Source organism: Ursus arctos, unplaced genomic scaffold, assembly GCF_023065955.2.
Source record: "Ursus arctos isolate Adak ecotype North America unplaced genomic scaffold, UrsArc2.0 scaffold_4, whole genome shotgun sequence".
Classification (NCBI taxonomy): Eukaryota; Metazoa; Chordata; class Mammalia; order Carnivora; family Ursidae; genus Ursus; species Ursus arctos.
In genome coordinates this window covers 82,678,289-82,804,147 of record NW_026623056.1, presented here as the reverse complement: position 1 = coordinate 82,804,147, position 125,859 = coordinate 82,678,289, and the positions used below count along the sequence as shown (strand labels likewise).

Sequence of the window (125,859 nt, the reverse complement as noted above, 5' to 3'; positions counted from 1 at the left end):
GGCCTTGCTTTCTCGGCCTACAGGCTACACGCGTGGTGGCGGCCGGCTAGCAAGCTTGCCTAACCTGGAAACCGAATCAGTTCTTCTGTAATTTCTGGGCTTTTCCTGCAAACGAATGCAGGCCCTGGTAACAGACGGTTGTCCCTCGTGGGCTGGGCCTGCCGCTGTCGGGGCGCTAGGCTTCCCCCGAGGCTGACGATGGTGTCGGGCACAGTGGCCACCCATCATCCTGACTGGTTTTCTAGGACAGCTTTGGTTTGAAACCCCCTCCCATCATCTCCACAGATCCTGGCTCTCGGGCTCAGTTCCCCACCCAGACTGCCTGGGCCGCCAGAGTGGCCTCAAAGTCCCGCCTGCGTGGCTTTTGGTCTGTAGAATGCTGTGCCCCTAGCTGGAGCACATGCAGTGTGCTGGCCCTGAGTTAGAGCGAAGTGAGGGGGACTCGCCCTGCCCGGCCCTGCTGTGCCCCCGCAGCCACAGGGAGGGAGCTCTGGCAGCAAGCGGCCAGTGGGCGTGCTCTACCTGCTGAGGGGCAGGCTTCCCGGGGCGCAGGGCCAGCCACTGTCCCCCTCTGCCCATCTCCAGCAGCAAGATTCGCCAAGACACTGCCCCCTGCCTGGAGGGGAGGACTTGGGTCCTTGGCAGAGACTGGCCTCTCAAGAGCAGAAAGGACCTCGAGCACTCCACACAGGTTCTTCTCCCCAAACCTTCAGCCTCCCTACCTCCCCTCCTCCCCCTCCCACCATCTCCAGTTACCTAGGGTCGCTGCCCCCCCGCTGGCTTCTGGGGTTCCTGCTATTCCCAAAGCGATGTTCCCAAAAGCGGGCTGCAGCCCACCATACATCTTGGTTTCACCATACTCTTCTGGTTGATTGACAAATTCTGTAAAATCAAATCCGCATCTATTTTCCTTTTAACTTGGACTGTAATTTTAAATATCCCCATGAAGAGTGTTTGTACTTGATGCGGTGAGGTTGGCAATAAGACCCTATGATTTTGAGGAGAATCTGCCTTTGACAGTGTATAGCTTACGTGCCTCACATCCGTGCCAGACTTGCAAAAAAATGGTACCAAGCCACGCAGTCACAGTTTGTAAGAACTTTCTGTATCATTAGGAATTGTTATTGACTGAATGGGATAGAAATGCTTCAGGCCACGATAGTTACCCTATGGCTTCATATAATCCAAAGTTATTAGCCAGAGGGTCACTCACTTTTGGGTATAGAAATCACTAGATCTGGGGCACCTGGGTGGCTCAGTCGGTGAAGCGTCTGCCTTTGGCTCAGGTCATGATCCCAGGGTGCTGGGATCGAGTCCCACATCGGGCTCCCTGCTCAGCGGGGAGTCTGCTTCTCCCTCTCCCTCTGCCCCCCACCCCCGCTTGTACTCGCTCTCTCTGACAAAATCTTAAGAAAAAAAGAAATCAGTGGATTTCTACATCACACTCCACTTCTGTATTGGATACTCACGTAAAAAACAGTCCTCTCTGCTCCTTTCTGCTTCAACACCCCCAGGCTCGCTGCTCAGAGCAGCCCCTTTGCAGCCGCCCAAAAGGAAAGGGGGCTGACAGTCACTGGTGCCCGCTCTGTGCCCACCGCGTGGCTGTGGGTTAGCCCCCTGTGCGTCACCCACTGCGGAGGCTGGATGTGACCTGAGGCAGCCACCTGAGCCATCCTTGGTCACATCGCTTGTGAGGGAGGAGCCAAGGGGCCACCCCTACCCCACCCCAGACTTGCTCAGGAATCAGTTTATCCTGCAAGTCACCTGGGCTGATGGGAGGTTGCAGACCAGCCTACGATCGTGATCTTGCCGTTACTTTCTTTTTTTTTATTTTTTTTTTTTAAAGATTTTTTTTATTTATTCGACAGAGAGAGAGGCAGCCAGCGAGAGAAGGAACACAAGCAGGGGGAGTGGGAGAGGAAGAAGCAGGCTCCTAGTGGAGGAGCCTGATGTGGGGCTCGATCCCAGGACCCCGGGATCACGCCCTGGGCCGAAGGCAGACGCTTAACGACTGAGCCACCCAGGTGCCCCTACTTTCTTGTTTTTTTCAAACCCATCTTCGGATCACTACCCAAAGGAAGCGAAGTGCCTATTGTCTGTGCGGCGCTAGTCTGGGCCCGTTGTTTTGTCCTTTCACGTAACTTGTGTTCTCACGTGGTTATTTCATGGAGACAGGAATGCCAGTAATAAAATTTGACACCACCTAAAACCCTTTGGACTAGCAAACTGAAACCCTGGGCAGTATCTCTGCCACCGGATTACCTCGTTCCTTGGCAACTGCCCCGTGAAGAATGTGCCATCCAGCTTGAAACGAACAGCCACATGCTTGGAGCACAGTGGCCTCGCGCACCGTGGAGTTCTGCAAAGCCTCAGAAACCACCCCCAGCCTGCTCTGACCGTCAGGAGACCTGGAGTCGTCACTCCGTGTTGCAGAATGCCCTACTGGCCCGAATTCAAGGAGAGAGATGGTGGGACTCCTGGGGAAAGTTTGGTATGAGATGTCATAGTAATGGTAGCCAGCCTTGGTCCCCTACTAGTTCCCAGAGGGCCACGCTAAGTGCTTTCCATATATTTTCTCATGTATACCTCACAACAGCCATGTTAGGAAGAAACTAGGACTGTTGTTGTTTCACAGATAAGGAAACCAAGGCCCAGAAAGTTTCATTTGCTGAAGACGAAGCATCTAGAACCCCACCTGCTTGCCCCAGAGTCTGCGTTAGCTCTAAAGATAAGCTTCCACTTACACCTGACATAGGTACTCCACCGCAGGCTGGAGAGCAGCAGGCCGTGAGCCTCGCCGAGGTGCCGAGGTGCCCTTCCAGAGCGGGCACAGGGCAGCCTGCGATCATTTCATGCCTAAGGCCCACACCTGCGGCCCTGCGGGTCCTGAGACTTCTCTGGTTCACCTGCCACTGAAGGGGAGAGGTGCCCAAGCCCACCCCTGAGATGCTTTCAGCACAACAGAAGCTTGACTCCACTCTGAAAACCACTGCCCCAAACCGATGAGAGGAGGAGTCTGGGGTTGTGTCCTGGCTGAAAGTCAGACCACAGGATTCCGGGTCACACCAGCATGGATGGATTCAGAAGCCAGGGGATAAACAGATTGCCACGGGCTAAGTCCTGGCCTATATCCTTGCTTTGAATAGATGGAATTCTATACATTCAGACCAAGAAAACAACAGGCTCATCCGTCTTCCTGTTTCCGCCACAAGGCAGGATCATCCTGAAATGCACAACGTAAAAGCACCAAAAAACCCGGACGACTTTCGTCACCCAAACCCCTGATCCCACAGTTGGCTGCATTGAGCGGCAATGCTGCTCGGTGGCCACAAAACCACAGCTGTGTCACTGTTTTCCCCTTCCGCCTCCCCTGAGTGCTCCTGGCACAGCAGCCCACGGTCCCTAACACATCCTACTGTTTTCCCTCGGCTCATGGAGAGGTCCCCCGTGCTCCGGGTGTCCCAGGGACCACCAGCATGAGGCTGATGAATGTGAGAACACACCGGGGCCCATCGTTCTGTCCCTTCATCTGTAACATCCTTTGGAAATAAGACCAAGCCAAGTATGAGCGACACAGCCGACACGACTATGGTGTCACCAATGCCTGTGGGCCTCCTCTTCCCCGTCCCTGCCTGCTTACTGCCCCCCCTTCCACCCCACCCCCATCCCCACTCCCCGCAAACACAGTGGACAGACACAATAGCAGCATTATTCTTGTGGGTTCTCATTTCTTGTTATACCATTTGCATTGTGCTGGAATGGGTCCCAGAGGCTCAGAGCAGCTGAGGGTTTGAGTGATAAATTCGCAAAATACAGAATGCACTCAGCTCCTTTCGATCAGAACGCTGTGGTATGACTAAATCACTTACATTGTAAAATAAAAGAGAGGAAGATAAAACGATCAAGGGCATTGATATGCAAAGCAAAACCAAAACACGGAGAGCTGCTTTGAGTTTAACTACCAGACCTTCACAAAATGAACTCCGCTCACACGAGCAGATGTCCACCTTTTCTGGATACTGTGTCCAGGCCGGAAAACCCTGGGCATTTCTAGAGGCAATGTACATTGAACTGATGAGAGTGTTTGAGCGGGATAGCTCTTGATTTTGCCTGGGGAAGTAAATATGATTTACGTTATTGAATATAGGATTTTATAGCTTTATGCTAGAGGAACCGCCCAATTAGCAAACCTAGGTAAAAAGAAATGTCACGAATGGACAATTGGCAAAGCTGATTTGGCCTGTGAAAGTTTGACCAAAGCTGTCTACGCCGGAAGATTCGCCCTGAGCTGAGATGGAGGAGAAGGATAGGAAACCTACCCGGCTTAAAGCAACTTGTTTGGGAAAAACAGAGAATTTCAGAGTGTGTGAATCCCCCGTCTGACTGAGAAGGTGCCGGGCATTTTTCTTTCTTTCAAAGTGAACTACATTTCCGAAAATGCCTCAGAACGTACTGCCATCGTTAAAATATAATTTTAACTACTAAATAAAGTATATTAATTTCATATAATTTAAAAATCATAAATTGTATTAGAATGATAACATGTACATAATTTGTAAAACTGTACCTTTTATGTATTTTTTTTAAAGTAAAATCTTCAAGTAAGGGGAGCTCCTGGCTGGCTCAGTCAGTAGAGCATGTGATGCTTGATCTCGGGGTTGTGAGTTCGAGCCCCACACTGGGTGTGGAGCCTACTTCAAAAATCTTCAAGTAGGGAGCATTTCTTTAAAGGAGGGGCTGCCTTGAATTCCACAGAAAGAGGAAAGTTATTGTCACCAAAACCCCTTCCTGGGAGCCTCACATTTAGGCCAGGCCCTTGGTGCCCCCACAGCTCCTGAGAAGGTCATACTGGTCCGTGAGGCTGGCAGCCAGCCTGCCGGTTTTCCCTCGGGAGCCAAAATTCAATGTGCCTCACACACCAGAGTTACAAAGGCAGGTAGAAATACATTTTTTTAAATGATAAATTTAAATATTTATAAATATTTATAATTTATCGTATTTTTCTCAGTTGAAACAGCAGCTACGTAACACAGCTTTCGGATTGTCCCCTAACCTCCCCCGCCCAAGTGAGGCTGAGAAGTGGCTTCGGTCTCCACTCCGGGATGTCCCTGCCCTTGGCCACACTTTCCCATCCCCCTTGGGACTCGTCAGCGCAGTCCGTTCATATGTCTGTCGCCCTGAATGGACCGGAGCTCTGGAGGGAGGGCACTGTTTTAGTCTGGTTTTAATCCTTCTCCCCCAGAAGCAAGTCTTGTGACGCTTCCCGAAGAAGACAGGGCCGATGTCAATGGGGACGTGTGGAGGGACGGTGCCCTCTCCTCATCCGAGCGCTGCTTTGCCTTAACCCTTATGGACGAAGGGAGCACTGGGGCTGGAGTCGGGCCACGGGGATGCTGATTCTTCCCACTTCAGGCCTCACGGTCAGTGTCAAGGTTCCACAGTCCGCGCCTGCTGGGGGCCGGGTTCAGGTGAGGGACGCTCCTGCTTCCACACGCTCTGGCTGAACGTGGGACTTCCTGGGGCAGGATGGAATTTGGGGTCACGCTGTGGGCCTCACGGAGCGCTGGTTTATGGCCCACTGTGTGTGCCGTTGCCCCAGCCCGATGCGGGGCCTGCAGACTTCCTCAGGGAAGGTCACTCTCGAAGTCTTCTTGACTGAGGAAGCAGTCACACGATCAGAAGTCCATGTCAGGAGAGGAACCGCTGGCAGAGTCCGGGAAGTTCTGTTCCTGCACAGAGCACACCCTAAGCGATCGTCTAACTTTTTAAAAGGACAAGCGACATCATAATCCGTGCCACCCAGCTCAGCTCCAAATGGGGCATGCACGTTCTTCCTGTTCTTGGGGGCTTCCATCTGGTTCTGGGTGTCTCAAAAGGGCCACAGAAATTCTACCAAATTGAAAAGCTACCAAACCTTTGTACAAACATGGCAGGTAAAGGAAAAAGGAAAAGAGAAGTGTCTCTGGGAAGCTTCTGGTGGGGCGTGTGAAGCTGGCTGTGTAGCCCCCCGTACTACCCCCACTCCAGGAATGTATCTCCCAACTGGGGGATGGGGCACCCTCCCCCTGAGAGAGTTTGGGGTCCTGGAGCCGCCTTTTGACCCCCAAACTCCCAAAGTGCTGCACGATAATTGTTCCTTTAGACCTTTCCTCACTCCGGCTGAATTCTGGTCCTGTCTTCCTAAGGCCACCTCATGGACCACGCGTCTCTGCACTGTCCCTCCCCGAGGCCACTTCCAGTCACCTGTTAGACACCCCGGCCCTGCCTCCTGATGAGCAGTAAGCTCCACCAGACAGCACCCGGGGAGCCCAGGCTGGGTTTTTTGTTTGTTTGTTTTAAAGATTTTATTTATTTAGTAGGCAGAGAGAGACACAACAAGAGAGGGAACACCAGCAGGGGGAGGGGGAGAGGGAGAAGCAGGCTCCCCGCTGAGCAGGGAGCCCGATGGGGGTCTCGATCCCAGGACCCTGGGATCATGACCTGAGCCGAAGGCAGACACTTAACGACTGAGCCACCCAGGCGCCCCAGCCCAGCCTAGTTTTTGATCAGAACCCAATGATCAGGTTTGCTCTTTGTTCCTTTTTAAAATGGCCATTTAGAAGGGGGCTTTCAACAATAAAAATATTATGGGCTCAAATTAGAAAATGGGGGGAGTAATCAAGGAAATTAAAAATAATTCAAATACCATCCTCCATGGGTGCCTGGCTGGCTCAGTCAGTAGAGCATGCAACTTTGATCTCAGGGTCGTGAGTTCAAGCCCCATGTTGGGTGTAGAGATTACTTAAAAAAAAAAAAATACCATCCTCCGGGGAGAGGGTGTTAATTTTTTTTATCTTGAAAATTGGAATTTATTGGGAAAGCACACACACACACAAAAAGATAAGAAAAAACCGCATGGTGAACTCCCAAGTTCTCACCACCCCACTCTGAAAATTATCAGGGCTTTGCTAAACAGTGCTTTGCAATCTGTCCTTCTAGTGGCCCCTATTGAAATCTTCTAAAGAAATTCCCAGACATCACTTCACTTCATCTGTAACTTTTTTTGTCAAAAAAAGTTTTAACAGGGTTGCCTGGGTGGCTCAGTTGGTTAAGCCTCCAACTCTTGATTTCTGCTCAGGTCATGATCTTGGGGTTGTGGGATCGAACCCCACATCAGTGGAGAGTCTGTTTGCCCCTTTCCCTCTGTTCCTCCCCCTATTCACGCGTGCTCTCTCTCTCTCTCAAATCGGTAAATAAAATCTTTTTTTAAAAAGTTAACAGATTTGCACATAGAAGAATCACAAAGAAAACATAGAAAAAAATCCCCAAAATATAAATACTACAAACAGCGTTCTCTGATCATAGTGCAAACAAACCAGAAATTCGCACTCACATCCCACCCACCCAAAGGCCCTTCCTCCTGGAAATCTAACACATACGTTAAGCTACTCCCTTGGGAGACAAGAGATATTCCCAAGTTGTACGGTTTCTAGAAAGTAATGATATGAAAGAAGAACAGAAGCTAAGTGATCGTGCTACAACAGGATCTAGGAGAACGTGTAGGATTAAATATCAGAAGCCATAAAAGTGAAAGTCAATCCATTAAATGTCTAAATAAAGAGCTAGCAGAGGACCGACGTCGTAAACAGAAGAAAGCAGAAGGCAGGAATTCATGGAGGTCAAAGCAGAAACGTAATGAGTTGAAAAAGAGTGTTTGATACATCAAAACTGAGAGTTTGAAAAATCAAAAAAAAACTAGAAAACTATTAGCTGACATAACTAAAAAAAAAAAAAAACCCACAAATACACAAAGGAAGAAATGGCAAGAGAAACATAAGCAGAAGAATTTTAAAAAATGAGACGACAGGTCACTTCTGCTCGGTCCCGTGTCCCCAGTGGCTGTCTTGCTTTTAGTTCAGTGCCTGACTGTGGATATTTGTTCTGTTGGACATTGACCTGACGAAATCTCCTTTTCTCCTTGCATTTCCCGCCCCTGGGTCCTGGGCATCCCCCCTTGTCGCAATGGTGAAGACTCAGCCTTCAAACTGTAGACTGAAGCCTGTGAGCCGTTGAGCCAGAGCCCGAGGCCAGGAGTCATCGGGCGTGCGAAGGGACACGTCTCTGTGGGGCACGTGCTTAGCTTGTGTTCGTATGACACTGTGAGTGGCACATGGAGACAGGGGACTGATTGAGTTTGCTTTGAATGTACCAAAAAAAAAAAAAGATAATATTTTGCACTAGTGTAGGCAAATAAATCTAAAAACTTGGACGGGATGGATACACTTCTAGGAAAGTAGCATGTACCAAAATCAACCCAAGCCCAGAGAGAATGTGTACGCAGAGAACTTTCATAGAAGAGAGAAAACTCAAACCCCACACACAAAAAATCACCAAGGGACTCTATGAAAACTTGAAAGACCGATGAATCACAAAGCTGCAGGAATCATCGCAGAGCATAGAAAAAGAAGGAGCGCTTCTGAGTTACTTCTGAGAAGCTAATATGACTAGTGGAACTGACGAAGACAGTCCTCTATCACTCATAAGCACTGATGCAAACATCTTTAATAAAACTAGAAGCAAAGAGAGTCCCCGAGCACGTCGAAGATAATATATCACGACCAAGTGGGATTTATTTCCAGACGTGCAGGGTGGTTTAATATTAGGCAATATATCCTATTGACAGAGCTGGGAGAGAAATCACATGATTATGGCCACAAACACCAACAAGGCATTTGACAAAACTCAACTCCCTGTTGATGCTTGCTGTAAACCACAAACCCCGCAATCCAGATGATTACATCCTGCCACGTTTCTCTGGCTCTTAGATATGCTTCCAGAGACCCCCCTGGGATGGTCCTCTCCTTGGCAAGGTCGGGTATGGAGGATGACGTGGAGGAGCCAAGTTCAGACAAGGAAGCAGGGTCGACCTCACATGAGCAGTTCAAGAAGAGACAAAACCCCACAGATCCCCTGAGGGAAGCCCAAGGTGGTTTCCACCCCAGCCAAGGGCCACCGGGGGGGGGCCTAGGGAGGGGGCAGCTGCCCTGCCACCACCAAGCACCCCACCCCCAGCCTCCCCAATCTGGAGTCAGGGGGTACAGAGAAGCCTGAGGCACAGAAGGCAGGAAACACAAGAAGCCAGGTGGTGGGGGAACCGCCTAAGCGTGGGTTCCGACCAGAGTGCGGATTCGAGCGCTGTAGTCACCGGCTCAGCGGCCATAAGGAAATCGCGCAGGCGCAGGGGCTTCACCTGTTACGTGCTCCTGGGTCTGGAGGCTGGGAGTCCGAGATGCAGGTGTCGGCAGATTGGCTCCCTCTGAGGCCTCTTTCGTGGGCTCGCCCCCCGGCCACCTTCCCTCTGTGTTCTCGCATCCTGCCGTCTCTTCCTCTACAAGGACGCCAATATTGGGGTAGAGCCCCACGGTCAGGCGACAGGAAGCCCCGGCAGCTGGGGTTTCTCTTGTTTGCAACACAAATGCCGGATTTCCGTTGTGATCAGGAGGCATCTACTTCCGAGAGGCTCTCCCCACACACAGTGGGGCCGCGGGTCTAGATCCAGAGCCAGCTCCCCACCTGCCAGCCTCCTTGTTTTAGAACTCTTGGTTGGTTTCAGTGACTGACCATTTGGGCCTGTTGTTTTTTTTTTCTCTTCCTACCCTTTAAATTCCTGCTCGTATTTCAAATTCGCCAGTAGAGAATGAACCCGCAAAACCCTTGCCTCTCCCCTCAGCCCCACTAAAAGCAGACTCCCAGGCCTGTGCCCTTGCTCACTCACTCGCTCTCTCCCGAGACCTTGCTGCGTAGCCCCAGGTGTGCTGTGTAACTTCCAGCTCCTGGAAGCAATAAACCTTTATTTCCAAGTTTCCTGATGATTGTTGCCGAAGGACATCTTGCGATCATAATACGAACCACGAGGGCTCGTCCAACCACAGCACGGGTTATTGATGGGCCGAGGAGACAGCACACAACAGCGACCGCGTTTGACCTCATTTCCAAATGCTGTCACAATCGAAGGGACTAGAAGGGTAAGGGCTTCAATGTGTGAATTTGGGGAGGGCACAGTTCAGTCCACAGCAGGCTCTGTCATTTAAGAGCTGTAAGATCTTGGGTAATTTATGAACCTGACGAGCCTCAGTTAGCCGTTCCGTGCAATGGGAGTAACAGCATGGCCAACCTCGTCCACTGGGAGAGCGCAAGGGACCGCGCACCCAGGCTCCTCTTGGCTTTCCTGCGCCATCGCCGCCATCATCGGCCTGCAGCTGTCTTCTTCGTGTTGCAAGACGGCTGTTGTGCCTCTAAGGACCGCAGTTGTGTATCAGGCAGAAGGATGGAGGAGGGGCAAAAGGCAAGAGGCCACAGTGTGGGCGCCCCTTACGTGTGACCCTCCTACCACCTCCCTCAGCGACTTTCCTTTGCGTCTCATTGGCGGGGACTGATTGCTTCATCCACACCAGCCGTGAAGGAGGGTGGAGGGGTCAGTATTTCAGCCGGGAATATCACGACCTTGAACGAAATTGCAGTTCTGCTGGTGAGGAGGAGAGGGAGCATAGACATCGCACATCCTCGCCCCTGCCCTACCCAGCCTCCGGGCTGCTGAGGGTGCCGGGATAACTTGCTTGGAGCAAGACGAACAAGTAGGGGAGGTGATGGCCTAAAACGCAGCCATTTATCCAACACCCGAGGTCCACAAACAGCAGGTGTGTGAAACGCAGGACTGCGTGCCTGCAACGCCAGCTGAAGGAAGGAGCACTGGGTGCAGATCTGTCCTGGTCAAAATCGAGATTTGGCACCTCCCTGCGTTTCTGTTGCTTTGACATCGGGGCCTTGCCCACCGCGGAGGGAGGGGCCCTGCCAGCATGAGCTGATTTCCAGAGATCGCAAACAACTCATCTGGGAGCCCACCTTTTCTCGGCAAACCAACCAGTCCAGAGCCCGCACCCCAACTGCCTCCTTTACTGGGCTCTGATGCTCCAGGTCACTTGTCCCCTGTCCTAACCATGCCCAGGGCCAGGTGCCAGACGACTAGGGACAGCCCTACACGCTGAACCCGCTCAAGTTCCCCCAAACCAGCCCCCAGCCCGCCTGCCCTGCCTCGCCCCCGTACCTTCCTGCTAAACCCCAGTAAAGGCTCTTGCCTGCCTTTCCCCTCACTCCCTCTCCTCCTGACTGGCCCCTGTGCTTCCCGAGGGGCCCTGTGTGGCGCCAGGTGTCCCCTCCTCCAGGGAACTGAGTCACAAGCTCTCCTGATCCGATGGCCTCACTGCCCTTGAATAATCGGAAAGCCTATGTTCTAGGCAGGAGGATGAAACGGAAGTATAGGTGGGCACGGGCAGTCCGAGAACAGCGGCGCTCTGGGGGTCCTGCCGAGATCATGGGCCTCGGATCCGCCCCCCGCCTCTGCCCAGTGCTGAAGGGCTCGGCCTCTCCCTCAGGACAGGGTGCACACCTGTCACTCCCCCCCCGGGGGGGAATTCTTGCATGCCGCTCCCCACATTGGCACCTGAGCCCACACCCCACCCCATCCTGGTCACACTGGTCCAGGGGCCTGGGGTGCAGTGACTAGACATTCTGCCTCCCAGTGCACAGCCTCTGTCTGAACCCAGGGGGAAAGGCGCTGCGAAGTTTGGAATCTCAAAGCAGCACTCACAGCCTGTGAACGCACAGATGTGTTCTGGGCTGTTCCAATGAGAGGAAGTTTATATAAAGCTGTGGGAAATGTATCACTTCCTTGGATACAAGCAGCCCGGTTACACATCAGCTCAGGATTTTGTCACTGTGCAGACCACGCCGACTCTCCAGAAGAATATGTGGGGGACTGAGAGACATCGGAGGGGCAGAAGCCTGTACCGGCCGGGCCCCGGGGTCCTTGGACCTGGAGAACCACATACTCCAGAGGAGTAGCTTCCCCAGAAGTGACCGAACTGGGGTCAGAGGTGGGGGTTCCATCACAAACCAGGTTATCCGCTGGGCTCCCCTGGGCTGCCCCTCCCTGGGCTGCATCAAGGGGGTGGGGCAGACACCGTTCCTCTTTGCCTCGTGTCCAACGTCTTAAAGATGTTGTTCGTATATATTTTTGGTTTTTTCATTGTTTCCTATGGGGAGGGTAAATCCAGTCTCTGTTTCCCCACTTCGGCCAGAAGTCGAAGTCTCAAGGGACTCCTTTTTTATTTTTAAGAGAGGAAGAGGGCAGGGGGTAAGGGAGCTTCTCAGATCCTGCTTCTAGGGGTCCCAGCAAAAGACATTCCCTAAACAGATGCCTGAGGTCAGGGGGAGAGCGAGAGAGAAACTTTTAAGCAGGCTCCACACCCAGCACAGAGCCCGACGTGGGGCTCGATCTCACGACCCTGAGATCACGATCTGAGCTGAAATTATGAGTCAGACGCTCAACCAACTGGGATACCCAGGCACCCCTCAAAGGGCTCCTTTAATCAAATATTATGCTCACTATGGATCTACTGTCATTAAAATGCCAATGTTTAAAGAATCGTAATAAATAAAGCACATCGATCACTGAAAACTGTACTAAATATCATTTGTTTTGGGAGATCAAGAAGGCGATTTGGGTCTTACTGTATTTTGTGGTCTCCAAGTTGAGCAGCTGCCTTCATTTCGGTCTGCTTCAGTTCTGCCTGCATCCCACCAGGAGCCCCACCTCTAGGGTTCCCCTTTGACTTCAGAGCTCAGTTCAAACTCCTCATCTGGTGCAGAAGGCCAGGCCTGGCTCACGGCAGGTGCTCAGAACCCATCCACTGACTGGTGGGCCAGGTAGCCATTCCACAGTGCCTCGATGACATAAGGAACTCCATCATTCCCTTCCTGTACCCCATGGAAGTGCCCATCCTTCCCTGTGGCTGTCACGGCTGAGGGTCCTTGATCTTCTTTCTTTCTATAACAAAGCCAGCCTCCAATAGTGATTCTTTCTTTTCCTTTAGTAAAAGAGCACTAATTGAATTTCAAAGCTGGACACACGGCTACTAACTGAAACACCACATTCCCTAGCATTTATTACAGGTGGGGGTGGCCACGTGGTCAAACCCTAGACAAAGAAATTAGAGTGAAAGGATGGGAGTAACACCAGGACATCTCTTTTATCTATCTATCTATCTATCTATCTATCTATCTATCTATCTATCATCTATCTATCTCTATCTATCTATCTATCTATCTATCTATCTATCTCTCTATCTCTCTATCTATCTATCTACCTATCATCTATGGGGTGGCAGAGGAGCAGAGGAAGAGAGAGAATCTTAAGCAGGTGCCACACCCAGCCTGGAGCCTGATGCAGGGCTCAATCTTACAACCCTGAGATCCCGACCTGTGCCGAAATCAAGAGTTGGACACTTAGCTAACTGAGTCACCCAGGCGCCCCTGGGACATCTCTTTCAAAGTGACTTCTTCCTCTTCTCTTTCCTCCTTTCTGACACCTGGAAGGCAGATGTGATGTCTGGACTCCAGCAGTCATGTTGGACTATGAGATGACCTTGGAAAAGAAAGCCACAAGTGGCAGAGCAACAAGATAGAAGGAGCCTGAGTCAGGGCACCTGGGTGGCGCAGTGGGTGAAGTGTCCTAATCTTGGTTTTGGTTCAGGTCATGATCTCAGGTTTGTGAGATTGAGTCCCACCTTGGGCACAACACTCAGTGAAAGTGCTTGAGACACTCTTCCTCTGCCCCTCCCCCTAAAATAAATAAATAAGTCTAAAAAAAAGAAGGAGCCTGGGTCCGTGAGATCATGGGCCACCACACCACTCGGGACTGCCTGCGTGTGTTCTTCTGTACTGGTTAAGTCACTATTTTGGGACTGGGCTACTTGCAGATGAACCCAATCTAATTGGTGTAGCGATACAGCCCATCTCGCATTCTCCCATGGCACTTCTGGCCCATTTCTGCAGTGCCTAACAGCAGAATCAGAGTTGATAAAGTGGCCCTGGGCTGTGGACAATCCAGATGGACGGAGCCAGTGCCTTGGGCTGGGATGTCGACAGCTTGAAGAGCCCCCGCTGGCCAGAGGAAAACCGGGGAACGCTTCCAAGCCTCTTCCTGAGTTCCACTCTTAAAAGAAGAAATGAGCCAGAAGCTGTGGTGCCGGATTGTCAAATTGACAAATGTGGGAATCATTTATTGTTCCCGAATCAACATCTTATCTGGCAACCTTCTCTTTTCCCTCTGAGTATTTCCTGCTGGCAGTCTTGACATGGTCAGTTGTCAGTGCAAGCATCATTCAACCCTTTAGCCCTGAGAGAGGAGCAAACAATGAGGAGCTGGTCACTGAACAGTTACTCTGTGGGGGGTTGGGAAGGAATTTCTGAATCAAAGAAAAAGTCTTTTAAACTTTGGAGCTGGGGCCCTTCCGCAACAGACTTGAGTCAGTTTAGGCATTTTCGGTATGTTGGGTGAAGACTATGGACTATGGACTCGTGTTCAAATCGACACAACCAGCTGACTGCTGTGAGATCCGAGCAAGTTACTTTACCTTTGTCTGCCTCAGTTTCCTCATCTGTAAAATGGGAATGATGATAGTACTTGCTTTTGCAAGGTTGTTATGTAGACGAAATGAAATACTCCTTGTAAAACCATTTAGCATGGCACAGAGAAAAGTTCCAAAAATTCCAGCTACTGTTCAGTTTCCGGAGACCTCATCTGAGAATAGTGAAACCCTCCAGAAGCCAAGTGACAGCTGAGTTTTCCTGAATGTAGGGAAGTGATGGACTAGGCATATCGTGGCCTTGATCTCAAAACCTGGATCTGGCTGGGGTCTCAGCATGCCTGCCACAAGGTCAAATTTCAATAGAAAGTCCTCATATGGGGAACTTCACAAGAAGGGAGAGGGTCTCAGTGCTCCCTGAGTCTGTGATCCACTTGGGGACCATCCTGGGCCATCCCATCCGGTCCTTTATCCCCATTTGTGATGGTCCCAAGAAGCCCAAGTTTCCTGGGGCCTCGCTCATCCTGACCCACTTCCCAGCCTCCACCCCTGCCTGCCCGCAGCCTTCCATCTGGCCCTCGGGAACCTCTAATGCACCCGAAAAATCCCTTGTATGCTCAGCGTCCCCTTAAATGTCCCCTGCCCTCTGTCCCATCGAAAGCCCCCTCCCCCCTCCAGTCCTCTCCCCACGCTCCCCTGCTTCCTAACTCACCAAGCAAACAGGAGACCGCCCGTCTCAGAGATGCTGCATGTGCTCCCCCCACCCCTTCCACCCCCCCACCAGGCATCAGTCCCCCGTTTCAGGGACAAGCATCCCAGGCTCCAGCCAAGGCCTTGTTCACGTAGTTCTGTCCCCTGCAAGGACACAGCCCTGGCACTCCCAGCTTCCTCTCCCACAGCATCATCCCATTCATAAATAAACATGTGGTAATGGTCCCCATCTTCAAACAAATCCTCTTGCCCCGTAACAAATTTGACTGTCAGAAGGCCTCTTCTGTTTTTTTGCTTCCTCAACTGAAAATTTAAATTTACAAATTTATAAATCATGTTTATAGAATTCACCAATCTATTATTTTATTTTGTTTTTCCTCTGCATTCAACAGCGTATAAAAACTACCATATCCAAGGATACCCATGGCTTTTAGGGACGTGTGGCTCTTTCAACCTCAGGAAATATTAACGGGACATAGCGCCTTAATAGGTCAAAGGGGAAAAGCTTATTATTCCCACAAATACTACAAGGGAATTTGATAAATCGATACCCATTCTTGATAAAAGAAACAAACAGCTCTTGGTAATCTATGAAATGAAGGATACTTTCTCAGCATGATAAAGAATAAAGAGCAGCTAATGTCATACTTAACACTGAGATCTGTGAGCAACGCTTGCCAAGTGCGTCCTCAGAAAAACAGATCTGGTGTTTTATATAAAAAATGGTATCGTGATGTGTGAGTTAGACGAGGCAGAAATGGCGTCTTACTGTGATAAGCCCCTGAAATGTTGGTGTTTGTTCCATTACCCTAACAGTCTTATATGGATGTTTCTGCTTGGTGGACAGTATCGTTCTGTGGTCATTCAGGGACTCAGCTTCCTTCCATCATGTGGGCGCAGAGCTCCCCAGCACCTTGAAATTGGCTTCCAGCTGGTGGAGAGGGAAAGTGAGAGTGGGGGTACACACCCTTTACTCAATTACTCTGAATGTGGCACGCCCCACTTCTGTTCACATTCTGTAGGCCTGAGCTAGACATCAGACTTCACTTGTCTGCAGGATGCGTGTGAGACCAGGAGGGGAGAGGGCAGCAGCCCCAGGGAGGGGGGTGGGCAATCTTGTTGGTAGTGGCAGGAGTGCGAAGTAGGACCACCGGGGTGGAGGACATCCTGCTAACGATCTGTCACATTTAACAAGATTGCATATCCTTTGACTTCATAACCTCATCTCTAGCAATTTTTACTACGGTTATATTCATAGACGTGTGTAGATTTGCATTTTAAGGACGTAGCTCATATATTGACTTCCCGTGGCTGCGGATTCAAATGACTACACACCTGCCGACTTTGACAACAGAAATTTATTGTCTCAGAGTTCTGGAGGCCAGAAGTCCAAAATTAGCATTGCTGGGCCTGCATCAAAGGGTCAGAAGGGCCGTGCTCCCTCTGAAGACTCTGGAGAGAATACTTCTGTGCCTCTTACAGCCTCTGGGGGCTGCTGGCATTCCAGCCCTTGCCTCCACCTCCACATCCCCTTCTCCATGTGTGTGCCTTCTCTTCGGTATGCATCTGACCTCCCTCTGCCCTTTTATGCACATAGAAGACCTAGGACCCTCTCCCCATCTCAAGAGGCCTAATCTAACCACACCTGCAAGGCCTAATCTACTTCCCCCATATCAAGTAACTTTCTCAGGTTCCAGAAAGCAGGATATCTTTGACATCTTTGGGTGGCCACCATTCAGTCTGCGATGCCAGACAACACTGTGATGGCGAGACATTGGTGACCTCTTGGATGTCCCTCAAAAAAGCCTGGACGAATAAACTACTATCCGTCCATACGGTAGAACAGCTGCAACCATTAAGAGGAGCAAGGCTACAATCTATGTACCGACGAGAGAAAAATCCAGGTACAAAACTACTGCTTATCTCAAAGGAAAGAAATACACATATGCTTATATATTCAAAGAGCGTTTGTGGAAAGATCGTGAGAAACTGGTAAGAGTGGCCTCGTGTGGTTCAAACTATAGGGAGGCACGGGTGGGATGGAGTCATGCTTTCCCTGCAGGCTCTCTTGTACCTTTTCTGATAAATAAAGTCACCTCTTCTGATAACTATCGTAGCCAGCTGTAGTAGCCCATGTTCAGAGCATGAGTCACAATGTAGCCGGAAGGTGGCAGGCAACAGAAACGCCTGTGGACAGATGACTGAGTAAACAAAATGTGGTCTATGCAGATGATGGAATGTGTGCTCAGCCTTAGAAGTAGGGGGGAAACTCAGGCACTTGCTACAACCCAGACGGACCCAAGGACGTCATGCTCAGGGAAATAAGCCAGGCACAGAAGGACAAACACTGTACGATTCCACTCATAGGAGGTATTTAGAATCGTCGAAATCAGAGACAGAAAGTAGAACAGTGGTTGTTAGGGACTGAGGAAGGGAGACTGTTTAATGGAGACAGGGTTTGTTTTGCAAGATGAAAAGAATCCTGGAGATGGATGATGGTGATGGCTGCACAACAATGGGAATATACTTCACACCATTGAACTGCACACTTGAAAATGGTTTAAATGGCAAATTTTATGTCATTTTACCACGATAAAAAGGGAAAAAGTTTAAAAATCAGTTGTAGAAGTATGATAGTTGTAATAGTTGCCCAAAGAAAGTAGCTTACCAAAAATATGTAAATATGACCTCATTTTCATAATAAACAAATGAACAGTGTATTAAGAAATCCTTTCTTGACTTCCCATCCTTCTCTAGCTATGTCTCCCTTCTGTGCCATCCTTTAGAGCAAACCCCCTGAAAGAGTTGCCCATATCTGCCGTCCCTCCCGTTTTCTCTTGAACCTGCTCTGGTGGGGCTCCTGTCCGCAGTGTAGGAGAGAAGCCCCACGGTGGGGTCGGTCACCTGCACAAGCTCTCCTGCCTCTCTGGGCTCGGCCATCCCACCTGGAAATGTTGGGAAGCCCAGGGCTGGTCCGCCAGCTCTCCTCTCCCCTGCATTCACTCCCCAGCACGGTTTCTGCAGCTCTGGCCAGGGTAACCTCTGTGCAAGTCAGGACACGGTGCTCTGGCTGGGCATTGACAGGGCTGGAATTTGAAGGTGATGATAGATCCTCCCCACCTCCACCCCCACCCCACAAAGGCATCTTGTGAGATCCACCTGTTAGGACCAGGGCACGCTCAAAGGGCAGCCCTGTCTGTGCAGGAGAGTTTCAGCAGACCGCCGTGAGGAGGAAGAGCCCCGTGGAATAAGATGGGAGCCTCACCAGGGTGAGGCCGACAGACTGGACCCTCTTGGAACCCCAGTTTGGCTGGCCAGACTCCAAGGAGCCCTCTAGCTCTATAACCACCATGCTCTTTTTTTCCCCTAGAGTCACATTCCTGGGAGCACTGACTATGTCAACCTGACATTTGGTAGTTCAGCCATCCAAGAGCAGAAAAGGGCATTATTTGAGACTCAAAAGGTGTATTTTGTATTCATACACTTGACTTTCAAGACCCTGAATGAATTTTGCTGAAATAAATATTCACCTTTGGGTTTCATCCAACTATGTGAAGTTTTAGTCCCCCAGAGCCTTTTCTCTTTCTTTCTTTCTTTCTTTTAAAAGAAAATTAAAAGTGACTGAAAAGAGGGATTTAGAAATGAATGGCTATTTTTCAACATGTCTTACAAAATGAAAAGGAGCAAATGCTATAATATTTCTCAGAGACACGGATTTAGGAAAAGCGAGATTTAGAATCCAGTGGGTGTTTGTTGTGATGTGAGATTTCTATCCTTGCTGGCTTCAGTATTCAACCCTGCACAGTCAGAAGCGGGGGCGGGGGGTGTGCAAATGCAGGTGACCACCAATCCCAGTTGCCAGCCTGCACCCCGGTTTTAGCACCAAGAGTCCTGCATTGCAGAAAACTCCTCAGTCCCCAGCAAGGAACCAGGGTGGTTGCTTACCCTAGTTGAGATTGCTACGGATATGAGAAGTGTTCATACAGCCCCACTCAACCCAGCCCAGGTGACCCAATGTCCCTGTCAGTTCGATGTCATCATGTACCTGCCTCAAGAGGCAACATCTACATCAAGAACTGTATGCAACACCAAGCACAAGGATTTTAGAAGGCTCGAGAAACAATGCCTTATGTCCCAGCCTGGTTCTAGCGAACTGAGAATCACCTGTCACCTTCAGGACTGATAGAGCAGAACGTGGGGACCAGGGCAGAGCTCTGTGACAATGAAGGCTTAGATGAGCTCCAGAATTAGACAGAGGCAGCTGTGGACAACTGCAGGCCTCATGCTAGACAACGGTAGGCTGCTGGAAGGCAGGGACTCTGCCTTCGTCATGTTAGTATCCCTAGTGCTGGCCTGCTTCCTCACACAATGAACGCCTAATCGGTGGCTCTTGTACTGGACAGAACTGTCATGGCAAAGGCGTGAAGAGGAGTGTGTGTATGTGCCCGCATGGGGGAGAAAGAGAGATGTCAGAAGGCAAGGCTGGGGCTCACCATAACTAGCCTCCACAGTTCCCCCATCTTCCCCAGTGCAGAGCTTGGGGCAGGGAAATGCTGACTGCCACCAGCGGTCACACCAAAGCATGCCCTCATCTCCCATTCTCCCAATCCTTTTTCCATGTGTAAGTCCAGGCTGGTGCCTCCTGGGTAATTACCTTGGAGACGGTCCAACCCCCCCTTCCCCTGCCACCTATGCTGGCCCCAGGGACCTGTGGATCAGCAGGTGTCCCAAGAGCCCACAGACACAAGCTGGTGTGGCTGGGTGTCGCTGAACTGACCCTGCTGTCCTGGTCTAGTCAGAGTTGAAGTCCAAGGCCACTCTGTGGATCTCACTTCCTCCGGGCAGCTTTGCAGCCTCCAGAGCTGGAGAAGCTCCAGGAGCATCTTCCCAAGAGTCCTCTGGAGCCAGATCGCCACATGACAAGCCCCACGAGGTGGCGGTTGTGTTCACTGAGTCTGTTTTTTCCACTGTTGGACTCCCTCCAGCCAGCTGTGTGCCGACACCAGCTTGGGAGAGCTAACCGTTAAACATTCAGCCATGTTGCCAGCTGGTTGTTAAACACAGCCACTGTTAAAGATTAAACTGTATCCGCTAACTATTAAATAGATTAGGTTAGATATGAAGGTGGTAACTTCTCAAAACGTATCACTTCCTAATCACTTCCTAATCATTTCACCTTATTTTACAATTATCTACACCTTTATCTATTAACCCCTGCTGTGCTTGGGAGGGGACAGCACGATCGTGGGGTGCTACGGGACATCTCTTCCCAACTCCGCATCACTGACGTCACATTGGCAGCTTGCTTTGGCCATAGACGGAGTGTTTACACCATGGAAATCTACAAATCAGGACTTTATCTCCCCCGATTGTACACCCCAGCCCAGCATGATGTCTGGCACAGAACAGGGCTCAGCTGCTCACCCTTTGTACATAAACTTCCTGGAGCTATCCCAGCTTGCACGTGCTACCTGCTTCCTGCTGGGACGCCGGTGACTAGTCGATGCCCTGTCTACATTGGTTCCCCTTGAGCCGCTGTGGAATCAATCCGTGTTAGCCTCCTGTGGCCGCTGTAACAAATTAACACCAACTGGATGGCTTAAAACAACAGAAATTCATTCTCTCACTGTTCTAGGAGCGAGAAGTCTGAAATCGAGGTGCTGGTGAGGCCAAATCCCTCCAAAAGCTGACAGAGAGAATCCTTCCTTGCTTCTTGTCTCCCAGCCACCCTTGGCATTTCTTGGCTTATAAGTGCAGCACTCCAATGTCTGCCTCTGCTTTCACGTTCCTCCTCCTGTGTACTTCTCTACATCTTTTCCTCTTCTTAGGACCCCTGTCATCGGTGCCCCACCCTAGAACCCACCCTAATCTAGTATAACCTCATCTTAACTAATTGTATCCACAAAGACCTTGTTTCCAAATAAGATCACTTTCTGAGGTTCCAGGTGGACATGAGTGGGAGGAAGGGACACTGTTTATTTTTTTTTTTTTTTAAGATTTTGTTTTTATTTATTTGACACAGGAGAGAGAGAGTGAGAGCCAGAGAGCACATGGGGGTGGGGAATGGCAGAGGAAGATGGAGAGGGAGAAGCAGGGAGCCCAAAGTGGGGCTTGATCCCAGGACCCTGGAATCATGACCCGAGCTGAATGCAGCTGCCCAACCGACTGAGCCCCCCAGGCGCCCGAAACTACACCATTGTTTAAGCAGACTTGCACCTCTAGGCATGGCCTGTTCCACTCGACCTCCTGGAAGCTAGAGTTCAACCTTACTCTAATGACTGCAGCCCTGGCCCAGAGCCCACACCCGTGCTGGAGCAATCGCATGGCCCACCCCAAGGGGAGTTTCGCAAACACTGTTGACACAGCGAGATGCACATGAACTTCTCCCAACCCGTTGTGATGATGATATCTCATATTTGCGGAGCACTTAGCAGGTGGCACAGTCATTGTGAGTGCTCAAAGGCACCATTTCTATGATCTCCTTTGATCCCTATTTCAGTCCTGGAGAAAGCCGGAAAGAGGCATGCTCTCATATTCACAAACTTTTGCTTGGACTTTCAGGGGATTTGTGGACCTCTGGAAGAGCATCATGGGTCTCCTAAGAGTTCACAAACCCCAGGATAAGAAGTCTAGGAAAGGAACACATTTCATTAGGCCGGCAGCACGAATACAGCCCTGACGGCTGGAGGCACAGATGCTCGGGATGGGGCAACAAGAGTCGAGGCCGGGAGATCCGGGCATCACACAGGTGAGCCTGTCCATCAGCTGGAACCTGGGGCAGGGCCCCGGGCAGGTGTGACAGAGAGGGAAAACAAGGCTAAGTCTAGGGTAAGACAAGAGAGGCACCTAGGGTGCAGAATTTAAGGAAGTGTTCGCTCCCTCTCAGGGGAACCTCCATCTTCGCCTTAAAGAAGGAACCCAGCACAATCCCAGTAGTGGGATGTGGGCACTGGGCAGGGATGCGTCCCCAGGCACTGGGACAGTGGGGCAGAAGGCACATTCACTTTGAGACCCTTCAGGAGGACTCCTTTACAGAGGAGTGAACAGCAGGGAGGGGACCTCGGGGTGTAGGGAAGTTCCTGGGCTTGAAGAACGGGAGCTGGTACCAGACCTGACAAATGAACATGACTGATGGGCCCAGGACAGTGAGGCTCAGAGGTAGGCTGCCTTGAGAGGGGCAGGGACCTGAGGTTGGGGGCCATGGCCAGTCAAGGTGACCTGATGGAGAAGATGCGGGGGGAATTAACACCTGACCCCTCTCCTTCCTCTCCTTCATCTCCTGCTGAGGCTCCCCACTGCCTGAGCCCAATGGGAAGTTGAAGAGCAAGGGAAACGACTGACCATGCCCTGGGCATACAGCAGGGTGGAGAAGCCTGGAGGAGAACAGGGAGCTGTGGGTCGGGGCAAAGGGAAGGAATTCCATACAGGGCAAACGTAAACCAGTTGCAGGAGTTGGGTTCTGAGAGATGAGCAGGTGGGTGAAGGGGCCCAGGAAGCCCAGGCAGGGCCAGTCCTAGGCCCTCAGCCACCTGCCCTTCAGAACCCCCAAGGGAACTTGTGTTAAGAATGCAGATTCCTGGGCCCTGCACCCTGATTTAGACTCAGTGACTCTTGGGGTGGTGTTGGAATCTATCCTTCCAGACCTCTTGAACCAGTGTTGTGGAGCCCTGGGCAGGGGTTGCAGATGGTCTCCGCCGACGGCCAGGCCTGGTCCCTGGGTGCTAGGGGTCCTTGGCCGGGAAAAGGCAGGGGGGCTAGAAGCCAAGCAGATAAAGAGAGCTAAGCCTTCCACCACCTGAAACCCCAGACTCTCCCACAAGCCTGTCCTAAACTTCCCACTCTATCTCCTTTCCATTCCTCTCTGTCACCCTCTAGGGGTTGCACATGAGAGCTGACCCAGAGTGGGTGGCCTCGGGCCGCACACAGGACTGGTGAGAAGCTGGGGTGAGCTGTGGATAGGGAGGGACATACCAAGGAGTCACTTCCTCGCAGCTGTGAGCAGGAGTGTTTGGGGGCCACGAGGACCGTGCCTGTCTCTGCTCCCAGGCTGGCCTCTGCTCCACTGGCCAGGGCTGGCCAGGCTGGCCCACAACAGCCTTCCATAATCCCATCCCCTGGCTCTGATGACCTCTCCAGCCCGTGAGGGACCAGAGGCCACTCCTTTGCTTCTGAATATGTCTCTGCAGGGCGACTTACAGAGAGTGAGCCCTCAGATGGGCCAAGACGGTCCAGACCAGCCTCCCTGGACCCTGGGCCAGCTGTCCTCTGGAAGGAGGGCAATGGGTTTGAGGTCTCAGCTGTTCCTGGCTTGAACCTGCACCAGAGCCGAACTCCGGGCTGGACACAAAAGTGCCAGGCTGCCCTTGAACTCTTGGGAGCTGAGCATGCACCAGGGGCAGATGACAGACTCTCAACCCTTCCTAAGTTAACCTGATGTGAAACAGAAGATCCAAGTGCTGCAAGAGAGGGGAACAGCTCCCCCCACCCCCACCCGCTCCCATGATATCCTGAAGCCCCAGCACCAAAGGAGTCCAGGCTACTCAGTCTGCTTGGCTGCCGGTAGAGAGAGGATCTGAACCTCGATCCCCAGGCCATGTTCCCTGGTTGCTGGAGAACATCCAGCTCTAATCCTACTGCTGGCCCCATCCCCGCCCTGCCGCGTGTCTGGTCTCACAGCGAGGATCTGGAGGGATTAATTAGTGCTGTCGTGCTGGGCTGGTAGAAGGGCGGGCTGTCCCCAGGGGCTCCTTCAGCGGGAGTGTAGACTCTGCAACATGACGCCTGCCTTCTTCAGGAGGGAATCTGCCTCCCAGACCAGAGCCCCAGGACTCTGGGTCCGACCTCCGCATGAGCCGTGCCTTCCCTCCTGTGGGAGAGCTGAGGTTCAGAGCAGAGTGATGCCTTTCCTCTCTGTGCTGGTGGTGGGCCAGGCTCCCTTAACCGATGCGTGTGGACGGGTAGGGGTTGGAATTGAGACCCGTTCAAATGCTCTCTTCAAGGTGTTTTCCCTGGGGGCACCATCTCCCTACTACCCTCTGCTCGCTTGCCCTGTGTCTTCTCTTCACAGCTGGTCGTTGCATTTTTTATGGCATCTGTGTCATGTCTGTCTCCCCGACCAGAACATGGACTCCCTGAAGGCAGGAACCCCACTTTGTTCACCATTGTGTTTCCAGGGCTTTCCACAGCGCCCTGCTCATTGGAGATTTGCAGAATGAATGAACAATGAAGGAACTGACAGAAGGATGGTGGACACAGCCTCAGAAAAGGAAGAAGGAAAGAGAAAGAAGCCACCCCTGTCCTGGGTCTGGGAGAGCAGGGGGGTCAGTACCTTTTGTGGAGCTGTGAGGTTGTCACACAATCTGGAAATGGCAGGTACTTCCTGATCCGAAATTGGTCATGACAAAATCTTGTGTCATTTTAAATTGACACAGAGGTAAGCTTTGGTCCCAGAGCCTAGAGGTGAAAGGTAGTCATGGAGGGATTATAGGGGTGGGGTGCAGGGGCATGATTTTTCCAAACCAGTCGGGGCACCCAACTTCTTCACCACCAAGACCCTTTTTATTAATTTCCCCTCTTGTCCAAGGACCTCATGTTTTGAAAGTGTTTGTCAAACAATGTTAGGAATAATCTATTTATTTGCATATTTTTTATTAACTAGAGCCATCTGCAACTCTCTGACTGCCTTTCTTACAAGCATGAGACCATTAGGTTGAGATAATTCTAGCCCAAAGCAAAGTAACTTGAGATTTTCATCAACCATTGTAGCCAGACGGTGGTCCGTGTATGATTTCCATTAGACTGTCTGGAAATAACTCCAGGTCATCCATGGACAAAAAAGCAGCAATGTTCTTGGTCTTTTCTGTCTCTCTCCATGCTAGGCTCTTCAGGACTCACTATGTGAGAAACATAGAATGTAAATACAGACACATGCCTCTGGAATCTAGGGCTGTGGGGTGAGCAGAGGGGCAGAGAGAGAGAAGTGGAAGTTCATACTTGTAAATGTTGCATATGATGGACTGAAAAATAATCTGATGGGCTGGTGATTTCTAAATTTCTTTGCAAAAGAGAGTAGAGACATATTCATTTTCTTTCTTCTTTTCCTCTGGTAGCAACCATTAAGCTGACCGGACATGGTGAGTCTCTGAGTCCCCTTGAGTGTTGAACTACTAAGTCGTTGAGCTCATGCGTGGGGTTGGGGTCGTCCAAATATTCAGCCCCTGGATACCCAAGTGTTGGGCAAAGAAGTAAACAGAAACATAAAAGAGGGAGATGGGAATGAAGCTATATTTGGAATAAGGAAGTGACATCAGATTGTACTTGAATCCACAGGAAGAAGTAAAAGCAACCAAAAATGGTAAATAAGAAGGTTAATATTTTTAAAAACTTGGTAAATGCATTTGCGTTCTTTATTCTGCTAGATTTTTAAAAAGACATCACAGTCTATAAAGCAATGATTATAATACTGTATAGTTGGGTCTGTAACCTTACACTTATAATATATAGCTGGGTGTATATGGACATGATATGGGTAACAATAATAACACAGAAAGAGAGTAGGGGATGAAGTTCAGTTTCCATAACTTACTGGAATTAAGTCAGTGTAAACCTGAAATGGGTTCTTGTAAGTTAAGATGTGTATTGTGAGAGCTAGAGAAATCATGTGCGGCTGGGTGGCTCAGTCAGTTAAGCGTCTGACTCTTGATCTCAGCTCAGATTTTGATCTCAGGGCATGAGTTCAAGCCCCACGTTGGGCTCCATGCTTAAAAGCCAAAAACAAAAGTTAAATTCATTAAGGAAATGAAAATTGCACAGTAGAAAATATCCGCTTGATACAAGAAGAGGTATGAAGGAGGAATAGAGAGACAAGGTAGTTATAAGCTACAGAGAAAATGGGAAGGAAAGCAAAATGGCAGACATCCAACCATATTAATAACATTAAACGGGAAAGGATTGAACAGTTTAACCAAAAGGCAGAGACTGACAGACTAGGAAAAAAATATCTATGATCTAATTATATGCTGTCTCCAGGAGACACTTTCTATTCAAAGATACAAATAGGTTAAATGTAAAAGATGAAAAAAGATATATCATGCAAACTGAAACCATAACAAATTAGGGAATTTAGATGAAATGAACAAAGACACAAAATACTGAAAGAGACTCAAAAAGAAACAGAAAATCTGAATAGACCTACAACGGGTAAAGACATGGAGTTAGTAATTTAAAAAATTCCACAGAAATCCCGAGCCCAGATGGCATCAATGGTGAGTAACATTGTATAATGCTGAGCTCAGTGCCTGGTGCAGAGTAAGTACCCAATACAGATCGCCCTGTATTGCTCTGATTTTTCTCTCACATGTTGTTCAAACGCCGTGTGGCACTTGCCTACCATCTCTTGCTGGACTGTGAACTTCCTGAGGGCAAGGAATCTGTCTTATTCTTTATATGCCAAGTGCCCTGCTTGGTGCCTGGCTAATGCTCCAAGAGAGGTAGAGAGAAAATAATGTCAGAATTTGAAGGAGACATGTGCATATTCCAGTTGGGGGAATCTGGAAGATTCATGGAGGAGTACCGTCTGAGAAGGACCTCGAAGGCTGGTCCGTGAAGGCTGGGGGATGCCCAGACAAAACTAAAGAAGGGCTAACATGGACGGGGCATCCAGGAATGCTTCAAGAAAGAAGAATGTTCAAGACGCCTCAGCCTAGAGATCCCTTTGTGATCTTATTATGGGTGAGAAAACTCCCTGTTTAAGAAAGTCCCATTTATCTTCTGTTCCTTTTGTCTTTGACCCTGCCCTTGGCTTCTTTGCAGACCCATTCTCCTGCCCTGACTTCTGTTGAATGTCGGCAGCTCCTCACCGGCAGCTTCTTCCCAATAATCCTGGGAGGGTAGGTGTACGCGTTGACTCCATTTTACAGATGGCGAAACTGAGGGCCAGGGAGGTTATTAAATTGCCTAAGGCCCACAGCTAATGAGAGGTCGTGGTGGAATCCGAGCTCAGGGTTCGGCTTCCTGACAGGCTTTGAGGAGTTTCAGCTGTAACACAACTGACACCTGCATTGGGTTTTGCTTCTGGTTCTATTTATTCTCCCTCTTTGGTGAAAGTGTAAGCCGCGTGTAAGACAATTTAAGATTATTATGATTATGTTTAAAGATTTTATTTATTTGAAAGAGAGCAAGAGCGAGAAAGCATGAGCAGGGCAGAAGGGCAGAGGGAGAGGGAGAAGCAGACACCCTGCCAAGCAGGGAGCCAGACGCAGGGCTCCATCCCAGGACCCCGAGACCATGACCTAAGCTGATGGCAGACGCTTCACCGACTGAGCTACCCAGGAGCCCCAACAATTTTTTAAAAATATTTATTTATTTGTCAGAGAGAGAGGGCACAAGCAGGGGGAGCAGCAGGCAGGGGGAGAAGCAGGCTCCCCACTGAGCAAGGAGTCTGAAATGGGACTCAGTCCCAGGACCCTGGGATCATGACCTGAGCTGAAGGCAGACGCTTAACTGAGCCACCCCAACAATTTAAGGTTATTAAACATTGTTTTGATGCTGTACAGGAAAGGCGATTACCCACCTGTCCAGGACACAATGTGGCTTCCAGGGCCCACACGGCTCTCTCTCAGAGTCCGTCCTTGAGGCCGGTGTGCACGTCGCTGGTCCCATGCTATGTCAAGGAGCTGGTGGCTGTTTGGGGGGATGGGGGGATGCACACGTAAGTGTGTGAGGCCCCTCACAGAGAGGAACAGGGGTGGGGTGTGAAGAGAAAGCTGGGCCAGGGCCCGGCGGCTGAGCCCCCGCCACCCCGCCCCACACGGTGCAGCCACATGACTGCACCGAACGCTGAAGGGTCTGAGTATTGTAAGTGTCAATCTAGTCCTCGAGGTTCTTAAAAAGGTATATTTTGTCAAGGTAAAAGAAGTTACATATTTTATGTAACTTTTCTGCTTTGGCTCGACTTTAATACTTGGCTGTATGGAATGTGATTTCTTCTCTCAGACCCTGCAAATATTAGGGACAGACCTATCGATTACTATACATACATAGAAAAACAGTTTTATTTTGAGTCTTTTCCTTTTACATGAACGGAATCATGCGATATGTATTTTTTGTTTATTATTTTCCCTTTTAGCTTAATAATAGGACTTCAAGAATTTTTCAGGTCCGTGCGTAGAAATCTATCTACTTCACTGGAACACAGGACACAACGCGTCTTCGTTACTTTTTCTCCCAGAACAGCTGGAATTCTTCCCAAGACATCTCCAATAAGAAAAGAAACTTCGCTCGTGTGTGAACTGAGTGATGCAGGCAAGACTGATGTAACAGGAACCTCCGTGGGGACAAGCCTGGCTCGTTCCCGAGACTCCCCCTCCGACGACTGCACACACCTCACCCTCCCAGGGTCCGGAGGCTTTCCAGCCAGAGGTCAAGTTCTAAGGAAGGAAGTTCGGGAGCTCAGAGCTGGGAGGCGACTCACTGGGTCTGCACATTTTTCACGGATTAGTAACACATTCTCTGGCGAGTTCATTGTGAGCGAGTTGGGAGCGCTTTCCTTTTTCTCTTTTAGTGACGTAATGTCACGATTGTACACACGCCTCTAATTGCAGCTCCCTCCCTTCCTCAGAAACTAATCGAGCATTTTCCAGGTCAGATTGGTGTTTAGTCATCTGGACACGAGTCCCCCTTCCTCTTGCCTTAATCTTTCCCAGGCTGGATTCTGTCTTTGAAACAATAGGAAATGACAAGGTCTATTTTTCTTTTCTTGAAAGGATTCAATCCATGGAGTCATGAGTTGGAACGGAGAAAATATGGGGAATGAATACGTACCCCCAATAGGAAGTGACCAACTTTCCTCTCTTTGTTCTGCAGAGTCCTGTGGGCTGAGCTCACGATATCCCAGAGAGTTTGCTTAAAAAGCAGGAAGGCGGAGTGTTCACCTCAAGATAAATTCCCAATTGGATTTTCTGTTGGACCACTCTGAAATGCAATTAGGCTGTGAGCGGTCTTCAAGCAAAGATTGGGGACTTTTGAAGAGGGGCTCTGCTAGAATAATTTGTCGGGCCTTTGATGATATTAATTACATCTTAAAGCACCCACGTGAGTCAGTCACTAGACTAGCTTTGTAAATGTGTTGATTTTCATTTCTCCAGCAGAATTAAGCTGTCATTTGGTATTTTCCAAGATACTACGAGTAAAATCTGGAGCAAATACAATGCCAAGAGTCAGAAGGCCAAGGCCCTGCTGGCTGAGAGTGGGCTGAGTAGGAGAGTCCCGTATCTGCTCCGGGAGGTGGAAGGATGCTGCCCAAAGAAGGTGATGCTATCCTAACCGCCAAGTGTCAAACAGGTCCTGTGGTCTGGAGCACAGACTCACCCCCTGGTGTCCTGCACATTAGCCTGTTTTCCCATGACACCTCCCCACTCTGGCTGTTCCCTATTCCCAAACATGCCCTTCCACCTCCCGCCTCCTGGCCTATCACTGCTGCTCATCTCTACACCTCCCACCCCTGACTCACCTTTCACAATTCTGCTCATTCCTTGAGGACCAGGCTGAGTGCCTCCACCATCCTCTCTTTGCTCCTGGGCCACCTGCTTTGACCATTTACTGTCATTCTTACACCCTGTCTTGAAAAGTCAGGACATCCAAAGGATAAAGGAAAGAGCCAGCTCTGTTCCTGGGTTCAGTGGAGGTGTGAGATACTGAAGCAAGAGGAAGAGGAGGCAGGGAAGGGGGCTCAGTAGTGGTGACCCAGCAGGGATGTCTGGGGAGTGGAGACAGGGCTCCCAGGTGTGAAAGGCCTGGCCTAACATTTCTCTGGACTGTTCCTGGTGGTGCTGATAGGCCCTGGATTGGGGGGGGGGGGCAGCTTTGCTAGGTAAGACCCATTCTTCCCAAGGAACAAAGGAAGGGGAATTAGTAGCATCCATGGTGCCCAAAGGAAGTGCTGGTGGCAGCAGCTGTCACAGGATAAGTGGCCAGGGCAGGGGAGGTGGCCAGGGCTCCCAAGGCCATGGCTCTCTGGTGGGTGGGAGCTCACAAAGGGTGGGCTGGAGCTCCAGCTGTGGACTTGTGCATCAAGGCACACCAGAGCAACAGAGGTCTCAAGACTGGAGACCAGTGACATGTGGGGGGATCTCCCAGAAGGTGAGCAGAGGTGGGGTAGGTGGTCCCCGGGGCCCACATATCTGCACTTGGGATTTTGATCTGTGATGACATCCCTGGTCGGTGAGGCCCAGGGAAATACCCACTCCATTCATTGAAGTGATTTGGGCTTGCATCTATGTGTCTGAATGACCCACTAGCTCAGCATTGCCGGACAGAACCATCCACCCTGTCCAAGACAGTAGCCACAGGCCACGTGGCTCCCGGGCACTTGACAATGTGACTGGTGTGACTGAAAAGCTGACTTTTATATTTCATCAACTGATTCAAATTTAAACTTAGATAACCACGTGTGGCCAGTGGCCCCACACTGGACAGTGCTGCGTTGGATGGTCCACATCTGCGATTTGATACCGGCTCATTCATTCCCCGGGGAGCCAGCACAGCACCCCCCCCCCCCAGGAGGTGCCTGGTGATTTGAAATTCCTAAAAAGGATGCAGTGACCTCGGGTTATTAGCTGGCTTCCTGAATTCTGCCTTATGTGGTTGATGTTATCATGGCTCTTTCTTGCCTTATTTCCAACTATAGACCAGCATGGCTTCCAGTCGACAAGGCATTTAGTTGGAGTATTTATTTAGGATTTAATCTCCCGGGCTACCGTCCAGTCTTGGGATGGAGTTTGGCCAACTCTGCACTGGTGGTCAGGCTTACAATGGGCTTCTTAAAACCAAATGACCCTAGTTCCGGGTTCGTAACTGCCCTGCCAGAACCGGGCATGGCCTTTTAAGTCCATGCGTGGGAGCCTTCACTGTGCACTTGGCCGAAGAATCCAAGGAAGGTCTGGCCTGGACACTTCCCTCCGAGTCCTGCAGATAGAATGACTGTATCCTCTACATGGCCTTCTCAGTGGCAGGGCTGAGGGCGGCTGCCTTGCCCTCTCCCTCAGCAGCGTGTTCTTACTTTGCCCTTGAATTCTGTCAGACCCCCTCAGTGCTAAGCGACACGGCCTTGGCCATGCTGGACGCTGCGCTCAGGAGGAAGAGTACTTGATGATAGAAACTTCCCTTTACTGTTGTTCTTACTGGATGAGAAGCATGATGACCCTCAACACCACTAGGTAGGAGGTGTTGTTATTATGCCCATTTTATGGATGAAGAAACTGAGGCACAGACAGGTCATCCCAAGATCAAACTAAGACCAAGTCCGAGTAGAAGCTTGGAGGCAAGAGGGCAGGAGGGGACCTCTGAGTCTGGGACAAAGCCATGGCCGCTATGATTGGCCTCCGTGTTTCGGTGTCCGGGTCGGGGTGGGAAGCAGGGTGAAAGCTTGGTGTTTTCCAGGAGGTCCCCACTAGGCAGCATGGGCTGCTGGGAGGGGGGACGGGCTGCGGCCCTGGGGAGAGAGTGGCCGGGAGCACTCACTCGGCTCCCCTGCCTGCCAGGGAGGACTCAGCCTCAGACCTTGGTTCCCCAGGTAACCTGGAGCAGAAGCCGGTCTCTGGGGACCCACAGAGAAGGCCAGGGGCAGAGTGAGAGGGAGATCCCACGGCACCCCCTTCCAAGACGTACCAGATACGACGCTGGCTCTTTTCCGGGTACCACCTGATCGCGGGAAGGGTCCCTGATGATCCTTTGGGTCAGGCTCCCGCCAAGGCTGCGGGGGACCCCATGCCCGCGGTGGGGGCCAACAGGGGCCACGTGTGCCCCCAGGTCCACAGAGCCTCCCCTGGGTGGTGGGTCAGTTTCCTGAGATGGAGGTTCTTGCAGGAGTGATTTGTTGAAGGCGTGCTCTCAGGAGAAATTCTTGTAAGAAATCGCTCCGTCCAGAATGATCGTGTCCCCTCTCATTCATATGCGGAAAGCCTACCCCCAGGTATGATGGAATTAGGAGGTGAGGCCTCTGGGTGGTGATTAGGCCATGAGGATAGAGCTCTCATAAATGGTATTCCTGCCCTAGGAAAGAGCCTCCAGAGAGCTCCCCTGTGCCATCCATCGTGTGAGAAGGTGCTGGCTGTGAGCCAGGAAGGGGGCCCTCACCCCACCATGCTGGCACCCAGAGCCTGGACCTCCAGCCTCCCGCACCTGAGAAAGACTTTTCTGTGGTTTCTAAGCTGCCCATCTCTGGCATTTTGTTACAGCAGCCTGAGTGGACTAAGACAAAAATGATGAGGGCCAATTCTCTGCAGGAAAGGGCAGCCGTGGGCCACCTGCAGCCGCCCTCGAGCCGCCAGGGCAGGTGCCGCCTGGTGCAGGGATCTGGGCAGGGCACAGCGTTGTGCACTGCACATTTGTGGGCTCAGGAGTGGGACAGATTTCCGGGCTTCCCAGTGCTTGCTTGGGGCCAGGGTGTGTGCTGCTTCTCCCTGAAGTGGCCCTGAATACTCAGCATCCACAAAGTACCAGCAGCCCCACTAACAAGCTCCCTGAATCCAGAAGGGCTGAATTTTCCAGCAGGCAGCTCATGGCTGGAGAGTCGGTGTTTGTAGGGAGGTAGTGACATGTGCAAACCTCCCACAGAGTGCTGGCTTCTTGTCACGGGACTTCCGGGACCCCACAGCTTGGAAACAGAGGGATATCTGTTGCCCAGAGATGCGCAAAGCCAAGGCACAGCAGCCGTGTGTGCCTCACACTCCCTGGGTGGACTTCCAATCTGGAGCTTCCTCCAGTCACCACGCTTCATCAGCCACCCTTCATCCAAGTCTGGTTTGGTCCTCTTCCTCCTGGGCTCGGTGCCCATCCAAACACATTCTCAGCAGGATCCTTCAGGCTCTGTCCATGAGAAGAACGTGGCATTCTTCTGTGAGGCCCAGAAAATGCAAATAAACAGCTCACTACATTTGCACAGGATGAAGACTGGGCCTCGCTTTGGCAGGCCTGTCCTCCGATGCCTCTCCTCAGGGGTCCTGGGAGGAGTGTGCACGTGTGTGGGGGCTGGGAGTTGGGGAAGACTCAGATAAGGGAAAACCCATTGTGACACTCAACACAAGCTTTATGACTGAGGTCCACGTGGGCAAAACTCTTTCTCCAACTGGTAAAGTGAAACCCGTCAGCTGCCATGTTCTCTACAGCCCCAAGAAGACAGTCGTCAGATGGACGGTATTTATGTTCAGGGAGTGAGAGAAGATGTGCTGCTTGAAAGCTGGATACGGAGACAATGGGGACAGGCTGCTCCAAAAGCTGGGACAATACCAAGTGCTCCTTGCTGGGCTCAGGGAGATGAAAGGACAAGGGTTCTCTTTGATCAGAACAAAATCCTCATGAAAAAGTTAGACAATGAGGCCATGTGTTCATTTCATTCTCTGCCATGACCTAGAACAGATTTCTCTCTAATAACAGATTTAAGACATGACATTCCCAGCCCCGTCAACCTCTCCCAGGACCCTACATTACAGGGGACTCAGTTATCTGGAAATCCCAAGGAATTTCAGCCTCTGCCCAAACCATCCCAGCCTGTCCATAGGATACCTCTCTTGACCAAAATCCCTACCCTCCCACCTTCTTGGGGGTCAGTGTAAGGGAAGCTCTTTTTGAAATCAGCAGAAGTAGGGGGTTGGAGAGGGGATACACTCGGACTCACCTTCCCCCTCCCTTCCCTCTGTTGAGCAGAAACCATAGGATTTCTCAACAAGTCCGCGGTCATCCACTTGTGTGCAGTCTTACTGCTGTTAAAACAGGGCACACAGATGTGTATAGCAGCATAGCCACAGCAGCCAAGAGTGGAAACGACCCAGATGTCCACCACCAGAGGAATGAATGAACAGAACGTGGTCTCTTCGTGCAATGGAATATTATTCGGCCATTAAAGGCATAGAGCCCTGACGCACGCTACGACATGGACAAACCTTGAAGACATGATGCTGAGTGAAAGAAGCTAGTCACAAAAGGCCGGAATAGGCAAATTCAGACAAAAGGCAGATTGCTGGGGGGCTGGAGGGAGGGAAGGATGAGGAGTGACTGCTTAGGGTAGAGGGTTTTATTTTCAGGTGCTGAAACTGTTTTGAAACAAGAGTTGGTGGTTTCACAGCATCATGAATGTGCCAAATGCCACCAGATGGTGCACTTTAAAATGGTTAATTTTACTTGATGGGAATTTCACCTTTGCTGTAGACTAAATGTTTGTATCCTCCCCAAACTCGTATGTCAAATCCTAATGTCTAATGGGATGGTATTTAGAGGTGGGGCCTTTGGGAGAAGATAAGGCAGAGAGCTTGTTCGTAGCGAACGTATGAGATGGATATAACACCATCATTTTTATACTCTGAGTCCCACCCGGACAAAAAAGAAAAAAATAGCTTATTCTACTCCACAGCTATAAGCCTCCTGTCCACCAGGGGGAGCTGTCCAAAGGAACCCCTCGCCAGTTCTCTCATTAGGAATCTGTTTCCTTACCTTTTTTTTTCCTGCTCCCCTGCAATGGTTTGATAGGTAACCCCACTGGATCAAAGGATTGCTGAGTGATCTGGTTAATCACTTTTACCACTAGAAGCTCTGCAGCTTTAAATTCTAAATCAGGATTTGGCAAACTTTTTCTCTAAAGGGCAAGCGAGTAAATGTTTTAGGCCTTATGGACCATAACTTATCTACAAAATCAGGCAAATGCCTGCTCCCTGTTTTTTCGAGCTAAGGAAGGGTTTTATATTTCAAAGTGATTGATAAAAAAAAACAAAGAATACTATGTGACATGTGAAAATGAAATCAAATTCAATATTCGTGTCTATAAATAAAGCTTTATTGAAACACAGCTACGTTCATTCATGCTGGATTGGCTATGGATGGCTACCTGTGAGCCACAATGGCAGAGTTGAGCAGTCACAGCATGAACCACAATGCCTAAAATATTATCTTGCCCTTAAAGAAAAACTTTGCTGACCGCGTTCTAAACAAATAATGATAGAGATTAAAATCCACCGCCCGCGAACACATAGTGGCTGGATTCAAGCTTGCTGTCTGCATATCAGTATAATTTTTTTATGGATGTAGGGGACCTCCTGTTTACTCATCTGTAAAATGGGGTGGATAGCACTATCTCATGAAGCTGTTGTGGGGATTAAACGGCTTAATACATGAAAAGCAGCTATAGAACAGTGCCGTCATTATAAGCCCTCAGTAAATGTGCACTCTATGTTAATGTATAAAAATGAATTTAAATAAATACAGAAAACAAAGACTTCCATCCTAATTTATTTCAAAATGTGTTGTAAACAGTTTGAAATGTCCCTTTAATAGCTTCTGGCTTCACCAGTATTGGATGACATGACGAATACTCCTTCACAGAAGGTACAAGTGAAACAGAACCAGAGGGGCATTGTGGATCCTTCCTTCTTCAGAAAGTGTGATCATGTGAAGGTACAGCTCTTTTTCAGTAGAACTGGCCCATATTTCTGGGGAGTGAAGTGTCCAAACCACTGTTCATCCATATTTCCTGGATGATTTGCTCCCTGCGCTCAATCCTTTCTGCCAGCTCTGCAGCCTCTATGGAACTGTAGACGGGATACGAAGTCCTACAAAACCCAGACAGTTCTCCTGGAAAATCGGAGTCAGACGAGTCCTCCTCCCCCTCTTCATCCTCGCTGTCTTCCTCAGCCTTGTCACTTTCTGGCACCAGGTGCTCCCTCGCCAGCTGCAGCTCCCTGAAGTCCTTGGTGCAGGACACTCTGATGACCAAGGCACACAATGTGAGTGCCAGCCCGATGCAGACACTGGACACGAACAGCAGCGCTGCTCTCTCTGGGTGGGCTGTGGGGGAAAGGACAAGTCAGGAGCTGGGAAGTGCTGTCAGCCTTCACCAATCCAAAGTCCCACAGAAGCAGCGGTCTGCCGAAACCGGCAGCTAACGCAGAATGCCAGTCCTGGACAGTGTCTTTGAGACCGTCCTCACCTAACTGATCCTGTACTCTCATTGGTTAAGGACAAAAAAGGGTTTTGAGCATATATAGTCAATACAGGTATGTACGTGAGAGGACACAAAGCAGGGAGACTCAGAAGCTGGACCCCCTGAATGCAAACTCTGATCTGCTACTCATTCGCTGTGTGATTTTTGGCAAGTTACATATCCACTCTGTGCTTCAGTTTCCCCACCTGTAAAATGGGGCTAACAGCACCTTCCTGGTATACAGTTAATTCCCGTGACACTCTTGGAACGTTCGCTGACACAGTAAATGCTCAATAAACTGTTAGCTATGAGGAGTAAACTATGAAAAATTAATTTATATATGAAGTATATATACACACATACATGAATGCAAGTACTAATACAGTAGATGTTAGCAAAGTTTCATTTCTTTAGATTAAAAAATAAACACAAATAAAAGTTCTGGTAGTTTTCCCGACATCCAAATGGTTGTATAAAAATAATATAAAAAGAAAAGATGCTACTTTGTACCACATATTCTTGTCTAAATCTTTAATAGGCTTAATCCTCACGCTAACCCTGCCCAGAAGACTATTACTCTCTCCATTTTTTAGCTATGTACCCTTGAGGGGTTAGCACTGCCTCTTTGGGAAATAATGATACAGCGAACTCTCTCAAAATACAGACCAGGAGTTGGTGGGCTTTCTCTGTAAGGGGCCAGATAGTGAGATTCTTAGGCTTTGTGGGCCACGCAGTGTGTGTGTTGCAACGACTCAACCCAGCCCTTTAGCACAAAAGCAGCCCCGGCCCTGCAGGTGTGCTGCGTTCTAATAAAACTTGATGGACGAAACTGGCCCGAGGGCCACGGGGGGCTGACCCCTCATACAGAGGCTCAGGCTGAGCCAGGAAGGGAAGCCCCTGCCGGAGGACTGCAGGCCTCTTTCAGCCAAGCCAGAACTAGAACCTGACCCCAGCCTATGAAGCTTGCTCGGACCCAGCCCCTGCTACCCTCCTTAAGTTCAACTCTCAACACTCATTCATTCATCCCTCAATTTCTGTTTTCTGGCCACACCGGTGTCTCTCCATTCCTCATGGGAGCCTCCCCCCCTGGCACTTTTGCACATGCTGTTCTTTCTGCCTGGAATGTTCTTTGTTCCTCCTTCATCTAGACCCCTGTGCCCCCACCCCCAGGTTGGGCCAGGTCCCCCCGTCATTAGGTCTTCTTGAATGTCACTCAATCACTGAGCATGTTTTCTCCTTTCTTATCCCGTAGAATGAGAGTTCCACGAAAGCAGGGGCCCTGCGGGCTGGTTCTTCACCACACCCCCAGCGCCCAGAGCAGAGCAGGGATTACACAAACACCTGCTCAGCGCAGAGGGGGACGGGCTGCGGATCTAAAGCCCGAGGCTTGGGCCCCTGTGGGCGGGGATTCTACAATCTTAGTTAGCTTTCTTCCTCTCTCCCTCTGCTGCGGGGCCGGGAGGGTCTGGTGTCTATTGCATGGAGAGCTTCTCACGGATCAGATGCTAGGAGCCTCCTGGCCCAGGTATGCCTCCTGCCAAGTGATGGCTCTCTAGGCCGCGTCTACACCACTGAGATCCGGTGATCGAAGAAGGAGCACATGGCAACTCTTGGCGAAGCCCATTGCAGCAAGGCTGCCTAGTCATCTGACTGACTAGTTTGAGGTCACAGAATCACCAGGTGTTAGTTAGATGGAACCCGGAGGTGAGGCACCTGACCCCTCCTGAGGCAGCCGCGTCACTTTTCCAAAGCCACTGCGTGGCTGGGACCCCGAGCTTGGGCCAGGGCTGTCTCCAAAGCCCCCCCCACCCACTTGATTCTGAGGGCACATCTGGAAGATGTGGCACATTCTGGAAGAATCAATTGGACCACTTTAGGCTTTTCTGACCCCTTTCCTATTACGTATTCCAGAAAGATAGAGGCATCGTCTCCGTGCAGTTAAACAGTATCTGCACATGGGGCACCTGGGTGGCTCAGTCAGTTAAGCGTCTGCCTTGGGCTCAAGTCATGATCCCAGGGTCCTGAGATCGAGTCCAGCATGGGGCTCCCTGCTCAGCGGAGAGCCTGCTTCTCCCTCTGCCTGACACTCCTCCTGCTTGTGCTCTCTCTCTCGGACAAATAAATAAATAAAACTTACAAAAAAACAACGGAGAATCCGCACACTATGCGATTGTTCTCAGTCAGCCTCTGCTGGCCCGTCACCAGCTTCTGTGAACGACTTTCATTTCATCAGCCGTCGTAAGCCCGCAGAAATCTCACAATGGTGGCCTGTGGCCTTTAAGGCCCCTTGACCCTTAGATCTCTGGTCTGGAGCCAACACAAGCTCCAGGTTCAGCTTACTGTGTCCAAATAAGACACGGAGAGGCCAGGGGCCAGGGTTCCACCTCCTGGGGCCCTGCTACTGTGGGGTGAAAGCACGAAGGAGACTGGGCCCTGCCTGACAGCACTTACGGACACGATAAGCACTTTCTGTCACGGACCCAAAGATTAGAGACCGTGGGAACACATCAGAATCCACACCTATGTGACAAGGCGGTGCTGATTTGCAATCGTCCTCGCTGACAGGGGATCGTGTAACCCTGACTTCGGAATGTGTTATTATACTTCTGTTTCCACGTGGGTTTGTCTGGTTGCCTAGAATTCCTTTCAGAGAAAACAACGAGGCCTCTGCATCTCAGGAGAAGCTCTGCTTTCTGACCCGTGACCCCAGCGACCCCAGTTACCCCAGGTGCCCTGTGCCCCCGGACAGTCCCCAGCAAGCTCCCCCAGAGGGCTGAAGACAGAAGGAGAGGTGAGTGACAGAAATATTGGACAGCAAAGGCCCGCCTGCCGGCAGATGTCAGTGAAACACTAATGAGGTAGAGCGAGAGTCAGGTTCTGGGCAAGACTGTCCAAAGAAGGCTCCTTAGGCAAAGTCTGCTGGGGTCCGACGGCTAAGCCAGCTAGTAAACTGCCTTCCTAAAACCTCCAACGCACACACACACACACACACACACACACACACAGACACACCCCTTTCTGTTTCTCTAATTTCAGAATTTTTCTATGGGCTTCTTCAAACCCATGACCTAGATTCTAGAATGAGGAAGAGCTACACGGTTAGGATAAGAGTCATGTTCAAACACGCCTAAAACGATGCCTCACTGTTGGGAACAGGTTCATAGACCACTTACATGGACAAAAGAGAAACCGTTCTTCAGGGACCTCTGGACATTCTCACGCCCGTTCTGCCAACCCTGTGTTCCAACATCCTCGGACAAACCCCTTGGTTGGACGAGTCGACTTGTCCCCTGTGTGTATGTGACTGTGCCACTGTGTCAAAGCCACTTGCAGCCTGACCTGGGGAAAAGTCCTTTTGGATTCACCCCATCTACTGAGTATGGAGTGGATTTTTCCAGAAGCTGCCCCGCTCACTCTCAGCTCCAGCTGCTCCTGCCACTGGCTTCTCCCTCAGACAGGCCTCCTCCTCCCTGTGCCTTTTGGGAATGGATGTGCCTAAACAACCCTCAATAAAACCAAATAAACGCCACAACATCCTTACATTTCTTTAAAATTGCCTACATGTAAATAGCAAATACGCGGCGATAATTAGGTGAATGAAAGCTCACGACACCACGCAGAGACTCATCGTCTGCTCATTTGCTAAGTACTAACTGGGCATGTATCCTGTGCCAGCCCATCCTGGGCCCTTGGGCATGACAATAAGAGAACAGACATCGGTCCTTAAGATGCTTAATGTCTAGCAGAGAGATGGGTGCTAATGGGTAAATGCCTCATATGATTTCTGGGAGTGATGCGCGTGCAAAAGGATAGACAAGGATGGAAGGGAAGAATTCAGATGACACCCATCCTTCAGGATCCTGGAGGGCATCCTTCCTGCTCGGAGAAACCAGAGCAGAGGTCTTATATCTGTTGAGTCTGATCATAGCCCAGCTGATGTCCATGCTGTGGCCTCAGTCAAATGGCTCAACTCCTCCGACCCTTAGCTTCCCTGTGTGCAGAATGGGGGATCAGACAACTCTCATGTGTTGAAGGCTTAACCCCTACATATTTGGAGAGAGGGCCTATAAGGAGGTAATTAAGGTTAAATGGGGTCATTAAGTGTGGGGCCCTGATCCAACAGGATCAGTGCCTTTATAAGAAGGGATGCCAGAGAGCATTCTCTTTCTCTCTCCCCCCTTACTCTCTTTTCCTCCCTCCCTCCTTCCCTCCCTCCCTCTTTCTCTCCCTCCCTTCCTCCCTCAATCTCTCTCTTTCTCTCTCTCTCTCTCTCCCTCCCCCTGCATTCCATCTCATGCGAGAAGGCAGCCATCTACAAGCCAAGAAGAGAACTCTCACCAGAAACTGACTCTGCCAATACCTTGACCTTGGACTTCCAGCCTCCAGAACTGTGAGAAAATGAATTTCTGCTGTTGAAGCTGCCAGCCTACAGTGTCTTGTCATGGCGACTGGAGCTGACCAACCCAGTTGTGGAGAGGAACTGACGGGGCCCAGCATGGCCACAGCTCAGTGAGCAAAGTCATCATTACTTCTGGTTAATCATTATTCCATGAAGGGTCATCATGATGCCTTTCCTCCAGGGACTTTGAAAATACGGGGATATTTTTGACAATAAAAATCCTTACATCTCTTAATTCTGACAAGGGTGGCACAGAGCTCTTGGGCCTCCACTGCTGGGGGACCAGGATATGCATGGGGTCCGAGGGGGGCCCTGTTAGAAAGAGCAGTGGTGCTGGGAGATGCAGAGCCTGGCAGAGAGCAGGGGAACGGAAGAACAGAACATTAACAATAGTTGTGTTTAAGCTTTGAGACGAGGGGCGGGTTCTATTTCTTGGTGCTTTCCTGTGTTTTCCACTTCAAGCACATTCTACTTTTATGCATAAGGGATGGAAAGACCTCATAAATGTTATCAGGAAGAGCAAAAAGTGGAAGTGGGAGGGTGGTTTGAAGAGAGAAGATTCTCAGAGGAAACTAACGACTACACAACAAACACTCAGGACTATGGACGCAGGAAGACGATGGAACAGAAGAGGTGTCCCAAGACTGTCCTTCTGTCTCCTGCTTTGGGCTGCTCCCTTCCTCCTTTATTTCCTCTGAGGAAGGCTTACTGGAAAGAGCCCCAGCCCCAGCAGGCCTCGAACAGTAATGCCGTGATGCAGTATATTAACATGAATTTTACTGAACGCCTCAGAGGTTGTGGCCTCCCTGAACAGAGTCAGGTGGGCATGGCCAAACCTTGCAGAGACGACATTTCAAAATATAGTCGACGCTAAGGTGAGCAGACAAAAGGTAAGGAAAGATGGCAGGCACCACCCCTCACCGATGAGAGTTTCGGCTCTGCCAGGTGGGGAGGGCTGAGGGAAAGATTATCAGGGAGAACTTGGCAACTGTGAGAAGTAACATGGATGACTCAGGAAGGGGCTCCTCCTTCACAGGGCATGACCCGTTCTGTTTACTAGGTGATCCTTTAGCTCAATTTTCTTCCAGCCAAGGGTGGGATTCAATAATCCTCTGCCCTTCCCAAATTTTAGAGCTGCGGAACATGCATTCCTTGGGTTCCTTCTTTTCAAAGCAGAAAATACTCATGGAGCCCAACTCCTGAACGGCATGACTTCGTCTGTTTGCCTCCTCCCCGTGTGGTTCTCTTGTGGGTAGCCCAGCTGGAACTATGCCTGAGTCCAAGGCTCTGTGTTTTCAGATCTTAGCAAAACTGCAGGTGCTGAGGCAAACTTAAAGTCATTTCTCTGCAGCTCGGTGTTGTAATTAAACATGGCACCCGTTAGTGAGACCTCAGCAAAGCCGTTAGCATTCTAGGAAGCTTCGATTCATTGACCTACCTCTAATGTAAGCAAATGCTGCCAGAGAGTTGCTAACAATAACTCCGTCTTTCCTCAGAACCCTCGGTTCCCTTGGGTCAAAGTTTATACCTGTTTCATAAAAAAAGGCAAAACCGATTAATCACAGCTGTTCACAGTATGCCTTCTGCTCCCAGCCCACGACTGCCATAATAAATAAAAAGTCATAGAAATCAAATAAGTGGGCCTCTGACTGAATTACAGAAGACTAAGCCAGGAAGAGCATTTAGTAAATAGTGTCTGAAAATACTAAGTGGTAAGAGGGATTTAGAAATTCTAACATGTGCTGGTTCCAATTTCAGGTGGTACTCGTCCACCCCACTACACAAGGGAACAAACGGATTTTCGCACCCGAAAGGCAGTGGCATACATCATGCCTCTGGGAGGCTTAATAACAGCTTACCTAACCACAGAGCTGCTGTTTGCGCTGTTGACCATAGATAAGAAGGGAGGGAGATTATGCAGGGAGATTGTGTGGGGCGATTTTTTGGAAATGACAGCAAAATGCAGGGCAGGTCTGGTTTCCGATGTCTGGTTACACTGCTGCGAGAGAGCTTAGGGAGCTCTCGATGGGCAGCCTGAGAGCTCTGGGGACCCCAGGGGATGTCAGACAGGTCCAAAGAAGGGTGGCACAGAGCTCTCGGGCCTCCACTGCTGGGGGACCAGGATATGCATGGCGTCTGGGGGGAGCGCTGTTAGAAACAGCAGTGGGGCTGGGAGATGCAGAGCCCAGCAGAGAGCAGGTATGGGGGAAACAGAAGAACAGAACATTAACGATAGTTATCTCTGAGCTTTGAGACGAGGGGTGAGTTCTATTTCTTGCTGCTTTCCTGTTTTCCACATCGAGCATGCTTTACTTAATTAGGGGCAAAAGACCTCACAAATGTAATAAAAATAATACAAAACAAACTTTCAACACACAAAGTGTAATAGCTTAGATGCTCTTCAGAAACTTTGCAGTTTCCATCAGGAGCCCCAAGGGTCTGAATTCCATTCTAGATGTGATAAGAAAACCAAAATGTTCATCCCCTCCTACTGACAACAGCCCAGTGAAAACCCAAGGGCAAAGGTGGCATGTGTTTGGAGACCCTCAGGTCCCGTCTGGGTCTGGTCCACCCAGGTTCCTGGTGGGGTCCTCTTTCCAACAAGCTCATCATAGAAGCCAGGAACCCCAAATTTGTTTCGGAGCAGATCTCTTTTTCCAAGCGATACTTCATTTAAGAAATAAGAGGGGAATGGAAGGAGGATTTAGTCCACTTATAATTTGTAAAACAAAACAAAATGTTGGCCACCATTTGCCACTGATCGTGACAACGCTGCCATTATCAGAGCTGGTAACTCCAGCTCACCTCCAGACATCCCCTTTCATTCCAACCAGTGTGCACCCGACTACGGTCACATGGGGCTGTTGACCTTTACTTAAAGAGGAATGCTGGTAGTAAGCCATAGAAATTACCATATTCATCATCTTTCTGCTTCAAAGAAGGTTTTAGATTAGCAATGGCCGGATCGATCGCTGAGAGTATGCTCTTGGGAACTAAAAACCAGAAAAGAAATATTTTAAAAACTTTGTACATTTAATACAATTTTTAACTGCAATGTGGGTAAGATTCAAAAAATCCATTTTTAAAGCAGTACATAAATTACTCACTCTGCTTGTCACGTACTCACACACACGTGTATATGCGCATGGTAATTATGTGACCATCAAATGTCCCAGAAAGGTAACATTTAAGAGAAGAAGTAAACAGTATATGGTATATTTACCCAACAGACTGCTTAACAATAAAACAAAGTACGAGCACCTGCTATAACATGGGTGAGCCCCCAAAACAGGGCGCTCAGTGATGGGAGCCAGACCCAAAAGACCACGTATGGTATGATTCCATCAACAGGAAATTCCCAGAACAGCTGAATGCACAGAGACAGAAAGTAAGTTCTGTAGTGCTTACCAAGGATCAGGGGTGGAAATGGGGACTGACTGCACCTGGGTGTCAGGGAACTTTGGGGATCATGGACATGTTTTAAAATCGGAGTACGGTGATCGTCGTGCAGCTAGCTCTGTGAATGTACTAGAACTCATTGAATTGTTTTTGCTTAAAATGGGTGCATCTTAGAGCATGTCAATCTCACCTCAATAACACTGTTAACCCTGGGGGCGCCTGGGAGGCACAGTCGGTTGAGCGTCTGCCCCTTGGTTTTGGCTCAGGTCATGATCTCGGGGTCGTGAGATCGAGCCCCACCTCGGGCTCCAAGCTCAGCGTGGAGTCTGCTTGAGATTCTTTCCCTCTCTGTTCTCACCCCACTCACACTCTCTTTCTCTCTCTCTTAAAAACAAAACAAAACAAACCCCCCCCCCAAAACAAAGAAAAAAACCCAACGCTGTAACTCTGAACATGAACTCCCTGAGATGTAGTGAAACAAAATGGCCGTAGTCAGAATCCACCACAGAGCTCCTCTCCTGCCTCCAACTCGGCTTTTCACCCACAGCTCTGAGCCCTCGCTTCCTTAATGAGCCTGAAGACACTTCTAAGGCTGCTTGCAAGAATGAAAGAAGGATGCCCTACGTATTTTAGGGTAAGAGAAGAACGAGAGGAGAGCTGTGTCGGAAGGTGGGTAGAGATTCCTCCGAACTGACCCTAAGAAGAAGCCACCCCATCTCAAGGCGCCCTGGACAAAGCGAGCAGGACCGAGGCATGGAGGGCGAAGCAAGGGCCCTGAAGGCCGAGTGCACCCCAGCTGGCCAGGAGAAGGGAGAGGAAACCAGATATTTTTGCTGCAGAATATTGCTTATTTCTGTTTGTTCTTTAGCTCAGCTGGTATCTGGGAGAAGTGCCAACAGGAGACAGAAGTGAGCCAACATAAACCGCGCAAGTTCAACTGCACTGATTTTTTTAAGAGCAGCTAAGACATCTTCAGCAGCAAGAAAACCTCATAGCCTTTCTCAAAGCGCTTTACTGAATTCTTCTAGGGGATGTCCCAGGATGGACAACCAGAGAGCATTCCTCAACTGTGTGCATCGGCCGTGAGAGTCACATCCAGGGCTGTAAGGTGACAATGACAGGAGGCGGTGCAAGCTGTGCGGGGACCCCAAGGAAAGCCCCTCGGCAGATGGCAGGCACACCGCTGATTCTGGGAGCAGAGCAGAGCCCCAGAGGGCTGAACCATGTTGCCACAAAACGCTTTCTGATGAAACAGCCTCGTGGTCATGCTGCACCCTGAGAAGGGCGCCCCTGACTCCTTGTCAGGAGTAAGTCATCCCTGCCAGGACTTGTTGGCTTGTTCTCAAGATACAGCCTGAGCCGGGGGGGGGGGGGGGGCGCTGCAAATGCCAGAGGTTTTACGGTTTGGGGAAGAGGAAGAGCTCAGAGAAGAAGGACCGTCTAGATGAGACTTGCAGAATAACCAGGCCCTTATAAGACATTACATTGCCGTGTGCGACATGGCTCATGTCCACCAACTTGCCCGTTGCCTACGTGAAATGGCCTCGCCAGGGGGACAAGCCTAGGAGCTTGAACAGGTGTCAACGCACCTGGCAGATTCTTGCATCTCCTCGTTTCAAGAATGAAGATGGCGCTGGGCTGTGATTTACAACCACCCCTCACACCTGCCTCTCTCCATTTTGGATACATTTGTAAAACCACCAGCAAACCATTATTCATGGAGTTCTTAATACATCAGACCCTGGGCTCACGTTTAAACGGTGCGTCTTGTGCAGTGTTCATGGCGCCCCATGAAGATACGTATCATCCCCATTCCTACAGACGGGACAACTGAGGCTCCCAGGTGTCGCTCACCTAGGAAGAGGTGGCACCTGAACGCCTGGTCTTGTGCGCACGTGCCCTCGATCTCTCCGCGATGCCGGGCTGTCCGTGGGACGCCCAGCCTTTGGGAGCTGGATGAAGGATCGTAAAGATGGCAAAGTGATTTCCACGTGGACAGTCCCCGTGAGTCTGTTTAGGTAAAACCAGAGAAGATGATTCGCTTAATTTGGGCAGGGCACCCACCTCGACTTCTTTTTTTTTTTTTTCCCCCTGAACGAATATTCTGTGTCAAGCTTGGGTCAGTGTAGACTTTAAGAAAGAAGTCTCCATGGGCGTTGGGTGGCTCAGCCATTAAGCGTCTGCCTCCGGCTCAGGTCATGATCCCAGTGTCCTGGGATCGAGCCCCGCATCGGGCTCCCTGCTGGGCGGGAAGCTTGCTTCTCCCTCTCCCATTCCCCTTGCTTGTGTTGTCTCTCTCTGTCAAATAAATAAATAAAAATCTTAAAAAAAAAAAAGAAATCATAAAAAAAGAGAAAGAAAGGAAGAAAGGAAGAAAAAGAAAGAAAGAAAGAAAGAAAGAAAGAAAGAAAGAAGAAAGAAAGAAAGAAAGAAAAAGAAAGAAAGAAAAAGAAAGCAAGCCTGCACAGGTTGCACTTATGGCCCAAAAGGATTCTTCCCGCCAGAGACAAACGTGGTATCTCTGCTTCACTTTTCCTCCTTCTCAGCAGGAGCCCAGACTGCATGAGCACCTACAGATCCCGGCACAGCCCTCTCCTGCCTGTCCCCAAACCCTGCACCACGGTTCCTCCTGTCCCCAATTCTAGCGTCACCTATGCCATCCGCCCCCAAATCCTGGCAACCCCTCCCCTCCTGCCCCCAATCCTAGTACCCCCCATTCCCCACACCCCAAAATCCTGGAGCCTACTCTCCTTGCCCCTAAATCTTGGTGCCTCCAACCCACCTGTCCCCAAATCCTGGCCCCCACCTGCCTGCCCCAGCTCCTGGGAGGAGCTGTGCGGGCCCTAGGCTGAGGTCCACACGTTTCTCGTGCCTCTCACGCATTATCAGGGAGGGGATGCTGGCTGTGCCTCTGTCTTGGTGACCCTCGAATACTAGCGGCTACGGGGACAGAAAGGAGTCCTCCCTGCAGACGTGAGGGGGGATTGGGCTGAGTTTTCCAGGTCTGGCTTATCCTATGAGGAGGAGAGTCTGAAATCCAGCACATCCAAGAAGTGGCTAATGCTTAAACTCGGAGGGAACACACAGCGAGAGGACCTCATTTCGCAACGCGTTAAAGAAGAAAACAGGAGGAACGCATCCCAGCCCCCTCAGTGTGCTCTGTGCTGAGTGGTCTGACGTTAGCCAGACGTGCTGCCTACAGTTACAAGAGCGAAAGGCCTGCAGCCTGAATCCTGCCCCAGGGCTCCACAGAGAGTGGAAGTTCTCTGCCCAGCCTAAGCACTGCGGAGGAAGAGAGAGCCAGGATTAAATGAAGCTCTATAAAATAGGGAGGAGTGTTCTTTTTAAAATGTAAATTGATTATGTCCCGTGAGACGACTTGTCAAGGACTCCCTGTCCTTGGGTAAAAGCCTAGCCTAACCTCCCATCCACCAGGCCCCTCCAGTCCTACTCTGGTGTTCACCTCCCCCCACCCTTGCCTGTGCTGTTTCTTCTGCCTGCCCTTCCCTCTTCCCACCTTCACTTTGCTGACTCCTACACACCTGCTCTCACTTGCCTCTAATGCCACCTCCCCCAGGAAGCCCTCCTGATCTCCCAAGTGTGCAGAGCAGAGATCATACTGCTCACTGTAATTTCCCTACCCCATACCAAGGGGTGCGTTCAGGGTCCCTATGGGTGAGGCATCTCTGACCCATCACCTGGGTCACATTAGAGATGGGTAGCCTGTGTTTCTATAGAAATGAGGGCCGAGAGCTTGATGTTCAGTACTTGTCCCTAACACACCTCTCCCCTCCCCCCATGGAGTGGGGTGTGTCCTGTCCCCTGTGTAGGCACAGCAAGATTGCTGGGTGGAACAGCAAATCTGGGTCAGACACTGCAGTTAGAAGCAGGGTATTGGCATAGACATCTATGGGCTGGGTCTTCCCTGATAAGAGCAACTTGGGTGGGGGGTTGGCCGCGCCCCTCTCTAGAAAGCGATGTTTATAATCACGTCACATGGTCTCTGGCCAGGGCTGATCCAGGGAGGGGGGCTCTGACCCCAGCCTGACCAATTCAATCTCTTTCTGTTAGAAATTTGGAATTAGGATGGTCACCATAATTGTTAGAAATGGGACATAAAATCACTGAGGCTGTGGGGGTGGCCGTATGCCGTCCAGCTCAGGCTCACGGGGAGCCTGGGTGCAGAAGGAGAGAGAGAGCAAGAGCGAGAGAGAGAACAAGGAAGCGGAAGTGCCATGAGAAGTGAGATGCCAGAGGGTTGCCATGACCTTGGAAGCCAGCCCTACCCTGAGGCCTTGCTTCCCTGCTCTGGCTTCCACGGCCTGATACCTCCTGCCTCAACCCCCTTTTTGGCTTAAACCAGCTCAAACTGGTTCCTTCACTCACATCCAAAGAGTGTTAACCAAGACAGATTCGCTTAGAAATTAATTATTGACATCCTCAGTCTTCATATCCACTTCCACATCGGTTGGGAGAAATTTTTTTAAAATGTAAAACCTTGCATTCCCATTTGGTGACCTATAAAATATTCAGAGACATTGCAAATCATTTTGTAATGATTCAGGTTGCACAGTGAAGAGCCATCTGGCCGGGGGTGGAGGAGAGCATATTTTTAAAATGCCAACCACTTAGAAGGTGATGAGAAAGCGTCTGCTTGGGGGTGGGGGGACGGGCACTAACTTGCCTCACAGTACCAGGCACCCCCTCCCTTTGGAATAAGTCCTGGGGACCACACTGCTGGACAAGGGGGCACTGTCCTAGGGAGATGGCAGGACACTGTCAATGCCCCCACTTCTTCCACAGCCCCACACCCAGAACCAAGTTGCAAGCCCCCTCTCTGACCTCAGCCTTCTGTCCTCAACTGGACTCCCTTGAGTGCCTCCCTCTGCCATTCTCAACCTCACCCAGACCCCGCCACTGACCCTCCACCTCTCCCTTCTTCCTCAAGCCCCTCCTGTCTACCTACTACTCTGATCGCTCGCTTGGGGGCACCCCAGCTCTCTTCCTTCTTTGTCATTGGCCAGTGAGCCTGGAAGACCCCTCTTCTCCCGTCTGGTCTCGAACAGCTGGCCACGCTGGAAGGAACCACACCAGTGGGCAGACCAGCATCCCCGAGAACACTGGCACTGGCCTCCCACTCCCCACAGCACTTTACACCTTCTCTCGTCTTCTCAAACTCTCTTCCCTCCCCAGTCCCCACAGCTGATGACCTCGTCTCATACTCAGAGAAGACAGAGGCCCCAAGAGAGAACAGCAAGCCCCCCGTCCACTCCCAGAGACTCCTGTCCTGCTGAGACAAGGGAAACATCCTTCGCACCCATCTGAGGTCGACCCCGGCCCTTTGCCTCCTCCGCGTCCCTGATCTTTCCACCGGGCAGATGTCCTCGGCGTCTCTTGCATCTTCCCACTTTCCAAACCCTTCTCAAATCCACCCAGTTTTTACCAAGGTGACCAGCCCTGCTCAGTCAAGTCGCTCCTGTTTCCTACCTATACCCAGCCCACTCCAACCCATTCCCACCGTACAGTCCACAGACTGGTCTCTTAACAGTCCAGTCATCACAATGGTCTGACTTCCCCACTGCAAGCCCTCCACTGGCACCTCCACCCAGGACCCCGCAAGACTGGGTCGTGGCCACCCCAGGGCTATTTCACGCCACCTTGACCCTACCAGCTCCGTGCCTCCCGTGGGCTTCCCAGATTTACCTGGTGGATTTACCTGCTTGTTCGTTCAATGGCCATCTGTCACCCTCAACTGATAATTCCAAGGACAAGGACCATACCCCCCCCTTTTTTATCACCCAATTCTTGACACCAGGCACCATTTTGCCACAGAGCCCATGCCCACAGTGCGCTGAATGAATGGACGACGGAGAAGAAGCTTGAACTGAAGCAGAACCTCCAGGCCCTGAGAGGCCACCTTCTCTCTGCTTAGAAGAGCCCCCCACACCAGCCCTAGGAGCTGTCACCTCATTCTTGAAGGCACCGCAGGAAGTTCACCTCATTTGCAGGCTACACCCCTTCAACTCTCAGCTGGAGAGGCCGGAAGCTACTAGAATTTCAGAGTGATCTGCGTGGCTTCTTGGGGGACCCCAGAGCTGCTCGGGCATGAGCGAGGGAATAAGGCCTGAGAGGGGAAGTCAAACCGCACCTCCCGCAGCGCACGTGCGGCTGCTGTTATTTGGGAAACGCACTCACGCAGTCACCTTATTGCACCAATTACAGCTTTGATTCCACAGACCACATTTTTAGCTCAGGATACGATGGGGTGCATCGGAATATTATTAGACCTTAAAAAGGAAGGAAGTACTGATCCATGCTACGACATGGTAAGGAAGCGCCAGTCACACACACACACACACACACACACACACACACACACAGCCCCACATCCGGCATGATCCCATTGATATGAAATGTACAAGAGGCAAACCCTTAAAGACAGAAAGTCGACTGGTGGTTGCCTAGGTGGGGCGGTGGGGATGGACTGGGGGTGACAGCTTCAGGGTGCAGAGTTTCTTTGGGGGATGATGACAATGTTCTTAATTGGGGTGACAGCTGCCCAATGCTGTGAACAAAATTAAATTCTGAGAATAAAATAAAATTCTAAAACCATTCATTTGCATGCTTCGGCAGGTGAACTGGATCATCTGTGAGCTATATTTCAATAAAACTGTTACAAAAAGAAAAAAGGTGGGGCTATCTGGCAGCACAAGGGGTTTCCACGAGCACAGATAATTGAGTTTTTCAGATACGGTTCTCTTTGCTCTCCCTTGGCTCCTATGATCATTTCAAAATGAACAGTCCCCGTGTCAGGATTACAAACGTATGCTCTGAGAGTCATTAGTGCCCATTCACTTTTAGGCAGCTCTATAAAATTGGACTCTAATGAACCAGGCATTTCGTTTTCTTGTTTGAAGACGCTGGGAAAACCAAGTCATGCTGTCGTGTAACATTTTTAATTGTTTTCGGGTAAGCATTTGATCTGTTGACTCACCGCTGTGGGTATGCAGATAAAATGGCTATTGGCATAGAGTTAGTCATTTAGAGCCTAAAACCAAGACTGCAAGGTTAAGTGGGAGCCAAACAATACTTCTGAGAGCTTGCGTAATATTCCCATAAATTTCAGAGACTCCTAAGCGCCCAGATTAAAATCACTCCTCTCCCATTTGCTTGTTCTTTTCCTGTTCGTCCCATTTGCTGCCCATCTGATCGCTGAAAGTGCTTTCAAAACTAATTTTGACCAAAGAACTTGTATTGTTTATCTAATGTGAACGTCATAGACAGGAATTAAGGATTAAAAAAAAGGTACTCTGGAATATCTGGGATGACAGCACGGTTTCCAGAGTAACATCGTTTGGTTTGTTGCACGAAAATGCCTCTTGTTCCCAAGCTCACCAGCTCCCAAAGAGGCAGGGTCTTGGAGCAGTTCGTGGAGGGTATATTCTTACCACAGGCATAGCTGACAGTGAGGTATTTTTTCACTCCTGGCAGACAGGGCCTCCCGAAATGGTGATTGTTGACCGTGATTTTGCATCTCTGCTTCCCGTAGCACCTCCTGGATAATACTTGCAAAGCCGAGTAAGACAGGCAGTCTGAAAGGCAGGGAACGTCAACAAGGCCTTTAGGTTGCATCCGCAGCCGGCTAACCACAGAGCTTATGCTATTTTCTGTAAGTAAATACATGGAGCTGGATTTCAAGTCTCATGGAGATAGTTTCTCAGATAATTTTCTGTCTCGTTAAAGTACCCAAGATGCTTTGCCACGTAAATCATATGGGCTAAGTCCCCTATAGGCAGAGCGGGCTTCATGACATGTGCTAGGAGGGCCCTGAGCTTACCATGATGTTCTTTCTGCTATCCCCATCTTGAAATTCTTCCATATTTTTGAGCAAGTGGTCCTACATTTTCTTTTTTTTTTTTTTTTTTTTTTTTTTAAAGATTTTATTTATTTATTCTACAGAGATAGAGACAGCCAGCGAGAGAGGGAACACAAGCAGGGGGAGTGGGAGAGGAAGAAGCAGGCTCATAGCAGAGGAGCCTGATGTGGGGCTCGATCCCGTAACGCCGGGATCACGCCCTGAGCCGAAGGCAGGCGCTTAACCGCTGTGCCACCCAGGCGCCCCAAGGGGTCCTACATTTTCATTTTGCATCAAGCCCTGCAAATTATGTAACTGGCCTTGTACATGAAACAGGCAAAATATGTAGAAAGCTGAATCAAGATTATTTCTTTATTTCTTTTATGCCCCTTGCCACTCCTTAAAATATTTTATTTGCCTTTTTTTTTTTTTTTTTTTTTAGAGAGAGAAAGTATGTGCTAGCGGGCGGGGGGAGGTACAGAGGGAGAAGAAGAGAGAATCTTTTTATTTTTTTTCTAAGATTTTACTTATTTATTTGAGAGAGAGCGAGACAGAGCATGAGCAAAGAGGAGGAGCAGAGGGAGAAACAGGTTTCCCACTGAGCCGGAAGCCTGATGCCAGGACCCTGGGATCATGACCTGATCGAAGGCAGATGCTTAACCAACTGAGCCACCCAGGCACCCAAGGAAGAGAGAAAATCTTAAGCTGAGCGTGCAGCTGGATGTGGGGCTTGATCTCACGACCCTGAGATCATAACCTGAAATCAAGAGTTGGATGCTTAACCGACTGAGCCACCCAGGTGCCCCTGTTTGTCTACTTTGAGAATCCATCTGCCCTGCATGAACATAAGCTTCAAAAGGACAGGGACCCTTTCTGTCTTGTCATCAACACCCACATCCTGGCCCAGTGTAGAACCCCAGTAAGTGACTGCTGAATGCATGAAATGAAATGAACTAATACACTCGAGGATGTGTTTTTCAGCACCTGGCACAATGCCATCACAATTAGTAAATATGAATTTCACGTGTGCAGAGGTGAGGTGCAGCGATGCTCTGTGCTGTAAGGAAAAACAAGTCAGAAGGAGTCTATCTTGCATTCACAGGATGCACTGGAGCTGGAGACAAAACGCACACGTGGGACCTGGTGTCCTACAATGTGAAACGGGGGGTGAGCATCAGCAGTGTGTGACCAGGGCAAGAGGTGCTGCGGTCAGAGTCGGGAGAGATCTGTGTGGGCCAGCGTGGTCACAACAGGCTTTCTGGGGCAGAGAGACTCGGTCACGGGAGAAAGTGCATGAATTGGGTAGAAGCAAGCAAGGCAGAAAGGCATGAACACCAAAGTAAGGGGGCTAGCGACACACGGGGAGTCCAGGGGGCTGACCGTGAGCTAGAACAGCGGGTGTGGATAGGGAAGCCACAGAGAATGAGCGGGAAAAGGAACCTGGAGAGAGACTGAGCTTGCCTGTGAATGCTTAGCCAAAGATGGAATTTATTCTGCAAGCAACATGGAACCTAAAGAAATGGACTGATGCTATTGTCCTTTAGGGACAGTGTACAGGAAGCCCTGGGAGAGAAAGGGAAACACACTCGGCTTGGAAGCAATTTTAATAATACACATGTGGTGGGGCGCCTGGGGGCTCAGTTGGTGGAGTGTCCGACTCTTGGTTTTTGGCTCAGGTCATGATCTCAGGGTCATACAGGTGAGCCCGGCATGGGGCTCCTTGCTCAGTGGGGGAGTCTGCTGGAGATTCTCTCTCCCTCTCCCTCTGCCCCTCCCCCACTCTCTTTCTAAGTAAATAAATAAATAAAATCTTTAAAAGAATACTACACACTGGGAGGAATGAAGCGCTTGGAGAGCAGAGAACAGAAGAGAGAATTTTAGAGACCTTACAAAGTTCAGTTCACTTACAACAACCGCTAACATGACAGGCTGTTCTCAGCACTTGCGCCTCAACTGACGTGTTTCCAGTGCTCTGTGACAAAGGTTGTCCATCATATATATAACATATGTTATAATAAGTTATAGAGAATAGTTTGTTTATATAATATATAAATCAGGGACAAACAAATTCAGACCATGATGAAAATAATCTTTTGCATTTTCTAGATCAGCCAAACTTAAGAAGACTGACAATCCCAACTGCTGAAGAACGGCAACTCTTGAGCATGGCTGGTGGGAGGGTACACGACTCTAGAGCATAGACCGGCATCTTTTAGATCGGCACGTTTCACATCCTCAGCACTTTCATTTCCAAGAATCTATAGGCTCACTTAGCCTTTCTCTAAACCCTTGAGAATTCACAGTCAAGAGATCTGAGAATGGGATGTACGATTTCTGCACTGGGAAGGAGTAGCCATCTGAATTATAAAATTATTCTTAGAAGTCCGATGCAACTCTTGTTTATTCTGTTACAAAGGAAATACGTGTTTGTAGTTGAAAACTAAAAAAATACAGATAAGCCAAAAGTAGGAAAATAAAAATTCCTGGTAAATCCGAAAAAAAAAAAAAAAAAAACCACAACAAAACTATTAACCTTTAGGGAACCTCCTTTTAGCCACTTTTCTGTGTATGACTGTCCTCCCTCAGTGGTGTCATACGCATATCACTCTGTAGGCTACTTCTTCCCATTTAATATAGATGCGCAAATTTTAACGCATTTTAAAGACCTGCGTAGGTTTTCATCGTGTGGATGCGCCAGCCCTATTTACTATACCCAACGCGGTCATCCTTCAGATGATTTTGGTTTTGAACATTAAAAGCAGTTCTATATGGGGGCGCCTGGGTGGCTCAATCAGTTAGGTGTCCGACTCTTGATTTCGGCTCCTGTCCCGGGATCGAGCCCCATGCTCAGCGGGGGGGTCCACCGGAGAGTCTCTCTCTCCCGCTCCCCCTGACCCCCCATGCTCACACCCTCTTTCTCTCAAATAAATAAATAGAAGCAATTCTATGTGGAACATCCTTAGAGCTAAATATTTGCACACAAGCTTGATAGCTTCCACAGGAATTCTTGGAAGTAGATGGCTTTGTCAACGGCTACTCAAAATATTAAGGCTTTTGATACACACTGCCAAATGGTTATCCAGAAAAGTTCTGATTCACACTCCCGGCAGAATTGTATGAGTGCCCTAGAAAACTTATATTTTCTTAGGCTGTGGGCCTGACCATATTCTTTAAGGCTAATAGAGGAAGGAAAAAGAAACCTCTCTCATTTATAAGACCACAACCCTCCTGAACCCAGGAGATCTTGTGAGGAGCGAGATTTAGAGAGGCAAGCTTCTGCGCTCTGAAATGACCCTGGGAGCAGAAGAGTTTATCTTGGTCCAAGTGAAACCCACAGCGTGTTTTCAGGAAGAGGCCCAAGGTAATTCAGGTCTGACTCAGGTCTGACCATATCCTTGTTGACACTGAGCTCTGAACTGTTTGCAGGATTTTTTTTTCAAGTGATTATCTCCCTCTCAGGCTGATTTTCTTTGCACCCTCTTCCTGGCAGACCATCCTCCACCCCCAATCCATCTGATAACACGATAGTCAACCATTTAATTTTAATTCTTTTTAGCTATTGTTTAACACTGAAACTGAAGGTAATTAATCCTCACAACGTGTGTTTATTTTAATAATTAGGCCACTCTTGGCAGTGGGGGCCCCTGGCACCCTAGTCCTTGGCTGGGAAGGCAAGGCCCGCCCACGCTTGGCCTTGGGATGGCCTTAGCCCAGACCTGGAGGCCCACTGGGTGGTTTTCTCATTCTCTTATTAAGGCAACAGCAGGATCCCTGGAGCCCACCCAGAAAATGTAACTGCAGCAGGAAATGACACGTTACAGTGGACACCCAGCCAGTGGACCTTCCCGAAGTTCATGCCCAGGTCTTCGGAAAGGCTCACTCCCTTCCGTGTTAAGATGCAGTTTCACTGGTGTTCACGTGGGGCCAACCGTGATCAATCATTTTCACACTTTCCCTTCTCTTCCGCTCCACCAGACATAGGTTCTGACAGATCCGACTTGCTGCAACATCTTTCAGGCGTGTCTTTGAAGGGTCAGTGCCCTCCAGATAAGGCACCAGATGCAGCTTTGTTTGAACTTGTGTGACAGAAAGATATCATTTTTGAAGACGGTCTCACAGCTGGCTTAGTCATCGGTCTGGTGTGACTTCCATTTTATCATAGTTGAAGGTTAAGTTTCAGAGTATTAGTTTGCTAGGGCTGCTGTAACAAGTGCTACCCGCTGGGAGCTTAAACAGCAGAAATGTATGTCCACTCCGTCCTGGAGGCTGGGAGTCCAATGTGTCGGCAGAGTTGTTCCTTCTGAGGCCTCTCTCCTTGGCCTGAGGATGGCCATCCTCCCCCTGTGTCCTCACATGGTCTTCCTGTGTGTGTGTCTGGGTCCTAACTTCCTCTTCTTATAAGGACACAAGTTATAGTGGATTAGGACCCATATGACCTTAATGTAACTTACGGACCTCGTTAAAGACCTTGTCTTCAAATACAGTCGCATTCTGGGGTACTAGGGTTAGGACTTCAGCTTACGAATTTTAGGGGCACAGTTCAGCCCATAACAGCCTTCGAGACGACCCCTAATCATCTTCAGCTTCTAGAACTCACACCTCTTGTGTGCCCTCCTTCCACACTGAATCAGAGCTGGTCCATGTGACCCCTATGTCCGCCAACAACTGTACAAGCAACCCACCTGGGAAGCTCGGCCGTCAGGTGACTGCCGCCCTGCCAGCATCCCATCTGCGACCTCACCAGAACACATGAGACCTTAAGCAATGACCACCACCCGAACTACCCCAGAATTCCTGCCTCATAGAAACTGCGTGGTAATAAACATTTGTTTTGTTTTAAGCTATTAAATTTTGGGGTATTTTGCTACATAGCAACAGAAAACAGATGCATATATCGAAACTTAAGAGTGGGTTTCTGGGATACAAAGAATTCCTCAAAATGTGGGTGTGGCTTTGGAACTGAACTTCGGGCATAAGTTGGGAGGACCTTGAGGAAAGTGTTAGGGAAAGAAAATCTAAGGCCTTGAAGAGAAGCCAGCATCGATAACCTTTGCACCCGGAGGCCAAGTGCATCTCAGAGTAGAACTTCCCAACTTCAAAAGTGAATTGGCACAGGGATGCTGGATATTTCCTTCAGGCCCCCAGCTATTAGTTTTGGCATTGGGCAGTGCCTCCTTTCCCCCCACCGTGCCATACACATAGAATTTTCTGAAGAAAAGGCTGGGAAGCACAGTTCAAGGCCAGCGTGTGATGTGTGACCAATGCCTCACCATGGCCTCGCCTGCCTGGTACATTCCAGATGGGACCAGCTTAGGGCACTGTGCACAGAATGGAGGCTTTGCTCGCCCTCCTTCAGGCGGGGGCTCAGAGGCTTTGCTGAGGACAGGCATGAGCACCCTTATGTCTTTGGGAATGTCCAGTATGAGCTCAGGTCCCACTGGGGTAGGTACCATCAGCCAGGTCGTGGGCAGCTCTGAGGATGCTCACGGGAGCGTGATGACGTCACACATGACAGGGGGTGGGAGGTCACGTGCAGATGCCCTGAACCCAAGGGTTTCCTCCTCCCCACCGCCACGAAGTCCCTTCCTCTTGATCCTACCGACATATAAAGTACGCAGAATCGAAAAAGCAACCAGCTGCCTGTAACAAACCCAAACCGTAAGTCCAGACAAACATATACCGTGGGGTAGGAGACTGGCGGCAGAAAAGGCATGTCAAGGATTAACATCTCTACTCTGTCATGTAAAAATTTATGAAAAAAAAATAAGGGTCCCACTAGGGGGAAAAAAAAAAGGACAAAGGCTAGAGAGACGGTGGGTGCAAATGTAAATACAAGGACCACAAAACCACGGGAAGTGTTCAAAGTCATTAATATTCACAGAAAGGCGAATAAGAGGATCATTTTATACCTATTAAATTGGAATCATGAAGAAAAATCACACAGACCTCTGCCAGAGTTGCGAGGAAACCCAGAGCCGTATGTCGCTGTTTACGCATATAAATTGGTACGGGAAGTTTTTGGAAAGAACTCTGGGGATACATATAAAGAATCGTAAACACGCCCACGCCCTCTTTCAGTATAAAAGTTCTGGGAATTTATCCCAAGGAAACAACCAGAGGAAAGACAGGCCCAAGTTCATCATACATCCCTCAGAATATTTGAACTCAGAAGCAGTAAAATACCCCCGCCACCAGGGCATGGCTGATTAAATGATATACTCTAGCCCTTCAACACGTTATGAAGAAACGACCGGCGTTGTTAGGATTTTGTCGGCCACGTGGAAGAACACCCAGGATGTAAATTTACATTTCAAAGCAAAATCAAATGTATCTGTGTTAGAATTAGCATTACGTAAAAACTGTTCTATGCTCAGACTCCAGGACTTGGAAGAGACCCTGAAAAGGAAGAAGTTTCTTATTTGATGGGTAACATTTATGACTGAACTGTTTTCTTATTTCCCTTAAATGTACTTGGGCTGCTGGTGCAGGACGCTAACAGAGGTCCTTCTAGTGATCTTTGGGAAAGAACTGGAAATTGCCCTCCGTCAGGATCTGAGCGCTAAAGCCACGCTCAGCGGGGCTTCCTGACCTCACTGAGGCCCAGCCGGCCCTCAGCACCCGTGCTCCCAGGGAGGCGCCGAGGCTGGAGCATAGGCGGTTCCAACAGACGGCAGCTTACCCCCAAGAGGAAAGGTACGCACATCACCTTCCAGAGGCCGCAGTGAGGCCTGACCCCCCGGCCCTAGACAGTCATCCTGCCAAGCTCATGTCAGATCCCAGGGCTGAGATAAATGGCCTCTCTCCCTTCGTCAAAGCCGTGTCGCTGAGCTGTAGTAACTTAGAGCAGAGAGCGCACTGGCAGCCTGGGGACCGGATGTGGCCTGTAGGCATGTTTTATTTGGCTCACACATTGTTTTAAAAGTTGGAACATTTCACATTTAAAAAAAAAAAGAATCCGGATTTCCAGCATCTCATGAGGGGTTGGAAGCCTTGACGACACCAGGCCCGCATTCGGGGCTGGCAGCCGTCTACCTGCAGGAGCCCTGTGTGGGCACCTCACTTAGGAGGGGCTCTGATTCATTCACACACGTCAAGATTCACGTGGACACCAACTCTGTGTCCGGCATTCCTCAAGTTTGCTGGGAATTCTGCAGGAAGCAGACAGACACAGTCTCGACAGTGCTTACCTTCCCCTGGGGAAACAGACCCTAGACGGGTAAGTGATGGTTTCCATGATATGAAGACACTCAAACAGGGGGGCTGCTTGGGACCACAGAGACCAGGTCCCATGCTGGCAGGGAGCCCCAGGAAACTTGTCCAAGAAGGACATCTGACTTGATTCCTGAATGATGGGGTGAGAACATTCCAGGCCAAAGGAAGAGCTTGTGCAAAGGCCCCAGGCTATGAATGAGTGCGCAGTGCCCCACAGTTTGTAAGGGAGGGGAGGGCAGACCCACGGCTGGGAGAACAGATTGATTCTAATTACAGCAACAAGGAGCAGGGCTTTAAGGGGTGGAGGGTGGGTATTGTGATCTGATTTATTTTAATAATCTCTCTCCAGCTGCTGAAAGAAGAAGGGACTAAGGGAGAGAATCAGGGAGAAGGGAGGCCGAGAGGCCAGTTAGGAGGTGGTCCGGAAGGTCCAGGTGAGAGATGCCCAGAAGCGGGGAGCAGAGCTGCCGATGAGAGATAGAGATACTCAGACCGAGTCAGGGGGAGGCGGTGGTCAAAAGGTATGCCTTCTAAAGAGGGTAATATTAAAGTGTGTTTGTACAAGAGGGATAAACGGATGGTTTGCTGGGGAGAACATGCCCAATGCATTTTAAAATCTCACGTGTAATTTCCCAGGGCCGAAGAGGGAACAGTTTCCTAGGATTCGGCGAGATGGGGAAAGTATGTCCGCACGGGCGGCCAGCGGTCTGTACGCACACGTGCCAGGGTCTGCCCTTGATGCTGACCTGGAAGGGGGCACAGTCCAAGCCTCCACATGAGGCTGGGGGGCTGAGGATGAGGAGCCCTCCCAAGGGCCTCTCTTCCCTGCGAGCCTCTCGCCCCTGCAGAGCACAGACTGGGTGATCTCCGGCGTCTGGCGGCGGTTCCTGAATGCTCTTCAACCTCACGTCTAGTCAACGAGCAAGGGACAGAAGCCCTTGACCGTGGGGGTGCCAGGGGACGGGGGCAGGACGAGCAGGTTGTTTCTGCCCTGTGACTTTGCCGGGGCTCAAACTTTTCAAACTGAACCATTAAGCAAGGGGCACGGTTTTCTGTTCAGAGACCTTTCCCGTGTCCACAAGGGTCATTCATGGCAAGAGCACAGCTGGCTGACCGAAGGATTCCTCGAAGTCTCTATGGAAACCTGTCCTTTAGCTGTGATGTCTACTAACATTTGCTTTGGCTGATTACACTTCCCTTTCAACCCAACTCCCATCCAGCTTCCCGGGAACCTAAGGCGGCGCGACCCAGGGCACGTAAACCACGCGGCCTGCTTGGCTGACCGACTTCTGCTCAAAACAACGGCTGCAACAGATGTGACTTAGTGCTGCCTCCCCAAACACATGTGGCTAAGTCAGATTTAGCAAGCCTGAGAAATGGGGTGTCCCACCCCGATATCAAGAAGGAGAGTCCCTTTTTGCAGAAATAGGTCAGATCAGCAAGGGCCTCTTATCCAGCCAAGGAGATCAGATCGTATGGGGAGTCCCTGCAGGATGTTCGGAAGAACAGGGATCACACTGGCCTTTTAGCGGGATGCCTCCGGCCTCCCCGGGAGAAAGGCAAGTCAGGGAGTAGGGAGACTGCAATGACCAGGCCATGGTCCTTGGAGCTGATGCAGTGACGGGACCAAGGCAGGAGGGAGTGGAGGTGCTCTGAACAGATGCAGGGGTTACATGAGAGGGAGACCGGAGTGTCAGGAACTCCCAGGTCACTCACGGGGGCGTGGGGCAGGGGGTGGTGGCAATACATACAATGGAAAGCCACGCCCACAAGGACCTCGCTGCCCCACTTGGCAGCCAAGCCCATTAAATGGGAGTCTTCTGGCCCAGAGCTAATCGGGGACAGCTAGAAGCCCATTTTAGCCTGTCTTTGCCCTTAAATGACCCTCTGCCATTGGCCAACGAAGGGCCTTCCTTCCCAGAACACCGAGCTGGGGGCCTTGGGGGCCCGAGTTCCTCTTGAACTGCTTTTGTTCTCTCTCTTGTATCGTCTGAGAGCTTGCCTGGGCGGTCGTCATTTTTCGTTCTTTTTTTTTTTTTCTTAGATCCAAGATATTGGTTTTGTATGCATTTCTTTTTTAAATTAATGTTTAATTTCACATGCGATTGTAGCAATTTAATACATCGTGGAGCTCCTTTTATTTTTATTTATTATTATTATTTTTTAATTTAAATTCAATTAGCCAACATACCGTACATCATTAGTTTTTCGTGTAGTGTTCAATGGTTCATTAGTTGCCTATAACACCCGGTGCTCATCACATCACGTGCCCTCCTTGGAGCTCATTTTAGATTCTGATGAATTAAGTGCAACTCTCTGGGCCGTCTCCCCGTAGGGCCTGTTCTCTCTGATAACATGGAGGACAGAGATCAGGCCACTGCCCCACTCCAGACCGGGGTGGATGAAAGTTATTTTTATGTTTCGTCTCAGCTAGGATATGGTGCCCCATTGTTGGGTCAAACACCCATCTAGAAGGGGTTGTGAAGAGATTTTATTTTATCTTTTATTTTTTGTAAAGATTTTATTTATTTATTTGAGAGACAGAGAATGAGAGAGAGAGAGCACAAGAGGGGGGAGAGTCAAAGGGAGAAGCAGACTCCCCGTTGAGCGGGAGCCCAATGTGGGACTCGATCCTGGAACTCCAGGATCATGTCCTGAGCCGAAGGCAGTCGCTTAACCAACTGAGTCACCTGGGCACCCGTGAAGATATTTTAAAGATAGGACTAACACTGAACATTTAAAGCGGACTCTGAGTAAAGCAGATTACCCTGCCGGGAGGGGGTGGGCCTCAACCGATCAGTTGAAGGCCTGAAGGACAAAGACATGTTTCCTGAAAAAGGAATTTTCCTCCAGGCTGTAGCATAGAAAATCTGCCTGTTTCCAGCCTGCTATCCCGCAGAATTTGGACCCAAGATTGAACACCAACTCTTACCTGAGTTCCCAGACCGCCAGCCCGCCCTGCAGGTTTCAGATCAGCCAGGCACCACCACTGTGTGAGCCAATTCCTTAACACCAATCTCTCCAAAGATACGTGTGTATCTCCTATGGGTCCTGTTTCTCTGGAGAGCCCTGACTAATCATAACATCGGGCGACTTCGATGGACAGAGCTTTCAGCCCCATATCCTGGCCATCGTCTCTCAGATGCAGACCCCTAAGAAGAATGACTCCCGGAGCTCCCCGCGACCCTAAACAACTGGTTATGGTCCAGACTCTTCTCTCTACCTGGACACCATCCCCAGGTATCCACAGGTCTCCTCCTTCAAGTCTCTGCTCGGCATGCCCGTGACCCCATAAGGCCGTGGTTCTCTGCAGCACACCCCAGCTTCCCCTGTCTCCCTCCCGTGCTGTGCTTTTCCCCTTCCAAGAGTGTGCGCCTGAAATTCAATGCCTGAGCTCCTCCTGTTCGTTCTCTCACTACATCTTGTGCATTGCTGGGAGGTCAGTTCCATGAAGACCCTGTGTTGGTCACTGATGACTCCCCCATGCCTGGAACAGGGCGCTGCATGCACTCGGTGCTCAATAACTACTCAGTGCTCAAAAACGACTAAACAACGGGCAGATTTGGGAATGCGGGGCAGAAGGAGGCGGGACCCTGTGGGGGGTTCCTCCCTGCCCTTGACTTTCGCTCCAATCCAAGTACTGGCCACCGCATAGGGAGCCAGACCCCCAATCCCCTCGGCACCTCGCGAGAGCCACATGAAGCCACGTACCAAAGGGGGGGAGCCGCTCTGCCCCCGAGGAGCAGATGTCCGTCTCCTGCATCCTCCGGCCGTAGCTCGCCGAGTAGATGTTGAGGAACTTTGAAGGGTGGCAGTGCAGTTTCAGCTCTTGGTCTTCACACACGGTTTTGTTTTTTAATTCATCTGAAGCAGAAACAAAAAGCAGCGGCACCATCAGCTTCCCTCAGGAGGAATCGGGGAGCGCTGCCTATGCCCTGGCCACTTCCCCTTCCCCCCCACCCCCTGCACCCTGAGAAGGAGAGTGGGAACCACCCCGCCCTGGGGTCTGACCCTGGAACAGAAGCCCTCTGCGGGAAGACGTGGGAATGAGAGTAAGGGGCAGGCGGAGGAGACAGGGACCAGGTATGTCTGAAGACAGGGCTCGCTGGGCTGGGTCTGGGCATGGGCCTGGCCATAACGGATGTTTCTCTCTCTCTCCACTTGAGGTCACACATTCCTTAATTGAAGGGAGCCTTGCCTCAAACGTTGGCTTGGACCCACACAGGTCAAGACCAGGAATTACCTGACTGCCTATTAAACTTCTGGAGAGAGCCGGGTTAAACCTCACCACCAGACCTCCTAACGTTCTAGCGTCCCCATTTACATATTTAAAAAGAGAGATGCGGTGAAAGTACATTATTTCCCTGGCTAGGAAAGGGAAAAAACGGGGCATATGTCTTGTGAAGAGTCCCTCTTTAGAGAAGTATGAAGAGCCTGCCCCCAGTCTGGTGATTCGGGAACATCTGACGCTCGGCTGCAGGGGTGTGCTACCTTACGACAACGCGCACCACGTCACGGTTTGTTCCCAAAGAATTTAGGGAAAGGTTTGTGTGTCTGTTTAATCCGCTTACTATAGTACCTTTCCCTTTGCAATGTCACACAGCGCAGACGTTGTAAATGCACTGCTGATGAAAGTATAGTTGATTTTTTTTTTTAAAGAACGTACTGGAAAAGCATTCAATTAATAAAGATGTTTCATAATGATTTGAGTTTTAAAAGTAATAATCATTAACACTCCAGACACAAAGAACCACATGCCATATGATTCTATTTTGTTGGGACCTGCAGGAGAGGCAAGAGCACTCAGAACGTAGGGGAGCCGTTCCGTAGGGGCTGAGGCTTGGGAACAAAGGGAAATGACAAGAAATAGACACAGGACATTTTTGAGAAGACGGAAATGTTCTATAGCTGGACGGTGGTGACGGTGGCATGACCCAGCACATGTGCTGAACATCAGTGAATGGCACACTTACAACGGGTGAAATTTATGACATGTAAATTACATTTCAATAAAGATTATTCAAAAACAATAAAAGCTAATATTTATTGAGCTCGTCCTCTGGATTAAGCCCTGTTCTAAGATCTTTAAATGTATCAATGAATTTAATCCTCAGAACAGCCCTCTTGGGAACCTCCTCTTCATATCCTTGGCATGTTGTGTTTTGGATTTTTAGACACTGTAGCCGTGATTCATATATTCTGGATGCTAACTTTCATCTATTATGTGTTACAAACATCTTTTCCTGCCACTTATCTTAGGCTGCCACTTATCTTAAACTTTGCAAAAGCAAAGCAAAGCAAAGGAGACTATGGTCATTTATTTGCATGTGTAGTTCTCTTCTCCCCACCTCCCCAGCATTTTATAGAGGGAAAAAAAATCACTTATCACACCTGTACAGGATTTTTCTACTTTGAAATGGCAACTGCAGAGCAAATGGGAACATTTTTCAGCCAAAAAAGCCAACAGGAGCTAAATTACAGGAGCTATTCAGGCTATCAGGGACTGCCTGGGATGGGGAGGAAGAATGTGTCAGGAAGGAAAATTAGCCCTTCCCCAATAACCACTCCCCAAGATTACCCCTCCCATGACCACCCCTCCCATGACCATCCCCCATGACCATTCCCTATGATCATCCCCATGACCACTGCCCACGACCACTCCCCATGACCACCCCTCCTATGACCACTCTTCCTATGACCAGCCCCCATGACCACCTCCCATGACCATTGCCTATGACCATCCCCACGACCACTCCCCAACCCCCACTTTCACTTCTCTCACTATTTTTTGGATTGAAGGTGCAGGCCACTCCCACCCAGATCCCTCATATGTCTCAAGCTAAAGTTTTTCAGACTGTGATTTGAGGCCTATTCTATTCTATTCTATTCATGAAATCGGTTTAGTCATTTGTGACCTGCAATTTCAAAAAACAAAGAAGAGTTTAGAAAGCACCAAAGCGCATCACGCAAAAAAGGATTAACATTATTTTATAATTTAAAAAAAATCTTTTCAGTTCTGTGTGTGTGTCATGCTGGGCCAAAACGTAAAATGTTTTCCTTGCTCTGCGTTGTAATCAAACGGATTTGAGAGCCCCCCCACTGAAGCCTTCCAGGAAGACGTGAGTGGTGGACACCGGGGCAACGGTGGCTGTGGCATTTCCATATCCTGGAATCACTGACTTGAGCCCCAAACGTAAAACACGAAAGAAAATAATTTCCAAATATATATTCCGCCTTTTTCTATAACGTGTGAATTCCCATGCCTTTCTACACCAAACAGAGAAGCAGCCGTGAGGAAAGCTTCAAGATCTCAAGATGCCGTCAGCTCCCGGGCTGATAAACCTTGGCACTGTTCTTTAATCAGTGATGACGGGAACACTCAAGATAATCAAAGGTGTGAAGCAGAAACCGGGTTCCAGGTGCTCACAGAATTCTGCCCCGCCTCGTCTCTGAACCCACAAGGAACTAACAGAGGAGGGAAAATTTAAGTGGTGACTAAGCAATGTTTAGAATGCCCTTCACCCGTTCACTGGAATCCGAATACAACAGTTTAAATCCAAAGCCAAGAAAAGCTTTGTTTTCTTTTGCTAAACAAAAAGAACACTGAGTCTGACCCTGACATCCGAGGGTTTGATTTTGGTGAGTCACATCCGCACGGGGATGAGGTTTTCAGTGCTTTTTATGAGTAAATGCTAAGTCCCACCAACACCAAAACACTGCCTTACTTCAAAGGCCCAGAATGAACGATGGCCTTTGATGCAGAACAGAGGACTTGGGCAGACGCCCCAAAAGAGCCCTAGCCCCCTTCCAACGGGGAGAACACTGAAGAATGTTAAGAATGCCTTCCAGTGGCAGAGCTCGCCAAAAAGGATGAAAACCAAGCCTTATCTAGCAAACTGGAAGCTTTCCTTTTTAACAGGATTGGCTTCTTTTTCTTTCTTTCTTTCTTTCTTTCTTTCTTTCTTTCTTTCTTTCTTCTTTCTTTCTTTTTTCCTTCTTTCTTTCATCAGAATTTTTAAAAATTAGAAGAGACTTTTTAAGGCCTGTCATGCTATGCGTTTATTAATCACCACCTCTCTGATGTACTAAGGCCCATTCATTAAAGGAGGCCTGGATGCCGATGCCGGGCAAGCTCACCCGGGGTAACACAACACCCGTACGCCGAGGCCTCCGGTGATCCTGTCCCCAGATTACAGGCCAATCATCTCCTGGAATGGAGGGGCCTGTGAGAGTCACATTACTGCTTGGGGTTACCCCTGTGTGATGTTGAGTCACTCTGGTTCCTTGGGAACGTGTTAATTCACTGTCGCCTAAGAGTGACACTTCTGGGGCCTAAACACAAAGGGACCACTAACAAACTGCCACTTTTGGTAGAGAAAGAGAATTTGTTTTAGAGCTGGGTGAGAGTGCTCGATGGTCTCAGGTTAGAAAAGGAGGGGGGGAAGGCTTCCAGAAGGGTGGCCAACAGCCCGGTGGGTGTGACAGGGGAGAGTGACAGGAGCCCAGGGAGAAGGAGAGCCAGGACTCTTCTTCAGTGATAACAGAAACAGAGTCCCCCTCCTAATTCTGCCAAGCAGGGGGCTAGCGGGTCCTCCTTAATAACACAGATACACAACTTCCTGTCCGCAGGGGCCCTTCAAAGCGGGGTGGGGAGGGTGACCTGCCGTGATGAGAATGTGTGATTACTGATGTTACTGAAGATGGCCATGCGTGGCAATATTATCAACATGCAGGAAAAAAAAACATGCAGAGAGAGATTAAGTCACTTCTAATGGCTTTTTAAAAAAATTCTCGGCAGACAGGGTGCCCTGCTATTGCCTGCACCCGGGGCAGACCTCACCCCAGCCCCCCAGCACCTGGTGTCTTGCTGCCTTTTGGTCATTCACATCCTCCGCAAGGATGACTTTAACCTGCCTACTGGCGCGATGGCCACCAATCACCGAGGGCACCTTCATGACAAGGCCTGTGCTAAGCAGCTTACAAGCAGCACTGTGGTTTCAGTCCACACGACGCTGTCCTTACACACCCTTCACCACAGCCGCATGTGGAAGGTGCATTGCCCTCCCTCGACGGTTGAGTCACAGAGCCGATGCTGGAGGTGAGCCTATAAAATAGCTCCCCGACCACCCGACCAGCCAGCCCTGATTGGCGGCATCCGCCCAGCTCCCTGATGTCAATGCTCCCGTGGTGGCAGATGTCCCTGCCCGCAGGTGGAGCCGGGCAGAGATACGCATAGCTGGCTCTCGTGATGAGGGCTGGCCCCCTGCAGCCCTGGGGCAGCAGGTACTGCTTCGGACACTCAGTGTCAGCTCGGGCTGTCCCCAGAGACAGAGAAGAGCCTCCGGGGTAAGAGGGTTACAGAAAAGGAGGCGGGAGGGTGTGGGAGCCCCTTCCTTCCTCCTTCACCTCACAGCAGTGACGGGGTCCTCAGGTCACTGATGTGCACGTTACCCAAGGTGCTCTGATCTGAATGACTGCGTCCCCCTTCAACTCAAGGTGAAATCCCAACGCCCAACTGGATGGTCTTAGGGGGTGGGGCGTTTGGGAGGTGCTTAGGTCACGAGGGTGGAACCCCCAGGCATGGAATTAGTGCCCTTCATGAAAGAGACCAGAGAGATTCCTCGTCCCTTCTGCCAAGGTGGCTACAGCAACAAGACAGCCATCAGTGAGGAAGTGGGCCCTCAGCAGACACCAAATCTGCCAACACCTCGATCTTGGTCTTCCCAGCCTCTAGAACTATAAGAAATAAACTTCTGTTGGTTATAAGCCTCCCAGTTTATGGCATTTTGTTGCAATAGCTCGAACAGACTAAGACACAAGCGCTCTGCCCCTAATCTATTACACACGGGGCAGCCAGGGGGACTTTAAAACCCCAGCCACGCACCCTCCCCACTTAAAGAAAGAATCCACCTCCTTCCTTGGCCATCAGAGCCCCAAGGATCCACCCCCCGGACCCCTGGCCGATGCTCCTGTGTGCTCCCCAGAGCCCCCTTCTCCCTCTGGCCACAGGCTTTCATGCGGAGTGCTCCTTCTGTGCCCGCCCCCTATCCCGCCGTCCTCAGCCCCACCATCACCTGCCAGGAAAGCCTTCCCTGCACCCCTGCCAGGGTCAATTCCCCCGGGGCGACCCGCACAGCACCAAGAGAGCGGGGCTCCTGCTGAGATGTTTCTTTGGACAGATCTGGTCTTTCCGGACAAAGCGATATTTGCTAGAAGCTAAAGGACAAGGAACCAGCTGTGTGAAGACGTCAGTCAGTGCTGGTTGGATGAAGGAACGTTGGGAGCGGTCCTCGATGGAACCACCATCCAAGAAGTCCTCTTCATACCCAATAGCTGGCTGGACACTTGTGCACAGTAGGTGCTTAATAAGTGTTTTACTGAAATGAAATTAGCGATCAGTCCAGGAATAAGGCTGTGGCCTGGCATCGACTTAGATTCAAGGTTCCACCAATCTCACGAGGGCCTTTTCACTTCTCTTAGAGACTGGTCCTTCGCAACTTTTTATCATGAAAACTTCCAATGTATAGAAAACGTGAGAGAGTATCGCAACAGACGGGAATATCCCCATCACCCAGATTCTTCAATGCTTAATATTTTGAACAAGGGCGACTCTAAAAAGGGTGTCTTTTCCACCATGGCAGGAGGACGGCCATTTTTGAGATTAAGCTGCAGGAAGGGCATGACTGACGACACAGAGATCTAGAAGGGATTTTCCTGAGTGAAGCAGGAGTTGACAAGAATTCCCAGGCAGGGCTCGGCCGGTGTGCAAAGTTCGGGCCTGCTTGTGGGTGTGTGTGATCACGGGCATGCGTGAGTATGTGTGTGACAGTGTGCATGCGTGTAACAGCACACACAGGCGTGATATTGTGTATGTATGAGTGACCGTGTGTACATTGTGAGCGTGTGGTGGTGTGTATGTGCGTGTGAGTGTGAATGTGTGTGTGAACACACAGTCTGGGGGAAGAGCCAAAGGGGCAGCTCTGAGGCACCGAGGCCCCAGCAGGGAAAGGGTTTAAGACGGAAGGCTGGATATTTGCTGAAAAGGTCCCGTGCTTTCTCTGCAGGTGCGCACTAGAGACCACGACATGCGTGTGACCCAAAGCCTCACCCGCCCCCAGCACCCAGGCTGCCAGGGTCTTGGGAGGATGCTGGGCTCCAGAGGCAGAAACCGACAGAGAACAGAATGCAGACAAGGGACACTGCATCAAACATTAAGGATGTACCGTATGGTGACTAGCATGATAATAACAAAAAATGAAAAAAAAAACAAAAATGATGTGTTGGGACGGCAATGCAGAATTTTTTCAAATGACTATTCCTTCAATATAATCCTTTGGTTAAACGGTGTTGTTATAACCTGCTTTCTTTTCAACAAGCCTGTTCAAGGGTTACCAGGAGCCTCTAACGTTGAGGTTTCCTCTCGGGCTGACCCGCCCGCCTCTCAGTGCGACCTACTCGCTAAAACGCAGTTCCATTTGAACTGCAATGGGTTAATCACAAAACTAACGTGTGTTACAGTGACACAGGCCAGTGGAGGAAAATGCAAGAATAGAGCAGAAGAAGTTGCTCAGGCCAGAAACCCTTCTGTTTTCTTTCTCCTCAGGAAGAGACAACTGGGTCCAGAGCCCCTGCTTTGGGGAAAGCAGAAGAGGGGTTCATAAAGATCTGGAAGCAGGGCCTCCAGGGGGGCAGCTGTGCTCTCTCGTGATAGCAAGCAGCTGGGGGTGGGCTGCCCCTGAAAAGGAGAACTAGCCCCTCTTTGGGGGGAAAAGCACTCACAGCCTCTTGACACCCCTGATGCCTTTAGCATGGGTCCAACTGAATTTTACATCTTAGGAAGGATTTTTTTAAATTCAGGGATTGGCAAGAATGCACATGGAGACATGGTTGTCCACGTACACACACGCAAATATCCTCAAACTATTCACACAAATACCCACGACCCATTGCAGAAACAGGTAGGACATCTCTACTGACAAGTTTCTAAATTTCTAAGTGGGACCAACACCGGCTGGCAGAGAATCTCCACGAGGGCCGTGAATGAAACAGGGAACCCCCACCGCACACGCGGGCCCCTCGGACGTTACTTACTAGGCTGACATTTAAAGGACACCAGGAGGTATTTACTGCTTCCGGGACAAAGGTCAGGTCCAAAAACACGGCTATTGACCAGGAGGTGGCAGGCCCGCCGGCTCTGGCATTCATCCAGCACCTTCTAAAATGAGGGGGTAGAAAAGGGATAGGCTTGAAAACCACACACAGCGTGTGTGAGATCCCCCCCCCCCACCAGGTGGCTCTGGGCTCCAAGAAGGGAGAGACACCTGTCGGCCTGGTCTGGGGCGTCCAAAGAAGCTTCAAGCTGCCGTGAGCTGTGACTAAGGCGAGAGCACGTGTATGCGTGTGATCGGGGGTGCTCCCAGTGTCCCCGTCTTTCCCAGAACAAGAACCCTGACCCTCTAGCGGCAGATCCCCATCAGGAGACCGGCCTGCGATCTGCCTCAGCTGAAGGGAGCGCTGCTGATGATTTTGGCAAAAGTACGGCCTTGGGGAGGCTCCGGGAAGCATGAGCAAGAGTTGAGAAACTCAGCGTGTGGGCGAGACGGGAGTCGGAGGGCCCTTCCGGCAGGGCTGGGGCAGCTCCGTGGGGATGAGGCATCACAGCCACGGCTGTCCGTCCGGCCGCACAAATGGCTGGCCACCGACCACGGAGAACTCAGCACTCGCGGGAGGCCTTGGAGCCCCGACCCGAACACGGGCCCCCCGATGAAAATGAAAAAGCTGATTCCCACCCTTGCCAACCTCAAGGACTCAGGACCCATTTGTTCCCTTTGGAGCAATTTTCTTCACAGAATACGCAGGCTTTGCTGTTGAGCGTTTGGCTTGAAAGTTCTCCTCCTCTCCTGCTCTCAATTTCTTTTTTTCCAGGCAATTCGCTCCTTTGCGAGTGATAATCTGCTGTGCAGAAGCTCATGGAACACCCTACCCAGGGTCCCAGCGGGGCCTAGTGCCTTACGGCTGCTCTTCTATTTCCCAAATGGAGCAAACCCTGCCCGTGACCACCACAGAAACCTTACACTCCGTTTCTGTTAAAAGGACACCAAGGCCGGTGAACGTTTCCCAAGAGTTTACTTATTACTGTTGGACTGAATCTGGCGCAGCTTGGCGAGCCTGAGTCCTGGGCCCTCATAGTAGCTCATGGACTTTCTCCATGGAGGAGGCCAGCCCCACCAGGAACCCCCTCAGGGGCCCAGCAGACGTGCATGAGATCAGGAAACCTGCCCAGGGAAACCCTGAGGACCCCCAGATGACGGGACACATGCTCGTGGTCGAGGGTCATCATGAAATGACTCTGCCCCTAGGTGGCCCCACGAACGTATCACAACCACGGAGTGGGACTCAAGGCAGGGCTGTTTCCAAACCGTGTCACGGCTGAGAAATGCACAGGGGGGGCTTCCTGGTGACCCTCAGCCACGGCCCAGATCAGCTGAGGGGCTCCTGGGGGGACAATGACACCTGTTCTCTCCCGCATCAGGCACCTTCCCTCCGAGGAAGAAGAAGCACTCGCCACAGTCCCCAAATGCCAGTCAGAAGACACGAGATAAAGGACCTCTTGATCTCTGGATGAAAGAGCAGCACGCGGGGATGCTTCTGGCAAACGAACCTTCTGCACAACATGAGCGTTGTGTTCACAAATGCTAACTTGTCTGCTTGGCTCTGGAAACATCCTCCCTCAGGCCTGCCGGGCAGAGCCAGGCACCCATGTTGGAGGGTAAGGGCGGTGCCCGAGCTCTGGAGCTCCAGGGTGCCGGGAGTCCTACTCTCACGGAGCAGGCGCTCCCGTCGGCACTGGCCGGTGTTCTTGTTATGTGCCCAGGAGAGCAGCGGACGGCCTGGGTACCAGGGATGGGAGGGCAGGGAAGTTGGGGTAAGGACGAGGGCAGGCCAACAGGGATACAGCTCCTGGAGTGGCAGCCAAGGGGAAGGAATGGGGTGGGGCACACAAGGAAAGTCACTGCTCGTCCCTGGAAGCAACATGTGGCCTCTCCTCGGGATGTGGAACCCACATCCAGGGAATTCGCTCAAACACATTCTTTTGGCTACTCAGCGGGTAGCTTTACCAATCACGTGACGACCCAGATACCACGATGCATGTAATGGAAGCAAGAAATGGTGTGAGAAATAGAAAAGTCCTTCCGTTGTCGTATTATTTTTGCTTCTCCTCTTTGGGCCTTCGGGAGAGCTACACAGCCTTATGCTAATTCCATTACTCCTGAGTCTTCCTTGTAAATTTACCTTTATCCGCGTTTCTGTGGCTGAAACAATTCAACGAGCCAGGAGTAGTCTAAAATCCCCGTTGAAATATTAGCTCTGCCCTCCTCCTGCACCAAATCTTTCACTAATGCCAACCAAAAAAAAGAAAGACTTAGCCGCTCCCCACAAATCCCTGGTATTATCCAATGGGAGAATACATCAGCAGAGGCTGCCCAAAGTAGCTCAAAACTAGAATAATGTCATCATCTACACCTGGAGAAGAAAACCACTTTTGAAAGAATGACCATGATCCATGTTTCCCTTCCTCCAGTGCATTCTCTGAGCGGTTGATCATGACCTCGGCCATCTGCCTCCAGAGACCTTGTGGTCTCCACGAAAGCGCCCCCACCCTTCCCTCTCCATGCTGGGGTATTGACGGGAGGGGTGGTCCTGGAGGTCAAAGCCCAATATGACTATACTGTGCTTTACTGCAGTGGGGAATATGCCTCCGGATAAATTCACATCGCACGTGGGTTCAGGGAGCTCCCCAGGAAGTAGGAATTCCATTTAGACTTGTGTGGTGAAGAACCCTTTTGAGAAGCAATAGCTCACCCATGAAATTGGTGATTTGTCCGAATTGGGGATTTCATGGATCAGGTTTGCTTTGAGTGAACTATGTAATCACAAGCATGTATACAGAGAGAGAGAGAGATGGGGAGAGGGAGAAAGGGGCGGGAGAGGAAGAGAGAACCATTTTATCATCTTAAAGCATCTATGAAGGGCGGTACCTGCAATGTGGTGGGTGCCACACAGGCTACGCCGTCTTCCCTCTGGGAGGCAGGCTGCTGGGCACGACACATTTGGTAATCTTGCCCATAAAATGCCGATTGGACACTTATCGTAGAATGCCGAGGGCACTGTAGATGCAAATGGTCCCCATCACAGGCATAGGCGGTGTGGTTTTGCAGGAGTTTGGTTAGATAACCTGGAAAATATTCAGCTGGTTTACAAGAGGCCCAGGAACCCACCACTCCTCCACAGCCTTCTGGGCAGGAGGACCTCGGCTCCCCCGGTGAAGGGGCTGGTCAGCCAGGAAGATGTGGGGCAGAGCTTCCTTGGCAGCTCCCACGGAGAAGACCCCAAACCAGGCTCGAGGTGAGGCTGAAGGAGCAGGTGCCAGTTTCCCATCTGGGTTGTAAACCTTGATCTGGAATGGCCCATTGGAAGGCTTGGGGGACTCTTTCCCTTTGGGACTCGCCAGGAGCCAAGAAATCCTGAAGCATCTCTATGAAGCTGGAAAAAATCGACATGTTCCTTGGGCATGTCGATGCCTGTTCTTGAGGAGATTTGGGCTCTCTGATCTCCCACTAGCAAGGCCAGGTCTTCCTGGAGGGAGGGGATGCCATTTTATTTTGGGGTAACCACTCCTGGGCCCTGGAGAGAAAAGCAAGGCAGGGCACCCAGCATGGGGTAAGGGTCTGCTCTGAAAGGCGGGGAAGGGGTGGATGGTGGGGCTCTGTCACAGGTTAAACAGTGTCCCACCCCAAGTTCATGTTCACCGGGCACCTCAGACGCCCCCTTATTTGGAAATAGAGTCCTTGCAGTTGTAATTAGTTAAGATGAGGTCATAACGGAGTAGACTGGTCCTTGACAGGTGTGATGATGTCCTCAGAAGAAGAGAAGAGACAGAGGGAAGACAGCCACGTTATCATTGGTGTGATAACATCTAAAAGCCAAGGAACCCAAGGACTGCTCGCAGCCACCACAAGCTGGAAGAGGCAAGGAAAGAGTCTACCATAGAACCTTCCAGAGGTAGGCCGGCACTGCCACAACTTGACCTCAGGCTTCTAGCCTCCAGAGCCCCGAGGGAAGGAATGTCTGCTGTTTTCAGCCACCCCAACCTGCGGTTTTCTTAGTGCAGCCCCGACAAACCAACACAGGCTCCTGGTCCCAGCTACTTCTCAAGCAGACTGGACAAGCCACAGGGCCTTAGGCTCTGAGGAGCCGTGTGCATGGCCTGGCAGGTGTGGGTGGCCTGGACCGCTTCTCAGAAAGAAGGAAGGAAGGTTCATCTGAAATGTAGATTCCTTTCCTCCTTCTCACACCTCATGAGGTCAGTTGCAAGGCAGCTGGGAGGGAAGCCAGGGACTTTCTGGTGAGGTGTGTGGGAGACGGGTTTGGCAGCCCTTGGCCTTTGAGGGGGTGGAGGGGGTGCAGAGAAAGGCAGTTGCAGAACTCCCTTATTCCCACACAGTCGGCCCGGGCTGTAGTTATCCCTCTGGAAGTTTCAAAATCCTCTGACCATGATTCTCTGCAAAGGGCACCCACTGCAGTCCCTGACCTTCCCTGAAAGTCACAGTGAAAGGCACCGTGTCATCTGCCGTAGGAAGATCTTGCCAACCTGAAGAGTGGGAGTGCCCACCCTCACATATAACCCAGACCCGAGGTCTCTCAATGCAACTCCCTTTCTCCTTCCCACCCTTGAAAGAAGAAGGCCGAGAAGTCAGCTACCCTGAGTTGGCTTCCCTTGGAGAAGCGGACTCAGGCTCAAGCAGCAAAACTGACATCAGGCACTGGGGCCGTGAGTCAGGGTCCTGCTTGTTGGAACAATGCCCTCACTCTCACCGTGCTCCCCACCAACCACCAAGAGAGGCCGGGCAGAGACCCCTCGGTGGTCCAACAGCAGGTCAGCATCTTCCTGCAGGACACACAGGCAGACCCTGCTAAAGCCATGAGTTGTGAAAGTTCCAGCCTCCTTTGTGGGATCTCTGCTTCCCCTTATGAGCCACACCAGGGAACTCAGAGCTGCCCTGATGCTGGCCCAGGCCGGCACCTGCCCCGAAGCTCCCCAGGCTGGTACCCCACCCCTGCACCTCTTCCAACTTGTCATTAAAACTGTCTTGTCTATCCATCACCACATCACTCACCAGGACCACGCCGGATGACCAGCTGACTAAAATGTTTTGTTTTGTTTTGTTTTAAGATTTTATTTATTTACTTGACAGAGAGAGAGAGACAGCCAGCGAGAGAGGGAACACAAGCAAGGGGAGTGGGAGAGGAAGAAGCAGGCTCCCAGCAGAGCAGGGAGCCCAATGCGAGCAGGGAGCCTGATGCGGGGCTCGATCCCAGAACGCCAGGATCACGCCCTGAGCCGAAGGTAGACACTTAACCACTGAGCCTCCCAGGCGCCCTCAGCTGATGACTTGAGCTTAATGGCTCATCCAACAGACCATGTGTTACTCTAGCTGGATGAAGGAATGAGAAGGATGTGTGGGTGTCAGAGGCACAAGACGGAAGGGGCCTGGGTCCCAGATTCATGGGACAAGATCAGCAGAGCCTTCTCCACGAACCGTTACATGAGTGGAAAAGAAATTTGTGCTGTTTGGGCCATTGCCTTTCTTCTATTTGTCATGTAGTCTGTTCCCTGTGAACAGAACTTGATCTCCGTGGGGTCATTTACATCAAGACATGACGTAAGTGCACCGCAGTGGCCTGAGCCCCACCGCATGCCATACTTGTAGTCTGAGGGCCATGTTCTGGGTGCAGAAGCTCACTGCAGAGAACGGCCTCTGGAGGCCTTCCAGGCCCTTCTGCCAGTGTGTCATTTCTAACACCAGGTAAAATCGGCTCTGGAGTCGGTCCAATTCCTTCTTCAAAAACCCATGCCCGTGTCCAGACAATGGAATACTATTCAGCACTAAAATGAAATGAGCTATGAGGCTGCAAAAAGACACGGGGCAAATGTCAAAGCATAGTATTGAGTGGAAGAAGCCAGTCTGCAAAGGCTCTGTGAGTCCAACGACATGACATCCTGGAAAAGGCAGAACTATGGTGATGGTCGAAAAGACCAGTGGCGGGGCGCCTGGGTGGCTCAGTCGTTAAGTGTCTGCCTTTGGCTCAGGTCATGATCCCGGGGTCCTGGGATCGAGCCCCGCATCGGGCTCCCTGCTCAATGGAAAGCCTGCTTCTCCCTCTCCCACTCCTCCTGCTTGTGTTCCCTCTCTTGTTGTCTCTCTATCCAATAAACAAATAAAATCTTTAAAAAAAAAAAAAGACCAGTGGTTGTCAGAGGGTTGGGGGAAGGGAGGCATGAGCAGGGGGAGCACGGAGGACTTCAAGGCAACGAAACTGCTCTGCACGATATTCTAGTGATGGACACGAGCCACGACACGTCGTCAAAACCTACAGAACGCACAACACCAAGAGTGAACCCAGAGTAAACTCCTGACTTTGGTCCATATTATGATGCGTCACTATTGGTTCATTGATTGTAACACGTCTACCATTCTGACTGGGAATGTTGATGAGGGGGGAGGCTGTGCCTGCGTGGGGACCAGGGCTATTTGGGAACTCTCTGTATCTCCCACTCAATTTTGTTGTGCACCTAAAACTGTTCGACAAATGAAAGTCCATTTAAAAGAAAAAAATCAGGGGTGCCTGGGTGGCGCAGTCGTTAAGCGGCTGCCTTCAGCTCAGGGCGTGATCCCAGCGTTCTGGGATCGAGCCCCACATCTGGCTCCTCCGCTGGGAGCCTGCTTCTTCCTCTCCCACTCCCCCTGCTTGTGCTCTCTCTCTCGCTGGCTGTCTCTCTTTGTCAAATAAATAAATAAAATCTTTAACAAAAAAAAAAAAGAAAGAAAGAAAAAAAAGAAAAAAGAAAAAAATCAAAACCATCCAGGCTTCCCCAGAAGAGTGTTACCTTTGGGAGGAGAGGGGGTTGTGACAGGGAGGGGACATGGGGTGAGCTGGCGAAGCTCTTCTCTTGATCTGAAGGGTGGGTACATGTTTTACTTTGTGAAAAGTCACCCAGCTATACATTTGTGAAAGGTACACTTTTTGGTGGGTAAATAAAACTGCTTGTTAAAAAAAAACCTTTACCTACAGTTATCTGACCAATGCTTTTAAACCAGTGAAGAAAGTCTAGAGAACATGGAGCCTATGGCAGATGGACAGGTCAAGGGCAGTGGTGGGATGGCACGTTCTACAGCCAACCGCACGCACACTAGACGCTACGCTAGAGGGATGGCAGGAGATGCTCGTGAGGTCGGGCCACTGGCCCTCACACCACAGGGTCCCCCACAGGTGCTTCCCACACCTCATTCTGATTGGCCCGTTGTGTCAGAAGCTGCTATGAGGTCAGGAAGAAGGACAAACTAGAACTTTCCATGGCTTTCAGCAACACAGAGGATGTCAAGGACCTTTTTGAGAGGCATTTGGGATGCTGAGTGGGACACTAGCCAGTTTGGGGAAGGTTGAAAAGAGAGTGGAGGTTGAGGAAATCCCAGATGGTTCCTGTGGTAGACAGACTAGCACCTCCCCACCCCCACTGAGGTCCCCATGCTCCTTCACACTGTTAAAAGGGACTCTGAGGTTGTGATTAAGTTAGAAATCTGGAGATGGGGAGGTGATCCTGGGGGATCTGATAGGCCCCCTATAGTCACCAAGGTCCTCACAAGAAGTTTAAAGTCTATAAACAATGTGGCAGTGGCAACAGAGGCTGGAGTGATGCAGCCATGAGCCAAAGAAGGCAGGTGGTTTCTAGAAACTGGAAAAGGTGAGGAAACTGCTTGTGCCCTGAAGACTCCAGAAGAATGCAGCAGAGTTGACACCTTGATTTTAGACCTCCCAATTTCCAGAGCTGTAAGAAAATAAATCCTGTGCTGTTTTAAGGCACCCAGCGTGTGATGACATGTGACAGCAGCCATAGGAAACAACGCAGTTTATACAGATGACTCTTGCAACATCTTGATAAAGACGAGGAGAGACACAGGGCTGAAGTTGTAAGAACTGATGTCCAGGGTCAGATTTTTAAATAACTGTCATTGAGTTAAAGCTAGGAGAGACCTGTGTACGCATGTGTGTGTGTAAACACATATGCAGATGAGCCCTAGGTCGTATGTAAATTACATTTGTTACTGTGGGTGAAGGTTGAACACATTCGAAAGTGGGTGTTAGCAAGAGGGTGCTTGCGATGCTGGAGTGTGGGCTCCAAGCTAGGAAATGAGCACCGGCGAGGCCCCGGGGAATAGAGGTCTGCTGAGATCCAACAAGGTCAGAGTGGGCGCGAGCACAGCAGCGGGCTGGAGGCCCAGGGCTCGTGCCCCAGGTGGTTTTGCGGTAGGGCAGTTGCAGGTGATGGAAATGTCCAAGAGGCGGCCATGGGAGAGGGTGTGAGAAGCGGGTGGAAGGGAAGGTTGCTAGAAATGAGGGTGCCCTCTGGGCGTCTCCCAGGATAAAGGTAAAGAAAGGGGATGGAGCAGGAGCCTGCTGCCAAGGTTGACCTTAAACAAGGGGCAGATGACAGATGACCCACTCCCAATCTTTCCAGTGTGCTGTCCCCAGTGAGCACACACACTCTTTCCATTGCATTGGGCAGAGTCCACACGTTACTTAGCGTTCTAGTCCATTCAGGCTGCTATGACAAACCATCACAGATCAGGTGGCTTATAAACAACAGAAACTCCTTTCTCACAGCTCTGGACGTGGAAAGCCCAAGATCAAGGTACCAGCATGATTGCATTTTTGTTAGGTCCTTCTTCCTGGTTCAGAGCTAGCGCCATCTTGCCATGTCCTCACCTGGTGGAAGGGGCTAGGGAACTCTGTGGCATCTCTTTTATAAGACATTAACGGGATTAGGGAATCTCATTCATAAAGACTCCACCCTAATGACCTAATCACCTAATATGGTCACCTTTGGGGGTTAGGATTTCAACATATGAATTTTAGAGGGACTCTAACATTCAGACTCTAGCACTTAGCTTCTCCACACCTTGGTTTCTTGGCCGGTTCAAATGAGATCCCTTTTAAAGAATGACTACCAGTGTGGCCTTGTGTTAATGGTTCTCTCTGAATCGAATGCCCCACCATGCTGGATCAATCAAAAATGCTTTATTTCTTAACACGCTCAGCCAGAGCTCTGGGTAAAGCTCCATGTGTGCGGGCACATATTTACTGCCCTGAAAGATGGCAGAAGAGCAAACTGTTAAGAAATCAGTCCTTAGAGCCTGGCCTGGCCTGGAAATGCTCTGTGGATCCTTTTTTTTTTTAAAGATTTTATTTATTTAATCATTCAATCATTCATTCATTCATTCATTCATTCATTCATTCATTCATTCATTCATTCTGTGGGTCCTTGTTAGCTTCACATGGTTGAGGGGCCAAGGTGCAACTTATGTTTAACTCCAAGATCTTCTCCTGATGAATCCCCACTCTGTGTACCAACCAGCAGAAGCTCCTGCAGCAGTGGCCATGGCTACAACTTTCCTCAAAGGATCATCTTGAAAGGCCTGACCGGGTTGGGCAAATCTCAGAGTAGTTTAGATAAAAGCTTTTATGTTTTCCTTTTTTTCAAGATAGATGGATAATTCACTGGGAAGGAGCCCCTAAGAAGGGCAAGAGCTCTCCTCTGTTTTCAGAAAGACAAGGGGAAGTCACTCTTGAGATTCTCATCCCCATCACCTTTACAAGGAAAACCCATTTGTCCAGAAATATTCCAGTGACCAGAGAATGACCAGAATGTTAATGACCAATTTTCAAGGAATCTTGGGCGTGTCCCGAAGTGTTCTATGAGAGGAAGAAACATTATGCAGGGGAGAAAGGAGGTGTTGTAGCAAAATGAGCTTGGGGTGTGTGAATTAAAACTAGGCAAACACAATTCTTTCCATGCAGGACTTCGGATACTCCAATGTGCACACGACTGCCAAGCATCAGAAATGGGAAGTAGAGGGGCGCGTGGGTGGCACAGCGGTTAAGCGTCTGCCTTCGGCTCAGGGCGTGATCCCGGCGTTATGGGATCGAGCCCCACATCAGGCTCCTCTGCTATGAGCCTGCTTCTTCCTCTCCCACTCCCCCTGCTTGTGTTCCCTCTCTCGCTGGCTGTCTCTATCTCTCTCAAATAAATAAATAAAATCTTTAAAGAAAAAAAAAAAGAAATGGGAGGTAGAATACCTCACGCATAATTGACCAGCTCTCCCTTTTTATTTTTTTGCACGAATTATCTGAGGGTTATTGTTAAACACAACGTTCTTTTTTTAAGACTTATTTATTTATTTCAGAGAGAGAGAGAGAGCCCCAGCGGGAGGAGCAGAGGGAGAGGGAGGGAGAGAATCCCAAGGAGACTCCACATTGAGCGCGGAGCCCAATGCGGGGCTCAATCTCACGACCCTGAGATCATGACCCCGAGATCACCATCTGAGCTGAAACCAACTGTGGGACGCTGAACTGACTGCACCACCCAGGCCCTCAAGCACATCATTCTTAAGGAAACATTGAGAGTTTCATAAACCACGGTCAGTGCTGACAGCTGCATTTAACTTGCATGATTTCAGAAGGCGCTTCAGAATCCCGTATGGTTTCAGAATCATCATGCGGTGTCGGGCTATAGGGAGAAGGAGAGGAGTCAATGCCCGAGAGCAGGGTTCACAGTGGGATTAAGGTGTGTGACTGTGCCCATCCCCTGTCAGCATTGGTGTCCTCATGGTTTACGGTGAGGGTCCGATGATACAACGGCATAGCGTCTGTATCAGCCATAACCCACAGCACCGGCTGAGGGGATCACTATTCCGCTGCCAGCCTTGAGGAACACACATTGACGCAGAACTCTCTGGTGGCTTGCAAATCAAACTGCATTGCCAGTCAGCCCCGTCTGCTCTGAGCGCTGATGGTAAGGCGTTCAACTCAGAGACAAGTACACAGCCCGGCAGCCACCCTTGTGGTCCAGAAATGTCACTGTTCAGCTTGAGGGGAAAGGAAAATTCCCCTTCCTTCCTTCCTTCCTTCCTTCCTTCCTTCCTTCCTTCCTTCCTCCCTCCCTTTCTTCCTCTTCCTCTCTCCTCTCTCTCTCTCTCTCCTTCCTTTTTAAAAATAATTAAGGCTATGGGGCGCCTGGCTGGCTCAGTCAGTGGAGCATAAGACTCTTGATCTCAGGGCAATAAGTTCAAGCCCCACATCAGGTGTAGGGATTATTTAAAAATAAAACCTTTAAAAAAATAATTAAGGTTTACAACATTAGTAAGATTTAGAACAGGCCACACGAGCTGCAAATTCTTCCTCTTTTCTTTTCTGAAGTCAGAGCCGCTCCACGAGAGTCCCGGTTTCCCAGGAGCTGATGCTGCCTGAGTCACTCTAAGCACAGGATGTAAGTATATCCGTGCGCTAAAGTCCCCTAATCACCAGGGGCCAATTTCCCCATCTTCCTTCTGGGAAGAGAGTGGAATCAATTCTGTTGCCCTTGCTACCCTCCCCCACTTATTTAATGGAGCAGAACCCTCCAATCCATTAATGCTTTAGATAAGAGACTACACCCTTTTATTCACAAATACTCGAAGGTGTTTCTACTTGTTTGAAGTTCTTTTCCAGAAAAGGATTTTTTTTTTCTTTTGTATTTATGAGTGTGTTTGGAGAATTGGCAAGAGCAGGAGCAAGTGGGCAGTCCACGAGGCTTTAGGGCAATGAGTCAGTGCTTCTAAGAGTGCAGGAAAGGCCCCACAATGGATGAAGGGCTCATGACTGGGCACCACACACCCAAGAGGGTTAAGATCGAAAAGGGAAGTCAGGTTAAGTCATTTCTCTAGGCCCAGGTTTGGCACAAGAAGGTTGAACCTGGAGGTTAATGATGAAGAGAAAGAGCCATCAGCGTGTGTCTTAGGTGTTGGAGGGGGATCACAAAGGCTGGGGACTTCCAAGGGTAGCTCTCCGAACTTAAGTGATGAGCTTCCATCCCGGCCCCAAAACAGACCAGAGGAGGACAGAAGGTGAACTGAGGGTCTCGATGGAGTAGGGACTAAACATTTTCTCTTGAGCACGTGGAAGGGGCATATTTCCCACTCCCCCTTACAATGGTGTGGGCCAGTGGAAAGTTCTGGCCGATGGAAAAAGAGGAAAAGTGATGTTTGCCACATTCAGATCTGGCCCTTGAGATTCTGTGTGACCCTCTACTCCTCCCTCTCTCACCCCATCTACTGTCACATGCGGAAGATAGAAGGGACAAGGACAGCTCTGAGGACCCAGAAAAGGTGGGGGAGCCACAAGATGGAAGGAATCTGGGTCCCTGAATGACGGCATGGAGCATAGCCTCCCCTTTTCCGATTACAATGGATCACAGCATGAGCAAGAGCTCATCCTTTATTCTGTTATTGCCCTAAGATTTGGGGGTTGTTTCCGCAGCTAGCCTACCCTGTCTAACACTCCAGCGTTCTGTCAATCGGTGTTTGTGTTAAGTAGAAAGCTGGCAGGACTTTGAGAAGTACCGAAAACTTTCACCAAACACACCACATTGGTTAGTGATGTATAATGTCGACACCGTTCCACGTGACCTTCAGTTTTCACCCAGGGAGTCATCTCTTTGAGTTAAGACCTTGCTACAATTAAAGTGAGTTCAATTACTAACGAGTTAAAAGGGATTCGAGGTCTCATTAATTAGTCACCACGCTCCACAACGCCACTGACTTTTAAAACCACATTAGCAAAAGTGGAAAGCAGAGACTGGAATGCTCCCAGGCAGGCAATATACTTGTTTCTACGTACTGATGGATGTGGGGGAGGGCGTGGGGCTGTGAACACACTGGGTGGCGGGTGTTCTCCATTCCAGAGAGTGTTGGCCCTGGATCAGAAGTGCCAAAGCACAGAGGTGGTGGCCACGGGCTATGATATGGGGAATTCGGGCTCTGAACCTGCTCAGATCAGACGCTTCTTTGGGGATGTTGAGTATAACTTCCTTAGACCTCATCTGTAAAACCAGAGACCTACGTCTACTGTAGAGGGTTGATGCACAAGTGGTAAGAACAGCGTAAGTAGGGCACCTTGTATGGTGGCTGACGTGTCGTTTTTCTTCCCGAGGAGAGCGTGAGTGTACTAGAAGGAAAATAGGTTGGCAGTCCAACCTCTGGAAGAGAGAGTCCCCAAGAAGGCGAGGACAAGGAGCACTCCAAATCTACTTCTTCCCAGCTCCGCCTTGGTTTGGCCTTGGGACAAAGACACCTGGTAAAAGAGTAGATAGTGTTTGCTTTCATATCTAAAAAACTGCCCCCAAGGAGGGGCTCATCTCCGTGATGGGGGGGTCATGCCATCCATCATTTGTCATCAGGTTTTGGGGTGCCATAAAAGCACTTTTCACAGAAATGAGCACAACACTCCCTGAAAAGAACCAGCTACGGGCTAATTTGGGTAAGTTTGCTGGCTTCTGATAAGCCACTTTTCAGCCTATGAATTCCTGAAATCCAGTCCCTGACCACTTTTTCTCAACAAAGTCAGCTATTTGAGAACAAAACTGCTTGGTTTTCTTCGAGCCAAATAAAAATACTATTTCCAAAAGCATCGGACCTACAAACTTCCCGTGTTCGCTATTGTTCCAAGAGTATTTAGAGGAATCCCAAAGTGTATTATTACTCTCAAATTTCTAATCAGATATGGGAAAAATTAACCCTGGAAGTTGACTGTGAACCTTTGTCCAGTAACGTGACAATGTCCCCTGGCTCTCTGTGACTTCTCTGCCTTGAGAAATGAACATCCTGTGTTTTACAGGAGAGCCACATGGCACCCAGACACCAGCTTCCAGGCACATGGAGACTTTCCCACTGCCCGGGACTTGGAATTCTTGTTTTCAATTCTACCTTCTGGGAGCCACTTACCCAAATATCTTCTATCTTTTTACTTTCTCTTCCAATACCTCCTTGCCTTCTCTTTCTACACACCTATCTGTGAATCATCAAGCCCCAGACTTTCTTCTTTAGAATTATATATATATATATTTTAAGGTTTTATTTACTTGTTTGGGACAGAGGAGAGACAGAGATAGTGACAGAGAGCACGAGCAGGGAGGAGAGGGAGAAGCAGGCTCCCCACTGAGCAAGGAGCCCGACGTGGGGCTCAATCCCAGGACCCTGGGATCATGACCTGAGCTGAAGGCAGACACTTAACTGACTTAGCCACCCAGGCGCCCCTAGAATTATTCATATCTTATGTGGATTTTTTTGTGTGGATGCCCATGTGCAAATTTATGTGTATGGATTTCAGATCCCTGTGCCTGGCGGCCAAGCATCTGTCTACACATGTCCGTCCACTATATGACTTTTCAACTCACCCGAACAAAAACCTCAAGTCCTTTTGTGACTGGGATCCCTTCTCCCTATGTGACCTCATCTCCTACCATTTTCCCCTTGGCTATGGCCACAGTGGTCTCCTCGTTTCTGAAAAATGCCACCCACACTCCCACCTGAGGATTTTGCTTTGGCTGCTCTATCCGCCTGAAATCGTCTTCTTCCAAGTATCTGCTTTTCCCCTCCCTACCTCCTGCCCTTTGTTCAGATGCAACCTTATGAGACAGGCCTTCCCCGGCTGCTCTGCAAAGCACCATACCTTCTGCCCCATCACCCTGCCTCTGCTGTATTTCACCGCATGGAGACCTATGGTCGACTTCTCCCCTTTTGAATGTAAGAGGGATTTTGTTTTATTTATTGCTCTGTCCCTAGCACCCGGAAAGAATCTGACATAGATAGAGTAGGAAGTGAGGGAATAGTTGTTTTACGTATGCGAGATTGTGCGGAGGACCAGTAGAGCAAGAGAAGGACACAGACGGGAATGAGTAGGTAGCAGCTTCTGGTGAATGCTTGCAGCAATCAGCTTCACCCAGTACTTCCACGTCTTTAAACTTCTGTTTTCCTGATGCCTCAACACCCCACACACAGACCATGAGCAGTGATCAAGGTCGTAAGGCTGGCCCTTGTTACCAGGTCCCCTTCTTGGGCTCCCTGACCACGACCTAGTCACCTTCAAACACACCAATAAAAAGCCTCATGCCTTTGCCTGTGTACTCCAGCTAACCCCCAATACAGGCACTTGCCTACAGGTCCTCTCCCTCGCAGCTCCCCCCTGCTTGGTGGAGCTGCCCCCTGGGCACTCCTCCCATGTGGCCCCCTGTGGGGCCGCCATGCCTCTCTCCTCAAAGACCTGTGAGTATAATAAACCCTTTAATTTCCTATGCCTTCCCAAGTGTAATTTCCATGCCCATGTTGGAGTGATCCCGGGAGAACTGACTCCCCGGTTTATAACACAGTTCTATACTATGTTACATATACATGTATGTATACATATAACATATATACACAATAATATATACATATTTATATACTTATACACAGAAAGAGAAGGGTATGAATCAATGGATTAAAAATTACTCCAAGCATGCTATGTTGGACTCGAATTACAATCTTATGATTACACTCACTATTTTATTTTGAACAGGTCTGGTAGGAGATCCTTCATGCTTTTCGACCAAAGCTTTCAAATCCTATGAAAACTAACACCGTGTTCGGTAACCAGGTACTAAACCCAGAAAGTTATTCAGTGAACACCATCTGGATTAGATTAGTGTAAAAGTAACTGGATCAATCCCCCTTTGCCTCAAGCACCTAAACGGAATACTTTTCCTTTTCTTTGGGATGCCGAGTAACCCCCCAAACTACAGAGCCACTTGGCGATTAAGGCGGGGGACTGCAGTGCATTTGATAACTTAATGCAACTTTTTACCAGCACTTGAAACTCCGATATGAAATCTACACTTGATCTTTCCTGCTTGGACTTGGCCAAATTAGTGGCTCTATCCCCATGTACAACAAAAGGCTCTCAGAAATACTCAGGGAAGCTGACCAACCAGAAGGCCCCACACAGCCCAGCCCATGGCCGTGGGGGCAGACAGGTGCTGTCTCCCCGCCCGACCAGTAAACAGCCTTTCAACTTCAGATTGCTTACCTCCAGTCTGCCCACTGCCGAAATGTGTAGGATGATCAAGGGACACAGGATACGTTCAAGGTCAAAATGAAGACTTCAGGGCATGCATTTTGTGCCTCATTCAGTTAATTGGAAAATTATAGAGTGATTGCACTGCTCGTAATAATGAAACTTTTTTTTTTCTTACACTTTAGAAATGAGAGGGTTTGGTGAGTAGCACCACAAACCTCAGAAAGCTATTTGGAAGGTTGCAACCATTAGATTTAGGGGCAAAACAGGTTTGCTGTACTTGTGATGGAATGCCTTCTGTTCCCTGAGCAGGGAGCAAAACCAGAGCAGGCAAGTTTCTAGATGTCGAGACAAATGTAAACAGCGTATCCCAGAGGCTGTGCTTGAGAACAGGCTGGGTGACCCCTATGTCGCTTACGGCCTCCTCACTGGATCACAGTGAAAGATCTCGGACAGGTCATCTGGCTTCCCCCTCTGTCACCTTAGAATTAGGGGAAGGAACGATATTTCTCTCTTTGTATTTCACAGATACAGGGGAGGCTGGACACATGTAAAGACATATGGGCGCCCACACAGTAACTGGGCTGGCCTGGCCTTGCCCTTGATATTCATCCTTAATTGAGTCCCTGGCACGCTCCCCCCAGGGCGGGTTTAAAACTTCTGCAGCAGGCTCAGCCTCACCAAACCGCCTGGGGGCCCACACTTCCTTAATTCTGCCAGGAGCTGCTTATGTCCCCTGCTGTGCCCTCCTTAGTGGGCATTCGGACAGTCCTCATTGCACACTTGCTCTTCTTAATCTGTTACCTGATTTTAGAGACAGTCACTTAGGCACCGGCTGAGTGCTTACAACTCTCACTTCTGAGCCCCATTTGTCTTCTCTATTCTCCACCACCCCGGAGTCCTTCTCTAGTTACCGGCTCAGAGAAATCCTTCTAGTGGTCTGTGTTGGATGGACTGGAGAGACCCATGATGAAATTAGGGTGGTCGCAATCCTGCCGGGGAGCACTGGTGCAGGTAATGGGGATCGGGTAGGAGCAGCTGAGACCAGAGTCAACATCACGGGTGTATGACCTCAGCGCTGCGTGCAGCCCCACACTCAGAAGGGCCCCACACTTGGTTTAGCGTTCTGCTGTCACCATCTGGAAATCCTTCACGATCTAATCTTTGGACTCACAGCCCCATAGGACAATGGGGCACGTGCATGGGCAGAGCAGGCACCCACGCTCTGAGCTGCCACCGTTCCTTGTGCCTCGTTCTTAGGGTGATTTGAGATGCCCTGAGCATAGAATTCTGGCAGACCCACAACGGCGATGCGTCCAGGAAAACCCAAAGCCAGGATCAGAAAAGCGTATTCCATCCAGGATGGTAAACAGAGACAGCAAGTACCGAGCACCCCCCTCCGCTGTGATCAGCATCGGCTTTGAACCAAGAGCGAGGCAACGGCGCTGTGAGAAAGAGGAACGACCAAGGAGCCCCGTCACATCGTCCTCACTTGAGTTACTCCCTGTGTGAGCCAGCCGCCTGTGCTGAAGACGAGGACAGGGAAGGAACGGGAAAGTAGGGGGACCTTTCCGTCCTTCCTCACACACCGTAAGCCCAAGGTGGAGAGAGGTAATGAGCGTGCAGCACACGCACATGGTAAGAGTCGGGTCATTTCTGTAACCCCGTAGATTTGCTCAATGCTCCTACATCTGCGCTGAAAACTGGCATCCCCTGGGGCGCCTGGGTGGCTCAGATCGTCCAGCATCCAACCCTTGGTTTTGGCTCAGGTCATGATCTCAGGGTTGTGGGATCGAGCCCTGCATCGTGCTTCGCACTCAGTGCAGAGTCCACTGGAGATTCTCTCTCTCCCTCTACCCCTGTCCACCACCCCCTCTAAAAATAAATAAATAAATCTTAAAGGGAAAAAAAAACTGGCACTGCTCAACATGAAGATGAACAGTAGAATCCACGCTAATCACTCCAAATGCTCATTTTCTTTACTCGGGACGACATGGAGAGCAAGTACAAACACGGTGACAAGTTGGGAGAGAGCCCACAGAAGGAAGGAGAAAACTTCCTATTTTAGTACCTTTAAGAGCACGTTCCCCCTGACTTCTGAGCGAGGGCTCCCATGTTCATTTTGCACCAGGCCCTGCAAATGGTACAGCTTGTCCAGACTGAAATGACAGTGATTTGGGTCCTAGAACGAGTGGGGGCAGCTGACAAGGGCAGTGGGAGGTTGAGGGGGATGCGGCCTGCGGGACAGGGAGGACACAACGATGACTCCAGGTTCTGAACTGTGGCCCATCGTTTACTGGGGAAATTCAGCAGCGCCTCTGGGCATCCCGAGGAGCGCCCCGGGGCGGACACCCCCAGAGGGGCCCTGGAGGATGCCAGCCGTTTCACCGGCTGCACAGAGGTGGTGGCTGAAGCCCCGGGCGACGGCTGGTGGCAAAACTGAGGGCAGGACTGGGCAGGGCGAGGGGGGGGGATGCAGACACTCATGAGATGAGGCGACAAAGAAGGCCCCAAAAAGGAGTCTGAGAGGGAGGCCACAGAAGAAAAGGCAAAGCGTAGGGTGGCTGGGGGGAGGGGTGGATATTAGAGGGTTGACCCAAGGGGGGTTCTGTTGGCTCGAGTGGCCATGAGCAAAGTGCCCAGGCTCTCCGTGCCTCAGGAGGTCACGTGTACCACAGGGATCATGGCAACACCGCGTATGGGAAGTGCTCAGTAAGTGCTCCCAGCTCCTGGTCGTTCCTCAGCTTGTGGAAGCATCACTGTAAACTTCACATGGGATTCTCCCTGCACATGTCTCTGCATCTAAATTTCCTCTTTTCAAGGACACAGGTCATATTGGATTCCCCGCCGCCCACCCATAACCTTCTCTTAACTCCATTACTTCCGTAAGGACGCTGTCTGTGAGGGAGGCCCCGTTCTGAGGTAGCAAGGGTTAGGACTCCAACATATCTTCCCAGTGACAGGGCCGAGGGGACACAATTCAACCCGAGTCAACTCTACACAAACATTCTCCTTTATTATTATTACCTCCATTTGCTCTTGTTCTGTTCAAAGGTATGAGGAAGAGACCAATGAGGGGCAGCTTGAGTTTGGGGAACCCACACATGTTGTGGCCACGATCTCCATGACAACGTGACGTCTCTCGAGCTGCTCTCAGCTGCCCAGGGGAAGGTAAATATGTGAGGCAAGGAGGGGGAACAAAGAAAAAGGAACGACACATTCTGGTAACAAGCCAAAGACAACCCTGGGCAGAAATACTGACAGCAACGCAGAAAGGGAAGGCCCCTCACTGCCCGGGCTCTCCCATGGCTGCCCAGGAGCCCATGGGGGGACCAAGATACAGGTGGACAGAAATAAACACCATCCCCTTCCCAACTTCGGCCAATACACTGTTCCCTACACATGCATAGAAGGAAAACCAAGTTTTGATCATTTATTAAAATAAATAGCAGGTGTAATCTGTGGAGTAAAAAGGTCTTGTGAGGCAACAGCCTAGTGGAGGACTTCTACTAACCAAAGTTCTGAAATGCTCTTTGAAATGACAAGAGTCTCATCTGATCTCGAGATAAGCAATAGATAGTAAACAGCGTGAGTCGCTGAAGTGTCAGCGGGTATCACCTTCACAGAAGGCATTTCTGGGGCTGATCTGGAAGTCATCAACCCCAAAGGAAAAGACAGATGCAGCTGGGAGGTGAGTCAAAGCTTAGAAAGCGAGCGAGTGGCACTCTGGTGTCGGTGGAGGGGGGGAGGGACTCGTAGAAGTCATCTGTAGGGCAGCAGGGCGGCTCTCAGCAAAGCCGTGGGCAAGCAGTCTCTACTCCTTGCCTCTCTCCCTAATCCAAACCCTCTTGCCAGCCCCATGCTGTCTTGCCATCTCATCCCAACGCCAAGAGCAACATTGGCAGTGCCTTCTCTAGAGCTGTTCCCCTTGGTAAAGCTCCAGGTTCCAGAACCTTTCCGTCTTCCCCCTCCCCTGCTCTAAGACCTGCTTATCCTGAGTGGAAGACCCTCACAGCTTTGCTAGACACACTGCCAACGAAAAGGATCCATGAATCCATGTAAACGTGGAGGACCACAGCATCTGCAATCTACAAGAGGGCCACGCCCACCTTCACCGGCCATCAAAGCTCACTCCGGAATCCTAAGTGGCCTGACATCACATTCCTCCCTGTGTGACGCACAGAGAGCACAAGGTCCCTGTTGGGACGGTCCTGCACGAATGCATGAGAATATAACTAAGAAGAAACATCGGACAGATCCAAACTCAGGAACATCCTATAACATAACCGTCTTGGAATCTTCACAAATGCCAGTGTCAGGAAAGATGAAGACTGAGGGACTGTTCCAGGTTGCAAGGACACTAAAAGAGATGTGACAGCTGGAAAGAGCAGTGAGCTGGGATTTTCTTTTGCTCTAAAGTACATTATAGGGACGACCAGGGAAACCGGAATGAGGTCTGTAGCTTAGAAAACAGTATTGCAGCGGGTTGATTTCCTGATTTGGACCGCTGTTCTCAGGTAAGTCCCTGTTCTTGAGGGACACACAGGGGTTTTGGAGTAAAGGACATCTTGCCTGTGACTTAGAAAGGAATAAAGTGAATATGATAAAATGGTAACATTTGGGGAATCTGAGTGAAGGGTATAAAAGAAGTCTCTACACAATTCTTGCAAATATTCTGTGTCTGGGAAAATAATAAGAAGTATCGAACATTTAATAAACACACAGACGGAGTAAAAAGTGTGCAGTGCTTTCCAGTAGGTCTCAGCCTTGGCCGCAATCAGGGTCACATCAGGATATTTAAAAATATCGATGCCCAGGTCCCAGCCCAGAGATGCAAGTTCACTTAGGCTGGGGTGAAGTTCCAGCATCAGTACATCTGAAAATCTCCCCCAAGGTGACTCTAGCAGCCCAGAGGAATGACAAGCAGCCTGTGGTCTTGTTAAACCAGGGGGGATCTCTGAGCTGGGGTCTCTCTGAGCCCCCTCATCTCGGCTTCCTGTGACAGCTGATCCTGGGGGCAACACAGCGACTCAACACCAGAGCAGGATCCTGGGTCCAATCTTGGTCCTGCCACTAATAAGCTGGGAAACATCCTGGCCAGACCCCTTCCTGGTACCCAACCTGGGTTCTCTCCCCTCTGGATAAGACCGTCCAACAGCTGCCTCGAGGCAAAAGGATTCCATAACACTGGCCTCCCCAGACCCCAGTACCCCAAGGTGGGTTTATACAAGACAACAGTCCCAAATCCTTGTGACATCCAGGTGACAGAAAAAGAATTGGGTGAGTAGGGTTGACCGATTTCTGATATTGCTGGAGGGTTCAATCACAGTTTGCATGACTCCCCACAGGCCTGAAGTCTGCGTGGGTTCTCAGGAAAGGTGCCGGAAGAGGCAGGAGGACACCAGTCCTCCTCTAAGCAGCAGGGAGGCAAGCTGGGGAGGCCGGGCTCCCGAGGCGCAACCAGGCACCTGCTGCTGGCCCCTTCATGAGGCAGGCCTGACCCAGGCTCTGTGGGAAGAAGGTGCTAAGAAAGGCCTGAGGTTCTGTCCTGACCCCAGACCTCAACCTCTGCCCTGCTCTAGACCCTAGACCCCCCCTCCTAAAGCTGCATTGCTCAGGATAGTGGCCCCGGCCACACATGGCCACCGAGCACTTGCGATGCGGCCGCTGGGAATTGAGATGTGCTGTCATAAACACACCAGATTCCCAAGTCTTTGTGAGCCAAAAAGAACTGTAAAAGTCTCATTAATAATTTTTAACGTATTGGGGCGCCTGGGTGGTTCAGTCTGACTTCGGCTCAGGTCATGATCTCAGGGTCCTGGGATCGAGCCCCAAGGTCCGTGGGTGGGTCCGGTGGGTCAGGCTCTGTGCTCAGCAGGGAGTCTCGTTCTCCCTCTCCCTCTGCCCTTCCCTCTGCTTGGGCTCCCTCATGCTCTCTCACGCTCTCTCAAATAAATAAATAAAATCCTTAGAAAAAATTTTTTAACACATTTACTAATATTGAAATGATGATACTTTGGATACTTTGGGTTAAATACAATTTACTATGGAAATTCATTTCGCCTCTTTCTCTTCTTCCAAAGTGGCTACTAGAATATTTAGTATTACATGTGTATTGCATCATATTTGTCTCGTGCCGTTCTGTTCTGAAGTCTGTATATTGTCCTTTGTGACTTGTTGCCCTGGTAGAATTGTATGACCGTCCAATGGAGGAAGCGTTTACTACGTGATAGCATCAGCCCTGGACCCCAAAAGCCCTGCAGTGAGAACTGCTAAAACTTTTCCCTGTGGCTCTCAGGCTTCTGTGATTCCAGCAAATTCACCCTTCCCCACAGCCCACCAAAGCACAGATATTGTCAGGTAATGTCCGTTCCTCGCAGCTTGCTTGAACAACAAATTGATAATTAATTAATTTACAACCTAACACTGAACACTGCAATTTTAACCCAATCTGTGAGGCTGAACCACAAACATTTGACATTCTTCAAGTAAAGCTTTCGATTACTATATCAGACCTCGTACACTCCACCTAATACTGAACGTCCCACAGAAAGAGAAGATGTCGGTGATAAAGAGAAAGGGTGCAGAGTAGACTCAAGTCTACATTCCAGAAGGTTCCACAAGATTCCAGGGACGCCTTCCGTTTGGGTTTGGTTTGCATGTCCGACTGCCTTCTAAGGATGAGTCCCTTCGCTTCTGTGTGCGTGCGTTTTAGCTACACAGACAGCAGTACTTAATTAAGACATTCCTTCTGGTCAAGCCTTCCTCACACTAACAGGCCTGGGGCCATGGAGAGCCGAGGTGGGTTTATCTGTGCTGTTTCCAGAGACTGATCTTCTCCATCATCTGATTTTATCCTGGACTCAACCCGGTACAATTCCTGTTGTGTATAGAGTCTCCATGTTTAAAACAAAACAAAACAAACAAACAAACAGAAACCCTTAAATTCAGCGACTCTTCAGGTCTCTAAGGGACTTTTCCGGAAACCAGCAAGAAACAGAGGTTGTTTTGCTGAGGTCTGGCAGTTCTGGATGTAGGACCCAAGTGACTGGTATGGACAGAGTCACTCCCATAACAGGGATGGGGGCTTGGCAACATTGTGAGAAATTTTCCCAGCTCAGAAAATTACAACCTCTTCATTGTTCAGTCGAACCTAGGGACTGAATACAATGCTTCGTTTCTTTCTTTCTTTCTTTTTTTTTTTCTTTCTTTCTTTCTTTCTTTCTTTCTTTCTTTCTCTCTCTCTCTCTCTCTCTCTCTCTCTTTCTTTCTTTCTTTCTTTCACATATAGTATAAGATCTCTATGGCCAACAGAAGGCAGAGACAGAGAGAACGAAACATGTACTCTATGTTAAAATATATATGTGATTAAAAAAATCACTGTTCACTGTTTAATGTCCTAGGAAGGAAACAAGTAGGAAAGAACGTTTTCATAATAATGTTTTCCTGCTTATTTTTATAACATCAATACCCAGAAGTCAATACCAAATGCATGAGGCATTTGGGAAAATCAGTAATGTCTCTAGACCTGCATTTTTGAAACTGCATTGAAAAAGAGAAAAGTAAGATCTTGCAAGAGGATACTCTGAAAAAATACATACGTGCACACAGAGAGATAGATGGCTAGTCAAAATCTTTTGTATAGAGAGGTATGTACAGGTGTGTCTATGTACATATAAACACAAATACATTTTTACTTTCATTGCAGGAAGCCATATTCATTTTAAAAACATACCAGTCTTTGCTTAAGAACATGATGCCTTTTTATAAAGAGGGTGTCAAGGGGAGGTACTTTGATTTATTACATGAACTGATTCTCGAAAATTCTAGTTCTATCACCCCAAACGGACAGGAATGAGAAAAGGAGCAAAGCCCTCCCGTTGGACAGCATTCTTACATCACCCACTTTAAAATTAAATCTGAAACAGAGTTCTGACAGGCCTGCTATTTTCTTCGGTGCCAACAGCCACACAATAGACCTTTTTTTTTTTTTTTGACAAAGCTCTTAAAATGCCTGGAGACTCCGATGTACTGAGTCACCGAACTGTACAAATACTGCACACCCGTTCCTGCTGGTGCCCGTTCACTTCTTTGGAAACTATACCATCTCTTCTCTGTGTTTGGCAGAAGGAAAGAAATATTTTCACTAGAGTTCCAACCTGTCCGAAAGAGGGGTGACTGAGGAGGGTCAGGTCTGAAAGTGTGTGGCTGTCCTTTGATCTGGTGGCCTCTGAGCAGGGGTGACGGCTGTCATTTCAGAGGGATCTGCTGGTTTTCCTTCTCCGTGGGGGCGCTGCCACGGTGCTCAACCCCATGACCGCACAGGCTTCACGGGCACCCTGGTGAGGGTGCGACATTCAGCACCGGGTGCTGAACAGTGTTGCTCTGAACAACACTATTCACCCAATTAACTCTTAGAAACATCTTGGACCATGACAACACATTATAAACCGCAGCACAGAGAGGTGGACACAATGTTTCACAGATACATCCTTTGGGTATGAATGTGCCAGGAGCCATCTGAACCCGGATGTGCAGAGGTGGGTGGGATGGGGGTAGGGGTGGTAGAGAGAGGGTGCAGGAAGGAGGAGGAGGAAAGGAGGAGGAGACGGTGGGAAGCACCACCGAGGAAAAGCAGATCTAGGCTCGGTTTTCATGACTTTCAGTCTCTCTTTTAAAAATTCAAATCAGATTGCCCCCCCCCCACCATGATTGTTTGGCTGAGTTGTGAAATAATTGAGAGGCGTTGCAAATGCATTCTCGCACTGCGAGCGAGCAACCGACTCCAAGTCTGAACACCTCCCCCGGGGTGATATTTTAGTTTGACAATAACGATGGCGAATATGTGAGCTGGCAATCAGGAGGGCAGGAGGGCAAAAGGGCCGGGGCGCAGGCAAGTTCCATAGAGGAAAGGGGTGGGGCGAGGGGAGCCCCGGGGCCCCGGGAGCGTGTAGGGCACCGCAGTGGCTGGATCTCTGTTTCCTCGGCTTCAGAACTGGACACCTCTTGGTGGCTGCAGGAGGCAAGCTGGCCTTGAAGAAGAGCATCAAGGAGCCGTCTCTAGGTTTTCCAGACTCACCTTTGGTCACTACAAATTTTCCCCACCCTCTTCAGGTTCTGAACATGTAGAAAATGGAGCAGGGGCACGCCCGCTGGTCTAGCCCAGCGTTCCTCAAGTCTGGCATGAGGACGGGATCATTCCCTGTAGGGGGGGGCTGTCTGTGTATCAAAGAGGGTTCAGTAGCATCCCTGGGTCCCACTCACTAGATGCCAGCAGCACCACCAGTGGTGACAAATAAAATGACCTCCAGACGTTGCCAAGCACCCCTGAGAGCGAGGGGACGAAATCTCCTTGGATTGAGAACCATTGCTTTAGACTAAACATTAGGACGAGCTGAGTTGTCACCAGGTAAAGATAGCCATCTACTATAAGGACCAGATGGCATTTGGGGTCAAGGTCGACCACCCCAAATAACATGTCTGGAGCAACGAGAGACAAACACAGAAGTCTGAGACCGGCAGGCCTTTTGACTCAAAGCACTTTAGGGAGTCATAACAGAACACTGTTTAAAAAGAATTCTGGAGAGGGGGACCTGGGTGGCTCTGTCGGCTAAGCATCTGACTCTTGATTTTGGCTCAGGTCATGATCTCAGGGTCGTGAGATCGAGCCTAGTGCTTAAGATTCTCTCTCTCTCTCCCCCTTAAGATTCTCTCTCTCCCTCTTCCTCTACCTCCCCCCCCCCCATTTTCTAGAAAGAGAGAGAAAGGGAGGGAGGGAGAGAGGAAGGAAGGAAAGAAAAGAGAAGGAAAGGAAAGAGAAGGAAAGGAAAGGAAAGGAAAGAATTCTGGAGAAAAAAATCCTGGGGCATCTAGCTTTAAAAAAAAAGGCGGGGTGGGGCAAATCAGAAGAGAGGAACCTTTTGCACTTGAACTTCAGGAGTTAAAGACACAGAACAGACACGACCTCAAGACCTGCTCAGTGGAATTCTCCACAGTGGGTCCTATAGCTCCGGGCCATCGAGACTACTTTTCATCCTGAGGCTACGGACGGGGCTGTCTTTGCTTTCTGTCTAATCTGTCCAAACAGCATGCGGCGTTGCTAGTTCTGGAAGGCGTGTTTAGCGGTCCGGACCTTGGAGAATAGAGGAAAGAGTTTACAAACACCTACCCCTTAATTTCACCACCGAATTGACAAGAAGAAGTGTGTAAGCCTGATTTGGGGTTCAGGTACTTTTTTTTTTTTTTCAGTAGAAAACGGGCTATAAAATTGTGTGCATTCCTCAAAGCCTATCCCTCTAAAGCTGTACAAGTCGGCCTTCTCAATGAGCTGGTGTCTTCTCATTTCCACCTGTCTCCCGTCGAACAGGCAGAGGGGGACGGGGCTGGGTGATCCACATCTCTCTTGTCCCAGAGGACAGTGTGATGATTTATGATTTCTAGGCCTGAAAACTTCAGATGCTGGTACACATAAAAAGAGTGAAAAATCTTCTGAGTCCAGAGAAAGAAAGGAAGAACTTGGTGGCACAGCGCTCTTCTCAGACCCTGAAACACTACTCTGTAGGCTGTCACGAGTACGCATCACACTGGCCCTGGCAGACAAAAAGGGTTATTTTATCCAGATTATTCCCCCACGTTGCAGGGGAAAAGGGACTCATTTGTAATCATCAAAGGAATGCTGACAGACTTGAAACGGGATTACATTCTATTATACTCATCCGAATTAAAGATTCGTTTTGGAGATCACTCTTAGGTTTCCTTCTGCCTGCTCCCCCAACCCCAAATGAGGCGATTTGTATTCACGAGACATCTGAGGCAGACATGAAATCAGACAGTTTGCAAACATACATTTCAGATTCAGTGGCCTGAGTTTTGAATTTTAATGTTGCCTGCTTCTCTGGGTATGGAAAACTTGGCCCTCAGGTCAAAACTAACCCCAAATATCACTTCATTCTCCAGCTTATTAATGCAGGAGAAATTCCATTTCAGGGGCCTGAATGAGCAAGGGATACATGTGTCCAGAAGTGCAGGTACGAAAAGGAAAAATCTATGCCTGGGCAGAGCTGTCTGGTAGGTCTGCGGGCACATTGCTAAATCCTCAATTCCACGCCCTGGGGTTTGGGTACCATTTGGAGAATGCGACCTGCCAAATCTACTATTCACCCTTCAAGCTGCTTTGTGTGTGTGTGTGTGTGTGCATGAGAAGGAAGCTTCCCCAGGACAGGACTAACTCTTTAGGGAAGCCCTGTATCATACCTCCCACAGCATCCGGTACCCAAAAGACTCGAACATTTCCTGTTCTTTCACACAGAATTCCCGTTGTATAGTCACTGTGGAACTGACAGCCACCTGGGGAGCAGGCTTGGATATCCCAGACTGGAGGTCCTAAGGCAGTGGAAGAGCTCAATTGGGCCAAAAATCTGTCCCTTGGCTTTAGCTGCCAAAAGGACAAGATATCTTTGAGACATCTCTCTCTGGGCAAGGAGACGGCATTCTCTATGAAGGAAGACGGAGCAAGGAATGTAGGTAAAGTGCCATTCTTTATACCATTTCTTCTCTTTATAACTCAGTCCTTCCTTCTAGACTTGGTGTTCTTCTCCACAAAGTACATCCTCTGGGGGTTGTTTCAGGAAGCATTTATCAGTGGTAAACAGGGCTTGATTTCACACTCTTTTTTTAAGTTTATGTTTTGTATTAATCTCCACACTCTGTCTTGATAGTTTAGCTGGGTATATAGTTCTGCTCGGACAGGTTGTTCTGTTTTGTTCCGTTTTTCCAGAACCTGGAAAAATATTTCACTGGCTCCTGGCTTTCACTGTTGTTGTTGTTGCAAAGACTTTAGAGATGACATATTTTTTTTCTCTCTCTCTGATTGTTTTTTTAAGACTGTCACTTTTGTTTTAGTATTTTATAGTTTAAATATGATGGGTATAAATTTATTTTTATTTTCTTGCTTGGGATGTTTCAGTCTGAATCTTTCATTAATTCTTGAAAATGGGTTCCAAGATATTATCACTTTGAGGGGCACCTGTTGTTAAGCGTCTGCCTTCGGCTCAGGGCGTGATCCCGGTGTTGTGGGATCGAGCCCCATGTCAGGCTCCTCCGCTGGGAGCCTGCTTCTTCCTCTCCCACTCCCCCTGCTTGTGTTCCCTCTCTCGCTGGCTGTCTCTATCTCTGTCAAATAAATAAATAAAATCTTTTAAGAAAAAGATATTATCACTTTGAGTGTTGCTGCTCCCTCATTTCCCCTGCTCTCTCTGGACTATTGGGTCACTATATGTTGAACTACGTTCCATCCTCCATGTCTTACAAATTTTTTCCATATTTTCCATGACTTTACCTTTTTTGCTGCATTCTAGATAATTTCTCCAGCTTTATGTTCCAATTCATTGTTTCTCTCTTCAGCTATATATGATCTACCCATTAAGATTTATTTTAATGAATATATTTTCATTAGTATAGAGGTATTAGTAGAGTTAGCAGATATATTCTGTTCTTTTTCAAATCTTTATAGCCTTTGATTCCTTAGTCATGTTTTAGACTTGCTCTTTTACTTGTTTTCTATTTTAGTTTTCCTCTGTTGTTTATTAAGAACTCTTGTTATTTTTACTGCTGACTGTTGCTCATATAATGTGATTTTGGACTGTGTGTTCATAATCAGCAGGATTTCATCCGTAGGAATCTTTTGGAGCCTGTGATGATCATGGTTTTATATAAGGAGGATATATGTGTGTGTATGTGTGTCTGTGTTTTGCCAAGTATCTTGGAGCACAACTAACCTTGGATGATTTTGTTGGTTTCTCAGATGAGGTTTCTTGGTAAAGATAATGTGAACTTAAAACCCAGACTCTTGAAAAGGCAGGCCTGTGATTATATATTCTTGAAGGAGATTAATTTTTTTCTCCAAACCTGAGCCCAGGCTGAGACAAGTTTTCTTGCCATTTTTCTTTGCAGGAAGGCTGGTTTGTTTCTCATCCGCCTTTTTAATGACTGTTTAACCCTTTCAGGTCCCAGCTTTATAGGAAGATCTTTATTTCAACTTCTCACTTTACATTGGTCTAATGCCTCGCCTCTTGCCTCCATGCACCTGTTAAATACTGGTTGTAAAGACCATCAGAAGGTCCCAGTGTAGCCACAGGGTCAGTGCCAGCTAACTTCTCCAGTTCTCTGATCCCTCTTCGTGTTTGTTTCCTGTTTATATCCCTTTCATTTAGTCACTCACTCATTTAAAGGATGTCTGTTACATTTTACTCAGCAGCTCTGGGTATTTTGTTGGAAAAATAATTTCAGATCACCGGTTTTACCGTATTTCCAGAAATGGAATACAGATCCTATTCTGTAATCAGTTCTACGGGACTATATGGTACTATCTTTAGACAGGACATGGAGTGAACAATACCTTTACAGATATTTCCCACATAACCTGGGGAAAATTCGGGGCTGGTGTGGTGGATTAAGAGACAAGCATTACAGAAATGGCATTGCTTTAAACTACTGGCAATGTATTTGTTTTCATATTAGAGGAGCAGCCTGGGTTCAAATCCCCCAAAGTTGCTTCACTTCTCTTTGCATCAGTTTCTTCAATTTATTATCATAGCTTCCATTTCACAGGTGGTGAGGATTAAATGAGTTAATAAACATAAAGTTCTCAGAACAGTGTCTGGTTCATAGTGTTTTAATGTGCTTGCTACACTAATAGTATTTTCAACTCACCCACTTCTTTCACTTATGCTGAGGCAAGCCACACCCAGCCGGACCAGAGTCTTAAATGAGATGGTGCACACATCAGGGTCAGCTCATGGGTTGCAAAATTAGGGACCCCCAGGGAGAAGGAGAGACTCAGAGAACAGACTAGAGTCACTTGGTCAGCCACCCTTCCCATCTGAGATACACCTTCTAAGTCTTGGTGACTAAATACTAAAATCTTGGGGTGCCTGGGTGGCGCAGTCATTAAGCATCTGCCTTCAGCTCAGGGCGTGATCCCAGAGTCCTGGGATCGAGCCCCACATCAGGCTCCTCCGCTGGGAGCCTGCTTCTTCCTCTCCCACTCCCCCTGCTTGTGTTCCCTCTCTCGCTGGCTGTCTCTATCTCTGTCAAATAAATAAATAAAATCTTAAAAAAAATAATAATAATAATAAAGTAAATAAATAAATAAATACTAAAATCTTGGTGACTCCAGGATTTGTATTACTAAGGAAAGCTTTTTCCTTCCAGAAAGATAAAAGCACACCAGCCTCGTTAGAATAGCGACTTCGTATCATAAAACTTCAGAGAACTCTCACCTCTAGCTTCTAGGTCCATTACTTAGCTTGAATGACAAGAGTATGGACTTTGGAAACGAGTTAGTGGGTTTAAATCCTGTCTCTAAATTTTACTAGCAGGTGTGGAGCTGGGGCAGACAGTGAGATAGGGGGTTGGGGTAGGTAACGGGGGAGCAGTTGTTCTTTCAGTGCATATTACCCCCAAAGTGGTGCCTTTTCAAGAATTTTAAAGATGTTGGGGCACCTGGGTGGCTCAGTCATTAAAAGTCTTCCTTCGGCTCAGGGTGTGATCCCAGAGTCCTGGGATCGAGCCCCACATCAGGCTCCTCCGCTGGGAGCCTGCTTCTTCCTCTCCCACTCCCCCTGCTTGTGTTCCTTCTCTTGCTGGCTGTCTCTCTCTCTGTCAAATAAATAAATAAATCTTTAAAAAAAAAAGGAATTTTAAAGATGTTGATATGGTGGCTGAGACCAGTGACCTCCCAATCCTTAAAATCATGAACCCCATTAGCAGAAACATTTTGAGAACACATCTTCAATATACATACAAACTGCATACTGCTCAACCATTAATTTTAAGCCAAAGGCGACACCTTTTTTTAAGATTGAAAAGAAACCAGTATAAACGAACAGAAGTTCTAACATTTTCCTCCTACATCCACTGGATCACCTCCTGTGTGCACCCACTTTGGGTGGACTGGGTCGAAAAGGTACTGAAGGACAGAATGGGGCAAGTTCACTCTATTCAGTGGGCAATTGGTACAGCAGTGGTCCCTCCACGAACGATCTAGAAAGGTTAGGCAGATTGTGGCACCTTTTTTCCCTCTAGCTTGCTCCCCACCCAGCACCCATACAGGCAAGTGCCCCAGCTGCCCCCTCCCCCAGGCTCATGTCTAAGTCTGCCCCTGCACTGGGTCCCAGCTGGGTGGCTTGGGCAAGTTAGCCAACCCCTCTGAGGCTGGGTTCTCATCTGGAAAGTGAGGCTAATATTTACTAGGAGGAGAAAATCAGATAACACAGTGCTCAATTAACTTTTACTCCCTGCTTTTCTGTCCCTTCCCCTAACTTGCTGCTAGGCTGCCCTTTCCAATAAAGTGCCTGGGAGAGCAAAGCCATCAATAACGGAGCCACTCGCTGGCCCCGACTCCTCTTCCCTGCTACAGAAAGAGCAGCAGAACACTTCTCAAATGTAGTTACTTCCCATGGAAACAGACTAGCAGTTTCAGACGCTTCTCTTCATCTCTCTTCTTCTGTGACAGCTGGACAACTCCTTCAGACATTGGGCTTGTTTTTCTTTGGTTATGAGCTGGCTTTTCATCCCATAAAATTTGTGAAAAGTAAAGACAGTCCCTGAATAAAGGGGTGATGTGACTAAGGCATAAGAAAATGCAGAACTCTATGTGTGTGTGCTGGGACGCAGACACAAACTAGTGGCTGGGAAAATACAGTCCCGGTCGCCCTGGTGGGGAGTCCTGGAGGAGGGGTAGAGTGACACCCAGTCATGCCTATGCGCCCCTGAATGAACCCATGCATGCAAGAGGTAGTCCAGTCCTCTGAAAACCAGAGCGGTAGTTCTCAACTCTGGCTGTCCTGGAAGGAGTTGCCTGGGAGCTTTCAAAATGAGGCCAGTGCTTGCCCCACCCCCCCCCAGACCAGTTAAATGAGAAAGTCTGGGGTGCTGCTTGCACATCCCCACATTTTTCAGACTGAAGCCATTCTTCTGGGCCTCCAGGATGGAGACCCACTGCTTCTCTGAGTAGAAAGGGAAGGTTCACTCTCTCCTAAAGGGACAACTGCATCCCCTCCATCAGGACCTGGTTCCCACCCCTAAGGCTTCGAGATTGATTGACTTCCCATTTTCTACATTCTGAAATTCTTGGCCAGTGAAATAAGGAGCTAGGGTTGGGTCTATTTGCTGGGCTGCAAATGATCTGGTACCAAGCACCACTTCTTGCTGGCTTGGGCTGCTGGTTTCCTTGGGCAGGGAACAGGACAGAGCCCAGAGAAGCCCTTCCATCTTTGAGGTTTGGGGACAATTTGGTACAAGGAAAACCTCAAAGGCCACCCCACTCTCCTTGTTTTTCATCTCCCTGCTCTTCTGCTTCCCACATTGACCACTATATGTCCCAGGGTGAAAGCAAAAGTGTGGATATATTCTCATGCCTACTTTGTCAAAAGTTGAGAGTTTTCTAGGACTCCAAGTGGGAACTAGAATGATTTTCCACCCCTTCCCTCCCTTGGTCCCTCCCCATCCCTCTCAACAAGCCCATCAATCACTCTGAACTTTTTTGAGAAGAAAGAAAAGAAAGAAACAGGGGTACGCAGGGAGACAAGAGAAGATGCTTCTGGCCTTCAGGAGAGAGACATGGAGAGAAAAATCATGAAGAAGAAGAAGGGAAGGAAGAAGAAGACCTGAGAAACCCAACTCAGCAAAATAAGTTTGAGAGACACACTGGAACATCGCTCTTCAAAGTAGGACAAAATGTGGAGGATCCTTTGCTTTTCATGGCTGGAGCCCAAGGTGGCGCCCCTCCCTCCTCTCAGCCCTCATCCCTGCCTTGTTCTTTGAACAAAGATGATGCTGACATTACACTTCTGTTTGAAAAAAAAAAAAAAAACCAATGATCATTTTGGACCTCTCAGGCCAAATCCTCAATTTGGGCATGCAGTCAAAAAAACAGAGCTCCACCCCAAGAGGAAAATGGGTGAAAGCCGAGTGTATTTGAGTTTGGGATTAAGGATCACAGGCACCCAATTTTGCATGAACTCCTCTTGTCTCCCTGGGATATGTTTTTAATGCAGTGATGATAGCCTTCCAGTGGCCGCTGGCAGTATCTCAATGTCTTCAGGGACGAGGGGGAAGGGGGTGTTTGGGGGAGACTTTCCCAGCAGGCTCGGAGGTGATTAGCACAAGTCACGAGCGCGGAGGGGGAGGAGGAGGCCATGATGCAGCCCCTGGCTTATTAAGAGTGAGATCCGATGCTTGAATCCTCAGAGCAAAAAAAAATCAATGACCCAGGAAAACACACCAGCTGACAGCCCCAGGAAAAGGCTCAAGGAAGAGTTGCAAAGAAGAGAAAGGCTTAAGTAACTTTCCAAAACTCTGCACTGTTAATCTCCTGGGAAGCCCTATACTGTACACACAATGGCTGGGACCCCTGACATTCTGGTACTTTCTTTCATGTGGAAACACCATCCTTCCTCCATCCCCTTCTTCCCAAGGCAAAGGGCTCCCAAGTTCCCCCCCTCCCCACCCTCCCTCAGCTTCAGTTTTTGATGTTCCCCTTGTTTAGAAAAACCAGCATGTATCTGCATTGTCGAAGGCTGCTCCCCAGCGCTGGGCTATTCTTGTAAGGCTCTGTGGGGGGTGGGGGGCACTGTCTCCTTAGAGACCTCTGGTTTCTAATGCCTCCAAGTTCATAAAAAAAAGAGCAGGGCCACCTGTCCCCGGGAAAGCAAGCATTAGGTTTGGAGGCCCCCAAGGGTTGGGGGGATGGGGGTGTTGGAATTACATGATCAGTATCCACTGCTTTGACTAAAGCATTCTACTGAACCCTCAGACAGTCATCTTTTTTTTTTTTAAGATTTTATTTATTTATTTGACAGAGATAGAGACAGCCAGAGAGAGAGGGAACACAAGCAGGGGGAGTGGGAGAGGAAGAAGCAGGCTCCCAGCGGAGGAGCCTGATGTGGGGCTCGATCCCAGAACGCCGGGATCATGCCCTGAGCCGAAGGCAGACGCTTAACCGCTGTGCCACCCAGGTGCCCCCAGACAGTCATCTTTGGAGCTTGGGAATTTTCCTTAATGCTGTATATCACACAGTTGGGGGGGGGTCCCTAAAAGTTTCAAGTCAAATCAATCAACTTTGAAAGACTCCATCTTTCTCTCTGAGCCTTCTCTATCTACTGTTTCCTCAACGCCACACAATATAGCATTTAGATTTAAACTTGAACATGTCTGTGCTGTGGAAGGAAGTAATTTCTTTTTCTTTTCTTCTCCCAAAAAGGCTCCCTGACACTCTCTCCCTAGCCCTCAGATCCCTGAGGAGCAAAGCTGATCAGAGTTAAAATGGGGGCTGCTTGTGGATGGACCTGGCCATATCACTACCTGCCATTGGCTCAGGGAGTTTTTAAACCTTGGAATTCAAGTTCTACACCAAACACAGAAAGAAATAATTCTTTTTTATCACTTACTATCATTTAGAAGAACATGTATCAAAATACCCATTTCCCTTAGTCTGCGGCATCCTTGGTGGATAGCTCCAGCACACTTTCTAGAATGGTCGCTACATACAGACAACGCCAAACTTGGGTGGTAACCTACAGACGGCCGCATATACTGCAACTGCTTCACTAAAGAAACAAATTCCAAGTGTCTGTAATCTATGAAAACAATCTAATGGTTACACCGCAATTTACCTAAAGCAATATTTGTTCAGTTGCAATGATGTCACCAAAAAAGGGCGGGGGGGCTTGTCAGCTTTCACTTCTTTCTCCACAGTATTCAGAGCCAGGGGGTGGCAGATTCAGAACTGCTTTCCATAGCTTAAATCAGCAAATACAGAACTTTTCTAGCAGCCAAGAAAGTTCTATTACAAAAAAAAAAAAAAAAGTCAATAGCACTTGAAAAGCATTTCCCTAGCACATTTACCACAGCATTCTGACCCCGTGGTGCTCGATTTTAAGGACCACGGTTTGCTTGCCAAATAGGCATATCTTGGCTCCCTTTGCTAGGTAGAAACACTGCCTTGATATTAAATATTCAAAGCAAAGAACCTCTGACCTAAGGGCTCTCAGCTAACAATGACACTCTCTGTAAGTAAACTAGAAACCCAGCTCAGCTTCTGCTTTGCCAGTGTTCTCTGCCATGTACTAGTCTACTGCAGAGAAGGGTGAGCAGTGACTCCGTTTACCATGATTAGATTGCAAAAGACCCTGCAGGCAAAAGCTTGGACTTGGCAGAAGATTCCTTGAGAAGTGGGAGAGTGGAGTTCAGAGCTGCCTCCTGGGCTGGGCAGGGGCTGGGAAAGGGTGAAGTCCTCCGTCTTCACCAGAGGGAGACCCAGGTCTGTTACAACTGCAAGGACTGTGTTGCTGGAGGCAAATGCTGCCCTAATACAAGAATGTGGCTCCTACAGCCATCATCAACCCAGCAACTTCTCTCACTTCGTGGAGCCACACCTACAACCCCAGAACTGAGATCAGCTGCGGGTGCTTTGGTGTGAGTCTCCCCAAAGAAAAGCCTCACCGTTTACTGGGAGGAGGGAGTCATTATTTCCTGTAAAGGAGACTGGGACTGGAGGGCGGCGGGGGCGCTAGTACCTTTTAGCGGTAAAGTCAAGACCACCCCCGCCCCCAGTCTGTTCTGTAAACTTCTGCTCATCTGGGACACAGACCTCCCGGCGGGCTTCTCTCCCTGCTTGCCGGCTCAGACTCCAGGTCACGCGTCCCCAGGGTTAGTCTCCTTACATGGGCACCCGGGAGGCAGGCTGGGGAGCACCCGGACTATGCGAGTGGCAAACCACGGGCAACTCCTCCGACCGGCACGTGTATTGTACGGCGCTGGGCGCGGCACAGGACTTAGGAGCCTCCAGGGGACACGCATCCGTCAGAGTCGTGTCCCTGATGCCAGGACCCGATGCTGGGAAATTGGCGAGATAAACAGCAGGGCGAGAAACTCCAAATATGTTACCTACGCTTCCTTGGGGAGGAGAGGGGCTCCCGTGCCATCACTCCACGCGCAGCCACCTCTATGCCAAAGGCTCACACCAGGCAAGAAAACTGGCTATGAGCGTGCCTCAACTTCAATCCAACCCGGCTGTGCCATGTCGGGCGGCTGCCCCCAGCCGAGGGCTCACCTGCGCGCACCGCGGCGCGGGGGTCGCAGGGCGAGGGAGGGTGCTTCTTACCAGAGAAGTCCGTGAGCGCTGCTATCTCTTTGGAACAGACCAGGACAGTGCAGTAGAAGAGGCGCAGGAGCTGCGCGGGAGGCTCTACCTGCCTGCGGAGGCCAGGATGCTGCGCGGGCTGCGGGGCGGGCGGCGGGCGCGCGTGTCCAGGCAGAAGCATGGTGCCCGGCGCGACCCAGCGCGGGCGCGGGCCCGGGCCCGGGGCGCGATGGGGGTCCCTGGACAGAGGGCAGCGTCACATGGCGGGGCGAGTCGGTGGCCTGCGGCTCCGCGGCCCCCCGCCACCTCCCGGCTCAGGCTGCCAGAGCCTCTTCCAAGCGCAGGCCAGCACCGGCTCCCCAGCAAAGGGGAGGGGGCGGAGAAGTGGGGCGGGGCGAGGAGCCCCGGGAAGGATCCGCGTAGTTTCCCCGAGAGGAAATCTCCGCTGCCGCCCCGCGGGAGGAAACGAGGGGGGCCGAAGGGAAAGTGTAGCCTTCGCGCGCCTGGCGGCTGCGGAGGCCGATCCCTGGCGAGCTGCCCGCCGCGGAGGGCGCCCCCAACAGCGCACCAAGGACCGCGCAACTTGGGCGCCTTCCACGCCTGGGTCCCCGCCCAGGAGACGGCCCGGCACCCCTGGCCCGGCCCGCGCTGGCCCGGTGCCAGCCTCGCCCTGGCTGCGGGAGGAGCGCGGCCGGTGCCCGTGACGCACTTTGGAGCCAGCCCCGCGCGTTGAGCCCAGGAGCCCCCGGGGCGGGGCCGAGGCAGGGGCCGCAGGAAGGTGGGGTCCTGGAGGTGTGGGACCCCAGTACTGACGTCCCTGAGACTTGCGCGGCGCTCCTCCTGTAGAATTACCAAGCACGTACAGTTATCCCCGTTTCACGGAGGAGGAGACTGAGGTCCCGAGCTTTGCCCAAGCTAACGCAGCCAGGACGGAAAGAAGAAGTGTTAGGGGAGGGGGGTTTCAAAGCGGGTCGGATGTCTTCAGAGCCGGTTTCTTTCTTCTTGCTCCGACTACGTTTCCTTTGGGTACTGGTTGTCCGCAGAGCTCAGAGGATCTGACACTAGCCCGGCACAAATAGCACCGAGCGCTAATAATTGGGCTTTGTTTTAAAATGGGCCACCGCATCTTTCTGAACCTCTAGATTACGCGCGGTGTGACCCAGGCCCAGCTCATGGGCGAGGAGAGGACTGCGCGGCCGGGGCTCGGGGATACAGAGGACAAGTGCGTAGGAGCGCTTGGGGGCTCGTGGCTGCGCGCCGGGTACGGGAACCTGGGGGCCCCAGCGACCCAAACCCTGAAGACTGCGCGAGCGTCCGGCCGAGCGGCGCCGGCGGCAGGGAGGAGGGCTGGGCCGGCGGGCGCTCGGCACAAAGTGTTCCCGAACACCGCGGGGAGGCCCTGCCAAGTTCTCGGCGGGCCTGACGCGGAAACGTAGATAATGAGGCCCAAGGGCGGGACCAGGCGCACTGCCCCAGCCGGCTCCCAGCTGCACTGCCAGGGCCGCACAGTGCGGCGGCGGGGAGGCTTGGGCGCAGAAATCCCAGACGCGCCGATCTACCTGTGGGACCCTCGCAGAGATGCGCCGCAAGGATCCAGGAAGGCTGGACGACGACTTGGAGTCCCACAGTGCTCCCGCAGGGGCTCCGTCGGAGGAACTGGTATTTCTGGCCCCTTCCCCCTTGTCTGTAGGTGGGGGCGGCAAATGCTAAGCCTCAGTATTTCTGCAGCAGGACGCACTCTACCCGGCACAATGAATTTTAAAATCTATATTAAAATACTCAACCTTCTCCGGGCGCCCTGCTGGCTCAGTCGGTGGAACACGCAACTCTTAATCTCCAGGTTGTGAGTTCCAGCCCCATGTTGGGTGTAGAGATTATTAACTTTTTTTAATCTTAAAAAAAAAAAGACCTCAACCTTCTCAATAACTTTTGGACCTAAGTATTAGTGTGCACCTTCTAGGTTGGGGAAACTGAGGCTGGGAGAGGTAAGGATGCCTAGCACTAGGAGTCACTGAATAAGTAATGTTGGCTCAAAACGTGTAGTTTGCATCCCAGCCATTCACGCATCTGGTTTAGGTATGAACTGGTGTGTGCTGGGGACTGCGGGGGCTAGCACAGGGAACCTCGCTCCCACAGGGCTGGGGGCTGCTGCTACGGTCCTGTAGGCATAAACTGGGCTCTGTTACGCACCATGCACCCCCATGGTTTTCTTCTCTGTAAAGTCTCAGGCTTTTGACACTTTAATTAGTTGTTACAGGTGACATGGGTACGACAGGGCCTGGAGTGGTAAATGCTCCCGTCAATGTTAGTCATTATTACAGACGGGAAGACAGACAGTGACGGAGAATCATAAACGAAAAGGGGACACAGAGCGAAAGATAGGGGGAGCTGAGTGGGAGGGAGGGAGGGACATTTTTTTAAAAGATTTATTTATTTATCCATTTGACAGAGAGAGAGAGACAGCCAGCGAGAGAGGGAACACAAGCAGGGGGAGTGGGAGAGGAAGAAGCAGGCTCCCAGCAGAGGACCCTGATGTGGGGCTCGATCCCAGAATGCCGGGATCACGCCCTGAGCCGAAGGCAGACGCTTAACGACTGAGCCACCGGGGCACCCCTAGAGACATTTTAAATTAAAAAAATTTGTTTTATTGGAGTATAGTTGACATACCATGTTTTATTAGTTTCAGGTGCATAACATAGTGATGGGACAATTCTCTATATTAAGAAATGCTCGTCACACTAAGTGTGGTCCCCATCTGTCACCATATGTTGTTACAATATTATTGACTATATTCCTCATGCTGTCGTTTTCATCTCCATGACGGATTTGTTTTGTAACTGGAAGTCTGTTCTTTTTATTTATTTTTTTAAGATTTTATTTGTTTATTTGATCAGAGAGAGAGAGAGAGCACAAGCAGGAGGAGGCAGCAGGCAGAGGGACAAGCAGGCTCCTCGCTGAGCAAGAAGCCTATTGCGGGACTTGGTCACAGGACCCTGGGATCATGACGTGCGCTGAAGGCAGATGCCCAACTGAGCCACCCAGGCGTCTCGACTCTGTACCTTTTAACCCCCTTCACCTACTTCTCTCATCCCCTCAGCCCTTCCCTTTGGGCAACCACTAGTTTATTCTCTGTATTTATGAGTCTGTCTCTGGTTTTTAGCTTGTTCGTTTGTTGCTTTGTTTTGTTTTTAAGGTAAGATGGATGGGAAAGATGGGAAGAGTTTGCCAAGCAAAAACTAGCCAAAGCTAGGTGTTTGGGAGGGTGAACATTTTAGAAAAAGGGACCAGTGGGGCTCCTGGGTGGCTCAGCCAGTTAAGCATCCGACTCTTGATCTCAGCTCAGGTCTCCATCTCACTGTCATGAGTTCAAGCCCCACTTTGGAGCCTACTTAAAATAACAAAAGGAAGGCAGGAAGGAAGACCAGCCTGCATGAAATCCAAAAGGAGCATCATTCCACAGAAGAATGGGGAGAGGTCTAGAGGGAACAGGGCAGAAATCAAAGGGCAGGTCACGGCAATGTAGAGAGGTTGGCTTCCAGAGCTCAGGGATCCAGAGACTTGGTGAGCACTTCCATCTTTACCCTAAGCCCTTGTGAGCACCTCGTAAGCATCCCATCTTTATCCTAAGCCACCAAAAGGTTGTTAGCAGTTGAGCGAGAAGATCAGGTGTGTGTTGGTAAATGATTGGTCTAGCTGCTGAGTGTCACTAGACTGAAGGGGTCAAAAGTGGGTCTACGGATTTTATACCCAAGAGAAGTGAAAGCAGGGACTCAAACACATACGTGTAAGACAATATTCACTGCACCCTTATTCACAATAGCCCAAAGGTAGAAGCAACCCAAGTACCCATCGTCAGTGGATGAACAAACTATGGACTAGTATTCAGCTATAAAAAGGAATGGTTTCTGATACGTGCTACAACATGAATGAACCTCAAAAACATTATGCAAGGTGAAATAAGCCAGACACAAGATGATAAACATTGTATGATTCCACTGACATAAACTATCTAGAAAAGGCAAATTCATAGAGACGGAAAGTGGATTAGGGGTTACTAAGAACTGGGAGAAGGGGGAATAGAGAATTATTGCTTGATGGGTCCAGAGCTGTTGTTTGGGGTGATGAAAACGTTCTGGAAATAGATAGTGGGGATGGTTGCACAACATGGTGAATGTAATGAACCCCGCTGAATTCTACACTTAAAAGGGCAAATTCTGTAGGTTTTTATAACTCCAGAAAATTAATACTGTAGTATTCCCAAAAACATCAAACTGTATGCTTTAAACAGGTGGGTTGCACGGTATGTGAGTTATAGCTCCATAAACTTGTTGGTTTTTTTAATCAAACAATAACAACATCAGAGTGGGTCCAAGGGGAGGGCTGGAGGGGGGGAGTGTAGCCAGGAGGCTATGGCTGTGTTCTGGGGCTGGGGTTTTGCAGACCCAGAGACAAGGGGAAAGTAGTCAAATTGGGAAGGCATTGGGAGAGGGTGCTGGGTGACCAGGCTGTTGGGGGACACAGGAGATAGGAACCCTGAAGGACAGCTCTCAGCTGCCCCCTGTTTTGCCCTTGAGCTACTTACTGTAAAGCTAGATTTTAGTCCTAACCTGATCTCTTTAAGCATTTTGGAATCTTGCAAGAAAATTAAAGAATTGCATTTATCTTCCTCTCTGGACCCCACACTTCCAAGTCCCTTTGTGCCCCAACCAAGATAGCAACAACAGAGCATATAAACCAAGCATGGGCTCTTGGAGCATGTGGTCCTGAGTGATCATACAAGTCACATGCCTGTGAAGCTAGCCGTGATGCTACTACCACTGTCTCTATATCTCAGACGTGGAAACCGACCACACGAACTCACACAGATCACCCGTGGCAGAATCTGAAGCTTTCTTAACCCGCAAAGGCACAGAAATCCGGAATGATGCCAGCAGGGAGTAAAAGCATTCCTTTCTATGCGATGACAGCATTGCACAGTCTTGCCCCTCCTTGCACGCAAGTGTGACAGGTGCCTCTGTGCCTGGCACCTCCGTTCTGGGTCAGAGGCATCCTTTGCGGGACATTGTAAATTCCATGCCTTGCCCCCCCCCTTCCTCTTTTGAAGCAATCCTGTCCCTTCTTTCCAGCTCTAAGGGACATGCCTCTTTCCCTCCTTTTTTTGAGATCCTGGCTCCTTCCCTCCCCGCAGAGCCAAGCCTGTACTGGTGTGTGCGGCGAGCTCAGACTCCAGCGCTGCGCCTGACCTCTCTCTCTCCTGTGCCATGAAGGTAAAGCTCTAGCCTTTCAACAAAGAGAGGCTGCAGCCATTCTCCGAAGACATAAGCCACCATTTGTCAGCCTCAAAGAAACCAACCTTTCAGCCCAGGACAGTGAGGCCGAATGTTATCCAGAGCTAAAAACGCTCATTTTTAGAAAGCAACAAATGGTGGTTTGTTTGTAGAACTGGCACCAAAGAGCCACATCAATAGAAAAGAGCCTGCTCGCGGAGGACTGAAGGCTGGGGGGGCACTAGGAAGGTTGTATGGGGAATGTTTGGCCCAGAAGCCTACGGAAGGAGGCCTTTAAGAATATGCCAACTGATGTCTGTACACACTCCATCCAAGGTCAAAAGCATCAAGTGTAATCGTGTCTACTCTGCCACTCGCAGAGGCATTTGACCTCCCTGCCCTCATTTTCCACATATGCAAAATGAAAAGCTTGGGCCATAAGGTCTGTTTGGGCTCCCAAAGCCCATAATCTGTTTAAATTAGATGTCGAATTTCAGGAAATTGGGCTAAATCTATATGATTCCTTGACATTTTCTCGGATACATATTTTCATTCATTTCTGTATATGCTACCAGTTTGTTTCTATGTCAATCATCTTTCTCTCTTTCTAAAAGAAGAATGCAGTGCAAGCAAACTTCTGGGGGTTCTTGGAGCACTGAGAGTGAGTGAATTCTGGTCCATGGGAGATTTCAGTGTGAAAATTCAGAAGTGTCCAAAGCAGTGAACTCAGTTTCTGAAAGAGAGCAGACACGCCCCCCTCGAGACTAGAAGGTGCTGGGTCCCCATGGAAGCTCTAAGGTTGCTCCCTGCTGCCTTCAGCAGACACTGCAGGAAGCCAAGTCAGCCTGAGAGAGACCCTAATCTGCTCCAGAGACCCCTACCCTCCTCTCCACCCTCTTGTCTTCTCCTCCCTTCCCTGTTGGAGGCCAGGCCCCATTTTCTGCCATCGGAAAGAAAAGTGTGCTGATGGAAGGAGGCTGTGTAATATGTTGGAAAGCAGCACGTGCAGCTCTGAAAACCAGGCTTACCGTGCAGGCTGGAAGAGTGTAGGGCAATGGTAAGTTGTATGCGTTCTGTGGTCAGAGCTCAGCACAGAGGTTCGAATCCCAGCTCTGCCGCTACGGACACTTATGTGTGGATAGCGGTGCTGTTTAGAGCTAATACAGCTGAGAGGCTAGTCAGAGAAGCCTCATCGATGATAACCATGATAATAAATATAACCATTTCGTGAACTTAATGTATTATTATTTATTGAGCATTAGACAGTGTTCGATTTCCACTTGAACCACTGGGAATGTCTCTTGACCAAATATACTTTCCCGTCTCAGATAAGGACGAAAGTGGTTTCCAACTTATCCATCTCAATGACAGTGGCCCTGGTCCCCTGGTGGGACACTGGAATAGGTTTTATTACCAGATTTTGTTTTCCTTTTCCTGTGAACTGGCTAGGACACTGTCCCCAGTCCTGGTTTTTGAATATCCTCCTTTTCTCCCCACCTCTGGTCCATTCTGTCAGGCTCCTCAAGCCTGGCTCACCTCCTTCCCCTCTTCCTCTGCCCAGAAGTGTCCTGGTCCCCCAACCCTCTGTAATATACCTGAGTTGTTGGGACCCAGCTTTCTTCCAAAATGGCAGCCAAATCTGACACCACCTCCAGGACTTTTTCATCTTACAAAACTGAAACTCTGTCCCCATTAAACACTAGCTGTCCAGTCACCCCTCCTTCCGGGACTGCCAACCACTATTCTACTTTCTGTGTTTATAAGTGGAATTATACCGTATCTGTACTTTCGTGGCTGGCTTATATCACGTAGCGTAACATCTTCAAGATTCATCCATGTTGTAGCAGGTGTCAGAGTCTCCTTCTTTTTCAAGGCTGAGTAACCTTCCTTTGTACGTATGCACGACATTACCCCCTCTAGTGACTTCGTCTCTCCCCCCCAAGAAGAAAAGGGGATGGTCATGCAAATGCCCAGTTGGTTTCCCCTTGGTCAGCAGCAGTCAAAAAACCCTTCAGCAAAAGCCTCAGGAAGGTGAGGGCTTGGCTGGGAGGCCCAGGACTCTTGCAGAGGCAAGGGAGGCACCTGCAGCTTCAGAAGTCCAGGCCTGCACACCAGACCAGGAAATGCCGCAGGAACTGTCAATGGCGCCCTCTGTAGGTGAGAATCTCAATGCATGTCTTAGCAATGGTGACAGGAGCCCAAGAATTTCAAAAACAATTTTTTATTGTGGTCAAATATGCACAACATAAAACTTACCATTCTAACCATTTTTAAGTGTAAAGTTTAGTGGTCTTAAGTACATTCCTATGGTTATGCAACCATCCCTTCCATCCACCTCCAGAACTTTTGCTTCCTCAAAAACTGAAATATTAAACATGTTGAACACTACCCCCCATCTCTCCTCCCTTCAGTCCCTGGCACCCACCAGTCTACTTTCCAGGTCTATGACTTTGTCAGCTCCCGGTACCTCACATGAGTGGAATCATGCAGTGTTTGTCCTTTTGTAACTGGCTTATTTCCTTAATTAAGATAGTGTCCTCAACATTCAGCTATGTGGTAGCAAGCGTCAGAATGTCCCTCCTTTCTGGGATAAAGAAAGGGGGGTAATCAGAAGGGGGAATGAACCATGAGAGACTATGGACTCTGAGAAACAAACTGAGGGCCTCAGAGGGGAGGGGCGTGGGGGAATGGGATAGACCGGTGATGGGTAGTAAGAAGGGCACGTATTGCATGGTGCACTGGGTGTTACACGCAACTAATGAATCATCGAACTTTACATAGGAAACCGGGGATGTACTGTATGGTGACTAACATAATATAATAAAAAATCATTAAAAAAAATAAAATAAAATAAAATAAAATAAAATAGGTACTTTCATACTCAAAAAAAAAAAAAAAAGAATGTCCCTCCTTTCTGATGTTGAATAATATTCCATTGTACGGATAGATCACATTTTGTTTATCAAATCATCTGTTGATGGACACTTGGGTAGCTTCCATGTCTTGGCTATTGTGAATAATGCCACTATGAATATGGGTGTACACACAAAATTTTTTTTAATTTAAATGGTCATTCCCACGAGAAAGTGTACCAAAAGGAAAAAAAAAATCAAAGTCCATTGATAGGAATTCAGAATTAACAAAAGTAAGTTCCCATTAAGGACCTAGAGCAGAGGTTCCAGAACTTGGTTCATGGCGCCCTTAGTGTCTCATTGATTTTTCACAGAACTTCTATGTCAAAACAAAAGCAAAAACGAAAACCTGAACTGCTCTGTTTATTAAATAGCAGGAGCCAAACTTAATAAAAGTATTTATGTTCCAACAATTAAGTATTGTTTGGGGAAAAAATACATGTTTGTTGAAAGAAAAATATTTTTATTTTATTCTTATATAACTGATGTAGGAAAGACGTTAGGGTTTGAAGCCAACAGCCAAGAGAGAATTCTTGAGACATCTTTGATACAAAGAGGGGGTTTTATTAAAGCATGGGGACAGGACCCATGGGCAGAAGGAGCTGCACTGGGGTCATGAGGAGTGGCCCATTATATACTTTCAAGTTGGGAGGGGGTTAGGGATAGCGTAAGTCTCTAAGGAATTTTGGAAGCACGGTTTCCAGGACCTTGAGGGAGCTAACTATTGTTGGGAAAAGGTCATGTATTACCGTCTAATAAAACCTGAGTCATGAGACCCTTCAGATGTATATTGGTGGGTCATATGCTTGGGGGATGATTACCAACATGTATCTTGGGGAAGGAAGTTTCCAAAGGAATTTTTATACATGAAAGTAGACTTACAGGATCCTAGGGGAGGAAGGTGAGTTGGGCTAGGATTGCCTTTTGCCCTTAGCAAAGTATTAACATCGAGGCAGTTGAGTCCCTAGAGGAATGTCACTCTGCCTGTTTCAAGGACTTGTCAATAGGCTGTAGGTAGTAAGGAAATTTAGTAATTTTTCTTCTGCCTTTGTTTCCACATCATTCCCACGGTTATTTCTTAATGAAGTGTGTGCACCTGTTGGGCATGTCACTGATCCTCCAACCTTGACATCAGATCGGACACTTCCATCTTTATTTCCTGTTCCATGTTGATTTTTCTTGGTACTTGCTTTAAATCAAAGTGACCACTGAAATCCCAGCTTTGCAAAGCTACGACATCATCAGAAGACAAGCAGCACAATCTGATGTTGAAACTAGGAACTACCTTGAGCTGGTAGTTTGCAACAGGTATCAGGAATTGCTGTATTTCCTTTAACTTATAAAAATACGCCAACCTGTGAGTTTCTTGTGGCGCTCTCAGTCCTTTGGCTCCCAGTTTGGGAACTGCAAACCCAGACAATTCAAATACAGTGAAGACCTCACCTTGTTAAGTCAAGGGCTCCATGACCTGCTCCCCCTGACTCTCCAGCTGACCTCAGTTGCACACACACTAGTCCCTGTGCTGTTTCTTGAGCTCTCTAATCACGCTCCCACCTCAGTGCCTTTGCATTTCCTATAGCTTCAATCTGGAATGTTCTTTTCTCATGGGTTGCCATGGCTCTTCTCCCTAATCTTTTAGCCTCTGCCCTTCTTGGTCCACGCCAATCACCATGACCCACTATACGTATCTTCAGAGCGCTTGCGGAGATCTGCCTGTCATTCCATCGGTCTTCCTGCACTTTAGGTGATTTGCCCAAAACAAACCCCTCCGAAAATGCAATTAGGTCGGAAATTAGTGGTCCAGGATTATTTCAATAGTAACCAAGCAAAACGGCAATGTGGATGTAATTCAAATGTTAACGAACACAAAAGGAAGTAAACTGAATGATAAAGACCAATGACAGTAAAGGAAATTATGCAAATGCACAACATTGTTGCAATTTAAACCTGCAAGCCAGCAGTGCTCTGAGAGGGGATGTCAGCTGAGAAGATGATGACAGTGTTGTGGCACTGAGCGGGTCTGGTCGCTGCTGGGCATGTAGAGAAAAGCCTCCTCCTTCTGAGAAAGGAAGCATGCTGTCACATCGTTAAGGGGCTAGCACACCGGGCTGGGAGGGATTTGTGGCCACATTCTGCAATCCACCGCACCGTCTTTTTCCTATGGTGCCACTTTTTTTTTTTTGGTCCTTAACCTTTGTTTTAATGGGTTTCAAAATTCTGTGACAGATTTTTGGTCCAGTTGTTTCCATTAAAGAGTACTGATTCTAGGGGCGCCTGGGCCTTTGGCTCAGGTCATGGTCCCAGCATCGGACTCCCTGCTCAGGAGGAAGCCTGCTTCTCCCACTCCCTCCACCTGCCATTCCGCCTACTTGTGCTCTCTCTGTGTCAAATAAATAGATGAAATCTTTTAAAAAATAAAGAAGTACTGATTGTAAAAAATACTTAAAACTCCCACTCCTTCTCCCTCTATCATACACACACGCACACACACACACACACACACAAACATTCTCCCTTCCTTCTGGAGGTTTTAGAATACATTATTATCACTAAACAGTCTTTTACAATTAAATTTAAATGGCTAATTGAGACCATTCTTCCACCACTGATTAAGGTGGGGGCGGGGGGAAGGTATCAGGATAATATTCATTAGCCTTCTGAGTGTTCTGGGCAGACTTGGTGACCTTATCAGTTCCTGTAGCCTTCTTGGCCACTGCTTTGATGACACCCAGAGCAACTGTCTGTCTCATGTCAGGAACAGCAAAATAACGCAGAGGAGGGTAGTCAGAGAAGCGGTCAACACAAGTAGGCTTGTCAGCAACCATACCAACAACGGCTGCATCACAGATTTCAAGAACGTGGGGCCATCTTCCAGCTTTCTCCCTGAACAGCAATCGATCTCCTTTAGCTCAGCACACTTGCAAGCAGTGTGAGCTATGTGACAATACGACATAGGTGCCTAGCCAGCACTGCTTTGGCCTGGATGGTTCAGGATAATCACCCGAGCCACACAACCAGCTGCTTACATTGGTGGGTCATTTTTGCTCTCACCAGACAGGTTGCCATGATGACCATTTCTGATAGATGCGTTCTTGACATTGAAGCCCATGTGGTCCCCAGGAAGAGCTAACGCTTCTCTCAAAGCATCGTGGTGCATTTCAACACACTTGACTTCAGTTGTAATATTGACTGGAGCCAAGGTGACGACCACGCCAGGTCTGAGAACACCAGACTCCACTGGGCCCACGGGGACAGTACCAATACCTCTAATTTTGTGGATGTCCTGGAGGGGTGGATGAAAGGGCTTGCCAGCTGGATGAGTTGTGGCGGATGCTATGAAGATTTTCACGTAGCATGGTTTCACTGGCGTTGCCACTTTATGGGTGACTTTCCACCCCTCGAACCAAGACGTGTTAGCACTTGGCCCCAGCACGCTGTCACCCTTCCAACCATTAATTGGCACAGATGCTACTGTGTCGGGGTTGGAGCCAACTTTTCAAATGGAGGTGCTGACTTCCTTAACGATTTCCACATACCTCTTCTGGCTGAAGAAATTCGTCTTGTTAATATCAATAATGAGCTGTTTCATGCCCAGTGTGGAAGCCAGAGGGCATGCTCACGGGTCTGTGAATTCTTGGAGGTACCAGCTTCAAATTCACCAACACCAGCAGCAACAATTAGGATAGTACAGTCAGCCTAAGATGTGCCTATAATGATGTTTTTGATAAAGTCTCTGTGTCCTGAGGCATCAATGCTGGTCGCCTAATACTTGCTGGTCTCCCGTTTCCATGGGGAGATATAAATGGTGATACCAGCTTTCAGCGTGGCCAAGCCCCAGGCATCCTTGAAGGGCCCCTTTCCCACCTCTTTAATTCTTCAATGCTTCTTTTGTTGATCCTACCTCCCGTGTAGATCAGATGAGCAGTAGTGGTGGACTTGCCTGAATCTATGTGTCCAGTGATGAGGACGTTGATATGAATCTCCCCTTTCCCACCTGGCTTAGACTCAGCAGTGGTTTTCACAACACCTGTGTTCTCATGGCAAATCCATCGCAAAATTGTGGTGCCATGTTTACTGTGCATCAAACTGCTATATATGAATGGGTCTTCCTTTCGAATAAACTTTTTATGTTGGAATATTCCAGATTTACAGAAAAGCCAAAAAGAGAGGGATTCTGTACACCCTCACACAGTTTCCTCTAATATCTGTACTTCTCATGCTTATATGGTATATTCATTAAAACTAAGAAATCTCATTTGGGGGGCGCCTGGGTGGCACAGCGGTTAAGCGTCTGCCTTCGGCTCAGGGCGTGATCCCGGCGTTATGGGATCGAGCTCCACATCAGGCTCCTCCGCTAGGAGCCTGCTTCTTCCTCTCCCACTCCCCCTGCTTGTGTTCCCTCTCTCGCTTGCTGTCTCTCTGTCAAATAAATAAATAAAATCTTAAAAAAAAAAAAAAGAAATCTCATTTGGTATGCTGCTATTAAGTAAAGCCCAGACTTGATTTGCAGCTCACCAGCTTGTCCCCTGGGTCCTTTTTCTGTTCCAGGATCTAGTCCAGGGTATCACAGTGCATTGTTTTGTCATGTCTCCCCGGTCTCATCTGATATGTGACAGTTTCCAAGTCTTTCCTTGTTTTTCATGACCTTGACAGTTTTAAGGAGTACGAGTGATGTATTTTTTAGATTGTCCTTCGATTCAGATTTGTCTGACATCTTTCATGTGACTGGGCTGGGGTTATGGGTTTGGGGAAGTATACTATAGACTGGACGAACTTCTCATCATATCACATCAAGGGTACCTGATGGCCATGGGACTTACCACTGGTGATGTTAACCTTGACCACTCAGTTAAGGTAGTGTTGGCCATGTTTCTCCACTATAACTCACCAATTTCGCTCTTTCCTAATCTGATCTTTGGAAGTTACTCACTAAGTCTCCATTGGTGGGGTGTGTGTGTGTGTGTGTGTGTGTGTGTGTGTGTGTGTGAATTAAGCTCCATTTCTTGGAGCAGGGAATATCTACATATTTTATTTGGATTATTTTTGTAAGAAAGATTTATAAAGAAACTTACTTTGTAAGGAAGATTTTCTCTCCCATTTATTTATATATTGCAATCATTTTTATATCAGTATAGACTTAGGTATATTTATTTTATACTGTAGATGATAATCATCTAACATACTAAGATGATTATCATCTGATACTACTATGTTGTTCCACTGAGAATTATTTCAGGTTGGCTCCTGTGTCCCTTTGACCTATTCCTCCCCCCACTCCCCCGCCATGTTTTCCTCCAGCGTTTTGTACTTTATTGTGCTACAAGATGCTCCGGGCTCATTTCATGTGTGCTCTGTCCCAGCCTTAGAACAGCCGGGGAGTCCTGATTCCTTTTATTTGATAATGATATTAAAAACCAAGATCGGGGCACCTGGGTGGCTCAGTCGGTTAAGCCTCTGCCTTTGGCTCAGGTCGTGATCCTGGGGTCCTCGGATCCAGTCCCATGTCAGGCTCCCTGCTCTGTGGGGAGTTTGCTTCTCCCTCTGTCCCTCCCCTCCCCATGCACGTGCACATGCTCTCTCTCTCTCTCTAGCAAAAATAAATAAATAAAATCTTTAAAACAAAAACAAAAAACCAAGATCCAGGCACCAGGTGTGTTAATTACTACAGGAGTGTCCCTACTTTTAGGTCCTTTCATTGAACAGAACTAAAAAATGTATGCATATATACCATCCCAGGTAGAATACATGTGTACACTTACTTCTCTATCTATCCATCTTTGTTTGTATTAGCTAAACATGAGATCATACTGATGTCTCTAACTCCAATCCAGTCCCACAGGGTTCATTCTACCCCAACCTTCTTGGTTATATGTAACTTTCTCTCCAACAGTGGCAAGACTGGCCCGCATCAGCCCCCATCCATTTACTTATTTGTTTAATCCCAGGATACATGAAAAGCAATTTGGAAGTTGTCAACCCATCCCATCATAAAATGGGTCCTTTTTTGAGTCTGTATTCTGTTCCACTGGGCTATTTGTCTAGTCTTTTACCATTATCAGTATAATTTGATTATTAAAAACTTTGAATATACCTTCATGCATGATAAGGAAGACCCCATTATTCTTTTCGACTTAACCATTCATAGACCTTTATTTTTCCATACAAAGTTATCCTGATTTTTTGAGTTTCTTAATTTTGCCTGAAATGGCAGTGGTTTTATAGCTTGATTTAGGAAGAGTTAGCAGATTTACAACATGAAGACATTCTTCTACAAACATAGTATGGCTCTTTATTCAGTTAGATCTTCTTTCACAACGTTCTCAACTGTGCTGTGCAGTATTTTTAGTTTAATTCTGAGATAATTCACTGGTTTTTCCCCCCTTTGTGAGTGGTGTCTTGTTTTCTACTAGGTTTTTGGTTTTTGGGTTTTTTTTTTTATAAAGGGACATTTTTATTTATTTTTAATTTAAATTCAAGTAATTGACATACAGTGTATTCTTCATTTCAGAGGTGGAGTTTAGTGATTCACCTACTATATTTTCAAATTAGCTATTGCTAAAATAGAGGTGATGACACTGACTTGGTAATTTGATCTCACGTCTGACAACCTTGTGCAACTCTAATTAGTATTTCTGCTGAATTTTCTAAGTAGATGACAGTTTTATCTCTGTTAATCTTTCTTTCTCTTTCTTTTCTTTTCTTTCTTTCCTTCCTTCCTTCCTTTCCTTCCTTCCTTTCCTTCCTTCCTTCCTTCCTTTCCTTCCTTCCTTTCCTTCCTTCCTTCCTTCCTTCCTTCCTTTCTTTTCTTTCTTTCTTTCTTTCTTTCTTTCTTTCTTTCCTTCCTTCCTTCCTTCCTTCCTTCCTTCCTTCCTTCCTTCCTCTTTCTTTTTCTTTCTTTCTTTCTTTCTTTCTTTCTTTCTTTCTTTCTTTCTGTCTGTCTGTCTTACCTCATCTCATTACCCAAGACCTTTTGTAATGGATAGCAGCCCAGATAATGAGCATCCCTGTCTTTTCTATTGTTCTCAGTGAGGATTCAAGTGCACCTACAGGTTTTCCATTACGCATGATGGTTGCTGCAGGGTCTTGGTACATACAGTCCTTATCAAGTTAAGGAAGTTTTTTCCATTCCTACTTGTATGGGAATGTAAAAATCATAGAGATTTCTTCAAATGTCTTTTTCTATCTATTGAGATAACAATTGGTTTTTCTGCTTTAGTCCATTAATTGGTGAATGACATAGACATGATATTAAACCATCCTTGTATTTCTTGTTTTTTAAGTACAGGTTAGCTAATATTTTATTACACATATTTATCTCCATAAGGGAAATAAGCCCATCATTTTCTTACTTTGTGTTATCCTTAGCTAGTTTGGTATTTAAATTCTATTAGCCTCATAAAAGAGGTTAGGATGCTTTCCTTCTCTCTTGTTTTGTGGAGCAAACTGAATAAGATAGAGACTACCTGCTTCCTAAAAGGTTGCTAGCATTTACCTGAAAAATCATCTGTACCTTGGGAAAAGTTTGTTTATAACGTCATTTTATTTAATGATTGTTGTTCTGTTCAAATTTCCTGATGCCTTTTGTGCCAAGTTTGGTATTTTTGTCCTTTTCCAGAAATATATCTGTTTCTTCTAGTTTTGAAAGTTTTTGAGAATACTTGTTTATAATATTTTTATTATTTAAAATCCTGCCACAGGTTTACTTAACCTAAAAAACAAGAACAAACAGCTTTTGGTGTCTGGATATTCTTCAGTTGTTGTTCTGACTGTTGTTTTTTCATTCTCTTTGTAATTGATTTCCCTCCTTGCCTTTGCTTCTTCTCCCTTATTTCTTTGGGTTGTTTCTGTTGTACTTTTTCCAAGTTCTTGATTTGAACCTGCATTATTAGCTCATTTGTTTTTAATCTTTCTTGATTTCTGATAAAAAGCATTTTAAGTTATACATTTTCTTCCTAGCACTATGCCCCACAGATTTTGCTATATAAAGTGTTCGTTTTGCTGCATTCCAAATCTTTCTTAACTTCCCATATGCTTTGCAAGGATTACTTAGTAAACGTTTTTCTCCCCTCCCAGCCTTATGGGATTTTTTAAAAACCTATCCTTTTATTATCAAGGTTAAATTTTACTGCTTGGTGGTCAGAGAACATGGTTTGTAAATGTTGATTTTTTTTTTTTTTGAAATTTATTGGGGCCTCCTTTTTGGCCTAGAATGTGGTCAATTTTTATGACTTTCATATTATTTCAAAAGAACATATATTCTCTGTAGGTATAAAGCTCTATTACTGTCTATCAATTTGAATGCCTTGTTACTCAAATTTTCTGTATTTTCTCACATTTCTGTGCAATGATAAGATGGTAGGCTGATCTCCACAATACCTTTGAAATTTATCATTTATATTTTACTGTCTAAATTGGGTATGGATTTTGTTACATTTTGCTGTTCAAAGAATAGGGCTGTCAATTCGATAACCTAGTATTTTAAGTGGTCTGGTCTAAGACCCTCGTCACCAGCATAACACCAACATAACTTCATCTATGTCAGGATTTTTTATCAAGAAAGGCCTCTCACTTATAGTTCATTTATTCCGTATTGGGCAAGAGGGCAACATTTTCTACTGTTCTTCAACTTTGCCTCAGAGAAGAAAAGAAGGCAAATTTTATGCTTCTGTTTTCTTCTCTGCTTTACCATCATTTCAGTAAGAAGCCCCTAGTGATCTAACCTGGATCATACTAATGTGACGTGTCTATTTGTCAAATAATTCATTTGCAATTATCAGAAGGCCCCAGAACATTCCATCTTGGGTTTTTGGCTGAATTCTTTATTGCTATTGAACTTGCCAGGTGTGTCATATTCTCAACGATGCTCTAAGTCCCTTGGGGGTAGGTATACTGTGTTACACTTTTTTGAATCTATTACAGCTGGTTGAATCATGCAACGCACATAGCAGATATTGGTGGATATTGGTGTTTTGTTGAGAAACTGTAGGTTTACTTATCTTTTCCAGCCTGTGGACACTATGTCTGTCACCTGAGTCATAGTGACTGTCTTTGAAAGAATACTTCAGTTTTCTCACTGCTAATCAAGCTGATGATGGAACTGTCTTGACCTCAGTAAGGGCCACACCAAAACATCCATCACCAAAGAGATAAAAACTTGTATCAGAATGAAGAAATTCCATATCTCTCCTCTCTATGTGACTGCACTAGCAAGCTTTTGTCCAGATGAAATAATACAGAGTAAGCCATCTTGATAACTTTTTCTTGTGTACAGCAATATATACCTCTCACCTTCTGAGCATCTGCAATAAACATACTTTAATATGAACTTGATATGGACTCTGATTCAGTTTCTCCTTTTACCCCTTTCCATACCTTGAAATTAAACTTGTAAGATTGAAACAGATGAACACACACACACACACACACACACACACTTAACAGGTGTGAATAAGAAGTGTGGTGACTAGAGGTGAATTGGTTGGCTATTACAGGTTGGACACTTGCCTTGGCTAATTCACCACAGTCCAGGGGGCCAGTTCACAAGCTTGTAGACTCAAAAACCTGCATCCTGAGGCTTTTTGATCCATGAGACAACCTTTTAGAATAGACTGACGTTAACCAAGACATTTACTTATTCAACAAATATTTATTGAGACTTGTGATGTGCCAGATCTGTTCTAGGTAGTGAGAATGGAACCCAGAACTTTGTTTTGTGCCATTATAAAGTGTACATTTTAATAAAGGAGTTTGACAAACAAATGAATATCTAACATCACCAGTAGGTATTAAAGACAATAAAGGTTGGGGCACCTGGGTGGCTCAGTCGTTAAGCGTCTGCCTTTGCCTCAGGTCATGATCTTAGGGTCCTAGGATCGAGCATTGCATCTGGCTGCTCGCTGGGAGTCTGCCTCTTCCTCTCCCACTCCCCCTGCTTGTGTTCCCTCTCTCGCTGGCTGTCTCTCTCTCTCTGTCAAATAAATAAAATCTTAAAAAAAAAAATAAAGGCAATAAAGGAAAATAGATGAGGATAAGAAGAAGGGGAGACATGGATAGAAGAAGCCCACATGAAATCAAAGTATGAGTCATGTGAGGTCCAAGTAGAGTTTCAGAGGAAACAGCAAGTGCAAAGACTCCCAAGTGGATGCTGGCTTAGAACATCATGAAAACAGCGGTGTTTATCATCAATAGACCAGAACGTTCTTCGGGGCAAATCACACCCCTTCTCTCCATGCAGGCCTTTAATAGAGAAAGCCATGTCACTACCTGGAAGTTGTTTGGTAAGCCTGATACCTGAACAAGTGGGGTTAGCCAACTGGCATCAATGATTCATGGCATCAGGCTGAGTCTGAAACATCCATCCATGTTTCTGAGCCATGCCTCATCAGCTATTCTCTGGATAAGGCTGGGACGAGCAGGACAACCTGCTTCTTTTTTTTAAAAATGAATATAGTAACTGGGATTAGGATAAACTGGATGAATGGTTCCAACACTTATGAGCTGGGTAATACTGGCAAGTTCCCTCATCCTCTCTAAGTCTTTGTAAAGACAGATGATAATTTGCCCAAGGTCATACAGGCAGAAACCGAATACAGGGCTTTTGATTGTTTCTTACGGTTCCCTGCTGCCTCTTTGGTCCACCCTGGTTGCAAACAAAATGGGTGGTTGGCAATTAACCACAGAAGAGAACCAGTGTGGACAATTAGCCAGAGTTAAGTCTCTGTCTTTACTAATAGGAGTGTTGCCCTTTACAGCTTGAATTTGAGCATATCCTTGTCTCTTAATACTGCTGTATCAGCTCAAATCTGCCATACGGACTCCCTCCATCTGACCTGCCTACAACATAGGCATTTCCACAGGTGCCATCGTCTTGCCAGGTCAGAGACAACACCCTGGGCTTTTTCTATTAGAGACTCGAAATCCCAACAGGCCACAAAAGGCCACATTACACATCTGTTTACAGAACACAGGACAATATTACCTCAGACTAGGAGACAACCTCACAGAGAATTCCAGGAATCATCAAATTACTCATTTAATGAGCTGGGTCATGATTTATTTGAACACATAACCAAGTATTGATGAAGTTGTATTAAGAAATGGACCAGTCTGTTTTTATTCATTCATTTAAACCTCTATTTTATTGCAAAGCATTTACTGCAGCTCTCAAGTCACTGGAATCTTACAAAACACAGGACTTTATTTCCCGTCAAAGCAGTTTTTCATACATTGCATCACTTTCTCAGTTCTGGACAGCCCCGGAGACTAGGTAGGGCTGGCTCTGCGGGCTCCATTTCAAGGATGGGAACTTAGATGTGGAAGCCGCTGCACTGTCCAAGAAGGGTTTTCCAGAAGTTAAGGGTCTCCTTGCACCTGCTTGGCCAGAAGGGTTCAACGTCCTCCCATCAGTTTGGGGAAGCCTGGGATGGAGGCCAGTGTGGGGCTGCACCCCACTAGACAAGCCGTCTGGTTCGGGCTGTGACACAGGACGGGGTCAGACTGAGGGGCATCCGCACGACCCTTAGCCCAGGTGCGCGAGGGAGGACCTCCCGCCCAAGACCGCCTAGCATTTAGCAGGGCCAACTCGCAGCGCCTCAAATAGGCAA

General features: G+C 48.9%; 1 protein-coding gene across 6 annotated transcripts; it reads right to left on the bottom strand.

Moving 5' to 3' along the window:
* Positions 1-35,366: 35,366 nt before the first annotated feature.
* On the bottom strand, positions 35,367-106,588 carry EVA1C (eva-1 homolog C). 6 transcript variants are annotated; one of them, XM_057306695.1, is made up of 9 exons: positions 106,099-106,586; positions 72,989-73,185; positions 70,041-70,164; positions 62,661-62,813; positions 51,331-51,474; positions 45,737-45,892; positions 43,396-43,476; positions 41,922-42,011; positions 35,367-35,948 (listed from the first exon to the last, which is right to left on the bottom strand). In XM_057306695.1, exons 1-9 carry the CDS (start codon positions 106,256-106,258, stop codon positions 35,572-35,574), a joined length of 1,482 nt encoding a protein of 493 aa, XP_057162678.1. In that variant the 5' UTR covers positions 106,259-106,586; the 3' UTR covers positions 35,367-35,571. The 6 variants fall into 6 exon arrangements, with proteins under 6 accessions (XP_057162678.1, XP_026369029.2, XP_057162679.1 ...); XM_026513244.4 differs by lacking the exon at positions 45,737-45,892 and having other exon boundaries at positions 106,099-106,582; XM_057306696.1 differs by lacking the exons at positions 70,041-70,164; positions 72,989-73,185 and having other exon boundaries at positions 106,099-106,588.
* Between the last annotated feature and the right edge of the window lie 19,271 nt (positions 106,589-125,859).

Bases quoted from the DNA above. Each gene is read 5' to 3' on its own strand.
- EVA1C (XM_057306695.1), bottom strand. From the start codon at position 106,258: ATGCTTCTGCCTGGACACGCGCGCCCGCCGCCCGCCCCGCAGCCCGCG. The intron at 73,186-106,098 runs GTAAGAAGCACC...AATATTTTCCAG, and splicing joins AGCGCTCACGGACTTCTCTG to GTTATCTAACCAAACTCCTG. The intron at 42,012-43,395 runs GTAATTTCTATG...TTTATGAAACAG, and splicing joins GCAGAAAGATGATGAATATG to GTATAAACTTTGACCCAAGG.